General features: G+C 40.0%; 9 protein-coding genes across 19 annotated transcripts in view; 4 read left to right on the forward strand and 5 right to left on the reverse strand.

Annotated features, from left to right (window-relative positions):
- Window positions 1–626: 626 nt before the first annotated feature.
- Window positions 627–11352, reverse strand: LOC125768520 (plexin-B). Its single transcript, XM_049436287.1, is given in 13 exon segments — window positions 627–2043; window positions 2118–2202; window positions 2299–2478; window positions 2562–4032; window positions 4389–4923; window positions 5011–5395; window positions 5454–5534; window positions 5537–6742; window positions 6816–7622; window positions 7697–8088; window positions 8188–8419; window positions 8488–9607; window positions 10194–11352. Coding segments are annotated over 12 exon segments (6336 nt in total). The 5' UTR covers window positions 9415–9607; window positions 10194–11352; the 3' UTR covers window positions 627–2008.
- A 170-nt stretch (window positions 11353–11522) lies between these two features.
- On the reverse strand, window positions 11523–12707 carry LOC125768514 (protein canopy homolog 4). Its single transcript, XM_049436282.1, has 2 exons — window positions 12207–12707; window positions 11523–12106 (listed from the first exon to the last, which is right to left on the reverse strand). Exons 1-2 carry the CDS (start codon window positions 12386–12388, stop codon window positions 11644–11646), a joined length of 645 nt encoding a protein of 214 aa, XP_049292239.1. The 5' UTR covers window positions 12389–12707; the 3' UTR covers window positions 11523–11643.
- A 443-nt stretch (window positions 12708–13150) lies between these two features.
- Window positions 13151–20932, forward strand: LOC125768507 (tubulin-specific chaperone cofactor E-like protein). Of its 6 annotated transcripts, none has more exons than XM_049436272.1 (8): window positions 13151–13293; window positions 15389–15607; window positions 17185–17314; window positions 17386–17957; window positions 19576–19638; window positions 19724–19823; window positions 19900–20219; window positions 20296–20932. In XM_049436272.1, exons 2-8 carry the CDS (start codon window positions 15486–15488, stop codon window positions 20489–20491), a joined length of 1503 nt encoding a protein of 500 aa, XP_049292229.1. In that variant the 5' UTR covers window positions 13151–13293; window positions 15389–15485; the 3' UTR covers window positions 20492–20932. The 6 variants fall into 6 exon arrangements, with proteins under 6 accessions (XP_049292229.1, XP_049292227.1, XP_049292223.1 ...); XM_049436270.1 differs by lacking the exon at window positions 13151–13293 and adding an exon at window positions 13296–13406; XM_049436266.1 differs by lacking the exon at window positions 13151–13293 and adding an exon at window positions 13316–13647.
- Window positions 20933–21002: 70 nt separating this feature from the next.
- On the reverse strand, window positions 21003–24188 carry LOC125768503 (kelch-like protein 18). 3 transcript variants are annotated; one of them, XM_049436261.1, is made up of 5 exons: window positions 24051–24188; window positions 23595–23919; window positions 23398–23528; window positions 23189–23329; window positions 21003–23118 (listed from the first exon to the last, which is right to left on the reverse strand). In XM_049436261.1, the coding sequence occupies exons 2-5, from the start codon at window positions 23859–23861 to the stop codon at window positions 21792–21794; spliced, it is 1866 nt and encodes a 621-aa protein (XP_049292218.1). In that variant the 5' UTR covers window positions 23862–23919; window positions 24051–24188; the 3' UTR covers window positions 21003–21791. The 3 variants fall into 3 exon arrangements, with proteins under 3 accessions (XP_049292218.1, XP_049292216.1, XP_049292217.1); XM_049436259.1 differs by having other exon boundaries at window positions 23595–23922; XM_049436260.1 differs by having other exon boundaries at window positions 23595–23950.
- A 326-nt stretch (window positions 24189–24514) lies between these two features.
- LOC125768501 (homeobox protein unc-4 homolog) lies at window positions 24515–94171 on the reverse strand. 4 transcript variants are annotated; one of them, XM_049436257.1, is made up of 7 exons: window positions 91538–94171; window positions 56698–56751; window positions 48081–48165; window positions 47200–47326; window positions 27998–28172; window positions 27067–27859; window positions 24515–26399 (listed from the first exon to the last, which is right to left on the reverse strand). In XM_049436257.1, the coding sequence occupies exons 1-7, from the start codon at window positions 91959–91961 to the stop codon at window positions 26033–26035; spliced, it is 2025 nt and encodes a 674-aa protein (XP_049292214.1). In that variant the 5' UTR covers window positions 91962–94171; the 3' UTR covers window positions 24515–26032. The 4 variants fall into 4 exon arrangements, with proteins under 4 accessions (XP_049292214.1, XP_049292213.1, XP_049292212.1 ...); XM_049436256.1 differs by having other exon boundaries at window positions 27031–27859; XM_049436255.1 differs by having other exon boundaries at window positions 27067–28172.
- A 37198-nt stretch (window positions 94172–131369) lies between these two features.
- LOC125768516 (uncharacterized) lies at window positions 131370–137880 on the forward strand. The gene is made up of 4 exons (XM_049436284.1): window positions 131370–132061; window positions 134180–134333; window positions 135244–135380; window positions 135453–137880. Exons 1-4 carry the CDS (start codon window positions 132051–132053, stop codon window positions 135634–135636), a joined length of 486 nt encoding a protein of 161 aa, XP_049292241.1. The 5' UTR covers window positions 131370–132050; the 3' UTR covers window positions 135637–137880.
- Window positions 137881–138741: 861 nt separating this feature from the next.
- LOC125768506 (probable ATP-dependent RNA helicase DDX56) lies at window positions 138742–141058 on the forward strand. The gene is made up of 6 exons (XM_049436265.1): window positions 138742–138875; window positions 138953–139701; window positions 139928–140027; window positions 140096–140436; window positions 140504–140645; window positions 140729–141058. Exons 1-6 carry the CDS (start codon window positions 138813–138815, stop codon window positions 140990–140992), a joined length of 1659 nt encoding a protein of 552 aa, XP_049292222.1. The 5' UTR covers window positions 138742–138812; the 3' UTR covers window positions 140993–141058.
- Window positions 141005–141585, reverse strand: LOC125768519 (39S ribosomal protein L14, mitochondrial). Its single transcript, XM_049436286.1, has one exon. It carries the CDS (start codon window positions 141482–141484, stop codon window positions 141029–141031), a length of 456 nt encoding a protein of 151 aa, XP_049292243.1. The 5' UTR covers window positions 141485–141585; the 3' UTR covers window positions 141005–141028.
- A 225-nt stretch (window positions 141586–141810) lies between these two features.
- The window catches only part of LOC125768500 (putative pre-mRNA-splicing factor ATP-dependent RNA helicase PRP1), a 3479-nt gene continuing 1110 nt past the window's right edge, over window positions 141811–144179 (forward strand). Inside the window, exons 1-4 of the mRNA XM_049436252.1 lie at window positions 141811–142300; window positions 142453–143765; window positions 143835–144098; window position 144179. The exon at window position 144179 is cut by the window's right edge and continues 122 nt beyond it. Of these exons, the coding sequence (XP_049292209.1) occupies window positions 142251–142300; window positions 142453–143765; window positions 143835–144098; window position 144179 (1628 nt within the window). The 5' untranslated portion in view covers window positions 141811–142250. The remainder of the gene's footprint in view (window positions 142301–142452; window positions 143766–143834; window positions 144099–144178) is intronic.

Here is a 144179-nt window from a genome sequence, read left to right on the forward strand (position 1 = left end):
GTGGTACATGTGGAAGCGGCGCTGGTCTTACACGACATAATCGGGTATCAAATCACAGCTAGACCATGTGCGCGGGACTGAATATCCCGGTACGGGTAAATAGTGTCAAGGAAAACCATAAATACCAGGCATCTTCAAGATTAAAGGAGCTTAAAGGCCTTAAAGAAACTTAAATTTTGCATCTTGTAATTGTGGACTAGCAGAAACCAGCAGCGACAGTTGGAAGGAACACGGACCAACAAAACCAACAAGCACAAGACATTGAATATTCGGTTAATCCTAAAGTCATCTGTGCAAAGAACAATGAATGTCCACTTTGTCATGCGTCCAAATATAAACTCAATTTTAGATTCAGGAGGGATGCTTTAAAGTTCAAGAGTTGTTAAGAATAAGCATACAAAATGTCTACTGGACAACATTCATTACCAAATATATTTTTAGAGGCAAAGCAAGGTTTGGGGGCTCAACTAGTCCATTTGTATTTGGTTGGCCGATGCGTCCAATGCTTTTTCCTTTTGATTTAGGTAAACGACCTTAGTCTGGAGATGTAACAATAGTAAGATGATCCTTTTTTCCGGTCCACGTTTTCTTTCGAGTTAGAATAAAACAAACAATCAACGGCCAGGTTTATGTATCACTGTCATATTCATCATCAGACGGAATTGTTTTATTTACACACTGTGTACTTTTGTTTCGATTTCCGCACCCCTAGGAAAAGTCACATGGCGTTCTGCATTTTCGAGAAAATGCATTGCACGCTTCCTTCCTATAGCTCTTTCAAACTATTTACTTCCCTTTCGCGCTTGTGTTTTTTTTTTCCTCTTTTTGTATATTATTTCAATCAGTCACATTTTCTCTTGTCTTTCTTCCAAGGTGTCTGTTTTGTTTGTTTCTGTTTGAATTGTAGTTCCTTATCACTGTTTTTTTTCTTTTCCCTCATTTTTTTTGTTCATTAACTTTCATTCCTAATTCTGACTATAATCGTCTTTCTGTTTTTAATTTCATTTCTTTACGTGATGCACCTGCTCTGACTGTTCAGATCTTGTGGGCGTGAGTATATATGTTTCTCGCTGTGTCGCGCAAGAAAGATTCTGCTGCATATTTGCACCGCAAATCTATTGCGTTTGTTTAAAAAATAACTCCGATCAGAGAATAATTAAGAGTGGCTGGAAAAAACTTAGATGCTATCCATTTTAAAATGCAAGAGCCCACCTAACAAACGGCTCCGGTCCTCCTCCTGTGTTTCCGCTAAATTGTGGCATCTCCTGTACCCCCCTCCTCTCTTCCGCCCTCCTTCCAGGGCGGTGGAGGATATGAGATCGGGAACGGTGACGCCGAGAGAGCTTCGTGATCGTGAGGAGTTTGAGTATAATCATCTGTCATCTTATTCATCTCGTATTTCTCTCCCCTTATCTTCTTCTTTTGAACACTATAAATAAATGGACATAACATGTCCCATCATCTTCACGTCATCGCTCGCTATACTCTTATCGGTGCGTTAATGCACTATCCGCGTTTCTTCCAATGTTACGTCGGCCTTCCCCCCCCTTCCCTCATCGTTTTTCACTAGGCTCAAAAGACATCGTTCGGTCCGTGTTTCGGGTGCCCGAAGATTAAGTAGAGTGTACGGCTATTTAAACTATTAAATGCTTCCCATTTTGCATGCGCCGTTTCGTTTCGCGAGGAATGGCGGCCGGGTGCCCATTAACTACCTGTAATACCTTTTTTTCGCTCGGCACCGCTACATTTCCCCCACCTAACCCCAATAAAAACCGGACCCCGCTTCCGTGGCGTGGGAAATTGGGAAAAGTGTACGAATCGAAGACGGAAGAGCACATTGTTATACTGTTATACTTCTTCTGTGTGTGTGTGTTTGTGTTTGTTTGTTTGTTTAAATGCTTTCACTAAGATTTCACGCAGGTGTGCTCGCTGCGTGCTTTAAAATATGGCCATTCGTTAAAAACTGTCGCTTCTTTCTCGTCGTTGTCGTCCCGGCTGGCATTTGTTGTTATTCATAATAATCAATCGTTTTGCACTCATCATCTGAAACGAAGCGGATGGAAATGGAAGATGAATTTCCGGTCCATTTCACAACCAACTGACCACACCATACAAACCTTCTAATGTAGCTGCGACGAGGTCAAGCTTATGCGCTAAATGTAACTTGCTTGCCGTCAAGTCCATTTCTAATACTTCCTTAATCTTTTGCCGGGATGAAAGAGGAAAAAAGAAAAGTCAAATATTTGTACAATCATGAACGATCATTTTGAGTATGTTGAAACCGAAAGTTCTGCTTACCTGTAAACGATACTTGCTAACGTAAATGTAGAGTTCCTTTAATGCTGCTAACGTATCGAACTGCTGCTGGTGGATGGATAACCTTTGCATGGCGCTTCGCATCTCCTGATCACTGATTTGAGGCATCATGGCAATGTCGGCGTAGAAATTGGAAACCATTTCCCGATACTGAGGTAAGTCCTGTTTTGAGGAGAAATCAAGTAAAAAAAAAAACAACAACTTAGAAACAAATTTTAACAAAAGCTTTACACGAAGACACTTACCTTCGCAAACAATAGCTTGTTCGAGGGTGAATCCTTCCCCAGACGGTACTCGGTCGTGGAGCACGCGTCCATGAACGTTTGCGCGATCACACTCAGGCACACGTCCACCGAGGGCGTTTTGTAGATGTCGAAGATGAAGTCGGGATTCTTGATGAAGTTCACCCAGAACCGTAATGGCAATCCGTTCGACTTCCACGCATGTATCACCTCCGGATCGTGTATGCCGTGGTGGCGGGCGGCCGCATCGAGCAGATCGTACAGCCACTTGACCGCCGGCGGCAGTGCCTCATTCACCGTCAGTATCGTCGCGAACAGATCGTCGACAAACTTCTGTATCGTGCCCTTGGTCGCGAGCAGGCGCGTCAGAAAGATCTCCGGTATTGCCTTATGGTGGCTACCACTGCCCGGGCCACCACCGTACAATGCACCGTGCGCCGACGAGGACGATCCGTGCTGATCGTATGACGAAAGCGTCGAGAAACGATCATCCATCGGTTTTACCAGATGGAACACGCCGACCTGCGACTGTTGCTGTTGTTGTTGCTGTTGCTGCTGCTGTTGCTGCTGCTGTTGTTGTGCGGCCGCATGTGCTGCCGCCGCTTGCTGTACGTGGTGTGAATGATGATGGTGATGGTGGCTGGCACTACCGGCTAACAATGTGTCGGTCGTATGGGCCGGTCCCATTGTGCCGCTGCTACCAGAACCTGGGCCACTTGCACCGTGCGGCGAAGTCGTCGACGATAGCTGATGATTGGAGGACGGCGGATTGTTGATGTAGTAACAGTAAGGGAAGATGTGACGCCCGGGCGTATTGTAACCATCGTGTGGCCGCGCGACCAGCGACATTACGGCCGACTCCTTTACACCGTAGTGAGCAAGCGTATTGAGGCGCTTCCAACCGTGCACCGATTTGGTCGTGACGTCCTCGTCCCGCAGCACCAAATGACCACCCCGGCCATGACGCCATTCGAGATCGAGATCGTGCACGCTCGGACGCAGCGAGAATGGTGTGTTCTTAAACAGCGCATCCAGCACCTTGCTCTTCACCTGGCTGATCGTATCGCAGTCCAGCACCTTGCACTGCACCTTCTCGTCCAGATCGTCCTGAATGATGTGCAGCGTGACGACACTATGCATGATCTGTTCGCGCAGCAGCCGGTCCTCGCTCAGCGAATACCGGGCATCGTGCGTAACCGCATCGACCAAACCCTTCTCGATCTGGTGCTTGATCGCTTTGTACAGCAGAAAGAGCGAATTGCCGGCGTAATTGCGCAGATAGTCGTACATGCAGAGTGCCATATAGTTGGTCAACATCTTCTCGACGACACTCTCCGTCCGGCGGAGCATCAGCTGCGGGTGTTTAGTCATTACCGATTTGTCAATCAGCCGCAGCAGCAAACTTTTCAATATGTCTGTGACATAATCCATCTGATTCATCAGCACTATCATGAGCAGCGACGCTACGTTTACCCTGAAAGTGAGAAAATCATTAGTTAGATACAATTCTGAAACATTATTTGGTGTGCAAATGAGTTCGTTATGTTTTGGGGTCAGAAATCGCCGACGATGTGTTTGCTGTTAATGACGAAGCGTGATAAAATTATATATGACATCAACAAATGGTTCGTTTTATACTGGCAAAACGATCTTTCGAACAAACAAACGAATCAAACAGAATTTGAAAATTACCAAAGAAATGGGAATAAATCATCAAATGTTTCACCAAATGATAAAAAGCGTTATGTTTCCATTTAAAAAAAAAACGCCACGAATTCATTTATACTCCTTACAAACAATAAAAAAAAAACATTTTATCATTTCACTTACTTGTCCCTTATGGTGAATGTTTTCTGCGCTTCAAGTGTATCGATAAACAGCAGCAAAAAGACCCGATTGTTGATCAACTGTTCGAACAGTACCATCGCCTGATCGTAGTTCGTGCGCTGATGCGGATGACCATGGTGTCCAGCATGGTGCGGATGACCGTGATGATGATGGCCGTGCAATTTGGCCCCATTCGCCAACAGCACCGGATGGTCCGATACGCCCGGAAAGAACACCTTCATTACGTAATTGACCAAATCGAGCGTGGGCGTACCGGAACTCTCGAGATCGGCCGTCAGATCTGTCATATCCGTTTGCAGTTCGGCAAACGCTTGCTTACACTCCATGCGCACATTACTTTCGAGCGTGTCCATCTGTATCTGAATGCGCTTGTACTCACGCTCCGCCAGTGTACTCTTCCGACGGTAGATAAACAGAATGGCAAGCAGCGACAGCACAAAGAAGATACCACTCACAATTACGCCGAACAGAATGTGCGAAAACGCGTACGGTTTGATAAGATCGTACTTGATAAAACCTGTGGAAGGATATACAAAACGTTTTTTTTAAATAAATACTATCCAAACGTTATTCTACATCTGTTTACAAATGGAACACAACAAACCTATAGGGAAGCGTAAATTACGACCCACACGAACCACGACCAGGGGCAAGTCTTTTACAGTAGGAACTCCGTTCTCATCGGTCGGGGCAGGTTGCTCTAGCGGCGGCGTACACACGAGCTGGGTCGGTGCCAGGCTCGTTACGTTGCATTGCGCCATACCGATCGTGACGTTAACATCCGTTTCGTCGCTAGCCGCATTCAGATGCTCACCCTCAATCACAAGCGTGTCACCTTTGTACATCTTGACCGTGTTCGGAAACGGTTGGTATACCGGATCCTCCACGTAAACAATGGCCGAGCGTAGATTTTGAAAATGTTTTGGCAGGTTGCGCACCGACAGGACGCTATCCATCAGGAAGTTGATCTGTAGCAGCAGCTGCAGCTGCTGCTCGGACGGATGAAACGGCGACAGGGGTGCTGCTGCCGTGACCAACGGACCCGACGTCGACGTCAGCGAATACTGGGACGGTAGCAGCATCGGCATCGAAGCCGTAGGAGGTTGCTGCTGGATAGGAACGGAACGCCCATCGGCCGATACGAAACCGGACAGCATGCGCGGCGGTGAATAATCGCCCGGCGCGACGCTTAGATTGCGCAACAGCGACTGCTGCTGTTGCAGCGCGGACCATGCCTCACGTACAGACGGTGATGGGCATTCCATCTGGTTCGAGTTCAGCACGGTACAGGTAGATCTGTTCAGCCGCTCATCGTTCAGATACACCTCGATCTCTGGCAGCTGTATCGCGTCCAGGTTGGTACCGTGCACCGTCATCATACGGCCACCGCTGAGGAAGCTTTTCAACGGCTTTATTTGCATGATCTTCGGATCGACCGTGTAGTTGTACACGCTGCACGTTTCGTACCGGCTGTGATAGGTACCAGCCGCACCGTACGTTGATCCACGCAACCGTTCACCGGTCGGAGTCGCATTTGCTCCGCTGGTGCTGCAGGCAAGCGTCCGGTTTGCACCATCGATCCGAAGCGTCAGCACACGTATGTGTTCCGGTGAGCGGGCCGCTGACGTTACGCATGTAAGCCGGCTCGAGGACGCTTGTGTGCGATTGATACGACACTCGTAATCATCCAGATAAGCGATCGCAGCCGTACCCACGTTCAGGTGCTTGCCGATGATGGATAGCTTCGTACCACCCGACTGTGGTCCCATCGTTGGGCTAAGACCTTCGAGCTGTACGTCCCGGTACCGAAACTCAACACTCGACATGGTATAGCCCGCTTCATTGCCCACCTTAACCGGTGCGGACATTTCCGACCGTACTGGCCCGGTGCGGCACTCGATACGGACCGATATTTCGTACCGTTCCAGTTCGCACGGTACCTCGCCGATATGTATACGGCCCCGTACATCTTCCTCGCGTATACCCAGATTGCTGCCCTCGATCGTAACCAGCGTACCACCCTCGATCGGACCGCTCAGTGGTTTGATCAGATCGATACGGGGTCGCGGACAGCCACCATCTTCCCCACGGCCCCGCATCATCATCGAACCGCCACCATCGAGGCATGATTCGTTGTAGCTGCACTGCTGTCCACACCAGGTACACTGATACTTAGGATCGCGCGTCACACACAAACTGCAGTCGGCATGGTCCCGATGTGAGCCGAGTATTTCACACTTGTACAGCACGACCGTCACTGTATCGATGTAGTGATTCCGATTCCAGTTAACATCAACCGTTGCTTCATACTCGTTGGTGGCCGCTTCGTATGAATACTGTGCGAAAGGATAAAGAAAAAATACATAAGGATCTTTTTCCCAAATGTCCATCTACTAAACAAACACTTACCAATGTTTTCTCGCACACAATGTATTTGTTGGCTTCGACACGGGCCGGCAGCACCATGTGTGCACCCTCAATGTTCACCGTACAGAGGAACCCAGTGTGCGCACTCTGGGGCCGTGGCAGATTTTCGATCTCGAGTCGAATTTCTTTCGGCACCTTGTTCGGCAACAGTATCGGGCCGGCGCGTTGCTTCAACCGTGGACAGGACGCTTCATTCTGTACGATATTGGCCGAATTGCGGCAGGCAGTTGTGTTGAAAGCGCACCTATTATCATAAATGCACCAGTGGCATCCCCAATTGCTGACCAAACACTTCCGACACGTGTCGTGACTGGTGCAATCGTAGAAAGCGAAGCTACGTGACACAAAATCCTTATTCGTCTCGGAGCTACGAACACTCAGCGGTACTAGCACGTGATCCTGCCCGTCCGGTATGGTGGGTCGCTCTCCAACCGGTGGTGTTGTACAGATCAAACCTTCCTTCGTGACGTTCGCATCGATCGGTGTTGCGTTACCAAACACACACCGGTACTGCGCGTTGTGCGGTAGCTCGGGAAGCGTTTTAATCACTAACCGAACGACCGACATTTGACCAACCGGTACACGATCGGGTGCTACCATTTCGAAATCAATGCATTGCTGCCCGGTACCGATCGAGAGCCAGCGAGCTGCGCTTGTATCCTTCTGACAGGCCGTACGTACCGTGCAGCGTTTTTCAAGCGAACACCAGCCACAGTACGGATCGCGCGATTCCAGACAGGCGGAACAATTGCCAAACGTTCCACAGTGTTCCACCTTCATCTTAATCACCTGCAGAAGAAAAGATTCGAAGGGGGGAAAATGTTAATTTTTATTTTTTTAAACTTCACCACTCTTCTGCTTACCTTTCGCTCGGAAAGCACATAAAGATGATCGTTCGATGGAGCAAACATTGTGTCCGGCAGGATTGATAAACCTTCCTCATCGACCAACAAACGCTCGTATTCACCCGCTTCCCTGCCGGACAGTAGCACCTTCCGAATCCACCCATTGTTGCTACCGACGAACGCAAGCGTATGCGGTCCGATGTTGGTAACCGCGATCGAGGTAAGCGAAACACCTTCACCGAACGCAAAACGGGCCGATGCGATCACCGGTGTGACACCGCTAATTTTTAACCCAACGTGACAGAAGCTAAATATATTGCCCAACGATCCAGCCACCGGACACTTGCCATCGTTGATCGTGCCCGAAATGTATCCAAGATTGCGATCCTTTATTGTTCCGTTGAAACAGGCTGCAGAAGAAGAAAGAGAAAGAGATTTATGTTTTTAGTTTGTAAACTTTGGACAGGCAGATTAAAGGAGAAGGAAACTCCAGGGCAAGGAGGACTTACAATGAATGTTTTCGTTAAACACTTCCTCGATGTCCTTCAGGCTGTACATGCAGATGGCGGATCGGTTTTGCGGCTCGTCGGTAATTTCTTTCGAGGGTGAAAAAACGGCCACTAGCAGATAATCTTCACGCTTGATTCCCATATCGTTGCTTAACTTTTGACCTGCCTGGGCCAACTTGGCATCCCGCAGGATGTTATAATCCGTCCCATTTACCATGCAGGTAATTGTTACCTGAAAGTTCAGATTACGCATAAGACGTTTGGCACTGATTTAATTACAAAAAAAAGATGTGAGCTTACCTCCGTGTAGCTATCGTAATTGGGATCATTCACGCAGATACGTGCCAACCGTGTCACGTAACCGGCTTCATCCGCTAGGTGAGACTTTTTCTGTACCAGCACGAAATACGCATACTCGGTGCTGTTGAATCCGTACAGATAATTAACCAAAAAATGGTCACGATACTTTACGTCGATGTTAATGTTCGACTGTTGGATGGAAAATTCCGCGTACGTTAAATCGTCCAACCGGCGGGATGAGATAGCGGGCACATCATGCCGATAATCGCCCACATTCGTGAACGTCGTACCGACGTACATGATGTCTTCCTTCTTCCACGACTGATACCGGCTCGGTCCGACAAATGCGTACGTTGTCGATCGCTCATCATTCGCCGCCAGTGCCACCTCGATCGGTTTCGACGAGTCGGGAAAGCGGCCGCTTAAGTAGTATATTTCGCACGCACCCTGATGTACACTGCCGCACGCAATCAGCGTATCGCCGTCCCGGTTGTACAGCAGCACCTTGTTGTAGTTGTCCGTTTCCACACTGTCCAGCACGTCGGGCGGACAGCCGGCCGCATGACACTGGGCCGAATCTAGCTTCGGTCCGGTAATGGCTTCACGGAGTAGCGTCAAATTTTCATTCAACTGTAACACCCGATTGGTGGCGCCGGCATAGAATATGCGCCTGGTGGGATCGTACGTAAGATGGGTGAAGCGGCTGGTCCCGTTCGGCAGACTGTACCGGGCAACGATATCGTCCAGCACGCTCGGACCGTGCGCATGTTGCTGCTGACGGTGCTGCTGTTGCTGCTGGTGTCCACCGTGTTCGGCACCACCGGCAGACGTGGACGGTTGTTGTTTGCCCTTTAGCACAGCATCCAGCGGCAGCATGCCACCGACCAACCGGAGCAATATCAATCGTAGTAGCAGTTGCATACTCATACTGCTGCCGTTCAAGCCTGCAACAACAAACGCTTACGAGACGAGCCTCCCCCTGTTTTGCGCGGCTTCTTTTATTGTGTCTATATTGTCTTTCTCACTCACACGCACCCTTTTTTTGTGCCACTGTGCCAGACGACGACGTGCGGAATCTTTTGCCGTTTCGCGTAAATAGCCACTACAGTGCGGTGGCGTGCTGTTTTAAGGTAAAAGAAAGAAAGAAGGGGACGAATGAAAAAAAAAACATGAGAAACGGGATAACGGGATAAGGAAAGTGGGGGGGTGGAAGACCAGTAGTGGGTGGAGGTGGAGAAAGAAAGAATTACACACAAATTCGTTAGAAAGGATATCGTGTATACACAGACGCAAGCGCACATACGCGAAATTATGCACACGCGCGCGCGTGCGGAAAATCGAAACAGAACATTAGCCAAAACGATGGGTTTTTGTCAAGAGCATGTGTAGAACGTGCGGATGGGATGATGGTGGGGAAGGTAAGGCGAGGGGAAGAAGAGAGGGTGGAAAGCATAAGCATAAGCAAGAGTATGGAGAAGGGGGAAAAAAAGCACTGGGGGAACAAGTATAGGCGTGCGAGGGTGGAATAGGGTTTTTGGTGGGAGTAGGAAGAGCCGAGGGGGTAAGAGTGCTTTGTGCAACCCCTTGACAAAAAAATATATGTGTAAGAACTCCGACGGTAAATGGAGAGCCCACAATGATTGGGTGCTTATGAGCTCCCTTTCGCGAGGGTTTCCTCGCGAGTTCGATATTTGGAATGCACATACCTTTATGCTCGCGTCCCTCTGTGTGTGTGTTTGTGTCTGTGTCTAGTTTCGTGCGGCTGTGTGTGGATTTTCTTTCTTGCTTCCGTTTTGTTCTTAATTCCCTATCCGAATGCACCGCTGCAATTGTCGCCCTCTGCACGTTTGGCGGCGTTGGCTGCAGCAGCGGGGTGTCCCTATTGCTCGCCTCCTTCTTCGCCCCCTCGTCGTTGTTGGTGGCGTTGTTGAGTGGTTGCGTTGTTGTGTTCTTGCGTTAATTACCCAATACGCTCCGCCGCTCGTTGCATCCATTACGATTCGCACATTTCCATTGTCACATCCTTCCTTTGGCCCGGTACAAGGAAGCCGAAATGCTGCTGCTCCGGCTCCGCTCACGTTTTCTTGGCCTCCGACCCCCGCTCCCAAACACACCCCCGCGCACTACACACCACACTGCAAACCCGTGTACCCCGTAAGGTAAGGGGAATTGAGACACGAACACGAGAACACTGAGCAAACGAAAAATCACCAACCAAAAATTACACTCAATCACACACTATTCGGGGGAAGGAAAAACACTCACACCCGAAAACAAGAAAACACAAACGGAAAAGCTGGAAAATAATACACTTTCACCACGATCTTCACTTTATGCGACCGAGGAAAAAAAAACGGGGGTCTCTCCCGTTGTCGTTTTGCCTGTGTGTGTCTTCTTTCTTAGTAGGCGGCCGCCATCTTGCTGCCCCTTCGTATCGAATGGCTGGCCGTACCACACATGAATCGGCCACAGAATCGGTGTTAGATTTCGACGGCAACGGCAACCGTTCCGTACGCACTGCCACTGAATCGCGGTGCCGTGACCGTTAATACGCGTTTTCCGCCGTACCGAAGGCACCGAATTAACCGATTTCATACATGAAACGAGCGAAAAAGTGTAGGCCACTCCGCGCACCTTTCCAATGTTCTTTCGTTTTTTTTTCTATTTGTTTATGGCCAAACTTGTTTATGACAAGATTAATAGATTCTTTCTTTTATTCTTTCGTTTCGTTAAAAGATGGGCCCTTTTTGACATATGCTTCGTTAAAAGGTATCCAATTTTGGAATTTGTTTCGTTCAAAGATGGACGCCGCTGACACTTTCGTAAAATCATGCTTGATTGTGACGTTATTTTTCGTCCAACTTGATGCAGTTCGCGATTAAATTGTTCTCTTCGGGACTTTAATGATTTTTTAATGTTCCTACGAAGCTAAGCTTTAAAACATAAAATTCTAGTGAACAAAAAAAACACTCTCCTTTCTATTGTTATCTGGTCGGCGTATGATCGTCTGTTAAACGAATGTTTCCCAATGATGGTTTAATTGGATTATTCATTTTATTCACGAGTTTGTTCGTACAGCACATTAAAATAATTCACAATCAAAGTGTGGCAGTAATCATCATTAGGCTAATGATATTCGCAGTTGAGTTGCCGCTTTCACAGCTCCTCTTTGGCATTTCCCTCCTCCTGCTTCTTTTTCGCATCCTCCAGCTGTTCGTACAGGCATTGGTGGTTCTTGTTTTTCAGCACATGATCTACGCACAGGTACTCGATCAGTGGTTTCTGTTCCTGCTTCTCAAAGTACCACTTTTCGATGACATCTTCATAACCTTCGATCAGGGTTTCACACTGTGTCTTCATCTGCGTTATCTCGGCGGACGGCTTATCCCACAGCTCGTACGGAATGCCAAGATCTACCTTCACGCCCTTGTCCACGAGCCCGTGCAGCGTTTGGAAGGTTTGTGACATGCCCTTCGCAAACCGCGTACTATCCTTCCGCTCCTTGTGAATGTTGTACTGCAGAATTCGCTCACATACGTTCTCGAGCGTTTCCAGTAACCGAAGCTCGCTACGCCTGTATTCGGTGCGTTTTTTAGGCTTCACATCGTCCACCGAGTAGCTGTGGAGTGCGGGTGGATGAAAGCAAAAAGAGAGAATTAGCATTATTGCGATCTAATGCAAAGGGTGCGGAAAACGTGGTGCTAACTAATCACACCTACCCCAACTCGATAACATCGCGTGATCGACCCGTTTCACTGAGCCGGGCTTGTAGTTCTGTGGCGAGGATTTTACATGCTTCACAGCGATCAGCATACTTGACACCTTCGTTTTCCTCCGGACCACCGTACGCCGGAATTACTACAGCAGATACAATAAGAAGCGCTAGTACTGCATGCAGCATGGTGATGCTTGTGATCAGCAACCTCTGATAGCGATTAATTTAGAAGCGCTAATGCACCGAGTACTACGTAAACCGCAAGCGTGTTATCAGCACTACAGTATGGTGGATGCGGAAAACTGTTCGTCCGAATAATCTCTTCAGCAGGTTGGCTGCGATGTTATGAGCCTGCCGTGATGAACTCTCCACACACAAAAGACACCTCTTTGGTTGAGTTTTAAAGGCGAAATAATCCGAAACCTGCTACAGAATGCACGGATCGGTTCAATAACAAGGGAATAATAACAACAATACCATACCCAAAACACATTCAACTGGAAGTTTCGAACCGCGTACTGTAAACGCAATGACTGATTCATACAAATTTTGATTAGTCTCAAGGTGTCTGCAGCACGGTGGCTACTGTATGCACCTTGAGTTGCCAAAATGTAAACAAAACCAGATGAATGTGAGTGTTTTTTTATGCTTCTCGGTGCATAATTTATGTTTCGAATAGGAGGCATAAAAAATGAACGTCTTTAAAATAGGTCACAAGGTCTAGGGACAATATCAAGCGTGCGTTGGCTATTTTAGAAATGTGTCTATAAATATCTGTTACCTTCAAATGTAGCATTCTAAACTCGTTATGTAGAAGTGTGTAAACATTAAACTGTTCCAAACGCGATATTGCGCATCGGATGCCGTGTATGCGAAAGAAATACATCGGAAAAAAGAAAGGAAAAAAAACATTCTCAGCCTCACAAACATTTGCATCGGTTCTAAAACACTGTAAAAGAATGGTTCCGTAAAGGGTGTATGATTGTATCGGTATAACATCTTTGTGGGTGCGCGAGTAATAGACGCGTTTTTTTTCTCCATCCCCCCTCCCGACACATGCTGGTACCAGATGAATGGCAAACGCGCAAACGGTACGGTGAGAGACCAATAGTGATTTTTGTTGCTGCTCGGCGTACCATTCGCGTTAAAGTCTCGCGCGTGTCGTGTCGTTTGCTGCAAGCCGCGCGAAGAGTTAACAAACTATGTACGGTGGGGTAGGAGAGAAACAATAGTGTCAATTAAATTACTTCGCCGTACCAGGAATACATCGCTAGTGCGAACACACAGTACGCATTGAAAGAATCGTGAATAAAGCTTTTTCCTAACGTGCCAAAAGAGAAAGTCCAGAACCGTGTGGTGGTGGCACCGAGGTGGAAAATATGTGAACACATGCAATCATAATATACATGGACAGGCCGCATGCAGTGGAGCAATACAGCAAAAAGGTTGGAAAAACGTATTAAATTAACATGTTGACATTGAACGCGCCAGCACAGTTTGCTTAGATGCTTTCGCTGTTTATTTTTGACTCCACACAAACATACGCACACACACACATCATGGGCGAACAATTTTCGGCGTAGATCAAATGTGTGAAAAAAGAGAAACATTGCGGTGTTCGGTTTCTGTTTTCTAGGGCAAAAAGGGAGCATATTTTCGGTAGGGTTAAAATTTCGGTTTCGGTTCCGAGTGTTGTGTGTATGCTGTGTAGTGTCCTCCCCGAGCAGACAACGCGAGATCATTCAAAATTAACCGTCGTTCAAATCGGATTTGTGTGTTACTACCAAATTGTTTCCCAGTCGGAAAATTCATCCCACACCTCCACCACCGCTAGGAGGTGACGAAATTCCACGTTAGAAAGAAGCAAAATTCAATAAGCAATAAGTGCGGTAGAAAACCTGTTTTGCACAGTGAGTGAGAAATAGCTGGAACAAATACCCGAGGTACCACCAATACACGACCGCCATTTGCAATCGACGGAAGGGGATGCTAAATGCAAAGCAAAATTCTAAGCATGCTGCGATCGATTGCCAACCACCGACCCGCAATCGGTCCCGAACCCTTGCAGAAGGTTAAGCACGCGAAAAACGCTTCCAAAAATAAATGGAAGGTTACATATCCTCGCACGGGAAAGGAAAAGTAACTGGGGCGACTTTTGTGCGGGGTCGATCGGTCGGTTGCAACAAATGATTGCGCCGTACGCCGTTTCTTTGTTACGTGATTCACCTTCGCGAACCTACAACAACAAGAAGTGTACATATTTCGTCAGCAGCCGATGAAGGGGAGATGATGGAGCAAAACGCAAGCGATCTGTGTGGTTTGGAAAAGACCATGATGTGGAGGGAGTTTAGCGCACCACCTCCGTTCCCTACTTGGGGGGTTTGCTTTACTACGAACCTCCCCACACGGCACGTATCGTAGCCAAAATACGAACACCAAGAACAGCTGATTTGCGCGACTAGCAGCTACATCGTAGCAAAAAAAAACCCACCCCGAGTAGACGCGTGCGTGTAACGTAGTGTGCGTTACGTTAAAGCGATTGCTCTATGTAGTGGTGGTTCGGCTGTCAAGCCAAAAGGGATGATCCATAGCATCATCCCCCAACCCGTTGCTATGCGTTGAACGCGTCATTATTGCTACTATTATTATTATTTCCCATTAGCCGTGTGTTTTGCGCTGTTCCTGTTGTTTTTTTTCTTTCTTTTTCTCCGATTGTCCTACTCTTGGGGTCCGGCTTGGGCGGTATTGTATAATAATGGTTTTAAATAGTAAATAAGCGCAGCACGTTACGGACAAATTGGTGCTACGGTGTGTGCACCACAATGCAAGTGAAACAAAACGAGAGCATAGAGCCGAGAGCACTAAACAAAAGGCGACGGGGTGTAACACATAGCCATACAGATCATTTGCGCACAGTGAAAATGGTTTCGAGAAGGAAAGTGTGTTGTCGATCGGTGTAAAGTAGTAGAACGTAAACAAAGCCTCAGCTACTCATTTTGGCACACCACCGTCCGAATATAATCGATTCAATGGGTTAGGAGGATGAAAAAACGGCTAAACATAAACGAATGTTTGCAATAGTTGCGACGTGATTTTCTTATCGTTTTGAAGTGCATTTTATTTAAATTATTCAACTCCTTCCTCACACAGTGTCACGTTTTATCCTTTGTTTGCTCTCATACGCAGATCAATAGTGTTGAAGTACGTGATTAAGTTGTGGAAGTGACTTTCCTGCGGAAGATATTCACTAAAGAACGTGTAACGAAACTACTTCCTGCCTAAAATGCCTACACTGCTGGAAGCGCTGGAAGAGAAGTACGGCATGGAGCCGGACGAGAAGGAAGAACACGTGGAGGAGGAAGTTCTCGTGTCTATCTTTGTTCCGAAGCTGCCCCCGAGACAAAGGTAAGGTGTGCGTGTGTACAACAGTTGATATGTAACACAGCGATGCAACTGCAAACGATCAGTGTCCATTGTGCTTTGAAACAAAAACTTGAAAAACAAAAAAAAAGCATATTGTTTACACATGATACTAGGGCGTTGGGGAGTTTTGTTTATTATAAACAAAAAAATTAACATAAAATAGTTGCGTTAATATGGAAAAAAATCTCGAACGCTTGTACAAAGTAACTAAATATCCACTTCTGTTTGATGATTTACTTCTCGTTGTGACCACTATGACCATACTTGGTACAAGGAAACCGAAACCGAGCAAATTTATTGAATACACAGTTGTCCATATCTAGCTTAGTCTCAGTAGCTTAGTAGACAACTTACAGTAAAACTACTTAAATAATACAGTGAAACGCCGACTATCCGAGGACTTTTTATCCGGTTGTCTCATTATCCGTGCAGTTTCTGAAATGGCAGCTTCATATCGAATCCAGCCATGTTTTTTTAATGCATGACATCTGAAGTACGTTTATACTAGATTTCTAGAAAAAATGAATATTGTTGATGCCATATTTTCATTGGCTCAGACTTGAGAGAAGGTTCCGGATGTAACTCTACTTCGGTCTGGAAACTTCGGAAATTGAAGGATTGTATAAACTAAGGATCGGAAGGATCTTCAAAAACTATGATGTTTGGTAGGCGAGGAAAGCGCAGGAAAGTGGGTACTAATAGATTCTACTTATCTTCTTCTTTTCTACTTATCCTGGATACGAATTCAAAAGCGACACAGGTATTATTATAGAAACAAGATGCAATACGGACGATGAATCTAATTCAGAATCAGAAGATGAGTGACTGAAAAGCCCTATAGATTTCAACTCTGCAAACTCGTATGCTGAATTAGAATTGTTAGAATTTATGGACAGCAAGGACAGCTACTTAAACGTAGGAAAAATAAGAACAAATATTAAAATGTACTATATAAACGCATACCTGTCAACTAAAGCTTGTGAACCTTTTATCCATGTTGTTCGATTATCCGGCCACCATTGAGCCCCGACATGCCCGGATAATCGGCGCTCCACTGTAGTTTAACTCTTTCTTAATTTTAAACGCATATTGCGCAAAATTTGTTTCGTTCATTTATAGACTTTTTGCACGATAAAAGTAACTAAAGTTTTACAGAAGAAACTATAGTTAAAACAATTGCAAAACAAAAGAATCTGCAGTATAAACATGACACAAGATCGCGAAAAGATCAGTAAGAACTTGCAAAATAGTAGTTTGATATTTCTAAATTAAATTGCGTTTCAACCTTTCCCATCGCTTAATGATAATCATCTGGCAAAAAATAAACTATAATTAACCACCTTCTTATAGTGGTTAATCGAGTCATAATCCTTACGCCCCCGGGTTGTTTGGTGGATTTGGCATTGGGTGTGGGTGTAAAGCATCATAAGCTCAATGTTTTTTGCACGTTTGAAAGTCTGAGTCTTTTGCTGTGCACAATGTTCTCTTTGTGTGCTGCTTTTTTAATGGTGGACGATGATGACGATGAGAATAACTATTCATTTGTCTTTTTTCCACAGTACTCCACAATTACTTATACTGAACGATTGCAATATCGATCGAGCCGGGGAACCAGAAGATTTGAAGAAAAAATGTCGCATCGTGAAGGAACTCGATTTGGCACAGAACAAGCTAAACAACTGGAACGAGGTGAAGATGGCAGTTTGTTGAGGTACAATGGATTTACGCTAAAGAGTCGCTTCTGTACACATTTTTTGTAGGTATTTGTCATCCTGTCACACATGCCACGTGTGGAGTTTGTGAACCTCAGTCTGAACCATCTGACCGGTCCGATCCAGAAGCCACCGGTCACAAAGATGGACCACCTAAGAAATCTTGTGCTAAACAACACCAAGCTGGAATGGTGCAGTGTGGAGAAGCTGCTCCGTTTATTGCCCGCACTTGAGGAGCTACATCTTAGCCTAAACGAGTATACGCATGTGCTGATCGACACAATCAATCCGCCAGCGGAACAAACGGGCAACGCTGGTGGAGAAGGCAACGCTACAGATGCTAGCGGTAATAACAATACCAAGGGCGAAACTGCCACTAGTCAAACAGAGGAGGACACAATGTCCGGCTGCTCCTGTTCTTCGTCCACGCCCCAGCCAACCGAGCAGAACAAATCGGACCCGGGCACTGTGGAACCACCGCCATTACAAACCGATCCACACGGTGGCGTACGGAAGTTACATCTGACCGGGAACTACATTTCCGAATGGGGTGAAATATGTCGCATTGGGCGAGTATTTCCACAGCTGGAAGCGTTGGTGCTAGCCGATTGCCCATTGAGGTAAGTGAGAGAAAGCTGCTTGCTAATGGCATTGTTCGGTGCTGTAAAGAGTTTTGTTTACAGTGCATGGAACGGTTCCCAACAGATAACATCGGTTGCGTCGTTTAGATCCGGAATACTGATAAGGTTGTTGATAAGAATGCACCGAAGAAGTAGAGATATTTACAGTACATCTTTGTGCGCGTTACATTTTGGAATATGAATTGTGGTGGAATTTGTTTTGAGTCGGAATTGATCCATGAATGTTTTTTAGCAAAACAGCGTTTTTGAAATCTACTGGATAAGAACTACTAAAAAATTTTATGTAGTGTTCTTTATTCGTTACCCCTGGTCGGGATTTTTTTTTCTTTCGGTCTTCCGTTCTCATCATCACCTAAGTTTTTCGTCCACCATCAGTGAACGTGTGACGTTAGTCATGGTCAAGCTCGGCTGAGATTCCAAAAGAGTTCAATGTATTCCCTCTTTTAGCTCAAGGACGATGCAATACCTTAGTAATACTTCGATTAATTTACATTATTGTTCTGTTCGGTCATTGCTTTATAATATTTGAGCCGACGGATTCGGTTTTTGGTCGAACTTGGTTGGAAGTAACATGACGGAATCAGAATGACAGAAATAATATACTAATTAGTTGTTCAAATTTCAAAATGTTTGCTATTAGACCAAGGGCCTCCAAACTTTTTAGATGGTGAGCCGCTTTGAGTGGAAGGTCCACAGCTGAGGGACAATCTCGGGATCTCTCGAAAGAACCTCATGCGGACCGCGGGCCGTAATTTGGAGACCCCTGTATTAGACGATCGTTTTTATGTTTGTTATCCACTAACTAAACTGATGTCGTTAAACATGTCATTGTTTCCACTTCTAAGCCGTTAAAGCCACGTGACAGTACTTTATGAATAAAGCTTTTAACTCCCAATGGTGATGTTTTAAATCGGCATAAACAATGGCACCGTTTTTGGGCTTTTTGGGTGATGTAATATTGTGATCAATTTAAACAATAATCCAAAGCTTCAAGTTTTAATGTTTGCTCCACTTTGCTTCCATGTATCTGCGTTGCACACACACCTTCACCATTACCAGCTGGACAATTTTGACTCGTCATTTTGGTGGTCATAAAAATGATAAAAATTGGCCAGACTGTCTCCCCTCCCAAGGTTTGTTTGCCCTTAGCAAAAATGAATCATCTGAAGCGGAATAAGTGTAGCACTTTTGGAAAGGGGGTCATCCCCATGTTGCGTGATGAAGCGAAGAGGTGAACAGAAAAAAAAGCAAAACGATTGCAATTCATTGTAGCCCCTTTCTGATACGCTTGTCCGCTTGTCGGTTGTGTTTAGCTGTTTGACATTGAAGTGATACACAATGTGGATCATGAAACGAATTAGTGGTGCGATATGGGGCCGTATGGCGATTACTTTCTTTCGGTGTTGATTGATGATAATGTAACATTGATTATTCATGATGTAACTAGAATTAGTTTGATACATTAACATGCAGGAAGTTCTAGAATTCGTGTAGAAGTAGAATCGATTGTGTCCTTCTAAAAGTTCCTTTCACTAAATCAATATATTTGCTTCCTTCTACTTCCGTCTAATTGGTCTGCTTATAAATTTCTTTATAGATCACTTAAACCTACCGATCCGCAAGGCAACGAAAATGAGGATGAAAGTCATAAATATTTTCAGTAAGTTCAACAAAAACACCCTTGATAAATAAAACATTGTTCTTCAAACATAACTGCATCTCTTCCGTTGCTTTCCCCCTAACAGACAGCTGAAACTGCTAAACCTGAGCAATGCTAAAATTGATTCATGGGAAGATATTGACCGGTTGGCAGAATTTCCCTCGCTGTGCAATGTCCGGCTACAGGTGAGCAAATAGTTTCCACTCCTTATCTCTGGCTTTTGGTTCTATTTTTATTATGTTTCAACATTTTTTTTTGCAGTACTGGCCACTGTGGGCACGAACGGACTCGACGACGGAACACGAACGTCGGCAGCTATTGATAGCGCGGCTTCCAAACATCAGTATTCTGAACGGTGGTGACACGATCGGTGCCGTTGAACGGGAGGACGCCGAGCGTTCCTTCATTCGCCACTATCTCGACAAGCCGGATGCAGAACGACCACGCCGGTACTACGAGCTGATTGGAGTGCATGGTCAGCTGGATCCGCTTGTGAATATCGATTTACGGCCCGAAAGAAAAGTTAAAGTGCGCTTCACCTTTGAGGATCAAGCGATCGAGCGAACGGTGGATGTGAATAGGTATAATGCATGTAAATCTAATTGAGACAAATATTTTATTCCTAATCATTTGTGTTTTGTATTCATCTGCAAACAGAACGGTAAGTGATTTGAAATCACGCTTGGAAAGGCTATTCGAAGTACCAGCCGCCCGGATGCGACTGTACTACGTCGATCAAGATTTCCGCGATCTGCAAGGACTGGAGGAGATGAAGTACCCGCACAAGGTACTGTACAGCTACAACATACGCTCCGGCGATGAGATCATCATTGAACGGAAGGTGAAAAGTTGATAGGCACAGCATTAGCGTCGTGCCCGTTCGTCACACTGTTAGGCGTGCCTGCTGGCATTTGAGTTTTCCATCCCCGGAACCCGGCTCCATCTCTTCCAGCCCTTCCCAGTAGCCCTGCATATCCTTCTTGGAGTGTTTAGACGTATAACGTATGTGATATAAAGCGTCGCCATCGCGTCACAGTGTCTCTCGCCTACGTATCTTGCTGTTTTGTTAGTTGTGTTTAGTTTCTTCTGTATTATAATTGCTCTTTGGTTTAGTGACGATCATCAACGGTGGCACACTGTGCGTTCCTTTTTCTTTCTAGAACCTACGGTTCCATCATCTATATTTTGTTTTGTTTTTATTTCGTGCTACAAAGAAAATAAAACCCGAGTAAAGCGCAGCTAACTATACTAATAATAAAGGCAGCAGCATTTTTGCAGTTAACTTAAAACAAAACGTTCTCCCCATTTCACTCTTTTCTTTCATGTTTTTTCAATGTTTAGTTAGATTGTTAAGTGAATTATGCATAGTATGAAAGAATGATCATCTTTATTAGGTTGTAGTTTTGAAAACAATAACCAATTTTTTTTACTGTATGTGTGAACATTTATTTTTGCTCTATTTCAACATCGGTTTGGGATGTTAAAACAAGATTTTTTTCCATGGACGTTACGATAGACATCTTTACTTAGTACAACGGATAGATTATTTATCTGGTAATGAATAATGTAGCAAAATTGTAACTATCAGTCCAACGTACAACATTTATTAACGATTTTGCGAATGCGTTTACCTAACACGCGTACACACACACACATAGCAAGTGCAATAATTTTCGAAACCCAAAGTATTATACTAGCGTGCATGATTGAGCTAATATAGCGTCGATTGAGCTATTCATGTGTGTAACGATATCGTTGAACAACTAGCAAGGATTGTTTGTAAATTCAATCCTCTGAAATAGTGTCGATGCGTACGTACTGTACGATCACCACATCGCTAAAGATGTGTGTGTAACTCCATTATTAGTAATGTGCCCGATGAAATGAACAATTTAACTGTTACGAGATCTGAATTAGCATTTATACTACTTTTCCTGAATAACGGTTTTTTTAGGATGAAATCTTGGCCTGCAGCAGGTTGTCGAACGACGAAAGGATGTTCACAGATGATGGAGGAGAGGTAGCTTTAGCCTTGCAGTTCTGAATAGAAGAACAACGTGGATCGATCGTGTGCAGTAAGTGCAAGGAACAGGAGCTGCTTAGCAGCCGTTACACATGTTAAAACATTTAAACCATTTAAACACCGGAATTGCTTAGTCCTGGAACGGTGTTGGTATGACACCGCACCCGACACCACCACCGTGATGCTTCATCGGTGCAACAAACGTCCAGGTGTTGCTCTTTGGATCGTACACCTCAACGGTGGATAAATTTGACTCCCCATCGTACCCTCCGATGGCCCACAGTTTGCCCATATTTGCGGCCAACGCTACTCTACTTCGCTTTACGTTCATCGGTGCAATGAGCGACCAGCTGTTTTTAACCGGATCGTAAACTTCAACGGAACGTAGAAACGAGTTGCCATCATAGCCACCGCAAGCATACAGCTTGTTGCCTAAGGTGGCCACTCCAAGCCGACACCGTCGGTTCAGCATCGAGATCACTTTCGTCCACGTGTCGGAGAACGGATCGTACCGCTCTACGGTATCGAAAATCGAGAGGCCATCGTGTCCGCCGAGCGCATACACGTAGCCACCGAGTGCGGCAACACCACCCGCCGAACGGTACTTCATCATCGGTGCGACCGTACTCCAGGCATCCGTTCGTGGACAGTATCGCTCTACGGTGCTCAAACTGGTCACACCATCATACCCGCCGCAAACGTACACATAATCTTCCAGCGCGGCCACACCCACAGCGCTGCGTTTGCAACGCATGGCCGTTCCCTGGGACCATCGGTGCTGCCGTGGGTCATAAATTTCCACCGTCGATAGCCGTTCGGTACCGTTGAAACCGCCGAACGCGTATAGTTTCCCGTTGGTAACGGCAACACCAACCCGCGACCGTAACATTGTCATCGCTTCGCCCATGCTCCACTCTTTCGTTGTCGGATTGTAGATCTCTACCGTGCTGACCGATTCGCCATTCTTCGTTAGCCCACCGACGGCAAAGATTAAACCGACGACAAAATCAAAGCACCGTGGACGGGTCCGTGTTGTGGACACGAGTGCTCTCCGTTCTGGCATTAGGTGAAAATCACGTGCTTCATCCAAAAGATCGCGGCATTTGTGTGACGTTTTGATCAGCTCTTCCGTTGCCACATTGTCGGCAAGAAACTGGGGCGAAAGCAACGGCAGCCGTATGTTGGCCAGTATCAGGGGCAGATACTCGGAGCGTACTTCCTGGTCGTGCTTTACCCAGCGCATGCACGCTTCGAAGATGCACTCTTCGCTCTTAACATTCAGCTCGTCGCGACTGATCACATCGATCAGCTCGTTGTAGCTTAGCGCTACAAATTCGTCCCCGTTGGCCACCTTAGAAAAGTGCTGATGAATGTACCGATCGGCGGACACAATCAGCTTCGAGCAACCGAGCGTATCGGCAAACTGTCTAATGCCTAGCACATTCTGTGGATGGAATCTGGTGACGAGATGAGAGGGAGTTATTAATGACCATGTCGGAAACGAAACATAGCTAAATAACGACATACTTGCGCTTGAGAAATTTAGCACACGCATCCCGTACTTCGTTTAGCTGCAGAAACGAGGCACCAACCATGAGACTCTGCACGTTCTGGGTATCGATTTTGACTAGACCACTGTACGCGAAGTTGATCAAACTTTCCAGTGCCCTGCAAGGGAAGTGTGTACAGTTTTAGACCGATTGCATCTGCGTTAGAAACTCGCTTGTTCTTCTTACATTGGCTCGATTTCCTTCATGGTGATTTCTTTGATCCTGCTCTCAGCCATGTTGTGGGTGAACATTGCATAGAAATACGGAATGGTAGCGGCCAGCACGATACGGTGCGCCGAAAACGAATGCGAATCCACCTGAAGTGGAAAATTACAAAATTATCCCTCCGTTTTATACAATCCAAAAAAAAGGGGCAAACTCACCTTCAACGTAACGTCGCACAGTTTACCCATACGGCGAATCTCCTTCATCTTCGGAAAACTGTTTGCAAATAAACCCTCCTGCCGGAAGTACATGTACGAATTGTCCTCCGTTTCCGATAGTTCCGCTGGCTGCATTTCGATCATTTTGCTTGATCCGGCACCGTTACCACCGAACGGGCCTGCCAGCGATTTCCTTGCGCTGTCACATCGCTGTGCCGTGCCCAGCAGCTTCACACCGTCCTCTAGGCCGGATGGCGACGAGGACATGCTTTCACATTGATACGCAACAAACGCGGACAGACAGATAAGTTCACACTTTGATTTTCTGCTGCGATTGGAAAGGAAAGAAGTAACAGCTGGTGAGATTTGGAATCAGACGATGAACTGCAATGCATCCGATAGGGATTTTTATCCTAAAATTGCTATGGGATTTGTTACTCCCCAAACTATGCTTACCATTAACAATTTAACTGGTATTTAATTTTGTTTTCACTAGAAAACAGCGCTGGAGAAAAAGCAACAACACTGTGTGAGAAGAAATTACTGAGTTTCAATAAGAAAATAAACAAATACACGGATTCGTACAATCGTTTGACAATTTTGACAGCGTTGCATGGTGAGAATTTTTTTTGGTGAGACAGTGAGAAGCTAGTGAGAAGGATGGTAGCTTACACTACTGAACGCTAGATGGCTCTGTCGTTTGTGCAAGAACATAACGCATAACGAGGGTTGTTTTAAAAGGACTTTATTCTCCACGTGTTCCGTCAAAAAGGATACAAAACAGATTAAATTAATCAAAACAGGAAAGTTTTCTCACACAACACTTACCGTAACCCGAATGTAGATGCATATTTTCTTTCCAGCCATTAAGTTTTTCATGATTTCTTTTCCCGTTTTCAACCATCACAACCGAATCCTGATTTTTAAATGTTCACATGATACATTTGTTTATTTGCTTGCTTTTTACTCGTATTTTCGTTTCGTTTTAGTGCGCTTTCAAGTAACTTTGCTACACCCACACTATACACACTTCTTTTTTCTCCCCCACCCCCATTTGTGTTTGGCAGGCAGTAGAGAATGCGTGTCTTCGAAGATACACCACCTTTTAAACGCATGAAGAATGAGTTGTGCTGTTTTTTGTGTGATTTTGCAATTTGGTGTCAGGAACAAATGAGTTTACTTTTTACTGATATTTAAAACGAGCACGCGTGCTTACATGCTTGCTGAAGTTGTGTGACCCAATGGCAGAATTACACAAGTACGCGGAGTTTAGAAATTAAGAAAATACATTCACTCATTGTGAATTCCTATCTATTACAAGTTGTTGGGTGTGTTCCTTCGTTAACCTTTTTGCCACACTGTGCTGCAATTTGATTGTTTGTTTCGTTCTGTTACTGAATGGTTTGATTGTGCTTATCTAATGTATGGCCGTTTGAACAGCTTCTTCACTTCGATCCGTTTGTGTCCATCCCCTGTCGATTTAATAACTTCAAAGTTCTTTGTCCACGGTTTGCTTTCTTGAGAGGAAATAAATTAGTCACTGTCTCATACTCTATGTACAAGCAATCTGGATATTACGATCACGTTAAGAATGATGGTAATTATTGACAAAACCCAAATAAAACCATCCGTATTGTTTGTGTGTGTATGTTCCTTTTGCTTAACTTTATATATTCTAGCCAAATTTTCTCTCTTCAGACACGCATAGTTACGTATTTACTGTATCACCTACGATATATGTATATCTATATATATATATATGTTTCTTCTCCTTTTCTTTACTTCATTTGTGCACGGCAAGGTGCGCCGGCGATGCTTTGCGATCCTTTTATTTATTTAAGATTTTAGGCTCATTTCAGATGAATTGCACGTAAAAGAGGAAGAAAAATATACGTGTTTTACAGTTGTGTAAACGCAATGTATAGCTGTATATGTACAATAGTGTATCCCGTTTTTCTTTTGTTGTCTGTTGCATTCATCCATCCATCTTTATTCCAGATTATGCAAACGTCTCCGATATGAACGAACAAAAAAAAGTAATTAAAAAAACAATAATTTAGCAACACGATCGTTCGATCGTTCCTCGAGCAATTGTCAGACTGCAACATCTCCGCGAAGAGGAAGTATTCAGTGCCGCATCGAATATACTACTACTCTAGGCAGTTCCATTTTTTTCAACATCCCGGCGCATGGTTCGATTGCCCCTCTTTGGTTTCAAATTTTTAATACATCCTAAATAATGATCGATTCGTTTCGATTCGTTGTACTTGTTGTTGTTGTGTTTTTTTTATTAATGATTTTACACAAAATCTGATGAGCCGTTGCGAAGGAGCGTTGTATTAGTACGAGTATGGTGATGTCTGTTGATGTCCCACCGGTCCAACTAGGAACCCCATGGTACGATGGAAATGGGTGACGTGATCAGCTTATAAATGCTGTCAAAAAGTGCTGACGTTCGGACTACTGCTGGCACCCTTCACCGAGATCGCCGATCCATTGCTGCTGTTTGCTTCCGCCCGCTGTCGATCGATCTCGAGCAGTGTGGCGGACGATAGCGTCCCGTCTAGTGAGGATTGGGGTGGTAATGGAGGCGGTGTACGTTGCTGCTGGGCGTGTAGTGCGGCATGAGCGGCCACCGAACAGGAGCCATCGTACGGGGAGGCTAAGGACGGCACGGAACTACCGTCGAAGGCCGGATGCGTTTGGAGACCGGCGAGTGAGCGTACCTGTAGCAGGAGACCACTGTTAAGCAACCGGGCCTGGTGCTCTTGAGCTTTCGCTCTTAGGCAAGCAATTGAGTTGTTCCTGTTTTGGGAGATGAGAAAATGACAGAAAAAGAGAGAGAGAGATCGTTAGATCCGGAATTTTGTTACAATATTTTAGGTTGTAAAGACGGAAAAATAATAACCAAACAAACAAAAGTATTAGCAAACTTGTTAGAAAGTGAAGAAAACACGAACTACAAGAAGAACTAATTATTTGAGGAAAACACAAACTAATAGCAAGAACTCATAAAGGATAAACTACAATCCGTAAAAGAAAAAGCATAAGTTGAAGAGATAGATTAACAAAAAGATGTTCTAAAGAGTCAAAAAGTATAGAACAAATAAATTTCTCCTTTGTTTTGTTGATCGCTGACGAAAATTTAGGATACTTAGGATACTTAAAAACATTTAACAATTCGTTTAAAAAATATAAGTAGTTTTACGTCAATTTACATTTAGTCTCAACTTAAACGGATACGAAAACATGACTGTTCAACAAGAGTAGACCATAACATTAAAAATTGACCACCAAAAGCTGCGATCAAAATAAAAAACTAAAAAAAAAAAAATAACAGTTATAACTAACAAACTCAAAATAAGGCAAAGTTGGAAAGAGTTGTAAAGAGAAAAGTATTGGACAATAATTAATAGCAAAGAAATTGTGAAATCACCGTATGAACGCGACTGGATCCTTGTAGTCAACCCACCTAAACGCTTCGTGGTCGTTTTCGGGGTGATAGTTGTTGTTGGTGGCAGCGTGCAGGAAGTCCGCCGTTCCACCGCCAACGCCCCCACCGTCCGGAAGGCCGGGTGGAATCCCTCCCGCATGGTGCGGTCCATGCCCATGGCCCACGGGTGACAGATGGTCGGCGGCGCCGGTAGTACCGGGCGTACCACCACCACCGCCACCGGCCAGTGATGTCCCTAAGGGTGGTGATCGGGGTTGCAGCTTGATCGCACTGCCGGTACTGGCGGCCGTCGTCGGTTGTACCGTAGAGTGACCGGTCGCTACCGGATGTGCTAGCGGGTGGGCGGCCATCGAGGACGGGTGTGCAGGTGGTGGATGATGCGGATGTACCGAGGCCGGCGGTGTAACGGAGGGTGAATGTGGTCGACCACCGATCGGCGGTGGTGGCGGTGATGATCCAAGCCCGAACCGTGACATCTTCGCCATTGCCGATCGTGCCCCCGAGCTCGCGTGCTTCCCGTTCAGCGACGATACATTTCCCCCTCCACCAACACCCTCGCCCCCGATTCCTCCACCACCACCGCCGCCGCCACCACCACAGTCACCTCTGCTGTTGCCGGTACCACCGCTGCACCCGGAACCTTCGGACGCGATCGTCGGCGATTTGAGGGGCGAGGAGCCGAGGGTGCAGTGGAGGGCGGCCCCCGAGCCGCCGCTCGTTTCGCTCGACTCCGTCCGTGTCTCTTCACGGTCACTGTTATCTTCGGAGTTTTTGAGCGTTTCGGCCGCCTCGAGCGACTTCTTGTGCATGCCTGAAGACGAAACGGATACGGACAAGTTAATGTCAGTAGGGCTGGTGTAGTTGCGATAGTAGTCGAGCATGCTGTTGGTACCGCCCGGTTCGTGCGTCTCGTCCGCCGTTGGTAACGCGGCCGACGGCCGATGCATACCTAGCAGCCAGGGCGCGACGGTTTCGTTCTCTTTCGCCGACTTGAGGATCGTTTCCGGTAGTGGGAGCGAATGGCGCACCATCGCCCCGTACAGCCCGTACTCGGCCATGATCGTGCTGCGGCCCCAGCACTTTTCAGTCTTGCGCCATTTGGCTCGCCGGTTCTGAAACCACACCTGCGGAAGGAAGAATTAAAAGGAAAAAAAGCAGCAAAAAAGAAAACGAGAGAAAAGAGAAAGAAAAAGAAAAGAAAGTGATCGTAAAAGATCGTTTAGTAAATTGAGTGATCGATGGAATTTTTTTTAAGGTTACTCAGAGCAAGGGGACGAATATTCAAGATGATTGTCACGCAAATGGGAAATTTTTACATTGGCATTCTAATGAAGTCATGTCAATAAGTCTTTTTAATTGTACAAACATCAAATACAGAAACGCCTAGATTTGTGGAAAAGAATTCAATTAAATCTCTATCCCCCAACATTTATGGCACAATTGACCACATCGAGAAGTGCGGCTAAATGAAAATCTAATTAAAAGGCATAGGAAGCCTCGAACTGTCCGGTGCATGATTCTATAGAAAAATGACCTAAACTTTCGTAAACTTCCCAACATCGTTTGCTAAGTGATTGTGGCCGGGGACATAGGATCCTTAACAACTGTTCTCAAGCCTCGAATTGGGTTCTGTTTGACGATAGATTATTATTATGTTATTAATATCGACATGTTGTTACTGTTATGGATGATTCGTTCATTACGTTGCAATAGAGTATGTGCAACGAGGGCGAAAAAGGTAGAACGAGCAAATAGTATCGAAGAAATTCCCCTGAAAACTGAATTCCCCCGAAACGAGAACTTATGAGTCTGCTTTTCCAGTTATTCCCATTCCCCTAACCCCAGCTCAGGAAAGGGAAGGAATTGAATCAATTGGGCGTAGGATTTAGATAAATGTGTCTCCATACAATCGAATGGCGGTGAAGATGTGCCGCAACAAAAGAAGAGAAGATAAAATTCAATTAACTAATCCTCCCTCTGTTCTTGTGGTACATTATTATCTCTGGTTGGGTGTTATTGAATTGCAAGAAACAGTTGCAGAAACAGGTCAGAGTTTTCGGAGCTTGTGGTAATGTTGCTGAAAGCGATATTGAGCATGTTAGAAAGGTATAAGACAAATTTAATTTAAAATATTAAGGATAATAGTACGAAATTTAGAAGTGTGTGAATTTTTTTCCTAACATTGGAATTTAAGTAATTGAGAGGAGTATTATTCTTTACGTACTATGATGCTTCCCCTTACATTGGATCAGTGTTTCGTATTAAATTCACCTTTTCCTTTTTTTGAAGGATTATTAAAACAAATTAAATGAACTAAATTGAGATCAGTATATCTCCCTAATCCTCAGTATAATCCTCCCTAAATATTTTAAAATAAAAATGTTTCAATCAGCAGTCGTTTTAGAAATAACAATAAAGCTCCTAGTGCCGACGGAGTAGTAGCCATTCCGTAGCACCTGCGATGGAATGAATATCAGTAGACCTTTAAGAAGGATAAACAAGTGTTATCATCATCCAACAATTGTTGGATATCATCTCCAACATATTCACCTTAAGCCTACCGGATGAACGATTCCTTTTTGGAAATGGAAACACGGTGATATGGGAATGGGGCCCGTTTTCTAAGTATTTCATTGCCACATGATCGTACAAATGCTCCAATAAAGCGTTTAATAAAGCAATAATATTATTTTGTGTATTTTATTATTTTATTATTTTATGTATTTTATGAAACAAAAAAATGTTTATGTGCTTTATATGCCTACATTTTACGTACCATAAATGTAAGAAAGGTTTTAAACGAGAGGAGCAAAGAGTTGTGTTGCAAATTTTTTTACGAGGCTTTTTTCATGCGTCTCTTCAGGAGCAGCGAAGTGTGTGTGCAAGAACAAAATGCGAGAGATGAGATCGGGCGGCCGCTTCGGCCAATTATAGTTGTGTAGGTGTGATAACGAAGCAGCACAGACGATGATAATGAGCAAAGGAGAAATTATGATCAGTAGCGATCGGGCAGCAATACGTTTGAGTATGAAAAAAGCTTTCGGTAAAGCGGCGTCCTTTCTTTGTTCCAAGAAAATTTGACAAAAGTTGTGTTTTTGGTGAAAACAAAATGATCTTCGAGGATCTTATTACATACAAGCAATACTTAGTATATTAATTCGTGTATTGATTTGATTTTAAAGGATGAAGATTGCACGTGGTCAAATTGTCGCCAGCGTCGTCTTGCTTTGTATCAGCGTATGTGCTAGTGACCTTTCTTTCATTTCGATCGAGTGTGATGTTTTCTATGCACCAAGGCGTAAAGTGTGTAAGTTATAGAAGAATTCAGTGTGTAAAATTAAAGTGACATGAAATTAACTGTGATTGTCTTTAATACAGTTGAAAAAGGTTTGCCTCCTTATTAACTACATATTTCGGGATAGATATCGTTCCATGCAGTTACGGATCTAACGGTATCGTGGTCAAGAGATAAAAAGATTTTTTTCCATCTTGCTCTTACCTGCGCAGGCAATGGACGCTATTGCGCTCTTACTCTAACGTTGAGGATATCATTGTGGTCAACGCAATTTGCTGGACGCTAACGCCGTAGTGTACGTGTGTGAGTGTTAAGAAATTTATAATCAGTGCGTGTACTATGCGTAGTACTAAGCTTGCAAATTATTTGTATTTGTGTTTGTGCAGTGATTTTTAGAAACCTATTTTATCATAAAACCACGTCATAAACGTGTTTGTTTTTTTTCTTTCGTATCCTCCGTGCCAGCTTCGGCTACGTCATACAATTTGAAATTAATAAAAAAAAACTTTCGGTACAGTTTGTGGAAAGTGCACAGGAAAAAAAAGTTACAAGTGTTGATTGTTTTTCGGTGAAAAAAGTGATGTTTATAGCTTATTGTGTAAATTCGTGTTTTGAAAAATGTGGCCATTACAGGTGTCATTGGTGTTTTAAATGTAGAAAAAGTGTTTTAAATGTGCCAAAGGTGTTTTAAATTTTAAAAGGTGTCTTAAATGTGCTAAAGGGTTTTTTGTTTAAAGTTATGGTCATTTCTCAATGAGGCTATTGCTTATTGCGTGGAAGCGTGTTTTAAAAAATGTGGCCATTGTAGGCAAGTGTGGTATGTCAAAGTGGAATAAAGTATGTGCCTTAGTGCACAGAAAAAATAGCATGTGTTGGTTATTTTTTGGTGAAAAATAGTGTCTTTTGTGTAGATGTTTATTTCTCAATAAGCTTATGATAATAAGCATATTAGCGTGAAATCGTGTATTTTAAAATGTGGCCATTGTAGGCGATTGTGGTGTTTCAAATATGTGTATGTGTATTTATAATTTGAATGTGAAAAAAAGAAAAGAAAATGGCAGTGTGTTAAAGCAAATGGTTCTCGAAACAAAGGGCCCGTAGTTTATGAAAGTAAAGTGTCCTGCGTACAAACTATCGTTAACCAGGGTAAGTAAACTACATTCAACATAAAATTCGGAACATTGGACGGCGATGCAAAATGTCGTGTATTTCGTGTAAGACTAAAAAACGTTTGCCTCAAAGTTTCATTACATTTTCCACTGTGTTTATGGCCCTGTACTGCGACTCAAAACCCCCAAGTTAGAGATTAACGCATAAAATTTACAAAAATTCCATCAGTTCCCCTCCTAACAGATGCCGTATCACCCAGAGGCAGTATGTAGATAGCGACGATTAAATCTTGAAAATTATCTAAAACATTGACGCGGAGAGAATGATTGACTGAGACATGAACTCTATCCAAGGTTTTTGAGGAAGGATTTTGTACAACATATAACGATGAGGTCTTTGAGCTGTACTGTGCACCAGACGACCATAAAGTTAATTTTTTAGGTCTTCAGCAAGGATCAGCTGAGTTGCTAGTCTGATGGAGACGATGATGGTTCTATCTGGTATAAATCTTCCAAATATTATTTTCGATTCAAGAGGATTCATCTAAATCCTTTTGTTATTTTTAGAAGAAAAAAACTTAAATAAGCTGCCTTCAAAATCCAATATGTTTATTGATTTGTACATTTCTAACCAATTTGAAATGCTTTTAAGAGCAAGATAAAAAAAACATTGAAGAGCACCTTACCGTTACGGTAGATAAACTTTAAGAATCAATTACTCGAATAAATTTCATCTCTCTTTCTGTCTCTCTCTTTATGTGGTTGAGCTACACGATTTTCCATCAAACCATCTGGATGATATTGGTGGCCTTTAGAGTGAAATTAATTCATTCCTATACCTTGGAGAATTCCTTCGAATCCCTTGCATATACCCAACCGTCAGTGAAGCTGTTAAGTCGTTGTTTGTCACGGTAAATGTTACACAACAACCTGCCAAACTATTCCGTCCAACAGGCAACGTCCCTTGCATTTGCCGTCGATTCCCTTGCCGGTAGAACATTTCGGAGATTAAGGTCAGTACAGTACATTCGAGGGGTTGCGGCGCTAGGTGGGATGCTGATGAGGGTGATTATTATTATTATTCATTGACAAACTAACACCCTCGGTTTGGGTTGTTCAGCCCAGTCGTGTAACAAGTTCGAACACCCTTCGCTCTTTGGCACGCAATGAACCGCCAATTCCCAAACGTCCCTAAACGGAGAAAAAACGATGAGCAACTTGATCATATGGTGTCTATTTGTACAACGCGTCTCTAATCGGTCGTTTTTCCTTGATGTTTTGCCACAGTACGGCTGGCAGTTACCCTCTCCTAGAGAACACTTTCACCGGGACCCCTTTCAAAATGGAAAGAAAAGGGTACGAACACCGGGAGGATTCGCAAGACACCAAAACTACACACGTAACGTAAAAGATGAACAAAAAAAAAAAGATTGTTCGCGGTAGCGTTGATAATGCATTTTGCACTTCATCAAACACATCGGCTCCCCCCGTGGGAATTTGAGGATATACAGTATAAGCGGGAAAACCCAAAATTGTCCAGTGCTGGCAGCAGGTACGATCTCTCGGTGACTTACTTTAATTTAATACCACGACAGATTTCAATCCTGTTTATCAATTTTATAATTAACGTATCAAGTGGAATTGTGAATTTGAAAGCGAGGATTTGATTTTAGAACCATTCAACGAAACACTGAAAAGTTGGTTTCACTAATCCCCCTTTTTTTGGGTTGGAATAGCTCGATTATTGAGTGATAAGAAGCGTATCGATTTAAAAGTGCATCAAGGAAGGAAAGAAAAGCAATCATTTTTAGTCAACTTTTTATTACAATTCGAGAGGGTTGAAGCAACAGTAGCTCAATTTGTGGTTGTTTTATTAAAACCCATTAATTCTTGTTTAAGAAAAGTAAAATTTTCAATTTTTACACAAACTCGTTTAGTTAGTAACATTTAAGTAACTAAATTATACAGTGCGTAACATAACTATAATGTTCAATGGCATATATGTTTTATGTTATTATTTCTTTATTCAGATGTGTACAAAGAATGGTTTGAGAATATAAATAATTATAGAACAATATTATAAATCGAAAAAGAAATAATATTTGATAATGAAACCCTGGGAGATTATTGGGAGCTTAAGGTATTCGAGAAACATTTACTATTTTTATACGAATTTTATTATACGATCTTATACGATTTTTTTCATTAGAATTTGCATAGAAATGTCACATGCAGAGCTCCGTTGTATGGCGATATAAAATTGTTTTAGTGATGGATTTTTTTAAATGTCAAATTAAATACATTTTACTAATTTATTGTTGTTATTTTGCTTAAATTGTCAGTTTTTTTTTAATTTTCACCGGCAACCGTTAAAAAATCATAGTCTTCATTGAATATAAAAATTAAATTGTTGGAATAAACTTATACATTCTCGATCAGTATTTAACGAAAATATTGAATAGATATTGCAAGGTATAATTAATACACTATTCAAAGCGATTTCTAAATTATTTTTTCTCTAGAATATTTGAATAAATCTTTCGACTCTATACGTATGGTTATAAAGGATGTCTAGAATACATTTACGACGATTTCGACTTACGCCTTGCTTCGGGCTCCTTTTTCGGTCCCAAATACAGTCGTAACTCAGGGGACGCCTGTATTGATATAATTATGGCGCGAACTGTATATTGGATGTATATCTTTAGATAAAATTAGACCAGCCTGAAAAGCTAGATCTAGTCCTCAAACCAGTTCAGTTTGGTTAAAAAATCGTTAGAAAACCTTTTATTATAAATTTTGCCCTTTACGTGAAACACAAAAATAGCAAATTGAATGCGTCAGCCACTAAAGGACAACCTTCACCCAAGCTAATGCTTGCAGAAGCGACTTTAAAAGAGATTCAATCAAATTATACACTCCACTGCCCTGCTTCTGTATCCTTAGAGTATAAAAGTGATAATAAATAGACAAACCATGGCTCGAAACGGGATAACATGCCCGGGTCTAAAGTGAACGATAGTTTAATTTGTTATAATCTGATGATAATAAGAAACATGCCGAGACGGCATGCACAGCGTTATAAATAACTAATGAATGTTTATAGCGACCATAAATGGGTAAAAGCATCACCATTATTGATGACATCACTCGGTACGGTCGGTTTTCGGTCGGTGTGTCTCGGATGGGGAAAAACGCCACGCTCCGACCGAGCGCTCACTCACCGCTGGAAGTTACGTTACGCAGCGCGGACTCGGTAACGCGGGGTCAATGGAAAATAGTTGACTGAAATTATAATCGAATTATAATATCCTACCCGACCGGTACGCGGGCGCACATTACCGACAAAAAACACATAATAAGATAATTTAATTTAGTGGCACGCAAACATTTTAATCTTTCCACTCAGCTCTTCCCCGTTTTGGTCCCTTTTTGGGGAAAAGAAAATCTGTGAACATTGTCTTTGTTGCGATCCAGGGGATGGGTTGTTGTAGAGAGAGTCATTGCACAAGAAGATCCTTGCCAGGAGTAGTGTCTCACAGTTCGAAACTGCGTCACAAATTTGCTATGAAACACTGGAAACCAAAAAAAGGGAAGGCAACACCATAAACGAGAACATAGTTGTAAAGACAATGGATTTAGAAGTCATCGTCAACCCAGTGCCGACCGGTGACCTCCAGCGGAGCCGGCAGTAAATGCAATCCCCGTGAATGTCTAGAGTGCTCTAGACGGTGGCCGAGGATTAGCACGAGTGCGGGTGGAATTCAATAAGCTACAAATTCCTGTCATGATTACGCATAAATTATGCGTCCGACGGTCGTATAAATGGTGGAGGCTGCAAAATGCACGTTTTTATTTGGTTGCACCCCTTTCTGTACGGTGAAAGCCGTACGTATGGAAAGTGAATGGATTAACATTCTACCAGCGAGCACCCAAGCGGCCAACCAAGCGCGGTTAATAAAGGATCGTAAATAACAGGAATGTCGCAAATGCTTTGTGGTGTTTATTAGAATGGGCAATTAATTCCACTTTTGCCCATTTTGCACGTTGGAGAATGACCTTGAGCAATTGGGAAATATTTCAACAATGTGAAATAGAAGTTTTCACCACGAATGTGGCACGCTGTTGACTTGCTCTCGATGAGCCATAATAAGAATAAAGGACCAAATACTCATTTGGAGATGTTTTTATTTTTTAAATTTTGTTTTAAAAGTAATATTCTGGAATTTAAGCAGAAAACCGAAGGTTATACATTTTCGTAAAATAAAAAATGTTATCATAGATAAGGCAGATGGATATGGATAAACCAAATATTTCATATCCTTAAATTTATAATTTATTTTCTATTATTATAATTGTTCAATCTATTTTTAAATCCATATCAGCAATACGGTATGCGCTAGAAGCATAATGATATAAATGATTTTATTCTTAATTACTTGACGGTGGAATTTTTTTGGTTAATATTTTAAAATTATTAATTTGTTTTTACTAAATTTCTTCGCTGTTTTACTATTACTGAATGTATAAGTGAATCTCCAACATTTTCAATTTCATTTTTTTTTTATAATTATACGTTCAATAGTTTTGCGAGAATATGCAAAAAGTACAATTGGACATTCTGATAAAATTGATATTATGAATCAATATTAAAAATTGTTCAAAAAACATTTTTAATTTTTATTCACGTGGCATTATTAAAATAAATTTTTTGAGCATATTTCTGTAAATATCTGGTGACTGCTCTATAGAAACTGTCCGATTCTACACGCCATACACACATTTTGGTGTTTGTATGATGTATTTATTTATAATGCTGCGATAGCTTACTTTTAATATATCTGTGTCACTGATCCAATACTCGATACATGTACAAGAATATCTGTCTTGTTGGCTTTAACGACCTCTAAGGTCGAATCGGCCATTTCTAGCTTACTAGACTAATTTTTACCGCGTAGCCAGATAGTCACTCCTGGCTACGGAGGGACGTTTCGGGTTAGATTTGATTCCCGGTCCTGCCGTGTTGACCGGCGCCGTTTACCACCGGGCCATCACGTTACAAGAATATACAGTGGAGCGCCGATTATCCGGGTACCTTTTATCTGGCTGTCCCATTATCCGTGCAGCTCGGAAATGACAGTTCCAAAGGCGAATTGACATATTAACTGCTAAACCGATGATGACAAGAAATAAAAGCCTCAATAGTAAATGATACAATTGACTCAAGTTTGACCAAATAGAACAGATTTTGTTTGAAAAAAAATAGCTAAAAACGTTTAGCTTTAGAAAAACAATTCACCCATTCCACACTAAACACTAATATTTATCATTACAAAGAGCTGTGTCCAATTATCCGTGATATTCGCTCATCCGACAGGGGCCGAGTGCCGATGAGCACGGATAATCGGCGTTCCACTGTGATTGTAATCTCTTCAAATGTTTCATGAGCTGAACTGAATAAAACAGTTAATAAATAAGCTTTTGTAAGGAACTCATCCACCCAGTTACACGCATTTTAGAAGAAAATTGTTCATATTTATCTAATCAATTTTTGAATATTATGCTCACGTTATGCTCGTATAATCATACTATGCACTGTATTAGAATCGCGGGACTTCAAATAGTATAAATGATTTTTTTATTTAAAATGAAAACATTTTATTTTATTGAGATAGATAATTCAATAAAAAATAAAATATATTTTGTTCCAAAAAAAATATTTAAATCTTCTTCTTCTTGGCTTAACGACCTTACAGGTCACGCCGGCCATTTCTGGCTTACTAGACTTATTTTACCACGTAGCCGGATAGTCAGTCCTTGCTACGGGGGAACGGTCCGGATGGGATGGGAACGGTCCGGATGGGAAAAAAATATTTAAATCTTGTGTGTGTTTTGCATAACTTGCATAATGAATAAGGCATTAAAATGTAAAAATTGTAACTTTCTCTTCGTTACATTTTTATTTCCTTTAATATTTTTTTATGTATAAAATTGTTCAAAACAATGTCTAGAATTTAAAGGAAACTAAAACAAAAAATGGAGAATCATAAGGATAGAAATGATTACCAGTGCAATGTTTAACAAAGACTCTTAAGCACAACTAGTGCGAACAAAGTGTATGGCATTATTGGATTATAATAAACAGTGTAGTAAATGTAGCCACCTCCACTCCTCCCCCTTCCACTCCCATCACCCCAAAAAAGACCTTTTTCTTCCATTGATCATAATCTTAAGATGGTGCGCGGTTTCCCTATTGTTATAGTCTCGCAACTGCGATTCCTCCGTGTCGTCGTCCTATCACCGACACTCGATGTTTGCAATCATCATCATTCCGTTCCATCATTTGCCGCGTCGCATGCAAAACAGCACGTTTGCACCTTGTAATTCAAAGAGGAATCGTATCGCATCATCCAACGCATCCGACGTCTCAAACGGTTGGTGTTTCAGCACCCAACCAACCCTCCCCAAAAATGGCTCAATCATGGTACGCACCCGGAGCAGTGGATGGCCCATCCATCACTGGGCGGTGGGTATGGAAACTGAAAGTCAGACAATTAGTCAACTCCTCGGCAGACGAGTTTCACACAGCCCCATAATTAAGCGCCTTATGTGCCTATCCTCCCAGGCCAGGTACCGGGCCCAAATGCGGCTTTATTACGCTTCTCTCTTTCTCTCTCTCTCTCTCTCGGTGCAAAACCTGCCTCTTCGTCATTGGAACGGTGAGGGTGGGATCCTTTCACTGATCCCGCGCAAAACTTGTTATTATCCACTTATTGATTTGTCCGGCACTACTTGTCTGCTTACCACCGGTTCGTCCATTCTTTGCGTTAATTTAAACCTACGTCCAACGGCTCGAACACACAAGGATTTGGTGCCGGATTATGTGTGGCACGGTTCGCAATCGAAGTAAGAGAATTAAATTTATAACAGATTATTTTTTCATTACTGTCCTTGCAGAAAATGAGCGATCAGTGATGGAAAACTGCTGACAGCCTCATTGTCCTCATCGTAATGTCATCCGCCGGAACTTCGTTCGTTCAGCAGTGGTAAGTCCGTTTTCCCCCTCATTTTTTTTTCATTACTATTAAGAAGCATGCCTTTTCCTCAAAAGCCCAGAAATATGCTGACCTCGAACCGGAGGGCAGATAAACATTCTTAATAACACCACAAAAACGGTGAAATAATTGGCCAACGCTAGAGCACGTGTCTCGCAGGGAAGGGATCGAAATGGGTTACCCGTTCACACCATACACACGGTTTTACTGGACGTTCTCTCGGTTCACTCTATGTATCTCTGTCTGTGGCTGTATTCATAGTTTTGGGTGCGCCAAAATGATTCCTTTTTTGTCCCTCATTTGTTGTGCGTCTTTATTCCACGTGCCCAACGGTGGGTGGCCGTCAGATGCATTTCGCGACATGATTTTGCATCAGGTTGACGAAAAAAAATGGAAACCTCTTATTGAACTTCAATCATTGGGGGTGTGGGTCCTTTATTGTGTGTAGAATGTGGCTCTGATAGGAAGATTGCTGGCTTTTTTGTGCAAAATTCGTACGAAAGGCGGGACCTTTAAAGGTGGAATCGTTTAACTTGTCAATTTTTCGTTCATTGTAGTACATTTCTTTTACTGTCATTTTCAGTCAGCATCTCCCGCCCGCCGAAAACCCTCTCAAACTGGGAACTGGAAGCGAGCAAGGTGGAAAATGTTACCATAGAAAACTGGTGCTTAGTGAGGACGTTTTTAATTAACAAACTGGCGCACTTTTACACGAACAAAGTAACAATTTTTTTTCCTTGTTGTTGTTCGGTTTTCCCATGTAGATAGGTAAACGTTATTCTATCCTAATGAATGCCACAAATGAGAGTGGAATGGAACCATGCTGTGCGACAGTGTGCCACCGTTAAGGGTGTAATTTTTCTTTTTTTCGTTCTTCTCTGCCAGTGCTAAGTGGCATACGTTCGATTGGTGAGCAAATGGGCAATGTACAAGGTAAGTAAAGCACACACACATAAGGGAAGTCCGCTTTTTTTCCTTTGCTTAGGTGTGATGGTAGCAACAGTAGCAATTGATAATCATGAGTGTCCCCTTTTTTGGTGTTTGGATGGTGTAGAACATTCTTTTTCCTTCTTTTTTTTTGGTTTGTTTGTTGCAACACCGAATCCTAAGCACGCTCCGGGGAAAAAAAGGGATTGTGGGTTATGGAAGGTAAATTTTTCAACTAGAACGTGTCTGCACGATCCTATCCGCTTGACTAACGACCGCGATATACGATCGCTAGAGAAACCTTGAGGCAAGGGAAGTTTTGCAAAAACGGGGAAACAAAGGCAAGCGTGTCTGATTAGGATTTAATTACAATTTCATGGCTTAGCGGTCTTGGTTCTCGGTCTTTCGAAGGATTACATCAACGCCATCTATCCTCAATTCGAGGCTTACCACGCCTTCTCTGCATATGAGGATTTTCTAACCAAACTTTTGTGTCGTTCGGTGTCATTCTAATGACATGAGCCGGGGTAGTCTAATTCGTGGTAAAATCATTTCTTGAATGAGGTTGTAATTGTCCTTTTATCATATGTCTTTGCGTATATTATGCCTATGAAGAGTTCTCAAGAGATTCCACGTTTATGTCTCGGAATACCTAAAAATCTAATGAGAAATTGAAGAGTAGATAGCTGGCCTAATCTTCATAGTGTAGACCTGGTTCTACAAAAAAAACCTTGAGGATTTCCCATCTTTCAACAACTAAGATGTGTCTTTATTATTTTATTATTCTTTTCGCTTCTCGATCGCAAAATCGCTTCTCGATCTATTAGATACGAATGAAGTCCTCAAGAAACAATATCATTTCAAGTCAGTCAAAAAACCGGCTTGGAAGACTAGTCCAGAATACCTAAAACAGTAGGTTTTCTGCTCCACAATCTTCTGTAGGAACTGTCCTACGATGAAAAACTGAACTTGGAATGATTTTTTGTTTCAGAATTCTTTGTTTCAGATTGTTTCAGAATTGTAGTTAATGATTCTTGTAGAGAGTTATAGACGATGCCAAAGAACCAGCTCAATGACATTTATCTAGTATCTCAGTGCCAATTGGAAGATTTCCTGGAACTTTGGAACTTTGGATTGGAACCTTTCTTCAACTAATATTCCGTCAATACCTGGTGTGTTGTTGTTATTGTTGTCCATAGAAAATAATTTTTCGATTATCATTGTTAAATAGTGTGCTAAAGTACCAAGGCTGTCAAGAGAACTCCTTTTGCTGGTATCTGACCAGATCTAAATCCTCTTCTGTAAAGTTTTTATTTTACTCCTCATAGGTACAACAACTGTTTGTCCGTTTAAAGCTCCACTTACAGCCAAAATCCAAGACATGTTTGTCCTTATTCAACTTACATCTCTCACTCTCTCAATAAGTCCCAATTTCGCACAGCAAACATTTCACTCTGTTTGGATGCATTTCATTGGCATAAAATTACCAGCAAATCAATCACTTTCCGGAGTACGCATAAAGCATCGCCGAAGCAAGAAAGAAAAGTGAGCAACAGCAACACCTTTCCTTTCACTACCCCAACACAACGATCCATCGTTTTGTAGTCGATGATTGAAAACCAATTTATATTGCTTTCGCCAATTGTCGCGTCGTCTCAGCTTCGACGCGCTTAACAAAACGGAAACTCGTCGTGGGTGAGGAAAAGATGGAGAAAAAAAATCGCTTTTTGTCAGGTGTAACCCGTCAGCGAGTGGCACTTTTCTTCACAAAAAAAAGCAAACGAACGAAGAACGAAAAAAAGGCACATCGGAAGGTGGCAAACGGTAAAGTAAAGTGTTACCAAACGAATGTAAATGTTTTTCCCGTTTTCCATTCAAAAGAGTTTACCTTTTCGTGTTTTTTTTTCTCTTCTTCGTGGATCTTTTGAAACGTCTCCAATTTCTTGCCATTAAAAACAGCAGCTCAAACGTGTGCTCCGTAAAAAACGATCTTTACCGTTTGCCGTGCTGCGATCTTGCGCTGGGCGATTTCTGACGATCCGTAGTTGCGTCCTCAGGTAATGTGGAGTTCAATCGTTTACTCGGATGAGCGAGTGAAAGATGTCTATTAGTATCGAAAACCCCGGCTACTGCGTACCCGCGATTTGAATGGCCGGTAAAGTTAAAGAAGTTAGCTAAAGAACAGCACCTTCACGCATTGATTACTGCGGCACGATCGGGCCCAATGAACGGATCGATCTAGGTGTCTAGGTTTTGTTGCCCAATCTGTGCGTGGGACAGTAGGGGTTAATTATGAATCTATTCGTACCGCCCCGCGTAAAGAAAAACATGACCATACTTAGACATTCCTTTACCTTTGCCGTCAGCGGGATAAATTTTATTAATTTATACCTGCAGCGGGAGATTGGCGATTGGACGTCTTCGGCCTACGGTACGTCTTTATCCTGCCCTCCCGGGGGCCGGCAGTTCAATATCACCAATTTGGGAACTGACAATTGATTATTGTATCAAAACGTCTTCCACCAATTTAAGGAGGAGGCACGAGCAGCCTTCCCTTCCCTCATCTGATGTGTTCGTGTTTTGTTGTTTGTTGTTTCCTTTCGTTTCATCTTTAAGGATAGTGGTTGAGTCTGTTGCGTCTTGTTTACCTAACGTGTGGATATCTTTTTTTTTTATTTTCGTGGTAAAGCCTTCCGAAGAGGCGAAAAATATAACGAAACAGATACGATATTCCACCAAAAAGGGAGGCGGTCCGGTTTGTTTTGCGGGTGAAGTTAAAACCCGCAGCTTACAATCATCGAGGCATTCGACCGTCTTTTCTTGGGGGTAATCTCTTGATCGGGCTGCTCGAAAGCTCACACGGTACTCAAGAGTTGTACAACAATGAAACAAGCTGACAGGAGATGGAGCAGCAGCAGCAGCAGAAGCAGAAACAGGTGGGAAGAAGGCATGGGAGGTTAGGTACGGAAGATGACTGAAGTGGTCAGTACCGAGGGCAACCACCACCACCACCACAGCACTTCAGCACCATGCCGTATCAATTTTGTTTCCAACCGTCAGTTCAAATGGCGCGGGTCCGTCGAGTTGCGCTAAAGAGCGCCTCATTGTTATTGTAATAAATTGAAAAATAGAATTAACCGCCAAGGAATGGTGGCATGTACACAGAGAATGGAGAGACAGAAAGAAAAAAAGAAGAGAAGAAAAAAAGCGACACCATGATGAAGCAGATGCCGCGTGATGCCGCTGCGGGGGCAAACTTGTGGATTAAAAATAATAATAATAACAATAATGAAACGGCGATTCAAGAACAACAAAAAAAAAATAACACACACCTTCAACATGATCATCACGATCATCAGCAGTAATAACAAGCAGCACTTGTGGGCCCGGTTCCATAAGGACGATGACGAGGGGAACAAAACGCAGAAGAGAGAAGAAAAAAAAAGATGGAAAAACAAGCGTGAAAATGTGCGGATCTCAAAGACACACCGATTGGTACACATAAATACGGTCGAATAAAAACGCGTTCTGCTTCTCACCCAGAGTCCTAAGGGAATGACAAGACGGAACTCCTCATCATCATCCCTTCCCTGGGCTGGTTACAATTGGCCACTACTAACTAACTGCAAAACTGGGAACCTCGGTAAAAGGGCAGACGGCAGACCCTTTGCAGCAAAGAAGGTCATGGAAGCTGGTCGCCGCTGCTTAAGTGGTCAAGCATGGGTGAAAAGCTCTGCAAAGCAGCGCGCACCTCAATGTGAAGTGAGATGTGTTTGTGCTTTGGAAAAGCGGTAAAGCAATCGAAGCAGGCAACGCTCGCTGTGGCGGTGAGATCGAGAAACGTAAACGAAAGGTGAATGGTCGGGAAAACAAGGAGGAAGGGGGGGGGGACGCAATAACAATAATAGTAACACGAAAGCTGCTTACCGACGGGCGCAGCATAAACATGTGTTAACTAACTTGTTTGCATTCTAACAGTTTTCATTATCATTATTATTCACCGCGTAATGAAATGTACGCACGTTTGTACCCCACCGTTTTTGCAGCCGCTCGTCCACTTCATTAGCGATGCTCACCCCGCCGGCGTGAGCTAAGTGAGTGAGTCAGTAAGTCAGACTCGGAAGCGGCACGGTCTAATTGTACCCGCTGCTCACTATCGAATGATTAGGCGAAATTTTCAATTTATTCCACCACACCAACGGCACGATTAACGATGACGTAGCCGGGGGGGGGGGTTTTTTGGGTAGCTTCCGATCATAACTGAAAATGTCAGCCATCGTTTGACTTCGTTACGGTCCGTCTGTTTCCCTCAGCCAGGCGGAAGGGAGGAAGTTATGGAGGTCGGCGCTTAGGGAAGGCGAACAATAATCAAGAAACGGGGTTTTGCGATTCTCATATAATTATCGGCTATATGGACCTCTTTTTTTTCTTCTTTTGAGCAAAATTTGCATATGCACAATCACTAGGTATATCAAGATTTGCGGTAGTATTTGCTCAAGCGGTTGACAGTTTGAATGACGGTTTAGTCACGTAACGCATCAAGGTGCAGAGGCGTTACATGTTTAAAATGCGCCATTGTTTCAACAAAAAGACCTTTATGCGAGGATTGTTATCAAACTTTTGCACACAAAAAGTGCATTTCACAAAGAAAGAAATTGCTGTTTCATACTGTGGAGATGGGTGCACTCAATTGTGTTCTTAACAGTAATAGTAATGGGCGATTTAAAAGCCAAACATTCAGGGAAATGTTACTACATGTTGTACCTGTTTTATAGTATTCAATTATGGCAATGCATAAATGAATTCTTGGTATTTTGTATTTCATAAAGCTTCATGTCATATTTTTTTATCAAGCAGTAATAAGGACTATCAGACACAGCGACTTTAATGTTTTTTTTCATACACTATCTAGTGAATTGAAGACTGAAGATCCCATGCTTGGGATTGTTATCTTCTTGGAATATCTCATTTTTTTGAGTGATTAATAACGTTACTTTTTTGATTAATTTTAAGTTCTGTTTTAAATCCATACATCAACAAATTGTTCTTATTCCTTTCCTTTATTCTTTCTTGTGGAAAAATCATCTTTGGACGATATTCAACCCTTGATGTACCAATTGATCGTAAAAAATAAATCCCCATCTTTACTTGAGTCATTTTACAAATATTCTTGCCAATTTAATTTGGTTATCCGGTTAGACATTTTGTTCTCTAAAGATTTTGTTGGTCTCCTATAAGGAAAGAAGCCGCAAATTGATCTTTAGTTCCTGGTCGTTTTACGAAGAGAGCGTCCGAAATCGCGCCTTGTGCCCTGTTTTCCCACGACCATTATGTCGACTCCTGTCACAGTGTTCCGACTTAGGCTTATGTGGTGATGAGAGTTATTCCTAACTTGCTATAAATTTTGATTCTGAAATCTTTCATCACGCACACAACGACGATTATAAGTATTTTTTTGTATTGGCAATGCTTTTAGTAATTCTTTTATATCACTAACAGAGGCAATGAATACATCAAAGTTTCCTCAAAGTGGAGGGTTTAAGGATTTTTTTAATCTTTTGGGTCATTAGTGTAAATTTAATGTTTTTCTTTTTTGCGAACATTATGGTTTATGTTGGTTGGAAACTTTGGACAACAACAAAACATAGCTTAAATAATGCATTTAATTCATCAAAAGAATGAATAGCCACTAATTACTAAAACTTCAAGCTAGTTACTAAACAAAAAGAGGTTGTAAAAGTAAAGATAATATAGCTTACAGAGCACACATCTTATTTATCACAATAAGAAACGAAAAGCTTTGCAACAACGACGCTATCAATATCCTTGATCTGTTTAGTTGGAATAACAAATTTAAAAGCCAAACTCCATAACAGAATTGGAAAATTGTATTGTAATTGTAATTTACTGCTCCATGCTCCATATTAATGCTAAGCAGTGAGCAAATTTAAGACCCTCTCCCCACCCCTTCCCAAGGTAGATGATAAATTCAATTTATTTATCCACTGTCAGCTTTAATTTGGATCTTACCAACGTGGAACGGGGTTTGGCTCATTGCCGATAAATAGGTTGCCAAAAACTTTATCCCCATTCCCCCCCAAGTCTAGCTACTTTAACTTATTTTGTTATCCAATTTTGGAGCTTCCCTCCGTTGTGTTTTTACTTCTTCTTTTTGTTTCCATCCATCTCTTGTCTTTATTTTTGCCGGAAACGAGTATACACCCTGCGGCATCCTTAAATTTTATCTACACCATTAACCAATAAGCTATCCGTAAACAATTCAACCAAAAAGATCGTCTCCTGCCTGTGTGTTGATGATGGATTTTCCACTGGATTTTCCTATTTTATCGGATCATATTTTACGAGTCATCGAGCAAAAGTGGGGACTAGAACAGCAGGATCAGCGCTTGTTGTCGCCAGCCATATAATACTGCGCAAGACGGTATATAATGGTGGTTTAATTCAATTTTAGCTCCCCCGAAACAAACGTTCGACAGAGAAGGGGTTTTTTATAGCAAAATTACGTCGACCGGCAATATTAAGTACCTGAAAAATGGTTCAACAACCATAAAGCTTATTTATCATAATGTTCGATTTACTTATAGCGTGCAGAAATGAAATGTTTTGCCGCTGTCAAAAACACACGTAAACGCACACTAAACGTTTAATTAAAGCACACGCTTTTGTGTGCGATGGATTTAGATGCAAAATTGAAACAAAGTAGTATCTTTCTAACGCACAAGCATGCGCCTATCTGTGTGTGTTTGTGTCATCAAACACAAAACGAGATCAACCATTCGTTGTCGTTCGCACCGCAAAAAACCATCGACTAAATGTTGCCAACCGAATCCGTGTATCGGTTCGGCGTAGTGTTGCGCGTACACCATCATCTCTCATCGTGTGTTTGTCGGTCGCGTGCTCATCGTACCGACCACCCTCCGGGGACCGTAACCGTGTTCGTCAGTGTCAGCCTCATAGCTACACAGCGCCATAGCAGTGTGAGCGTACGACCGAACGACCGACCACTCCCGCGGTTGTCAATTTTGTTAGGTTCATAATTTGATAATGTTTATAATAGAATAATTTATACATTGTTTGCAGACTGTCATCGTGGCGGTGTTCCATGTACTACCGCACACGCCTTTTGCGCCCATTTTCCACTTTTGGCACGACGGGGTTTTGGATGTTTTGCAGAAACGGAGGACTCTTAAATCTGCTGCTAAATGAATTATAAAATGTTTCACCGTGATTTAGTGATATGAGCTTTTTTCCCTCCTCCTTGTTTTCTCTCTCTCTCTTTCTATTGTATAGTCTTTTTCATGCTGATGGGATGACTATCTATTTTGGCTTTGGTTTAGGGCGGATTTTGATGCTACAGTACATTTGTCATGCTACTGCTACTCTTTGGATGTGTGTGTTTTTTTAAATCCTCTTTGGTTTGTTACAGTTTCATTCCGAGCGAAACGATGGACACACTTTGCGCGGGTTACGCGTAAATTTAATTATCGTTCGTTATGAACTGTAAACAGAAGCGATGCACACTATAATACTGACGCGATTTGTAACCATTATATGCCATTATATTTCCGATTTGTGTGCTGTAAGGGTTTTTGGGTGGATTATTTGGAAAAGAGGAAGGAGAGCTGATTCACAACGATTTTTTTTTCACAAATATTAAATTTAATACTCTTTCATAGCTACTTATTGGAATGATTCATTTCATTTTTCGTGCTCGTGTCGGTCAAGTAGACACACACACACTTACTTGTATCCTGTCCTCTGGGAGATCCGTTTTTAGTGAAAGCATTTCACGGGCGTACACATCCGGATAGTGCGCTTCTTTGAAGGCCTTTTCGAGTTCGTCCAGCTGGTAGCTAGTAAATATGGTTCGACTGTAAAAAGGTTAATTGGAAATTAAAAATTATGGAAAAAACATCTCTATAAGTATGATATAAATTAATATGGTTAAATAATGAAAATATATCATTGAAATACAAGAGAACTTCAGCTAAAAATTTATCTGTAACAGATCAAGACAGAAAGACCAAGATTTATTTTGCAAAGTGCAACTTAAAATATTTTAGTTTTAGCAATTAAAGGTTCATTTACATTTAGTTTTGGAAAACAAATCCACCCATTAGACAATAAACACTAATATTTATCAATACAATGAGTTGTTCCTATTATCCGTGATATTCGCTCATCCGGCAGGGGCCGTGTCCCGATGAGCACGGATAATCGCCGTTCCACTATATATAAATCTGATTTATAAAGCGATAATTAAAAGGAAGATTTTTTCCTATTCCACTTTCAAAATATTAACTTATTTGGTATAAAAAAGTTAAAGAAAGTCAAAAATTCTCTCACTCTCTCTCTATTCTTGACTTATCAACCTTAGTGGTCATGGCGGCCATTTTTGGCTTACTAGACTTATTTAACCACATAGCCAGATATTCAGCTCTTATTACGGAGTGATGGTCCAGATGGGATTTGATACCCGGCCCTGTTGTGTAGAACCTCAAGCCAAAAATTAAAAACTTAATCAAATACTTAAATTATCAAAAATTAAATACTTTAAATGTTGAAGCCAAAAATGCTTTAAAAATTGAAACGAATTCCATTCATCTCATCTCATCTCACACTTACCTATGCCTTCGCTTTTTCTTTTTCTTCTTTCCATAACTATTTAGACCGTCGATGGTAAAGTCTTTACTGGAATCTACACCGCCTCCTGTAAGTAAAAAAAAAAGAAACGATTGTGTCGGTCAGGATTAACAATTTGTGTTTGTGTGATGTTGCAATGAAAAAGAAAAAAAAACCATTTCCCAAATTTGAGACATGTTTATCCAGCAATCTTAAGCTTAATTCAATTACCAGCCGTGCTTTAAGTTGAATTAGTAATTTTCGACACAATTGCACATGGCGAATGTCTCCCAATCGCTCCCACGAACCTTTCAAATCGCAGTTTCATCAGCCCTGTTTGTGCGAGAAAACCGACAAAGCGGTGCTCTTTAATTCACGCTTTATATATCAATCACTTACAACCGATAGCTGACGATAAAGCCTTCTCCCCATTCCCCGGGGTTTATTCCCACCGCGAAATGTTTGTGCAAATGGTGTACTCTAATTACGACGAGGTTTAGCCCTTCAGAACAAGCGCAAGCCACAAAGTGAAACCGCCCAAAATAGTCGCAAACACATACACACACACTCATACAAGCCCGGAGCCAAGAGGTCTCAAGTCTTATTCGACTAGCTAATTTCAGCCACCAAAATTCATGGCTGAGGGTTTGATGGTGGAACCGGCCAGTTGGTCAGTTTGCCGCCATTCCGGCCACTCGAAGCATCAGCCCCCAAAAGCACATCTAACGAGCCTGTACATGTGTGTAAGTTTGAGGGAGAGAGAGAGAGAGAGAGAAAAAATAGATAGCGATCGCGGCGGTTGTTTTGTACCGATGACGTCTTTGATTTTCCTTTTGCGCCGTCGTCCCACTGCCCTCCCATTATCTCAAGAGTGGGTTCTCCACTCGATGGGGCTCTGGTTTGGTCGGCGGCGGCGGCGGCGCACAAAGTAAAAGCACGTGGTGAGAAAATCAGCTCCAAAGCGGCCAAACACACTGAGTTTATGGGTGTTTTTGTGGCTTTGAACCGATGCCGAAAGTGGCGGCCAGATACTCGACAAGTGGCCACTACCTGCCGGACCAAAGCCACGGTGCCGCAGTTGCTGTTGAGCGAAATTCCTACAGTTCGGACTAGGCCGCGCGCGCTTACCTAATTGGTGGAATCTTCAGCGAAGTGTACGAGCCTGGGACCGGGTCTGGGTGGGCTTCGAGTGGATTGGAGGCTTGATAGAATTTTTTTTATTAAAACAGAAAAGACGGCGAACTGTACCGTCCGGAAGGAGAGAATACAACCTCAAATAAAGTATCAACAGCATTTTCATGAAAATTAATATACGGTGCAGAGAAAACTCACAAAAATTTACATTAAAAAAACACTGGAACTTTACTGCTGTTTCGTCGAAAACCATTGGTATCCCAGAATGTAAAATTAATTGAAAAGACATAATTAAATTAAACATTTATTTTCGACGAATTTTTAAATTAAATTTATATACACATTTGTCAGTATTTTGCGTATTAAACAAAAGCATATTACGTACTATTAAATAATTGAAAGAAAATGTGATGAAAATATCAAATGAATCTGTTCACAGAATTTCTTGGTAACAATTGTTCCGGGAAACAATTTTCAAAACGTTGTTGTGAATGAAAAGCGTTTGAATTAGTATTCAAACTAGAAGCTTTAAAACTCACATGTCGACTAAAAGAATTTGCTGTTCCTGTCAAAATGAGATCGTTTTAGTGTCAAATCACAGCGACTGACTTCTCACTAATGGTGAGAAGTATTCAAAATCATCTTTCTCATGCCGATTTATTTTTCACATGAGTTTTATAGTTCATGAGTTATTTAAGTTACTTATTTCGTTTTTTTACTGACATATTGCCCTCTCCTGCTCCTCTTAGAACGAAAACAGGGCTTTTTACCCATGAATCAAAACCTTCCTGTTGTCATATCTCTCTCTGAGTGTGTTTGTGTGGTGATATTCCTTTTAGTAAATCATAGTTAATAATGAAATTGTTTCGGTCATACGCTATTACGCAATTCCCGAAAATAATATTCGCGGTAACCTTTTTTTTTTGCTTTCCTTCTACAGAAGTCCAAGCTAACGATCGTTGTGTCATTAATATTTTAAACGAGAATTCCACAAATGAAGTTACCACATCTACAGGGAAAAGTTGGAAAAACCGTTTTTCCTCTACACTGGGAAATTCATGATACATTTTTCTGTCACTACTTTTGGATAACGCTCTCGCGGGTGGTCAACACGTTTCCTTGCGTCCTGTTTCACATACGCCTCCCTCTCCATATTGTCTGACCGTGTATCGTGTGTCGTCGTGTTTACACATCACTCAACTAACGCTAACCGGCACACTTACACCCTCATCCACACCTATAACGCGGTCGCGGCAACCCAATCGGTAGCCGACCAGCCCTCCAGGGTGCTATAATTGCTCCCTAATTGATTATTTTGCTCTTCATCATATTGTAACAAAATAAAATATCATGTTACAGTCAACCGAACGTCAGTTCCCCCTTTGGTTTGTCAGCGCATGTTCACCCCGCATCATTACTCACTAGCGTTTCCCTGCGACAAGCGTGGCCTCGGGACGGGAAAATTCCGAACCGAAGCAAGGACATCACTGTCTGCACCGGCAACAGCGACAATGATGGTGATGGTGATGGTGTGATTATTTTTATTGTTGTTTTAATCAATCCGGTAAATGATTTTTCCCCATCATTTGTGATGTGTCCTGGGCTGGGATTGGGACACTGGGTGTTGACAGATTGGTGTTTTTGGAGGTTGAATGGGATTTATTTTGTCTCTTTGGTTTTGTTTGCTGGTTTAACATTCGTTGAACTGGTTAATGGATTAGCCTAGAGTGCAAATACACTTCTGGAGGTGTTTGAGGTGAAATTATAATTCAAACGAAGGTACAATCCCGAGGGATTGTAACGCGGCGTATATTAAACGAAAAACGATATTGTGCAAAACATAATGACGATTGATTCGTTTTAATTAAATATTATTCATTTTGTGGACAATGATATGTAGAATTGTTACGTATAATTTCCCATTCAGTAGAATACAACAAATCAGTTAAAATTTTTCTTCAGCATGGATTTCAATCTTAAATGCGCCTGTCGGTTAGGCAATCCGCATTACACACGCGGTACAGGACGAATAATGGCGCAGGAAGAATTTCGTTTCTCGCAGGATGATTCTTAAGTCATGTAATTAACACTAAGTTCTCTATCTGTCTGTTAAACTAAACTAAAAATTATATTTCTTTAATAAATTATTTAACTTAGTTTCATTTTAAAATGATTTTCTTTTTCTCTCTAAAAATTTGTTCACAACTGTGGTGCGCTTTAAGACACTTTAAACTAAATCCCTTTTGCGTTTTATTTTCCACTCAATTCGAATAATTTACAAAATCAACTATACGTTTCGAGTTTTACCATTTGGCCAAGTGTTAGCCTCGAGTGTTGGTCCGTAAGCCACCTAATTCAAATACCGCACACGACATTCGTACCGGTTTTAGCACACATTTTCCTCCCCACACCGTTTTCCCGGAAGGGTTTACGCATCGAAATTGACTATTTTCCGCATTATCGTATTACGTGTGCCCAGACATGGCAAGGGATGAGACGGCGACCTGCACCTTAGACATGGTGATGGGTACCGTACGGTGAACGGTTTTCCTGTGGCATGTTGGCAGTCAAGCGAAAAATAGGGGAAAGTGAATGATATTTCACTATTTAGACACACGTATGTGTGAACCACCCCCGGGAGGAAACCCGTACATTCCAAAGCGCGCGCCACACACCGTTACTAAACACACCCGACCAAGAAGGACCACACACAAACACACGGGGATGCACATCACATACGACGAGACGATGAGCCGTTTTGTTGGATTTTCGTGCTAGAAACAGAAGCAGGAAATTTATTTAATTTGTCTTCCCGGCACGGTTCACCGTACGGAAGTCATGTAAAATGGCTAAGAATTTTACCAATTTCGTTTTATTAGTTCGTTTTAAGGTAAATTAATTAATTTTCCTACACATGCAGAGAGTGAGAAGTTCTGTTTGCGTTAAAGCGCCCTCTGGTATTCGCGCCATTCAGCACATAAATTGGTACGATTGTTTCGCTACGCAACATCCCCGTTGACAGCATTGTGTCTTTACGGTTTTTGTGCATATGGGCATGTGTGTAAAACGTTATTTACGGTTCGATTCGTTACGAGTCCTAATAACGGCATGTAGGTACCAGTAGACAGCGGGAAGAATAATTGCCTTTAAAATGTGTGTATTTTACTACTAAACAAAATTGTAAAGTCGACAGGCAATAAAGTTTTGTAGCGTCTGATTTAACGCACACGGAGTCTTTTGACAATTAATTTGGTATAAATTGTCTTCTTTTCATCTCAAATCTTTTCATTTGATTGTCTTTAGTAAAGCTTAAAATTGTGTAAAATAAAATTAAAATTAGTAAATTCCCATCATCGCAAAATATTCATTGGCAGGAAGGTTTGTACGTGGTGGGATCAAAATTACATCATATATTATGAGTTGCTTTCATAAAATAGAGTATTTTATCGTTTATGTGATAGTTAATGGAAGAATGCGTAGAAAGAGATTAACCATGACTCTATAATTTTCATGACGGCAAGAAAATTACGGTGAAAAACTTTTTAGTGAGTAGTGGATGGGAAAATCCCCGGAATAAGTTTCTATTCAGTTGAGAGAATCATAAATTGACTCTATTTTTTATATGTACTTAAACGACAAGGATTCCTATTACCTTTTGAAGGACAATTTAGTTAGAAATAAAAGCATTAAAAATTCAATTATTTTTTAATTTTATTTGTTGTGTAACCGATATTAAATTCTTTAAATGATTCGTTTTATTTTACTAATTTATCGAACTGTATATGAGTTTCACGTATAATTTCCCTTGTTTACATCTGATCGACAATAAAACATGTTTTCTTTATAATCATTCCTTGTTCGTTAATCGAGCAACATAATCCAACCATATGCCCTTCCAAAGCAACAAATGTTTGGACAATTCGCTCACACACACACACACCTTACACGAGCAGTTCGCATACCACCGGCCACGTGGGAAGCATACAAAGAAAAAGGTCTTATAGCAGCGATTTGTAGCACACCGCAGCCAAAAAAAAAAGGATCAGGAATGTTGATGTGATCCGTTTACCTTTTGCTATGAAGTACGCTTGACAAGGAGTTTCCAAATAAATGCAAAATACCCGCTGCCCACACAATGCACAAAACCGGGAATGGCTGGAAAATATTTACCCACGGCGTATTACACAGCCAACATACGGGGAATAGGGGGGCATATCTGCAATGCCATCCGTCACATTCGGCCATCACATCCGGTAAAGCAGGTGAGAAGAATGGCTGCCACCTTACGCCAGAAGAAGGTGGCCGAGGGCGCGTGAAAGGGAGGATTCGCCACAAGTGCCTGTTGTGAGCACAGTTTTGTGCTGTCCTTACATGGCATGGCATGAATAACAAAAGGAACGATCGGAGTTTGGGACGTTCCATTAGGGTTTTAGCCCCTTCTTGGCTGATTGTTGCACACGTGGTATGTGGACATTCTTTTCCCTCCTCCCACGAGGAGCTTCAGACAAAAAGGGACAAAACCCTACAACAGGGTAATCCTGCTTAAGAGCATCGATCCGAAATTGGGTGTCTTTTTTTTTTGGGGGAGTTGGAAAAACTGTTATTGATGCTCTTCTGGCATGTTCGTAGCAAGTGGAGTCATTTTTATGCGATTACACTTGTAAACCTGTTGGGAGCTATCTATGACGGGGCTGATACACTCCCTTTTTTGGTGCGTTGTATGGTCGAAAGGACGAGATACTTGGCTGAATGGAAGAATGTTTCGGGCCGTCCATTTTTGGAGTGGTAACATCTTACAACACTAGCTGTATAGGGATTTTGGGAAGTGGCAGCCAAAGGCAACAAAAAAACCTTATCCTTCATATACAATGGCCATAATGTGATAGGTCTATTAGTGTGATTGTTGTACTCCATTCACAGAACTTCTTATCATCGTTTTGAATGGTATGATAGCGTCGGATAACAAGACATGCAGTAGGAATTGTAAATATATTAACAATGCTTTCGGTTAGTGAAAATATTATTGAATCTAGTTATACCAAACATCAACCAAACTACTTTAGTTTTTTAAAAGATTAATAATCACACTTTCATTAGTTACACAAGTCAATTTGTAGGAAAAAAGATTATTATTTTTTCCATAAAACATCATGGTAAAGAATAAGAGACATTAAATAATCACGATTTTTTAACGGCAAATTTTGTTATGTTTTACCAACGAAATCTTTTCAGTCTTAAGGACATCGTAGTTGTGGACAAGAATCAACGAGAAAAGCATTTTTCATGAGATTTTAATCAAATTATATTAAATAAATTAAGCTTAAGAACAGATTAAAGCAAAGTTTCATACGATTAGTCTTAGAATTATACGAAAACTTGTTTTTTGTGAATAAAAAGGGAAAATTGAAAAAAAGGAACAGTTTCTACAACGTATAAATCATTTTGTATTTTTTTTTTTTGAAAAAAAATTAATTAGTCTTTAAATTGAAGTAAATAGATATATGGAATATTTTTGGAAGCGTTTGATAATTTTAATTCTCCAATCGGCAGCGTTTTAAGGGGATTTTATACGTTGTGATTTTTTAAATTTATTTTATTGGTGTTTTAAATTTTTAAATGTTTTTGTCTTAAAACTGCATAGGAAAACTTTTCATATCATTTGATATAAGTGGCAAACGATGGTAAAAAAAACCTCATAAATATGTAAAGAAATTAAGATAATTGAAATTTGATACAAATCGTATAAAATTTATTGTAAGTCTCAACAAAAAAAGTTTCATATTATTTTTCAGATATATATTTTGTTTCAGTTTACTTTATACTTCTTGCATTATTTTTTGTATCTAGAACTTTTATCTATTTAATTCTTGCAACCCAAAAAACAAATCACCCACACATACAAATGCTTCATTGTAAGTTTCTTCATCGAAACTGCCTCTAAAGATTTCTCAACCCCTCACGAAGATCGTAATAAAAATAATACGCTTCTTCAACGCGTATTTCTTGCGTCCTTTTGCCACGTTTGCTTTGTAAATATACAATACGCACATCAACGCAAACCCGCCGGTTGGTAGATAATTTAATTTAGCTGTCACGGCTTTAAACAACTAAAAACCTTCTCCCTTTCCCTCTTTGTACCTTTCCTCGCAGCGTGCAACACATTTTAAATCGGCTCCCATTTTAAGTCCCACGCCCCACATTAAGGGAGTTGAGAGGCTGACAGAGCTCGTCATAAACTCGTCAGAGTGTTTTTTTTGTGGGGGGATTTATGCCACCGGCAATGAACACGAGCTTCCACGAAATGGATTCGTGGTGCAAAGAAGCAGCCATTTTCGCCCTTAGTACAGGGGCTTAAAACTAAGCGAACGAACTACGAACCTCGCCCCAATCTGGGAAGTTGGAAAAGCTTGGGCAACATGAGGAAAGGTACTGACAAAAAAGGGAGCTGTGTTTTTCATGCTTTCTATTTTCTAGGCCCGTGAAAATTTGCTCTCTTGAAACCAAACCAATTATCGTATTGTGTTGGTGGCGCACACCTTCCTAGGATTCGTTCGAAGCGTTGAGGCCAAACGGGAAACCACCGATTCCCAGGTTTCGTCTCGTTCTTCCCAACACCTTTACAGCACCATTGTGCACGAAAATGAGATTAAAATATCAGAATGTACTTTGCGATACTCTTTATGTACCGAAGTCTTTGCCACAAGCGGTAGTCTACCCATACACCGTATTGGGTTGTATACCTTGAAAGGGCACTAAACGAGCCGAAGACAGCTCGCAACACAACTCCGTGCATAAGCGATGTTGAAGATGGAAAAGGGAAAGGCTAATGGGAAATGGGGAGTGCCGCACAAAGTGACTGACTGAATGACTGGTTTTTGGTACATAACAGAAGCTAACAAAAAAACCTCCACGACGAAAACCCGGCATACACGACGGTACCAAAAACTCGCCCCAATAAGCCCGGGTTTGTCAGTAAGTAGCGTTGGAGCTTATGAAGGGCGAGAGAAAGCGAGAGAGAGAGAGACAGAGAAGAGGAAAAAAAATACATAAATGGCTGTTAACACACACCAGCTTGCTGGGTGTGGAATTCCTGGCGAGTCTTGCGCATGATCACGACGAGGTCGGTCGGTCACAAGATAACGTTGGCTTCGTCATCTGCGCCAAGAAGGGTGGCCACGGATTCCCGGGACGTGGACGAATGGGTCCATAGGAAAATTAGTCAATTTTGGCAACAGATTTAGAGGAAAGTCATCAGTGCTGCTACTGTCACAGCACACACACAAGGATAAAGTCGTTCCCTACCCTTCATCCCTCTCAATGGAGCACCCCCCAAGGACCTCGCCCTCCCTCCACACTGGCGTGGAGTGGTCGAGACGAAATGAAAATGCAAATTGAAATCGAACGTTTGCTGGTAATGTTTTCTTTCGCAGTTTTGTAGGTTATCTCCGGTTCTAATATACATTGTAAAATGGTCCGTTTAACTTACCCGGCAAGCAAGCGCCACCGCCACCACCGAAGGTTGACTTTAAGTGTGTAAAATCTGGAATGAAAAAGTGGAGGGGAAGGAAAGACATCAGCAAAAAGCAGAAAAAAACAGGGAAACGTTCTCCGGACGAATCTCATTATTATTGAATTTAGTAATTTGCCATTAGACCGTACCGAGGTGACGTACAGATAGAGATGTAGGAGTGGACGGGTAGATTACCCGTTTCAGGATGGAAGTGGAAAATTCCGGTCAGGAGAAAAGAATTTCTTCTCCCCCCTTGACTATTTAAGCGTAGACGAGTTTCATTTATTGATTGGATAGGAATTTTTGGATCGATAGGCGAGGGAATTCATGGCAAAAACCAAACTGGGGTTATGGGTTTGCTGGCTGATTGCTTCGACATTTTGATGGTGATGATGATGTCTTAAAGCAGTACTGAAGGTAGAATTAAGTTTGTGGATTAAGTATAGAATAATCCATGCGTTTTGTTTGTTTTGGGAATTCAAGAATTCAAGAATCTTCTTAATTCCCAGGTGTTCTTCAAGAACTCCCGCTGGAAACTCAATAAAATCCGTCCATTGTTTCTGTCTCTTAGAATGCCATCGATATCATACACTTCAAAATCAATAAACACACAACTTTGCGTTCGAATTGTTCCACAATTCAGCTTCCCTTCCACAAAAAGGGACACTATTCTTCATATCCATTGTGCTAAATAGAGCGATCTCGTAACAAAATACTAATCAATAGCGTTCGATTGCAAATAGCGTCTTGCACAATAAGCCCAAGAGCACAAATTCTGAGGACGGGAAAACAAAAATGCGTACATACAGTGAAAGTGCGCCTGCGACCAAAAACCTTGAGGAAAAAGCCCTTTCTTCAAACCACTAAGCTGTGGTCGATGAAATCACATCACCGAAGAAAAGAACACAGGAAGCAAAAACCTCGGTAACTGCAGGCATCAAATATCAACGGTTGAGGTTTCACCATCGCAAAAACGTTACCGTGAAGCGTTGGAATATCATCTTCCAATCAAGCAATTAGGCAGCACCATTGAAATCGTATCGAATTACAGGCAGATTTTTGGGCTAGACAAGGTTGTACTCCTCCGTATCTGAATTCAGAACTTCAGTTATTCGCCAGCAGAAGACATCGGTTTGTAACCCCTGTGGAAAAATGCTCTACGTGGAATGCGGGCTTAACTCTTTCCAAATCAAGGAGTTGCATCCGAATCCGGTGACAGACGATTTTGCTACACCTGGTTGAAGATGCTTTGCTGCTATACCGAGCACAGGAAGAGAAGGGTATCAAAATACTGCGTTAAGTTTCAGGGGGAAAAAAACTTTCCCTTTTTACACAACAAATTAACGAACGACGATCGTGTCAAAGCAAACACACCCACCGGTAATGCGATCGGGGGAAAAGGAAGTAAGCAATTTCTTAGTTTTTGGGATGTAAAATCCTCACACTTTGGGGTAGCCTTGAGTAGGACATTCAGCGTAGAGCATGCCGTTAAATATACCCTTTTAAAAGCTTATGTAAAGCTTCTCATTTTCGTCCCGTTTCGAAAACGAAACAAATTGGGTTGCATAATTTAGTGCATTTAAATAAAACATCCACAAAGCACTTCGCAGACAAAGTTGAGCGAAACATTCGCACACCAGCAACATTCCCCTTAATTAGATATGTTAGCAACCATCCTCACCTAGTTCCCTAATTGAATTTGATCCAGTCCAATTCGCTCGGACGATTCGTTTCAGTTTACGAGGTCACGTAAATCACTCCCACTGAAAGCACGATCTTCGGCTCACTTCTAACCCTTCATTACTTACTGAGCGAAAGAAAAAAACAAACTTTTCCAACTTTTCCGACTACACATTTTCCAGCAAATTCGTGACCCGAAACCCAAAAATTTTCCCTATAAAAGTTGCATCATAATGTATCGTATGATTGCGCAGGTCAACCACGGACCTGGTTCGTTGTAAAGCCACTTCCAAGGAGGAGAATGAAGCTGAAACCACTACCAAACGGTTCTAACATCGTTGATCCCTCCCCAAAAAAGCCATGCTGTCCCTGGGTCGACCCAACACCATAACTGGCAGCTTTGTTATTTATCGTACTCTCGCCTTTTTTGTTGTCGTCCCATTTCGAATCCTTCCAGCTTCGGCCGAAAGCCGGTCCTATTGCTGCCGTAAATCGATTGCAGAACTTGTGCCGAAGCGGAGCACTGTATAAATTACTTGCCAATTCGATTCCGGAAAACGGAACGGCGGTTATCTGCCTCGTTTCCGGCGCTGGTGGTAACATTTTGCACTAGTGACGATGCACTAGTGAAGTAAGCTTTTCGGTGCATCGAAGCTACAAGGTGCATACAAGCGGAGTGAGCCGTAGTCTGCGTGGTTGGTAAGTTGATGAAGCGTAATAGAGTAGATATCTGGCATTTTTTAAAGTAACGTTTCCCGGTTTGAAAAGTATTCGGAAGTGTAGGAAATTATGTTAAGATAAGTAATAAAAGACTTGATCTTTAAGATATTGAGTTAAGCTTTCGAAAGTCACACCTTGAATCCATAAACCTTGTTAAACCAATATCGCGAGATTTTTAGTTATTTAAGGTATGAATTTCCCAATCACCCCGAATAGTATATTTTTGAAATAATTATAGCTTATTTTACAACCACTTCAAACTCGAGCTGGAAAAACGCTTTCCTTCCAAACACTTTTCCAACGCTTAAAACCGTATGCAAACCGTTCGGTACGAACCGCCCACAGGACCCGAACACGGCGACACGGACACGGATCGGAAAATCCAATTACGCGTTTGTCGATTTCCATTTCCTTGGTTCCATCATCTATATCTCGTAGTGCCTTTTTTGTGTCGACCATCACTTGCATCGGAAGCCACCGGAGGCCCGTCTATTCGAAGGCGTGAGGCCTGTTGTTTTGTGCTCACCCCCGACTGGACGAACGGGTAACGAAATGGACTGCGACAAATTGGTATGGCCACGTGCCAACATTATTTTCCATTCGCCCATTGACAATGGAGATCCTGCGTCAGTTGGGCACCGTTCTGTGGGACAGTGTGTGTGTGTGTGCAGAAAGTAAAAACGAAATCAACCCACCACAGGGACACCTTGGGAAAGAGTTTGATCGATACGATTACTGTGTCAGCCAAACTGGCCAATGTTCCTTTCCTGACGATTGGGATAGATTTTCCCGTAAATTGGAAAACGTTTTTAGTTTATAAAGGAAAAATGGCCCATCCACACTACTTTGTCTGTTGTTGAAGAAGAGGACCAGACGTTAGAGAAGTCGTCTGGAGATGGAGACTTTCCTGTTGGAAGACGTTTGAGCTGTTCCAACTGGTTTTTTTTGGGATGGGACGGCTTGGAACCATTCTTCCTTCCAAGGAAACCAAATAAGCAGTCGAAGTACTATGAAGATGTTGGATGAAATTTTGCTCACTTTTCGGAGAATATCCACTCCAAACGAAACAGGCCTGGGGATTCAAAAACACAAACCGACCGACCGGTCTGGAACCAATCGGAGGCAAAATCAATCCGTGCTTGGTTTTTGTGTGTACCCTTGTGCGTGTGCTTGTGTGTTCCCGGCGCACGTCAAAAGATCGCACCAAGTGTGGGCCACGCCGGGCCCACGTACGGCTAGTTTCGAAGTGGAATCGAGTAGGTAATTCGATGCCTTCAACAAGGCGCCAGATTCTCGAGCAATGCTTTCCCACCTTTCGGACGCGGGTATCTCTTGAGCGACATATAAGAGGACCATCTCGTTTCCTGGGACAACATACGGCGTTTGTCTTGGATTCTTCTTTTTTTATGTCTTCCCCTTTATGGGTTTTTGTTTTTACCCCTCATCTCGTGTGGAATCAGATCTCACGGATCTCCGTATTCTTTTAAACGCCACTCGACGATGGTCTGTCAACACATCGGTGCGCCCGGGGTCAGCAAAAGGGGGCATCTACTATCGGCACCTATCGCCTATCAACTACTTCACCGATCAGTGAAGTGATCCACTCAGCGTGTGTGTGTGTGTGTGTGTTTGGATGTGTCGGAATGGAAGAAAAAGAATAGCGTAAAGGAAGCTGCAAAGACGCTGTAATGGTGGCTGCATTTGAAAAGAATTCGTTGGTGGTACGTTCTAGGAATGGAGGGTAATGAAATGATCAATCCAAAATCCAGTACTAGAGTACGATCTCAATCTCTATCGATTCAATAGTTTTCCAACAGCACTCGATCAGTTGAAGGAGTGCTGAGGATAATTTAATACAAATAAAATGCCAATGAACTTATCTGTTTTGCTGTTGTTTTGTTTCATTCGATAATAATTATATTGTCCTCAACAGATTACTTAGCATTATATTAGATTGGGCAAAAATCCGGTTTTTCTCTGCTTATGCAGAAAAAGATGATAAAGGTTTGAAAAGTGTAATAGCTAATTATGAGTTATTTTGATTTCATCGATACTTAGGAATTTTTATACTTATGACACAGTGACATTCGCAAAATATGCTGGCCGAAAATATCGATGAAACACCCAGCAATTGTGTAAAAAACTACAAAAATTAAAACACGAAAAAAGGCATCCAAAAAATGTGTAAATAACACGAAAAGATTCTAATAAACATTTGGTGGGACTGAAGAGAAATTGTTTATTATGAGTTTCTTTTCAATGAACTCACATTTGTTACAGTCTTAAATATCCGAAATTTGGTTTGAATGTTTTAGTTTTAGGAATGTTTTAGTACCTCGTCAGTCATTTTGAAATAAATTTAAGTAATAAATAAAAATAAAATAAAATAAAATAAAATATGTTTAAAGATTGAACTTCAATTTTTTCAACCTAAAATTAAAATAAAGTCTCAAGATTCAAATTAACCTTTGTTAAATGGAATTTCGTTTAAAATTTATTTATTATGGATACTTCTATTTTCAAAATTTATTATCCCCCGAAAAATCTTTTTCACCTGTTCAGTGAAAATCTTTTCAAAACATTTTTTCTTCAAAATTTATGAAAATTTGTTCTGCTCTCATATTGTACCAGCAGCACTCACATTAAGAAACCCTACCATCATGACGTAGAAACGAATTATGCGCATGTCTAAGAACTTTCTTTTGATGATTCCGTCCAACCCCTCGGGGAACGGTACGGTGGTTACTACGCCATAATCAAATCTATTCGATCCATTCAGGGCAATTCGCATCTCAAGTGCCGGTAGATTTTCTTGATGGCGAAATTGCCAATTCATGTTTTATTCACCTTTTCTACAGCGGCTGATTATTCTGATTGTAATGATGGCGAATGCGATGCGAAGCGGTGAGCGCAACGAAACGTAAACGATACTTGAGTTCCTCATTAAAATTAGCATAAACCCCGATAGAAGATTGGATATCGCGCCAACCACCGGTGGAAGCTTGCTGGAAGTAGTGTTGGTTTTCGTGTACTTCGCAACATTCGGGAAGATAGCTCCGACATTGTATGGTCTGCTTGAAGATTTGTGCTACGGAGCTTCCTTCCATTGTGAGAATTTCACTCTCACAGAAAGAAAAAAAATCAATCGATCCACTTTCGGTAGTTTAATTTTTTCGCTTTTCATTGTGCAGTGCGCCACCAGGAAACGGCGAATAACGAACAGAATCTTGTTTGTCTCCTTCGTTTGCTCAATGTCTGTTCCACTTAGTGCAGTGCATTGTTGGCTGTAGTAGCTTTGATATTGCTCTTTGCGCAAGTCGTCGTTAGTTTTTGTGCGTACCAACAAACCAACCAACCATCAACACAAAAGTTTAAACGATTCTCGCTCGCCTTTGACACCATTTTTTTCTTCACCATCGATCGAGTTCCTTTGACTAGAGCGCTTCTCACCTCGATCGATGCTTTGCTTTTTTGCACCTTAACGTGCAATGTTAGCACCACTGGATAAAGTGTGTTTTTCTCGGCGATGAAGAAAAGCAAGATGAATTTTGTTTTTTTTTGTCAGTCCCGTTTTTCCAAATAGCTTTTCTTTCTTTGTGCATCGAAGTGCGGAGTGCACTTTTTGCAAATACCTTTGATGATGGATTTTTTTCTTCTGCTCATCTTGCAGAGGTGCAAAATAAACAAGAGCTTCAACGAGGTAAGCACTTCGACACACAACCTTGTGCAACGAAAGCAACTCCGGTTTGCCGGGAACGATGTCACTGAAGAACAGTGAGATGTTGCAATTGTGTGTGTGTGTTTGTGTAGGAACAAAGGAACGAATGAGAAAAGTAGCAAAAATAGTGCAAACTGTAAGCATCCTTTCAATGCTTCGAAAGTGTGCAATTGTGCAGTAGAAAGAATCGCGTGAACAAATCGAAAACTCTTTCAACGTTCGATTAGATTGAATAAAGGAAAGTGTAGAGAATATATAGTGAAGCGCCGTTTACCCAGTTTCATCAAGGTTTACTACTAGCCGGATAAGCGAACAACATGAATAACAGAGAGATCTACATTTATAGATAAATGTTAGTAAATAATAGGCTTTTTCCAGACTTCCAGACTCCAGACTTCATCATATTGTAAAAATAGACTTGAATTCAATTAGTTTTCTAGTTACTAAGTCAAATCCGCTTCGAAATTGTTGTTTCAAATCCACACGGATAATCCAACGCCCGGTTAATAGGCAATCGGATAAACAGGATTTCATTCTTGATTTTCGCCTTACATCAATTTGTTGGAAATTTTTAATAATTTTAAGATTTGTTTTACTACTTTAGTATTTTATCATACTAAATTAATGTTGAATAATATTTTCCCATTAAAATTTATGTGTTTTTTTTTTACTTCTTTATGTCCAGAAATATGTCCTCTCAACGAAGTTTATTACATACTATTGTGCTATACTAAACGCAGTAGGCCTGTCATCACTGAAGACGTTCAGTAGCAACCACAAGCGAAATGAGCAAACAAAAACATTAAGCTCGGCGTTCATTCGAAAACCTCGAAACGGAACACAGTGCTCCCCGAGGGAGAACCGTCCCACTTTACACTAACCGAGCCACTAAGGCCCCCAGCATCATCATCATCCATTGCTCGTGTGATTTATACTCGAAAACGCACGAACGTCCACGATGCCATCATCATCATCATCACCATCATCATCGGTTCGTGCCTCGTTCGAAGTGCGCAAGACGGAAACACACCAACACGCACAGACCAGCCATTGCTACCGGCGGCAAATCTTGTTGCATAAATTGCGCCCGCTAGCAGGCAAAAAAGCCGACCACCAACCGACAGTCGCGTAATGGCGGCCGTATATGTTAGCTTTTCCCCCTTGTTCATCTTTGACGAGCGTGCGGTTGAACGTGTGTTTGTGTGCGGATGTGTTTCATCTATATACGCGTTACGAGGAAGTTTGGAAGGAAATGGGAGTTTTTTTGTCGTCCTCACCGTAACTCCTCGACAGGAGTGGACACACGGAAATCACCGACCAGGAAGGTGGTATTGGTGTGCAAAGGACAATAATTCTTCGTTCTTCTTGCTTCCCGGATTTGCGAAACAAAGGGAATGAAGAGGTGAAATCTTTTAACCAAAAACCTACACACACACACACTAACCCATACTAGCTCGCGCGCTTCGTTTGCAAATGAGTGCGCTGTGCATTGCTCACAAAACAAAGTGAGCTGCACACCGCCTTTCGGGCTGGTTGAGATGGCAACCAAATGGTGTGATTGTGTTAAAAGTGCTTGAAGGTCCACTCGGTTACCGTGGAATGGAAGCGGGCGAAAAACAGAAATGGAAGAATAACCCTTTTTGCTATATACCACCACTGATGCAAATGTACATGTACACGCCAGAAGTACTCCATCCCCCGGGACCCCTGGGTGTTCATGAATAGAATAATAGAATGAAGGTGAGTTTTTGCCGTGTTGAGCCTGCAAGGATTCGGACGCAGTGGTGAATTTAATTGCGAGTGAGCAATACACAGAAGCGAAAGAAAAAAAACGCCGCACCATTTACTCGCGCTCTTGAACCGCGTTACGGGAATGTGTATTTGTGAATGGTTGTGCCTTGCAGTACGTACGTAGTGGTACCGTAGCGCTTAAAATGGAATGCCGGGAAAATCATTTCACAAATCTACCTCGCCAGGATATTGTAGGCAAAGAGAGGGAGAGAGAGAGAATGGGAGAGGAGGAAAAAAGGAACCAGCCGCCGAAATAAACCGCGCCCGAGTGTGGAAACGATGGTGGAAAATGGGTAATATTTTCACTTCCCACACGGCCACCGACCTGCTGCGATCATCGTGAAAATGGCCGATAGCATTACACACAACCGGAAGCGGCAATGGTTGTGCTCTTGGCAGTGTAGAGTTGGAAATGTTATTCTCGGAGGGCTAATTTTCCTTCCGCAGCTTTCGATTGCACTCCATTTGCTCTTCCCACCCCCTTTCATGAGTGGTGGCGTATTGTAACGAGGTAAAAAAATGAGCCAGGAAAAAAGGAAGCTTTTTCTTTTGAGGAATTTTAGGTTCTTTATTGCAGTGATCCCCAACCTATGGTCAGCGGACCACAAGTGGTCCGTGGCTTAAGTAGAAGTGGTCCGCGGAAGAAATTTTCGGCCGTTTGGACCGATTATTTTAACACTTTTTGTTTACCATTTCAAGCGATTTTACGTAACGAAATCATTCTACGCTTCTCGATGTGTCGAATTGTGATTAATTATAATTTTTACTAATGTTTTATTTCAAAAATTGCCTTAACAACGATATGCATACATTACGAGTCCGTTCATAGGCGGCACATGTTGGCCGCGATATACTTATGTCGAACAAAAAGTGGTCCGCGGTACTAAAAAGGTTGGGGAGCACTGCTTTATTGGATGAATGGTAGAATGGTAATAAGCTGGGTGTTGATGCTGAGTTTGAAAAACAAAACACATTTCTTATGCGATAATGATGAAATATATGCAATATTTTCTATTTTTGTTGATCGATATACTTTGAAAGTCTTTATATAATAAGACTTGCATTTTTCCTTGATAGATGTTGCAGTATCCTGTTTTATTCACATATTCGTATATGAAATTAAATTATCTGTAATTTTTCTAACGTTCTATTTTACGTTCGATTTACCATAAATTATAAAACTATCACCCCAAATATTTTGAGTTATCTTTCCTATTCATTTAATTATTGATGTTTTAAAACTGTACCACCAAAAACAATGAACTTTTTATTCTTCATTCTTCAATTTCATATATCTAGTCTATAGTATGAAATTCATAAAATATTAAGACATGATATAGATATTAAAAATCGTTTTTGTACTTAGCAACTAATAAAATGCTTCAAAATTGTGATTATTTAAAAAAAATTAGTTTAACCAAAAGTGATAAAACAACAAAAGATGTAACTAACTTAATGAACTGACATTACTGCGAGCATAAGAATAAATAAAATATCAAAAATCGTTTAAAATAGATCATATACATATTTGTGTTTTGTTTTGTTCTGTTTGATCTGTTGAACAATTATAAGACCAAAGAAGTAAAATTTAAATCTTTTTTACCAACAATAAAAATGCAATGTTAGGTAATGTAAGTTTTTGATGAAATTTAAAGAAAAATATCGTTTCATGATTCAGAAAGAATCATAATTAAATAATTTACTGTTTAACAACGATGTTAGCAGAAATTCCCCAATCATCACGATCGATAAAGCGACCCGATTGTGTGTCCACACTCCTGGGGGTTTTAGTGCATAGCTCCAATCACACTAACGCTTTCGATAGCTTTCGGTTAATGTAGTTTAAGCGAACTGAACTAGCGGAACAAACAGATTGGTTTGTGTTCTACTTACCAAAGCCATGATTTACATAAGCTGCAGGTATTAGATTAATTTAACGCCGCAGGCTAATGTTGGCAACATAATGCAATTGAAATAATACGGTGAACGAGTTGTGGTGTGTCCGATGGCAATTTAAAACCTCTATTCAGCCGCTAAAGTAGTTAAACTTCACCTGCACTAATTATGGGGAGGTTGAATTGTCCAAGCAAATTGAATTAAGATAACAGAGTAAAAGTCAATGTTATGCACAGCTGAATAACATTATTGCGATTAATTGAGAAATTTGGAATTGATCAAACGGGTTTAGGAATGATTGAAAGATTTGTTTGAATTATAAAAGGGTTTTATCGTTTTGTTTCGTGTGTAAAATTTAAAAATGGTTACCATTTTACTTCCATTTTTTAATATAAGAATAATGTCTACAAAAAAAGTATCATACATTTTAATACTTTTCACTTGTAAAAGTTTCTTTCTAGAATAAAATTGTTTTAGTCAAAACATTCTTCAATAGTCCTACAATGGTATATCCTGATGGCGGTTTTACGGAAGGACTGTTAAATATTGTATGCTGCTTCGGATAAACAACCGCTTCTTTACTATGTTCCCCAAACATTGGATTAATTTTATTAGTTTACGTTGCACAAAGTTCAGTACAAACATCAAGGTACACAAAAGTATATTATTGCTTATGATGTGAGAATCACATATAGTTTTCTAACATATAATTCATCCCGATATACGTGTATTTAACAAAAAATGTTAGCATTTCAATGCTTGTGGTTAGTATGTCCTTTTGATAAGCAATTTACTCTATCAAATTCTACCATTATTATTCGTTTATTGTTGAACGAACAGGTGTTTAACTCAACATATTAATTAGGGAATACTTATTCTTAATTGGTTTGTTAAATTTATAGAATAGAATTTTCTATTAATATGCCGATATTCTGATGTGGTATTCATGAAGAATGTTGAACTCATTCAATGTTTTCCACGTAGCGATTACTGGAGCGTTGTTTGTGTAGAAATTCTTCGATGTATCTAACCTACATGTATCACATTTCCGTTTCTAATAAAAATGGTTCTTCAATCTAATCATCAAGAAGTTTAAATTTCTTAAACTAAACTACATTTATTTCAATGAAGGCTGTACAACTTCTCGTCCAAAATCCATCGGTTGCAAGAGAGCATCGATCGGGATAACAGGGCATAGTGTTTAGTACGAACTACGTCAGATTGGGAAGACCTAAACTACTAAATTTGCGCTAAACCAACTCTATTTTGTTGACCCATATAATTGGCCAAGGAGTCTATGTCACTGAATCATACTCTAGTACAAAGCGAACCAGCGAGGAATAGATAGCCTTGAAACACGTACCGAAAGTAGAGTTCTTAAAGTCTGTCACTTTCCATGTGATAAATCCTAACATTCTGTTTGCCTTATCAATAACTATGTTCAAGTAGGATCATGAATGTAACTGGTGTTACGATCTAGTTACTGATATGAATACTTCATAAGCTGTTATTCGATAGAACCTAATACAGCTACATACATGTATATCCGCGCATAACGTGAGTTAATTGAGCGAGCACCAATTACAAAAAAAAACATTTAGAGAATTTTCCAATTCGTCACCATATATTAAACAATCAACAAGTTTTCACGTCATCAGCATACATCAGCAGCGATGGAGTTGGTAAAACATACTACGAATTAGTACCTAGAGTAAAGCAAAGAGAACCAAAATTACTTTCCTGCGGTACTCCAGATGAACTTTTAAATACATCTGAGAGATTTTTGACAATTTTAGGCGATATTTCTCGGTGTTAAGTAAGTTTCAAGCCAGCTAATAAAGTCTACAGATATGCCTAATGACCTGAGGTAGCATTGAAGTCTGTTTGAGAATTTTGTGGCGAATAAGATTGAGGAGTTATCAAATAAAGCAGTCGATAATGCGACCAAAATTGATGAAAAATTACATTGTCTACATATTTCATATGCAGATCATTAATCTAAAATTAACTCTGATCGCAAACAACCAACTATTGAGCAACACCAAAGACTCATCGAAAGAGGTTCTATAGCTAAATAGAAAACGTTGTTTGAGTCACTGTACTGTCACTGTCACTGTTTAATGTAGTGATAAAATAAATTTAGCTAAAATAATAATAAAAATGGAGAGGAGTCTGACTAACGAATAAGTAATAGCATGTCCAAGCAAATAAACCTAGCTTAACCCAAAATGAGCATATTTTAATAATATTTACAAATAGTGGGCCGGAAATGAAAAGTACTCGAATTTACCTTAGAAATCGTATCTAGCCATTGAAAATAAACTTATCAGCTTTAGAAATTACAGAATTGTAGCAGGACAAATATTACATAAGAAATGGTTAAATAGATTTAAAAAAAATGTTCAAAATTCAATCTGAAATCATTGTATGATAGCAGACATTATCAGGATATTGATCTTCAAATGTACAAAACACGCGACTGAGGCTATCCTCCAAGCATTACGAAAGACACTAGCTAAGTTTCTTGAAGAACAAATTAAAGCTTTGGGAATAAATAACTTCTTGACTTAACGACCTCTTCTGGCTTACTAGACTTATTATTATCACGTAGCCGAACTACGAGAGGACGGTCCGGATGGCATTTGATACCCAGTCTTGTAGTGTGGAACCGACGCCGTTTATAACATACACTACCGCCCCTATGAAGTATTTGGGAATAAATACAGCTTTTGGAAAACCGATTTTATTCGTTCCATGGAATTGTTCGACCAGTGTTCGAACATTTAAAAAAATAGGAAATATTCAGAATACAATTTGTGTAAGTGATAGAACGCAGGTCTACACTCGCTAGAACCGGTATCAAATCTCATCTGAACCGTACTTCCCGTATACTGTGTTGACAAGCGCGTTCGTAACTGCCAAGAACTAGGTACATGTCATAATTGCTTTTGAGTGATAAAAACGTATTTCCATTGGATGATTGTATCACGATTTTTATCCGAAATTATCATAACCGAAATTGATCTTAACAGAAGCTCATTTAAGCACACATTTAATTTGACGTTTTTAGTTGAAAATTTTTGTTAACTACGTAAAATATCATCTATGGAAAAATGTTATTTTACGAACTTCAAAATTTGGTTCAATATAAAATCATTTGTATGATTAATTGCGAAGTGCTTAATATGCTGGAAATTAGTTTTAAAAAACATGTTAGCTATAGTACTTCCAAAACTTCGTATAACACCGAAATTCGAATTTCGTTTAATTTCGTTTATCGATTACTAACAATTTATGCAATTTTTTAAATGCATTAAGGTTGAAATCGAAAACTTTTCTATGCAGTAATCACATAATTAATACAAAACGTTTAGTACTAATGTGCATCCTTTCGGGGTATAAAATAACACAAAGCGGGGAAAGATTATGTTGCTTCAGTTGCAAAACATTGCTTAAATATAGTACAACGTTTTTAATAAAGAATATTCACACTCATCATGATTTTCCTTTTTTTTAAACAATATTTTGTTTCTATAATTTAGCACAGATTAAATTCGTCTAATTCGAACATCTGTTCGGGTTAGGGTTGATGTAATTTATCACTTCTTAGTTCAATAACTATATTAATGCAGTTTAAAGAAAAACAGCAAAAATAGAAGAAGCAATGTGATCGAGTGTTCAATCTTAATAGCCATGTCTGCAAGGTCATGTTGGCTATATGTCTCCGTGAATTTGATTTATCATGGAGCCCATTAGATTCGATACATGACCTTCGGTGTATTGCACCGAATAGCCTTTACGCTTATTACAGCGGTTAGTAGAGTCGACAACAACTGATCTGAGTTCAAATCTCGGCTGTGGATATTCAAAGTGTCTTGCAATGAGTTAGTGAATGATGTAAATCTTTCATTAAAAATTTAAAGTAAAACAGTCGAAATAGTATGAAGATTAATAAATTAGAATTCAGCTTAACATAATGCTCGTCTAGATAGCTGTCATATAATGATAGAGATACTCATAGAAATAGAGTCGCTTAGACTTATCTATTATTGGAATTTGCAGTAGGTATCCGTTTGAATTTTTGAAAAGTTTGTTTATGATTTCTACTATGTATGCTCAAGTTTAATTATTTAAAGTTAGATTATTTGGACTTTTGGTGAATTTACAAGAGATAACAAGATATTTTCTCCTTGTATTTTGCCTTATCCCGGACATGCCCCGAATGCCCAAGTTTTGCTATAATAATTTTAAAAATGTTTTTAAAAAAGAATTTTGATGTATAATAAGACTTAATTAACTTCCATCTCAAAGTCATTATCAATTAATTGTACCATGCAACTACCTTCAAAAAGTACAATTTAAAAAATTATACATATTTAATTATTTTTATACAAGATATCAATAATATAATATAACATGTACGATGGTGGAGAACCCTATTGGATTTTTCACAATAGATAGGCCGTTATGAAGAAGATTTTTAAGACTATTTCACAGCTAACAAACAAAATGTATAAACCTTTGTGCTTTGTTACCATGTCACATGGAGTGTGATGCTGACCCCTTTTCCAAATGGAGCATTTTAGTCATGTAATATTCTTTTGTTTTTCTACAGAAGCATTTTTTTATAAATGAGTTGATGCATACCCAAAACAGTAGCAATAATCCAATCTAAAACGTTCATCCTCGGTCCGGAAATTATTTATCAGCTTTGCCCAATTTCGATTCCCCTAGCAGGTATAGTCGATTAAGAAGTCGCATTCTGTTTATTATACGAATTTCTATTCCCTCACCGTATAACTAAACCCTAAAGAGCTAAAATCAAACAGTAGCACTAAACATGCAAACAAAGACAACCACCGAAACAAGATAAATAGAGCACCGAACCGAAAGAAGAAACATCCATCGGTGTTCCTAGCATAGGTCGAAGGTTATTAAATATTTAAGGCAACAAACCAGGAAGCTGATAATGCCAAAACTTCTTTCCGTTTTTCCCAACTGGGAAGGTGTGAAGTTTTGCTCCCGGCCACTCTGGGCCACGAGCAACGCGTGACAACAGCGAACCGGTCGATGTCCTTGGTGCGCATGTCTCCCTTGTCGAAGCGACGTTTCACCAAATATCCTCCCCGTCCCCAACTCCCAGTCAGGACCATCTCGTATCGGTCGTTTAGACGTAACGTGCAAATTACGTTACGTTCGTTCGTTCGATACGCAGGCCTACCAAAGCCGTGGCCGTCCACAGTCTTAACAAACTACCCTGGGAAGGTATTGCACCGACCAAAAAAACCCCGACGCGTACAACTTCCAATTCATTTTCAGGCATGCGAGAACGGAACACAACGCACGACCTCTACGGATCGGTGTGTGCCAGTAGAATGGATGGTGTTTTAAGCTTAATAAAGAACCACGATAGAAGTAGGCAACTCGTGCATGAATATTCAATTACTCCTTTGCTTGCGAATGACGCAAAATCCTGCTGATCCTTCCCCGAAGGGTGAAAGAGATAGAGAAGGATGGTGCGTTTTTGTTTTTTCTTTTTGGAAGTGAAGTGGTGACCGTTTTTCGGCAGGTGAATAACAAATAAAACTATCAAGAAGAAGGCACATCGGAACAGGCCGAAATTGTTAGTGGTTAATAAACATTCAGTGGGAATTTGAGTTTGAGTGGTTATTTAGTATGTATCTTTGGGGATGCGTGGTTTCCGTTGGAAAGGATGAAGATAACATTGACTTTTAGTATTCCGAAATTCCATACACATCTTATTGGATTGCATAATGTATGGATTGCATAATTTGAATACTAAAAACATCGTTAAAAGTTGTAATACAGCTCTAAGAGTTTCGTTGCAAATTCTAATTTAATCGTAATTTCCATTCCATGGAAGGGTTCGGAGTAGCGTCGTCTAAGAATCGTCTAATTCATGACTGGAAATCACATAATCTGTCCTAGCACTATGGGAATCCACTAAATCTCACATCACGGCCTGCGGTATATTAAACAAATCTATTAAATTTTCCAGAAATAATCCCTAAGAAAGATTGACCGTTTTCCATTTACGGCTTAAATCATCACAGGAACTCTATAGTCAGGTCCAGCTCAACGACAGTCAGAGGCGAATTTTCCTATAAGAGAAGTAAAATTCCTCGTGGGGCCGCGAGCTCAAGCACCAAACGAAATGATTCCGGTCAACGGTGGGGAAAGTGGTACGCAATCTTAGATGATGTTGCGCACTCCCCTTCGCTCCTTATGTCACCCCGGGTTCAAATTGATCAAAAATTTGGCTTCCCCAAAATAAATCTCAAGTCTATTCCGCTTAGGTCCTCGTAGATCTGCTACCGATGACAGTGTCAAAAATAAGTTAAGTAAAAATGGTAAATAATCTCAAATATTACCTTGTTTGGTGTAAAGATTTAAATTATTTTTATATATAGATCCTATATCTTAAGGCCGTGCCGTAGGCCACATCCTCCTACGCAGGACTGAACCAGGAAAAAATGAATTCAAAGCAGGACTGATTCTAACAGGTCGTTTGAAGTTATTATGACAAAAAAAGAAACAGAAGTTTCAAAATTATTAATACACCACAACAGTGCTTTTGCTTTCATGGCATTAAGTATTCCAGAGATATCGATCAGTTATTTTTGGATTTCCTTCATTTTTATCGCCTCGAACCTAAATTGTCACAAATCATTATAAAAAATTATAAAAAACACCAATAGTCCCAAAAATTATAAATAAAACCAAAAACCAAATGCCATTATGACTCTTAGAAATCGAAAGGCAAACTAAGAGATGGGTTAGCCTCTGACTAAGGACAGTGAAACAGAGGTTTCACTGAGTACTGGAGGGCAATTTGGTACCACACAACCACCGTTCCTAAATATCTATTTAATTAGCTGTAAATATTTTTGTAATAAATAGTTAAAGAGTTTTACAAGATTATATTGCTTCGATTTGATAAAACAATTCTCTTCTTCACAGCATTAATATAAGACATGAGAATGTTACTTCCTTCTGATTTAATTTATTTTTCATTTCAATTATTACCAAAATAAAAAGTTTATTAACATCGGAACAGCTAAATAACAAAGATAAATTAAGCTCTAAAATTACATAAAAGAAGCTGGGAGGAAGTTGGTGGATGTGATCGTTTAGAAAATCCCATCCGAGGCGTGTCCCCACATAGCAATGTATGACTATATCCAGCTACGTGGTAAAATTAAATCTAGATACGGTCTATCCGTATCTAAAGCAAAAATAAAAAAAGGCAATATCTGTTTTATAGGAATCCGTTGTGACGATGGAAGTAAAAATACATTCATTCTTTCATTGATTTGTCCTTTCATGGCTATTAATGGTTTACTGAATTGAAGGACCATCGAACAAAAAAAAAAACAAAAACTATGAATTTACTTGTACGAAGTGATCCAAAAGGGGAGTCAAAATCCAGTCAAGATTTCATCCAAGCCGTGTTATTAAATTGTACGTTACTGAATATGATAGTGGTCTATTTTAAAGTTAAAAAAATAAAAAAGATATTATAATTCTTTCCCAATTTCATCTACTGAAACCATCAATTGTAGCTTGATTCAATAAAAAAACTCAAGGCGCTCTCTTTCTTTCTCTCTCTCTCAAGGCGCTCTCTTTCTTTCTCTCTCTCTCTTTTCTTCGTTTAACTAAAAAGCATAACTTCGTTGTTTAAAACATAACTAAAGGATTTTACAGGTCATGCTGATAATTTCATATTCATCGTTTTGTGGCACTACATCCTCAAGCCATTTATGACCTTCCTTGACTTCAATTTACCCGTAGCTGGGACAGTCAGTCCTGCGTACAACGGTACGGACCGAACGGGATTTGACTCCCGGTCCTGTCGTGTAAGACCGGTGCCGTTTCCATATCTACTATCGAGAGGTGGTTTGGAATGTAATTTGAAGCGACTATTTCCACAGCAAGAGCCACTGAAACAATGTTAAGAGAAGGCTTAAAGATCGTTACGTTAAAAGAAACAAATCTTTTGTTTTTCTTTGTCTAGAATCTTTGTCTGGATGAGATTCATTCAACAAAGACATATGTTTGAGTAATTTGCATTAGAAACATAATAAAAAAGTTAATTTGAGACTTATTTTTACCACGAAGCCGGATAGTCAGTCCGTGTTACTTATCGGTTGAGGGACGGTCCGGATGGGATTTAATACCCGGTACTGTCGTGCGGAACCGGCGCGGTTCCATCACATACACCACCGACCCGCCCCATATTATATTATATTTTAATATATTCTTCAAAACATTTTAAACCAAGTTTTATGTTATGTCTTCCCTTATCAAATCAAGGTATCTCAAACTAAGCATAAGTCATTTCTTTAATTATATATTGTTATAAGCACTACTATTTGTTCTGTTGAATTATTTGTGTGGAAATTAGATCTCATCGTTTTGTATTACTATTTTTAATTATTTATTTTTTCCGTTCCGTTGTCCAAATAAGAGCAAGAACACTTAAAAAGAATTGTTCATAAATTCTGTGATACGAGAATAATTGTTGGATGACATAGAAAACCCCGACATTTCGTTCTACTGTATCTACTAAAGTAATTAGGATAAATATAATACAGCAAACATTTGAATAACGCACTGTAATATTTGCTACTTCAAATTGGTAAGCCACGCCTTCCACGAACTACGACTGCGAAAAGTGGCACCAGGGAAACCGATCGATATGCGCTGTACAGCAAAACTCCCTTTCCGAGGGGTTGCCTAATTAGGATTTATCAAGCTGTTGGATGTTTACATTTATACTAAGTTATGGGAGATGCTATAATGAACTTTGAATTAACGAATAACAAAGAAGAACTAGAATAAGAACAAAATTTAGAGAGAATAAACCAGTCCGAGTAGAGCAATCATTGAAACCACACGCGTCCCTAACAAGCACCCTTTAGAGCTACGAACATTGGTCCTTCGAACCGGATCGCTGGATTAGGGACAGGGCTTACAGTTGAAAATATATCATTGCCAACAGTTAGAAGTGATTACACTGTGGGATAATAAGTGAATTCTTATTAACCACACTTTCTGCGCACTTGTAAGAGTACTAGTGATGCGTCGGTATACGCATTCGTGTGCAGCAAAGGAACTTTGAACGTGTAAAAGGTTCATTTCTTAAAGTGGTTGTGCTGCGTGTGAAACATTAATACGAGAGCGAGCGATCTCTAACCCGATGATCACTGATAAGTGATTGGACGTATTAGTGTGAAGCGAAGTGAATTGATTCGCAGACACTTTTGGCGATTTGTGAGGTCAACGGCATCGTGGTTGATTGGCTCAGACTGTGCGCGTCAGGTGCAATGTGTGTGTAACGTTTACGCGTAGTGCGTGTTGAGACTGTATAGAAACGATACTGCCATATCAGTGCAGCCATTTCGGTATCGTAGAAGCGCGTCACATGGTTACAGTGTGGGTAATAAGTTTATGCGTACTTTCAATACCCGAATTAAATCCATCGTTTATCGGAGACAAACTAGTGGCTTTAAGCTCATTATAAGTTCTGGTGATTAAAGGAACGATAGTGTCGGACCGGAATAATTTAATTCACCAATATGCCTACCACGGACCAGCCGACTGGTTCCACAGCGTCCACTGGGGATAAGGTAGTGGTTCAACCTGCCCCCATAACGGATCGACAGTTTCGCAGGTTGAAGAGAATTTACAGTGACTGTTTGCGTAGTATCGATCAATTTAAAGAATTTGTGGATGATTACAATGCAGAAAGGCACAGCGTGCAAGTACAAGTGCAATTGGAGCAGCTGGAGGACGTGAGAAGCGAGTTCATTAGTGCGCGAAGACAATTACTGCATGAAGACGATTGTGATGAAGATGCCTTAGTGGAGGAATATAAACAATTTAATAAAACCTTTATCGAAGTAAAGGGATTTCTTAAGAGTAACTTGCATCCGGAAGCTATAATGATGCCAGCAGCTAGTAGCACAATATTGCAAACATCTACGTATCGCCCTAAAGTACGGCTACCGGAAATAAATTTGCCTTCGTTCGATGGTGACGTCACAAAATGGCTAACCTTTAAGGACCGTTTCACATCCATGGTTCATGAGGTGGTTGAACTTTCAGACGTAACCAAGCTGCAATATTTGTTAACAGCCTTGAAGGGAGACGCAGCTACTTTATACGATCACACTCAACTCATAGCTGAGAATTACGATATTACGTGGAAATCATTACACGAACGCTATGATGATTCCAAGCGTATAAAAAGGGAACATTTTAAGGCATTATATCAGTTGGAACCAATGAATGGATCGTCGGTCGAAGAATTATCGCGTTTAGTGAACGAGACAAAGAGATTAGTGAGAGGCATGGAACGAACAAGTGAACCGGTAAAGCATTGGGACACACCGTTAACGTCGCTCGTGATTTATAAGTTTGATCCTAAAACGCTTCTAGCATGGGAGCAACACTCGGCTGACCAAGAAGCTGATTCGTATAAGGAATTAATGATTTTTTGTGAGAAGCAAATCAAGATCCTTAATAGTTGTACTATGCGAAACAAAACGTCAATTGATACTAAACCAGCAAAAACAGTCAGTGGTGTGCGAAATCAAATTCCGCGGTCGAAGAAAGACAATGCAACATCGTTAGCGTGTTCCGTTCAAACGACGAACCCATCAGTAATTGTGTGCCCGGTGTGCAAGGCTGATCATGTGTTATCAAAGTGTAGTTCCTTTTCAACTATGGACCGTTCGCAGCGACAAGAACAGGTTAAGGAACATAGGCTGTGTTTTAACTGTCTGAGGAGTGGTCACAGTATTAGGTTTTGTCGATCGCATTCGAGGTGTGAACATTGTAAAAGAAGACACCATTCGTTACTGTGTGATAAGAATGCATCTGCTGTCAGTGAAACGCAAGTCGTCCCCATTAGTGCAACATTACAGGACGGCAGTAAGCAGGAAAGGAAAATGATTTGGTTATCTACGGCACAAGTGTTGGTGTCGAACTGGAATGGTGAACCTGTGCCGGCGCGAGCGTTATTGGATATGGGCGCTCAATCTAACTTCATAACCGAACGTTTAGCTCAACAGTTAAAGTTGCGGAAGACGCGAGTACAGAAACCTCTGTTTGGAGTAGGAACGGTGGCCTTGACCTCAAGCAGTACAGTTACAACTACGGTCAAATCAGTAAACTCCTCACATGCGGCCACATTAGAGTTCCTCGTGCTAACAAGTGTCACCGCAGACTTTCCTCCAAGGTCAATAGATGTACAGCAATGGAACATACCATCAGGGTTTGTATTGGCTGATCCAGGTTTTAATAAACGTGAGAAGATTGATCTACTCCTTGGTGCAGAGATATTTGCTGAGCTGTTGGAGCAAGGACAACTAAGTTTAGCGCCGAACCTTCCAAGGTTATTGAAAACCAAGCTTGGGTGGATTGTAAGTGGAAAAATGATTACGAACCCCGAAGACACGAACCAATATGATCTTGCCTGCTGTAGCGTGATGGAAGAACGCTTTAACAACTCGATGGATCGTCTCGTATCGCTCGAAAATTTGCCAGAAGAAAGGATTCCGTCAGAAGATGACATCGCATGTATGAAACATTATGAGGAGACAACTCGGCGTAGTAGAGATGGCAGGTACATTGTAACTCTTCCTAAATTACCACAGTTTTCAACATTGCTTGGTGAGTCACGGGAGATTGCCTTGAGACGGTTTTTGGCAATAGAGCGAAGAATGAGAAGAGAAAAGGAACTTAACGATGCTTATAAGGAGTTCATGCAGGAATATATAAGCTTGGGCCATATGTCCTGTATAGGCACATACTCGGAGTTCGAGGGGAAGAGTTCGGAGGTGGCATATTATCTTCCACATCACGCTGTGTGGAAGGCTGGAAGTTCAACGACGAGATGCAGGGTAGTCTTCGATGCATCTTGCAAGACGAGCTCAGGGCGATCGCTGAACGATGTCCTGATCACCGGACCTCAGATACAAGAAAACATCATATGCATACAGTTGAGGTTCCGGATGAAGAAGATTGCTGTGGTGGCGGATGTGGCGAAAATGTACCGGCAGGTGCTAGTAGATGCAACCGGCAGTCAGTTAGAACTTGCCACTGAACAAGACTCAATTTCAACACTAGGATTGGTTTGGACTCCAAGCAAAGATACTTTAAAGGTCCAGGTACGGGTACCAAGCGAAGTAGAAGTCAAAACAAAAACACATGTTTTATCATGTATCGCTCGATTGTATGATCCGTTGGGATTCTTGGACCCAGTCAAGATGAGAGCGAAGCTCATTATGCAGACGATATGGGCATTGAAAGATGCGGAAGGAAAACCTTGGAGTTGGGATAAGGAGCTGCCAAACCAATAAGTCAAGAATGGTCATCATTTGTTACCCAACTGAAGCTGTTAGAAGATGTGAAAATACCACGATTAGCAGTATCCAATTCCGCCGAGCAATATCAGTTGCACATATTCTGCGATGCATCCGAAAAGGGATACGGTGCGTGCTGTTATGTTCGTAGTCTGGCAGCGACAGGAACAGTTGTGGTTCATCTATTAATTTCGAAGTCTAAAGTAGCACCTTTATCGCAGAGAATGACCATTGCTAGACTTGAATTGTGTGGAGCATTACTTGGAAGTAGATTGTATAGTGTGGTGAAGGAGGCGTTGGTAACCGATGTGTCTTGCTACATGTGGACTGATTCTCTCACGACATGGCATTGGATTCAATCGCCACACTCTCGTTGGAAAACTTTTGTTGCCAACAGGACTGCAAAGATTCAGGCGTTAACCAGAGGGGTAGAGTGGAGACATGTTCCTGGTAAGGAAAATCCAAGCGATTTGGCATCGAGAGGATGTGATCCGGAAGAATTCTTGCAGCAGAGTGCACTATGGTGGTCGGGGCCTGGTTGGCTTTCCCAATCTGAAGATCAGTGGCCAGAACCTCCTGTGGGTAAACTGACAATTGTAGAGGAACAGCGTGCAACCACGCTGTTAGTAATGTCCGAGAAAGAAGAGAGTTTCTCAGATCGAATATTTTCGCGATATTCAACATACGCGAAATTGAGAAGAGTGATTGCATATTGCTTGCGTTACATTGCTGCTTTGCGGAAACAAAATCATCAAGGGGAATCAACAGCGCTGACGTCTGAAGAGCTAAGGCATGCAGAAGACGCAATTTGTCGTATCGCTCAACGAGATAGTTTCGCCGAAGAACTGAAGACACTAGGTACGGGAAAGAACATAGCTACAACATCGTTGCTGAAAGGATGCAATGTTACAGTAGACGACAAGGGTATCCTGAGAGTGCAGACCCGTATTGGAAATGCAAAGCTTTCAGAAGACGTTAAGTATCCAATAGTAATCGCCAAACGTCATGCGTTAGCGAAACTGTTAGCCGAACATTATCATGCCGAATTATTGCACGCTGGACCACAATTAATGATAACGATCATCAGACAGCGATTTTGGATCATGGGAGCAAGATCAGTAGTGAGGCGAGCTTACCATCAATGTATAAGGTGCTTCAAGTCCAAACCGAAGTTAATTATACAACCCATGGCTCCTCTTCCGACTACACGTGTGAATAAGGCGCGACCTTTCGCGATATCAGGAGTTGATTATTGCGGACCGGTAATGATAAAGGCACATCACCGACGAGCAGCACCAACCAAGGCGTTCATAGCAGTGTTCGTATGCTTTGTTACACGTGCCGTGCATCTAGAGTTAGTTTCTGACTTAAGTACTGCAGCGTTTTTAGCGGCTCTTAGAAGATTTGTTTCACGGCGAGGAGCAGTATCAGAGATCAACTCTGACAACGGAACAAACTTCAAGGGTGCCGCGAATGAACTTCAGCGGCTGCATGAGTTACTCCAGTCGTCAAACCATAAGGAGGCAATCACCAACTGGACGGCGGAAAGAGGAATAAAATGGAAGTTCATCCCTCCACGAGCCCCGCACTTTGGAGGCTTGTGGGAAGCAGCTGTACGTTCCATGAAATATCATCTAATCAGAGTCCTGGGTACAGCTGCGGCAAGCTACGAAGACCTGACAACACTGCTGACGGAAATTGAGGCGTGCCTCAATTCACGCCCACTCACTGAGTTATCTGCGGATTCGACTGATTTAGAAGCCCTTACTCCAGGTCATTTTCTAACCGGTTCTCATTTGAAATATATTTCAGAAATTGACTTGAAGGACATACCAGAAAATCGATTGAATCATTGGCGTGTGATGCAACAAAGGCTTCAGCACTTCTGGTCGCGGTGGCAGCGCGAGTACTTGCAACAGCTAAGAGCAAGGACAAAATGGCACAACCCTGCTGTTCCGATCAAGCCTGGAATGCTTGTAATACTCCATGAAGACAACATGCCTCCGATGAAGTGGCCGCTAGCACGCATAACTGAAGTACATCCAGGCAAGGATGGAGTCGTCAGAGTGGTCACGTTGCGCACTGCACAAGCGTCGAACGTAAAGCGTCCTGTGGTTAAATTAAGCATATTACCAACGGAAAATTAGGGGTTAAAGGGCAGATAGCAGGAACTAGAGCGTCTCGTAAGAGGAATCTGAGTGAATTTAAAATATCGGAAAGGGAATTAGGTTGCAGTAAAATATGAAATTGATTACTTACTTTAAGTTACAACTCGGAATACTAGTTGTTATAACGCCGTTACGAAATAATGAATTGAACTCAAGATTAAGTAAAATTACCACTTAAGTAAAATAACGGATTTTAGGTGGTCGGAATGTTGGATGTTTACATTTATACTAAGTTATGGGAGATGCTATAATGAACTTTGAATTAACGAATAACAAAGAAGAACTAGAATAAGAACAAAATTTAGAGAGAATAAACCAGTCCGAGTAGAGCAATCATTGAAACCACACGCGTCCCTAACAAGCACCCTTTAGAGCTACGAACACAAGCATTGTTGAAGGATATTAACCCTTGAGTGTTCACCAGTACCAGTTTGCGTGGCCCGTCTTTCTTTGCGGTATTATAGATTGTTTTAAATTTTTGTCTTTGAGAAAAGGCTTTTTAACTAACCTTAGAAAAAATACTCTTTTTTCGTTAAATACTAATTAAACATTTGTATGCTTCTATACATGCGCCGAGTGAGTGATTAGTGGACACCTTTCACTTGTTACATACTAATCGTTTTCTAACTCAACAAACCAGGTTCCAGGTGTAATTATTCAGCCATCATTTCTGATTCGCCACGATGAAACCCTTTCATGCACACCCACGAACGTTACTCCACTGAATGGGGACGGAGAGAAGAAAAAAAAGCGAGAGTTGGACAACCATTCTTGTCTACTTATCGTCATAACAATGCGCTCACAATAGTAATCATCGCAACACACATCGCAAAAGTGAGCAAAGAATCGTGCTTAGAAGGCTTACAACAAACGTCCCCTTCACCTGACGTGTGGGAGGGCGGGATGAACCTAACAGCGCCTCATCAAACCTTTTTCAATGATACCCGGGGGCAGAAAGGATCGATCCTGCCAACAGACGTTCGCTGGTACGGTGGTTGTGACAGAAGGTCTTAGGCGGTTACAACCCTACGCTATTGTTGTTCGCCCGTGTATTGCATTATGAGGAAAAGTTCGCCCGTTGTCACGACCACGAACCACATAGTAGGCGCTTTGTATGTACTAAAACATCGCCAAACAGCCGAACGACCAAACACCGATGGGGAGTTGGAAAGCTGTCATCACTGTCAGATTGCTTTGGGACCTCAACGGTCGCATGGGACGTTCGGATGACAAGCCCTCGGAATCATTTCGATAGTTAACAAGCGCTTCACGACCGATACCGATCGATAGCGTAACGCACACTGTAACGCATCCTGAACGGGGTTGTACAATCGGGGGGCCGGTAACTATCAAGATTGACAAATTGAACAAATAGTAACTGTTTTTTTCTGTCAAACTCACAAGCGCCCATTCATGCGCTACGTCAGAATTGTCTAAAAAACGAGGTTATCTTGAGCGTTTTGACGCACCGCTATTGCGCTGCTGGCGTAACGGTCGATGGCCAAAACACTTTCACATATCGATACGATCGATAAAAAAAAGGAACTGATCCGAACCGAAGGTTGGGTACATAATTTTGCGATCAAAATGACAGACGCTTCGTGACAACATGCGAAAGGATGTGAATAAAAAAACAGAATATTTCATTCAATGAATTGGCCCGTGGGCGGGAGGTCAAAGGTGTGCGAACGTGAAACATTCCAAAGGTGGAAGGAAAAAAAATTAAATTGCTGTGCCCGGTGTGAGAGGTTAGTGTCATCATATCGTTAACAACACCGTTTCTTGTTGGCTTTGTGTAGTGCTAGACGACCGAAGCAAAACGGCCACATTACATTCGTTTCCGTTCGTATTATAATTTTCTGTCTTTCTCTCTCCCTCTCTCTCTTTGTTGTATTACTTGGAACTTAAAACATCCACATTCCTTAAAATGTTGAAAAATTTTATCTTTACCCCTTGTATGTCCCTTTCTTTCTTTCTTCACCCCAAAACTCGTGAAGATCCTTCGTGCCAATAAATTCCACCCTAATGTGATGGTGACGGGTGAATGTAAAGTGTGAAAAATATTTATCAATGCCAACAGGCAAAAAATCATTACCGCTTGCAAACAAAAATTTCTGTCGTACAGCAATAATCGCACAACAAACGGAAGGACCACAAATGAAAACGGGTTACGAAATTTGATGCGTCCTGATGCCAAATAAAATCCCCATCCCCTGCAATAGATGAATTTCGAAAGCAAGAAAAAAAGGCTCCGAAGTACTCAACGTTAAAAAAAAACGACAACATCTATACAGCATCAACAACATTGCAGCCTCATCTGTAGGCGGTTTATTTTTGTAAGATTAACTATTTCTCAGCACGCTTGCCGTGTAATGGGTTAGGTTTCTTTTTACCTGTATGCTGCTTTCTTACATTTCTAATCCCACACACACACATGTACTCACATTTGCTATTAGAGTCCTTTATTATTATTATTTTTTTTGTCAGTACAAATCGTCTAACTTACCACCGTATGAGCCTTGCTGTACAGTTTTGTATGCGTAGAAGTGTGATTTTGTCTTACGTTTTATCCTTCGTTAAAGGTTTTAACATCTTTTTTTTTGTTGTTGTAAATGCTGCATTGTCCCAAAACAGACATCTTGACAAGATTGCCTTTGATTTGTGTTTTGTTCACAATTTTCACACCTTCTTCGTTTTCCAATTCCAACGCTACTGAGGTTGAGACGTTGAGATGATATTATTCTTCGCCATACCATAATCCTTTTCCTCTGTGTTCGCACACTGTCACTTTCGCGCGTTTGCTTTTGCCAGCGCGCGCGTTACCGTAGTAACCTGAGAGAAGCAATCCGTGAAGCGTAGGTACGTCACGTGTTTGGCAAATAAATGGCAAAGAAGAGTCGTTAAAAGTATGCCAAATGGATCGTACCAGGAAGTGGAATGTTTTGCACCAGGAGAAGTAGAAGAAGACGGCAATTCTTGAGGAATTCCCGAGGATATTCGCACCCGGCACTGTGCAGGGTAGTGAAATTTGATACTACACCTCAGGCTTCACATTCCATCCCGTAATTCTCCCTCTCTCTCTCTCCAGTGGCGTTCAGTGCGTGCCTGCAAAACCACTAACTATTCAATCGTATCCTTGTGCCTTTCTTTCGCGGGTGCCTTCCGTTCCGTCGGTATCCTTCCGTTTTTTCCCCTTTTCCCACTGCTATCATCGGTCGACTCATAAACTTGAAGAGACAGAGAAGAAAAAAAAACACGCAGCATTCAGCTTGATGCACCAACTGATCATTTGTTGCAATGCCGTGCTACTGTGCGGCTGTGTTTGGAGGAGTCCTTCCGGAAGCAGCAACATACAACAGTACGGTGGTAAGTGTTCGCAGAAAAGAAAAATCCCGAAATTCTCCTTAATCCACTTAAAAATTGTTTTTGAATTTCATCCACAACAAGATATCAAAACCAAAAACGGTTGACGGCTCAGAATAACAAATTGGACGGATTGGGTGAAGAAAGAAGGAAAAAAGCAAAACGGCACATCAGATCTTCCGGGAAATTCTTGTCTCGTAAACTCGACAATAGGATTTTCGTCTAATCCGGGCCTTAAGTGAGCAGCTTACACGAAGTGTCAGAGTGGCGAGGTGAGTGAAAACGGTTCAAGTGTTTGTTGTGCCGGGTGTGAAAAAGTGACCAAACGGATTTTGTAACACATTTCCATGGAACACATCCTTCCAAAGAAGGATACCCTAATAACGCATGTCAGTTTTTGTGGTCAAAGTGAAAAGCACAAAAAGGATTTTTAAATTTTAGTGCAGAATGTAAACCAAAACAAAAAAGAAGAAAAGATTTAATAGGATTAAAATGAGCAATAGGAAAAAAAAACTTTTTTAAACTAATTGCACTTAGACATCTTATGGGTCGTGTTATGGAAACGACCAACAACAGCACACTTGGTGCTATAATATTTTTTGTGTAATTCAAAAAGCAGTGTGTGATAATTATTCCTACACAGAAACTTGCCTCACAAAAGAACCACGGCGTAGCCACTATTTCACTAGAATAAAAAACCCTTTCCCATTCGCTAAGATACCATGTAAACACCGAACCGGCCGGGCGCAAAGAAGCTTACGAGCATGTCTCTCGTTTTTATTCATTAATTAGCCTTCGTGCTTCGCGAGGTGAAAAGGTTCCCTTACCACCGGCCATGTACCCGCTTTGCCCTAGCATATTTAGTATATACCAAAAACCACACCATCTGGAAGAGACAATGCAAGTGAATGCAAATGCTGTCGTGCTTGGGACACTTTGGAGAGAGACTGATGGGAGAGTGACTAGGTAGTAACCGAGCGGTGAGGTACAAGTGTGTCGCAGATTAACCCACTTTATTAACGGCAATGAGCCCAGTCGCTCTACCGTACTTCCCATTTCCTGTGTCTAGGATCCGACGTACCAAAGAAGTGGTGTTCTAGAAGCGAGAGAGAGAGAGAGAGAGAAAGAGAGAAAGAAATTCAAAATATAATCCCCAAGGCCTCCAAGTACATGCCACGTTGCAAAGGTTAGAAAGAATAAGTCACAAGAGAAATTGTAAAGGAGAGGGAGAGAGAGGATGGTCATGGAAGTATGCACCAAGAAACAGGACGAGCCTGAAAGTCCTTCTTTCACATCCACCGCCAAGAACATGTCACAATTTCGCATCCTTACAACAAACGTCTGGCTGAGAATGTGTTCGAGAACGACTGACGTAAAATTATAGCAAAACAGACAAAAACAAAATAAATCACCAGTTATCAGTCATTTTCGAAGCGTAAGATGTCTATAAATGTCCCATAATCACGTAAATATCGCGGATAAAGGTAAACATCCACTACCGCCTCGACACAACTTTCGAAGTGAGAGAGGGAGAGATAAAACACAATCCAATTTTTATGGCAAGTGTGAGCGAGATAGCAGCTAGTTGGAGCCTGCTTAGATGGATTTCACCATAGTTGTGCGATGCATCACACATAATAATGCGAGCAAAAGAAAAACAGGAGCAGCAAAATAACAGCTACTCAGGCAACGTAACGCCGGAACCCTGGCAGGCTGGTCGCTTCCTTGCTTCTTCCGTAATATCATCTGGCAGCGACCCTTCTTAACGTCGTAGCTCCATCGTAGAAAAAGAGCTATGAGAGGCCGTATCTCCCCGCCCTCCTCTCCCCTTCTACCCCTCTCCTAACCCATTAACCCCTCCCTCCCCCCTCCCCCCCCCTAAACATTGACTGCATTTGAAGCCAATGTACTGATAACAATAACTAAAAGGTACAACCCTACCCTGGAAATGCACAAGTATTAGTAGATGCACACGAATGTGTGCGCGCGCGTGTGTGCAGAATTGGAAGGTTTCTATACTTATAGGTAGAATACCTCAACTCCTCAACCCTCCGGTATCTCTTCTCCACTAACCCTCCCCCTTCACCCTCTCGGGGAACACTTTCTACCCGACGTTTGGATCCAAGGTTGTGAAACAACGAAGTGTGGAGCGGAATGATGGTTTTTTGAGCCCTTTTCCATTCCATTTTTTTCCACTCCTTTTTCATCGTCATCGGTAAAACGGTTCCATTTGTTTGTTTTATTTCACACTGTAAATTTTTGGCTTTATTATTTTCGTGCGCACAGTAGAATATCATATACACCCCGTTTGCCCTTCGTTTTCCATCCTTCCGCGTGGGTTTTGTTTTTTTTTCTTCCAGTTCCGTTTGCGGTCCGCCTAAATCTGCTCTGATTCTTTGCTTTCTTCTCTCGCTTGTTGCCTCTTGGTTTTTTTCACAGTTGGTTCTCTTGCCTTTTTCCCGTTTTTTTTGGTATAAAGTTTTTAATCTCATAATACATTTACATCGTTTTGTGTGCTTTTATCGCTTTTCTTACTTATAACAACACGAAAATTTTAGTTATTAAATATTACAAGAAGTGTTTAAGAAAAGAAAAAAGCATAAACATGATAGAAATTATGGCTTTTGTGTTATTAACTTAATTATTTAAGATAGTTCAGTGTACAAAATTAGTTTTAAACGTAAATCCCATAAACAAAAGGAATATTACATTAAAATATGTTAAGAGAAATAAAGAAATTCCTCTGTATACGGTGATGATTAATATGCCGTCGGTAAAACAAGCAACTTCGATTCGCTAGTAAAAATGTAAATTAACATCGTGTTTATTAACACAAAAATTATTTAAAATCATTTTACATAATTTTTGCAAAGTGTTAAAATGAATGATATTGTTTTTTACTCTATTTAATAAATATTACTCGATTTTTTTAAATAACCAGAAAAGCCTGTTTTGAACGATCGACTATTTTATTTATGCTTTTTATTAATTTTACACTTGCGATATTTTGTTAAAAAAAATAACTTTATAATGTTAGAATGTTTTTTTTTAACACGTTCGCTACTTCCAGTAGTAACTTATTGCACTCGATGGTTGGATATTTAATACTCTCTACTTTTAGGAATAATACATTTTTTCGCCATCTGACTAACATTAGTACAAACTTGTATGAGCATTTTACAAATAAAATAGAAAAATACCACTTGACACATTAACCCGCACGCCTGGACTCATCATAATTTATTCCTAATAAGCCCTGTCACCACTGGGCTAATTAATTCCGCAAAAAAGAAAAAAAGAATCCCGAAGCATTCTTCTTATCGCCCTCGCACAAACAACTACGGCAAACAAACAAACACAAAAAAACATCCATTCCAACTCGTTAAGGAATGATGAAATGCAGCCGTTTACAGCCTGCTAAACACGCAGAATGAACTGGCCCGGGGTCCGTGGCTGGGAAGTAGGAAGCTCGACTACCACCCCCTTACGCCCCACCGCCAAGGGTACCATTAATGCATCGTTTCAAAACACCTCATCCCCCACCCTCCCCCACCTACTACCCGTTTCAAGCATTCCACAGACCCCTCGGCTTCACGAGCGGCTGATTGTCGCGGTTATCCTCACTGGTTGTGCATGTTGCGCATATCCTTTTTCTAACACTGCACAACGTTTCATCGCTCTCGGGATTTCTTCTTTTCTCCGTTTATTATCGTTATCGCACGATGAGAATGCGGATTTTATGCAGTTCGATCAAACACTACCGACCAAGTGTTCCAGGGTGTGAAGTCAACTGGGTTACGAATTTCGATATTGAAATTGATAAAAATTCATTGTCAATGAAAAGTGAGACATCAACAGTGATGCTCAGGACACTTTTTGAGCAATTTGGATAATATTGCATGTGGTTTAATTGTCAACGGCTTAAAATGTGCGCTGACAGTTTAATCTATGTGATCATATCCCAGTCACATGTGATCAATATAGGCTATGTGTGGATAGCATTAAATCCTACAAGAGAGAGAGAGCTGGGTTTCCATAGCAACAGTAATAAGAATATAGGAAAAGTAGAAAAAAAACTCAATACAATCGGCTACCGAACTGCTTTGTGGAAATTAAAAAAAAAATCCTCAAATACGACATGCAACGATTTTACTGGTGCAGCATCCAGACCTGAGACCTGAACGGCTGATGTCGTACAACATACAGGTAACCAAAAAAACCGATTCCTGTGACGCAGGAACTGTGTCACGCGACACCACAGTGCCGCTGAACGCGCGCTGTGCAAATGAACGTAGAGTCTCTGGGCCTCCGCTGGCATACGAGCGCCCGGTACTCATGAGAAACGTGCGAAATTAGCCACGAATCGGGCAGGACAATAATGTTCCACTCTCAGCAATTTGCTCTTGGTGAGTGTTTCGCGCACGGAATTAGGCATTTTTCATATATTTTGGAAACGTTTATTATCTGAACAGTTGCTGGATATACCGCAAAAAAAAATCTAGCTTTTCATAACCGTAAAAACTTTTGCATATTTTAAAATTATTTGTGAAAATAATTTTAAAAAAATAAATAAACGATTAAAAATTATCTATTAGAACACGAATGATGTAAGTATTAAAATTTGTAAATTTGTCAAAATACATTGGGGACAGATTACATTTTATTTTCTCATCTTCATTAAGAAATGATTTTTTTTAATTAAAAAAAGGGATTGATTAAAGCAAAGCACGGATTGCAGAATGTACGCCAAACGTGACTAACAAAATTATAAAAATAAATTCATAATTTTACATATTGCTGAATGTGAATGACTCCTTCTACATCGTTTTCCACTATCTAATAGTCGTCCAAAAATTTTTATGCTTATGTTTATTACAGAAAAGAGAAAAAACATCATACAATGTGTTCATGGATCGTATAGCGTAAGTGCTGCGTGAGGAGAAAAGCCACCCGACAATATGTGAGTAACAAGCGAAATTTTATAATAACATATTGTAATATCCGGAAGCAATGTCTACATACAGCCATAAAATATATTAATGTTAAGTTTTTTTTATACACTGTTTTAAATGTAACGTCCCCAAAAGGGTTGCTAACACACAAAACAAGAACGGATTATTATTTCTCAGCTATAATCGCGTAACGATTACTTCACCTTCAGGGATTCCTAAAGAAATAACATGTTACCATCTTGTTACGCCAGAAATCACATGAATAAAAGCGGCAAGAAAGGAAGAATTTATTTTGCCACACACATTATGTACCCTTTGCGCAAATGTGGCTAAAAAATTGCATGAAAAATCAACATTTCACTTACAGTAACTAAATTAAAAAATGTTCGATTAATGTGTTTAAAAACAACTAACGAAAGGAGGGTGAAATTGTCTAACAATAGCACAATTTAGTTTTAAACATTATAAAGTTTAAAATATTAAAGTAAACTGTTTTAACAACGCTTTCGAAATAGAAAAACAAAATTAGCAATTATTTAATATCGGTTTAAATTGGTTTCCTTCTCTGTAATTTTTATAAATTAAAAATATAAATCTTTTATTTTTAATTTTAAAAGATATTTTAAAAGATTTATTTTTAATAAAATAAATCTTTTATTTTTTATCGGTATTTTATGACGGTTTTTTGCCGCATTTATATATTTTTTTTTTATTTTTGTAAAATTAAATTAAATTTAAAACCGTTGATTTGACACAATCATAAATAAAATTGTGTAACAAGGTTTTCATAAAATTAAACTGTCGTAGGAAGAGAATGTAAAGTTTGTAGTAAAAAATACAATAAAGCTTGAATCATGTAGTTACTTAGTATTGAAAGTATTTGTCAATTATTTTCGCTTATTTCAGTTTTTTTTGCAATCTTTATATTGCAGAATTGTATTAAGATAATGTTGATATTGTATGGCGAAAGGAAAAGACATGTTTGTGCAAAGAAATGTTATGTCCTTATGCAGACGATGAATTGAAGATACTCAACAACAAATTCCATTTCGTACATAAAAGTATTAGAATTTAATGTAATATTTTCAATGCTTTCTTACGTTATACTCTTCCCTCGTACTCACTCTCATTGTTCCCTCTATCTCTTTCTCCCATATTTAGTGGCACTATAACATCAAGAGGGCTTAAATCGATATTTGGAGCTTATCTTTGCCTTTTCTACCAAAAACGCTTAAATAATATTATAATTGTTTCAGCTTTCGTAGGTCGGTAGGTTCGTCAATTTCGAAACCGTTCTACTGTCATGAATACAATTTATTAGCACCATTGCTGAAGTACCAGGCGCCCCCATTTATTTAATATTTTAACTCCACTTTTTACCGCCCTTTTTACCTAGCGATTAAAATTCACATATACTAGTAAAAGCTTCAATTGTTGAATTGTGACTGTGATTTAAATTCGAAAAAACATTTTGTCAAATAGCAAAGATATCGAAACACATTGAATAAATCATTTTTTGTGAGAACGTGAAACAAAATGTCTCACTCTCTCTTCTTGGCTTAACGACCTTAAAGGTCATATCGGCCATTTTTGGCTTACTAGACTTGTTTTATCACATACAGCCGGGTAATTAGCCCTTGCTACGTGGGGACACGGTCCGGATGGGATTTGATCCTTGGTTCTGTCATGTGAAACTGGCGCCGTTTATCACATAAACCACCGGACCGCCAAGACAAAATGTATGAAATAAATTAAAAACTGTTCAAACACCGAAGACCCAAAGCAGTATATCAGAAGTTTTTTAAGAAGGTTTTCCAAAGATTAATTGAACTTCGCGCCTTGTATCGATTCCTAATCAAAGTAATTGTTATGCATATAATATAACATTCTTCGAAAAGTATTCATGATTCTCCAAACTCCATTATTCGAATACAATTTTACAAAGTTTTTAAAGGATATTCAACTTTTTAACTTTTCAAGCAAGAATTGTAATAATGGTACCATGATACACAACCAACTCTATGAAAGTTTTCCTCAAGAACCTTTGTGCTTTATGATCGAGACCGATTTGATTAGTTTGAATAAGGATGTATTAAACACTCGCTGAGTTGAAATTACAGATAATTTCCTTCTACTTACTGTTGGCGGACTGTGCCGAATGTAGCTGCAGCGATCCACCGCCGGCAGCCGCACTGGCAATGTTGTGCGGCAGAAAGGCGGCCGCGACGGCCGCATGGGCGTTAAAGTACGCCATCCGCGACGCGGCAGCCATCTGCATCTGGTGCGGATCGGCACATCCGGCGGCGGCGGCCGCAGCCGCAAACGATGCCTGCCCGACGGCGGTCGGATACAGTGACGGTGTGACCGCCGACACGACGCCGCTCGGCCGCGTCGACTCGCCACTGCTGCTCAGCCCGAGCAGCTCCTGGATCGCGAACGGTGACCGTTGCGGCATGGTCTGAACCGGACGATGTAAGGCCGCGGCCGCTGCTGCTGCTGCCGCCGCTGCGGCCGGTGCGGTGACGTGTATCGTTTCGGTACGGGGCAACGGCTCCAGATTCATTCTTCCCACGGCGGGACCGCTGCTTCCGATGTGCGATGAGCGTCTCGTTGCGGCGAATGCGAGTTTCGCTCAAACGGCCAAACAGCAGCAGGAAGTAAAACGCCGTCTTCCCTAGTTATTGTGTGGCTGTGTGGGTATGTGTGTTTTTTTCTTCTTCTAACTATTCTCCTAGAAAAAAAACCACCGAAGGACACGATCCAATCGCGTACCACTACCGCACCAAACACTGCCGAAGCTTATTATGTTGCTGACGGAACTCGACTACTATATTGCGCTACACATTGTTTGCCTTTCGGACTTCTTTTTTGTTGTTGTTTCGATGCCTCGAGCACTGGAGAGCTTATTTTTTCATTTACTGGATAGAATCATCTAGCATTGCTGGATGGATGGGTGATTTGTTGGAAATATGTGATTGCCGTTTGTTGGCGCCCAATGACGTAGTACGCCAGTGCGCGTCCAGACTACTACTGGCGGATGGCCAATACATTATACTATATGGATTCTAGTGGAAATTATCACACCTTCACTTCACTACACACACATACACACGCGCGCGCCCGCCCGAATCCAAACACTTGGTTAACAGTTACACTAAAAGCACAAAACCCACCACACGCATGGACGCACACACATCATGCGAATGTTATCATCATCAGATCCACACGCACTGCAAGGACTCTTAATTTTGCCCGCCCGTGTGTGGTGTCTGTCTGTTCACCGACACGGACATCGGTGAATAGCATCTCATCTCACGGCGACCAAGCGCACATACGCACTAATAGTAGCGTACGGTTACAGATTTTGCGTGTAGAATTCAACTACCCAAAGAACAACAGAAAAAAAACAAACAAACAATTCTCCGCGCAAAGTATTCGCACGCAAAACAACGCGACACCGTTAACGCAACGAATGCTGCCCGATTGAAACGTGGATACGCAAACACCAGCACAGAGCAAAACACTACTTCTTCGCGTCGGTCGAGTACGAGCGCGATTGGAATCCTAACATGAAATGTGAACTGCAAATGAGCCCACGCCGCGACGAGATGATGACGGCCCTGATGATGGCTTTTGTTCGTGCGTGTGTTTTGTGGGGTTGAAAAACGACAACTTCGGCTATTGAGCCAACCATTCGGGTTTTAGAGCGAGCGCGTGTACGAAGCCGAACCCTCTCGCGCGCGCGCTCTCGCTCTCTCTCGTTCGTTTCTTTGTTCTTTTGTTGAGTTAGTTATCGCCTGCTTTGCTTTCGGTTCTCCCTTTTTACAACGGTATACATGGCGCCTCCATTATACAGCACCGCCATTGAGCTCGGGTAAGAAAGTAGGCGTGCTCTAGCGGAAGAGGGCGTTTTGTTAGATGGTTTTTCTATATACACCACTATATACTCATCCCTTATTTTTTTTTGCTCCCTTGCCATTCGGGCAGCTTGTTATAGTGGATTAGCAGAAAACTGACTTTCGCAATTGTTGGGTGGCGGGCGACCGGATGAACACAACGGGCCCAGGACACAACGGGCACGTAGTATTTTAAACGATGGAGTCGTAAAATCTGTAATTTTATTACTGATTTAACAATGAGAACATGTTAATTAAAACAGTAATTAGTTTGTTATTGATTGGCTGAATCTTGACAGTGGCTGCAGTTGCCGCGCGCGCGCTCTCTCACTCGCTGTTGGGAGGGAGAAGCTGAAGTCCTTCGTGTCCGTGAGGAGATAGCGATAACGATAGCGATCGATGGTTGGTCGTATGCCGTAAAGTCGTATGCCGTCTACAGCCGGGGCAGTGGTGTTAATGGCTAACTTGTAAGTTAACGTTGGTGTTGTTTTGTTTCCGATTTGATTCCAACACCGGATTGGGGAAATGATTTGGCTGGTTTAATTGTACCATTTGTGAACATCATAGATTATTTAACTGTAAAAACGGAACTTTATTTATATATTTGATTTTTTATAGCAAACCATTCAAGTGATGAAAGTTTTTATTGTGCTGTATCGTATTCAAACTTATTGTGGATGTGGTAGGAAATAAAATGTTAAGTGATGGTCTTCATCGATTTCACTAATGGTAATTCAAGTGTCAAATATTAGGAAGACCGGTGAAGGTTGTAGAGTTAAATGTCAAGTTAGAATGCTTGTTAGCTGTCAAACAGGTTGATTTTTGATACTTTTCATTTATAAGAACTAATTACTAAGGTTATAAATATTGTCCAACTGTAGGTAGACCTAAAGATGCATGGTATCTATCGATGGACCAATGAATTTATTAAACAAAATTAAAAACAATGTTCAAAAGAAAATCATTAAAACAATGACAATAATTTTTTTTAATTTTAAATCCTTTTTATTATCTGTTAATTTGCATACAAATCCAGGCCGTTCTATACGAAAAGAAAATTAAATGCGATAAAAAATTAATTTTAATACCTTGTCTTAGTCTAAATTTAAAACTTTTTAAGTGAACAATAAGTAACAAATGGAAGTGTCCTTATAAAAATATTTATCAAAAAATTCTTTTGATCCATTTAGTCCATTAATAGCGCATTAAATTAATTAAAGATTTATCTTTCGTTGCTATGCGAGAAGAATAAAAATAATTTGAAATTTGGTTTGAAGGAAGAACAATAATACTATCACTATCACTGCAATAAAACATTCGTCTAAGGACTTTTGACTTCTTTACAGGGAACCAACCAGACGCTTTTTATTTTAGAACTATTCTTTAGTTAACAATAAACGTATATACACTTTCAAATAATATTGTATACATTATTCATTCATTTTCATAGCACAAATGCAAAAAACCCACTTAGAAAAGGACTTTGATAAAAAAACATGTAATATTTCTAAAGAACTTAAAGAAAACAACTTCATTTTTTCAAACCTAACATCATATCTTCTGTAAAACTCGGCTACAAAATATGTAACTTCCATTTACAGTCAACCAAATCCCACACACAGCGCGAACATGATTTCCAATCACCATAGCAACAAAGAAGTTCTTGTTCCTCGTGTCCCGGTGAAGAGTTAGAGTTGCAGCTTCCTTTTTTTTATTTTTATTAATCTCAATTATGTCCCGCACATCTGCGGTCCATTCTCAATCAAACGCAAATGGCGGAAATTGTCATTGGACCAATGAAAAAGAAAGCAAAAAAAAACACGCTACAAAAAAGACACCCCGCGGTGATAAAACCATTTCGATTCGAATCCCAAAACCTTGCAATCGACAGATTCTTGCTGGTAAGCGGGCTCTGGACAAAGAAGAGCACCATGTAGGTTTTAACTTCTCTATAGCTTTTCTTTTTTTTTGGTCGTTTGTTATCCACTAAACCTCAAAGCCTTGCGGATACTGGATAGCGTCTTCATCGACCCTGTTAGGTCGGTCGTTGCTTTTGCGCTTTTCACACGCGGACACGACCCGGGGAATGGGGGGATGAAAATTAAACACAAAAATGGCTCGACAAACGCCGGGAGATTTTTCACCGCCACTTCGCATTGTTACTTAGCTCGACAATGATTAAACGGACGGGATTAGCGAAGCGAATCTTCATCATGCGGGATTTGTAATTTTTTTTTACTTCAAACCCCGGATGGGCGAGAGTAAGGGTTGCTTCTTACTCTTATTGATTTTTTTTTCTTTCCTTTTTGGCCAACACAGCGCGATAGAAGATTATGTCACAAGATTTCTAACCGACTGTTTGATGTTTGAAAGAATTGTGTTTTTTCCTTGTTTCGTTCTTGGAAATAAAAATCTGATTAAAGTCACTCAGAGGGTACTATGGGTGAGAAAAAGTGATCAAAATGGACGTTTGAAGCGAGTTTTATCACAAGAAAATATTACATTCTTATCTCATACAGCGTATATGTGTTCATTTTCCTTCGCTTCTCATATATGTAACATATTATTAAACTGACTCAAAAGCAATCATTTCTAAACACACGAAAAAATGTCGTTCTGATTTTAAAGTGCAACATTCCTTGCTCTTTTCCCACGGGGTTGTATAAATTCTTTCGCTCCCTCAATAAACCTGATGATGGCAAAAGGCTGCAGCTTTTACAATCGTCCGTCGATGCTACTTCAATGCACTTCTCCATTTGTAAACTATCTGTAATATATGCGATTGAAAAGTGCTACTCAAACCGTACTACTGGCCTAAGGTATGAAGAATGGTTAAAAGCACCTATACCTGATGGTACCTGATGGTAAATGCATCTTGCTGTATGCTTTTCCACCTCTGAGAGTAATATGAACTTCAGCTACTGATGCAAGCAAAAAGGTGAGCAAAAATGGTGTGACTTTCCTTTTAGCCTTTATGCATCGATCTGGAAATCATCCATCATGCATAATCAGGCGTTCATATTTCTTCGTCTGTAATCGTACCGATTTGAGTAACTGCCAGCAATTTCAATATGAAGAAGTGCCACATTTAGGATGCACAACTTGGTGATAAGGTGGTGATAACATGTGAGAGATTTTTTTAGAATGAATGTTTAATGCTTGAATAAGTACAAAAAATAATGGATAATAATAGCAAGGGCTTTTTTCTAGTCTTCTAGGAAGTAACTATTAGTCTAGAAAGTAACTCTTAAAAAATATATCAACACACTTTTTTAGATGAATTATAATAGCTACCTTTTAAACAGAAAATTTCAAGCAAGCAGAAAAAAATGCGCTAAAGAACAGTTATCAATTGATATGGATGAATTTATAAATAATCATAAAATTAGACTAACAGACGATACAAATACAAAGATTGCTCTAATTGGGAGTCTCCTCACGATGGTCTATGCAATTCATCTTAAATTTTTCCTGAATTTTATTATCTACTCTCAAAAGAAGGCGTCAAACCGATATATATATGATTATATCGCACATGATTTTTAGATGCTTATCGTGTTTTATTTCGATAATAAATGGAAATTACGACACAAAGACATTAAAGGTTTATTAGAGCTTAGGAGATGTCGCCGCCTTAAAATCAATACTTAAGTATCCGTATTGTCGTTTTGTCGTATTGCTTATTGAAGTATTAATATTATAGAAAACTTACAGACTCGTACCACAAATACATTTTGAGCTGCTGTGCGGCGATGAGTTAAGCACTGTATTTCTAACATTCTAACAACAACAAAATAGATGAGGAGCATCAGAACTCTCTCTCTCTCTCTCTCTCTCTTTTGCTTAACGACCTCTAGGGTAACGCAGGCCATTTCTAGCTTAGTAAATTTATTTTTACCACGCAGCCGGATAGTCAGTCCTTGCTACGGGGGGACGGTCCGGATGGGATTTGATCCCCGGTCCTATGTTGTGGAACCGGCGCCTTTTTATCACATACACCAGTGGTCCCCAACCTATGATCCGCGGATCACTTATGGTACACCACCAGGCCATCCCTTTAGGAACAGGCCTAAGTACGTATATTCAAGAATAAATATAATGAACAGATTATATTTTCCTGATATTTGGAATTCCAATTTCGTAATACACCATTCTACGTTTTTTACCGATATATTGGGTAAGCGAATTATTAAAATTCGTCGAACAATATTAAACACTCTTGACATGTTGAATAATGTGAACAAACAAGTAAAAAGTACAATTAAAATAATAATATTAAAATTTAAATTATTGTACACCCTTTGGTAACTAACAGATTTAGACGAGAACATACCCCAGAATAACTATTGAAGATCCGTACTATTTAAAAAAAATCGATCAGATTGCTTCACGAAAGAAAATCTACAGTATTGGCATTTTAATTAACCTAAAGTAAAGTGAGTCAAACGTTTGAATTTTTATCTCAAATTTGATATTTAAATGTTTCTTTTTTTACTTAACTTACTTCTTCTAATTTAATAAATTATATTTGATAAGAATTTCAAGTTTACCGTTGACTGGCTTAACAAGACGCATTATGCAATTTGATACCCTGCTGGAGATAATTGTTCCCAAAATTTTCGTTAAAGTCAAAGTGATTCTAGTCAAAGTTTGTGAAATACCCTGGACTTAGAAGAAATTTGCTCCATACTGCGTGTTACTGAATTACTGATTTTGATCTACAATCATAAATATCTGATTTTTTATAACTTGCAATACCAATAGCCCAAGAAATAGGCCATTACCATCATAAGATAAATTATATTAAAAGTACAAGCAAAGTCACGGTGAAATACAAATCTTTTGGGCTAATTCCTTCTGGTAAATAAAGGTGCGTATAGGTATATCAAGTTCAAATTACCTACTATCAACAAACGGTTAAGATCCTGTTCGAGTGTAAAAGAAAGGAACTAAACCTAAAACCCCCTGCAAGTGAAAGTTGTGTTGGAAAAAGGCAAACAATGCATCCTAACTACCGAAAAACAATTCTATTCTTTTCTTCTTACTCTCTCTCGCCACACACACAGAGGCAGACAGTATGTTCTTGCATTATTTTTCATCCTCTATTGTCTTTGTTGTATTGACAGCAGGAATTGGCTTGCAAGCCACAATAGTTTGATCGGTAAATGTCGGTTTGAATAAAAACAATAAATTTCAAACTGTCGGCATTCAAGGCATTCCGGATGCTTCGTTGGTCTTACGAGAAAACGATGGTGAAGTGAAGTTGTGGAGGAAAAAAAATACACCCGAAAATGAGTAAAAGAATTCTCGCTCGAGAAGTTGCCCAATGCCATAAGCCTCTGTGTTTGACGTCTTCAAGAAGCTGCTGAGCTTTGATTAAAAGAAATAAAAAGAAAGAAAAGAACGAGAGACCAAGAAACGTACGCACTGTATCGAATTACACAGCTTTTTTCCGCTAAATTCGGCTGGTATTTAGTCGAACAAAGTTTTGTTTATGTTTGTTTGTTGTTTTTTTTTTCGGGGCTAAAACATCATCTTCACAAGGCAATTCGCTTATTGCGCGATGCGCGCCAACAAACTGTCCAGCGTCCATTCGTGTTTTGGTGTATTATTTTTTTTGCTCACTACAAAACGAAACTCGATATGCTGCAAAACTTCCAATTCCATGCTCCCATGGTTTGATCCTATTTCTCTATTCACCTTCGCGTATACTTCATTCGTTCGGATTTCGCTGTTTGGTGCCGTTTTGTGCCGTTTCCATGGCGACCGGCTTGAGCATCCCTGGAATGGGTGGTTTTTTATATTTAATTCTTTCTGTTCAATTCCAATCCTTCTTATCACCGCACCACCAACTCACTTTCCATGGTCGCAGCCCATTACAGGGCCGGTCTTTGTCCGCGGCCAGCATTATTGCCGTGCGTGCGGCTGGAGGGGGTGGCGATGCACAGGCGCACCAAATTCATAATTATGCCTTCAACCATTTTAACGCTGCTGCACCTCTTCGAGACACCATGGCCCCATGGTGCGGCCACGGAGGTGCGCGTCCCATCAAACCAGTGTTACTGTGAGTGGTGGTACCATCTTAAATGCAATCTGTAGGTGCTTGGCCGATTTGCGAATTATGAACGTTCTTGTTGTTGTCGGGGGGGGGGGGAGGTTTTTTTTGCTTCCTTCTCACCCACCGCCTTTCAGCTTGTTTTCCACTTCATTCTTTACTCTTTCACGTCTCATTTATAGCGGTAAGGGATTTTTTTTCTTTTTGCTTTTTCCATGGTGCTTCATGGTCCACCAGACCAAATTATTCCATATTTTGCAGCGAGTAACGCGAGCACATTAACACACGCGCTGCACACACAAGTGAAAAGTTAATTATGTTGTTTGATTTTTCTTCGCGCTTTCCTTTTTGCGACGCGGCGTTAATTACTCCACCATCTAATGAATGGAAATGGTAACGCCTTCCGGTATGGGTGGCCCGGTGTTGTGAAGAAAGAAAGAAAAATCCCCGCTCCGCGTTTTCCGCTTTTTCTTTACCAAGATGGTGGAGCGATGGTTTTTTTTTCTTTCTCGCTTTTACTGTGCGGTTGCGATAGTAAACCGATCATAGTTTGGCTCGGGCGCAACAAAACTTTTCACCCCTCTCTCCCCACCCCCCAAACTGAAAGGTAATGCACATCATTTGTGAGTTTTCTTCAACAATACTTAGAAAGCGTAAGCGCATTTTCGCGCAATGGAAATCTGCATCACAATCGTGAATTGCGAAGAGCCCACCGCCGGATGGGATCAAAGCAAAACTACAAAGGAGACAAACGACCGGCTTCACACAATCAGCCCAACAACCGTGTGTGTGTGCGCGCAAAAGGGCCATTTCGCAAAAGGTAGAAGATAATTTGGCACTTATGTGTGTGTGTGTATGTATGTGCCGAGCGTTCTGTTCGAGTGATGGTGGCGATGGCGTTGATGTCGTTTGTCTCACCACGTACCCTCTCGCCCTCTCAGCGCGTGGTGCCGAATGCACCGAAGATGCAAATGGATCGATCCACTTGTGGTGGTTTTCTGCACACTGTCAATCGAATCGGTTCGGTTTTCGCAGCGATTGACAACATGCACTTAGGATGCCACTTTCGTTGAGTTCAAACGTTGGTTCAAGGCGTGACCTTTTCCTCATGCGCCGCACTCAAGCAGGCTACGCTAATTTTGCTGCTGCTAATGGAGATGGTACGAAATAAGCAAATATGGTTGTTTACGATTCAAGTGTACTACACCTGGTTTCATTTGGAAAAAATATACTGCCTTTTGTAATATAAAACAAAAAGATGATAATAAACACATCGAAGTCTCACTGACACGGTAACTGAATGCCTTTTTTATGTAACTTAAACTCAGTCTTAGTTTGAAGATTAGATTGAAAAGCATTATAACGAGTTTTGAAATGCATTTGAACATTACCATTAACATCAGATTCATAGCAAAATGATATTTGTACAATTCAAATTTATTGTCCATTGTTAATGACTATTCAACATATATTTTGTATTTGTCTAATTCATTATATAAAGTTATAGACCCTTCTTTCGCAGCGAATGAATTATGTTTGTGTTTTTTTAATGTCTAAACACAAATACCTAGTTTAATACAGTTTAATAAGAGCGGTTCCATTGTTCAGTGCCTCGATGTTTGCTCTAATAAACCTTAGTTCGTAGAATAGAAGCGAATGTAGGTGCAAACTTTCACAAAGCAAAAAAATTAAAAGGACAACTATCTGTAAAAAAGTATCTTATAAACAACTACATGACAAGCACAACTTAAAAATTGATCACTGAAGAGCTGGTTTGAATAAAGTACATAATGAAATAAGTTAATTCGTTGAAATGGCTGGTTTTCTGGTTATTTGTAACTAATTCCTACGTGATTTTTAAATAAAAAGAATGAAAATTGTTAAGAAAATGAAAAGAATGAAAAGTGTAACTTAAACATCAGTGCAGTAAGTCGATAAACGACTTCTTGAAAAAAATAATTAAAAATGCCCTTTTATCTGTATTTGTAGGAATTATCAGAAATATGAAAAAACAGATTTAAAATAATAATGAAAACATGAGACATATTCATAAATTAGTATAAACGTATTCATAGTAAAAACTTTATACATAACAAAACAATAATTATATGGTTTAAAGTACTCCATCAATTAGTAAGCCTATTCTCAATTTGTTATTAATTATTTTGTTTTATTTTTCCCCTATTTTAGAATATTTTTATTCCTTTCTCCCTCTCTCTCTCTCTCCCTCTCTCTCTCTCTCTTTCTTTATTTCTTTCTCTCCCACATACACAAAACCCACGTTCTGTATCTGTCCATATCTTTTTGGCAGTATCAACTAGATAGTGACTGTCCTATAATTACTATTTAGAATCTATTTTATTAACTAGGTCATATTTATTTTTGTAGCATACAAAGTATGAAGTTCTTATAACATTCGATCGACAACCTTCTGTTCAAAAAACCTAAGTACAAAACTAATGAGAATTTCCTGTAAAAACATTTTCTAGAGCTTATATTTTGGTTGCGTCTACTGGGGATTTCAAGCGTTACTGGTTATGCTACCGCTCAATAGAGGGCGCCAGCTGTCACCACGCTGTATTCACCACTCGTATGGCATCTAGTGGGAATAGGTGGAAATTCAATTATGCAAAGTTTTATAACTTTTTACTATTATTTTCCCTTGTGATTTTATTGTATTTTTAATTCGATAAAACAAAAATTAATTAATTTGTTGATAAGGACAGATTTTTTGAGAACATTCATTTGTTCAACATATAAAGCTACTTGCGTTAAGATTGAAGCAAATAACGCAAATAATACAGTTCAATTTGAAACAGTTTCACTAAAGATCACAACGGTACGGTTAACATATGAAAAAATGAATTTTCAAAATGTCATATCAACTGAAGCTTTATACACAAGACATAAAATTTAGATTAGGTAAAATTGTTGAATTCCTTACGAAAAAATGAAAACAATTTGAGCAACATTTTTTAATTCGGATAATTTAAGTTTGTTCTCTTCGTGTGCATAGCATGCATAGATTAATATTATTTTGTCATTAACAGGCGATACAATGAGCTATTAAGCAAACGATTGTCCGAGCACGCTTCTTCGCTCGCGCTTGAAAACATCATCCTCAACCACCGTAAGTGGCTTCATTCGAGCGTAATATCGACTTGACAAAAGGTAACAAGGACACTATTATAACTACTAGCCAAGCCGTGTATATTTCCACTCGGTTATAAACAAAGCCCTTTTGCGATAGGCCATCGCCACGTTCCTTTTTGGCAGTCATTGGCAGGCAGACCGAATGAGACGGCATCGTGTCGAGTGTTGGAAAATGGGAATATTAATTCAATTGCACGATTCGCCAATTCACTTCCAAAAAAAAAAACACCTCGGAGCCAGAAAGTTGGCCCCCCACGAAAGTTGCCCTCTGGCTATTAATTCTGCACCGTGCTTGTTGTATGGTCGCAAGTTAGTTGTGATCCTTTTACAAGCGAACACTTCCCCTGGTACGGCACCCAGCATGTGTGGGTAAATGTGTCTGTGTGTGTGTACATCTATTTTGATGACACTGTCACTGAAGTATGCAACAAATCCACTTTCCAGCAACCATGGATCATCAGTTCGGGGCAGAGAAAGAGGAACGAACGGACCCGATTCTGTACGGTGCCTTGTCACGTGCTTGTCCTAATCACGGGAAGCGAACGCTACAGCAGCACGCACCATTACATCAATTTCAAATTGCCTCCGGCGACATGCTTGATCGATTGAACAATTTATGAGTCATCACAATCATCATCACAATTATTATTATTATCTTTCATTCCGTTCCCGTGTTAAGGGAACCCAAAAACTCCAACCAACGGACGACCGTTTGGCCGTTGTTAGAAAATTACTATTTTTCCTCCCAGTCTTATCTCCTCCTTCCGATGCGCACTCACACACACACACACAGAACACACAGGAATCACAAGCCACAAAGTCGCCAATGGCACTGTGGCAGGACATTCGTATTTTTCCAACTTCTTTATGTAACACACCAGCACCAGGGGCAATGGTTGTCAACGGTCACACAATACATAACATTACGTGATTTTGTCATTTTTTCCTTCATTCGCCATTTCATTTTGCTACATTCTCGTTTCCACCCCGTTTCGCTACTTACGTTGTTACGGAGGAGGGTTTTATGTGCATATCAAAAAATTACACGACAGCAATTATGGTTATGAAGGAGCGTTATTCATCGTTCTTTTTTGCAGCAACAAAAAAAATCACGACACTTTTTTTGGGGGTTTTTATCCAGCAAATAGTAAACGATTTACTAACTAATTAAAAGTGTTTTAGATACATTGTATTAGGAGCAAATAAATATAATATTTATATAAATCCCAGCCCTTTCCATTGCTACTAAAAATCATCTATTCGATACATTTATACAAAATTTATCCTTCTTAGCTGAAAATCTGCATTAAAGTTTAAAGTTTTATGCATTAAACTATCGCTTCAACGTGTCTGAACGTGAACTGAAGATTCTATATATATATTTATTTATTTTTTATATTCTATTATTTTTATTATTATTATTATTTATTTTATCTATTACGAAAACCTAATGTTAACTAAATCTATGTGGTTAAATGAGTCTACGAATGTTAATGCTTGATTGTTGAATGTATTTTTAATTAATAGAGCACTATTTAGCTTTTTTTATGTACGAAGTAGTCTATACATAGTCATTATTATATTTTTTTATTATTATCAATTCAAAACAATCACTCTCTGAACTCTATATTTATCACATTCTTCATATTCTCATTCGATTTGTACTTCATATTCTCATTCGATATCATATATAGTAAGCTGCTTCGTTTACTAGGCTGTTTATTACGTTCTTTTGTCATTATTTTTACTATTTCTTTTGTTTGTTCTAATTTGTCATTACTGTGAGAACAGGACCGTACACGATGACGTCTCAGTATCGAATGCTTTATTCTTCTAGTTCATGTAAGGGTATTGGTGTAAGGATTAGTTCTATATGTACATGTATGTAAGTGAGATGGTTTGTGAGCTGGACTCGTTACAATTACTAAAAGTTTGGAGGGTTTGCTACAAATTCTAGAATATTTTTTATGAGATTTAGTACTTTTAACTTTTTTCTTTTGCGCGTGTTAATAATTAAAGCTTTATATTTGCATGGGTTATGATCGTTTGATGCTTTTTATAATTGTCTATTCCATGTGTTTGTACTGGAAATATCTATTCCTTGCATCTAATTCTAAGTAAGAATTATAAATAGCAATGTTTAACTTTTTATATTAAATTGCAAGATATCTTCACGTAGATCGGAATGAGAGGCGCACACTTATCTCACTAGTTGATGTTTGACAATTAATTGTCAAGATTACTATAAATGTACTATAAAATCTTTTTAAGTTACAGCAATCATGTCCACTTACATGTGCTAACCCTTGATAGATAGTAGTGATAATAATGGTAATAATGTTGAAGAATGGGATTAATGACTCTGAAATAATGTTCGTAGCTAACGAATAACTCTGAACCATCGGTTGCTATAAAATTGTTCCATACGTGTAACATAACCCAAATACTGGTATACTGGTAGTCCTCAGTTATATAGAAAAATTCAACTTATTTCGGACCATAACAAACCTACAGAGAATAACGAAACTTTCAACAGTCGACCTTCGATTCTAATGCTTCGGTATGAAGTATTTATGTATATGAATGATTTTATTTAAAATGATCAGGCGTGCACACATTGAATGAAATGCCAATAAGCTCAATTTAAATGAAAGTTTGAAGCAATATCAAAATTAAAAGAGAAGTGTATATTGTCAGCAGATTAATCCAATTATTTCTTCTTAACTAAATACTTTTATTAATTATTACACATTTTTTTGCTTCTTCTTTATTCTTCACAGAGAGATGATAATCTTGTCACTGGAAAAGTGGCTTTTATTGACGATATATTTAATTATTAATAATTTATGTTATAGTTTATGGACACTCGGTCCTGTGCACGGAGGATATATTGCTACTCCATTTAACTATCGGCGACCTCTAGGAAATGAATTATTAAAGGAAAAAAATGCTAAATTGAAATGCTTATCGAAACAAATCTTTCGATTTAATTCACCCTTGCAACATTCGTAATTTATTCCCCATTCATCTAGCTCCTTTATCATTCGTTTACATCTCAAACAAATCATAACATTAGAAAACAGAAGCAACAACACTTCAAAGCCACTGCCCCAAAACAGTTGACATAAGAAAAATGTCTTTTTACAAATCATCAACATCATTATGAGAAATGGATACTTTTTTTTACAATTCATTCAAGCATGGCAGCCACACACAGACACACACAATAACGAGCATAATCTGTTGTGTGTCACAAATTTGGCCCAAAAGAGTACTGTGTTTACGTTCCGCCCGTTTTGTAATAGGATTACAACTTAATTCAAAAGCAAGCCCTACCCGATAAACACAATCATTTTATCAACCACAAACGTTCAATTTTTCGTAAAAACATCAAAAGTTTGTCCTTTTTTTTCTCCTCTCTTTTTTCACAATGTTGGACTGTGCTTTAGCTTGAGATTGCTTGGGACTGCTTATTGGGTTGGCTGGAGATGGGAACATTGCTTGCTTCGGCACCGATACGGGAGACAATACAAGCTCAGTTTCGGAAGGTTTTGTCACCATCACCTTCATCATCGTTCATGGTTCGTTTCTTTTTTTTATTTAAACCAAAGCCTTTCAGTTGGCTTCGGGTCGGTTTACTTCCAATTTGTAAGGAGCACAAAAATTTCTTCTTCTCACTATGATCAAATTTCCTAATGATGAGAATGATGCTAACTGATTGGTTTCAAACAAACAGTAAAGGAAAAAAAGGCAAACTATATAGGAAAAAAACATTGATACTGGAAGGTAAAATAGAAGCTCCAAACCTGTCACCAGTCCTCTCGGTGGTGGATGGGAGGATAAGTGAGTGTCGTCCGCCCTTCACCTTCCACACACGCCACACACACTAGAGTGAAGTTAGGGTAGGAAATGGCTCAGAAAAATATAATGAATCTCGATCAGTAAGTAATCGAATAAAGTGCTTTCAAAAGGCTCGGGGTTCCTTTACTGCGTCCGAGGCAAAGGAACGCAAGACGAAGCACTAGAAGATGCCGAATTGAAGATTGTAATGAACACACGATCGTTAGCAAAATAAGTACGACAGGAAGCCAAATGCAAGTGGATGGAAATCGTATACTATATATCCTCCAGTAAGGAGTTTACTTCCCCAGAAAGCGAGACTCACAATGCACATCCAGAGGTACGATCGAACCGAGAAAGAACACAACGCTGTATAAAACCAATTCCAAATACGTGCGGGAAAAAAAGAAATATTTCCTTCGCTTCTATTTTTTTGTTATTTCCTTTTTTCTGTACAACGTTGAAATGGCGCTCACATTACTGATTATTATTTTCCTACTCCACCAACCCACTCGCTGGTGGACGATTAAATGCTTCGTTTCTTCTTAGCGTGTGGGGTCCAAACTAGTGATGGGTAAATCCTCATTTTTCCCGGATTGATTCCACTCCGAGGAATTCCAGAGTTTCAGATTACTCCGGAGTAATCTCGGATATTAACTCCAGAGTGCACTGCTGGATCTAAGATTTAAAACAAGAAGGCTTTCTTGGTAATAATGTGCAGTTTGAAGAGGCATACGAGAAACTCCTAGGTAAAATACTACCGTATATAGAAATAAAGGAAAATATCATTCTGGAAACACCAGAAAGCAGCGAGGATAATACCGACTGTAATGACATTTGGAACATTTTTGAACGCTCTGCAAAATCAAAAGTAGACACAGCGAATACAACAAAAAGTACAGCAACAGAACTTGAGTTTATATTTAAAAGAAAAATCACCGAGGATAAAAGAAGATCCATTGATTTGTAGAATGGATAGAAGTAGAAGTAGAATAGAAATGTACCTTACAGAAATGTACAGGTCATATGTTGACAGAGAAGTGAAATCGATTAGGAGGCAGCAAATTAAAACAAATGCTCTTGTAGAACATAGTTATGAAGCCAACTTACAATAAATACAGTAGGAAACTGAAGGAAAGCTTAAGAAGAAAATGAAACTTTGGGTGTATACGAAATGGGTTTATTCCCAATAAATATTGGTATTTATTTAAAATAAATAAATTTGTGTTAATACTTTCTTTGTGTGCGAGGATGCGGAATTATTTTTTGGGTTTGAATCCGAAGTAAAATCAACAATTGACTCCGGAGTAATCCGGAGTAACCTGCAATAGAATCTGGAGTTGAATCCGGAGTTGCAGTTGAATCCGGAGATTACTCCGGATCACTCCACTGGCTCACTACTCCAGAGTTTACTCCGGATTTTATACGTCGAAGTCGGAGTGAATTCATTAACCCACTCCAGAATTCCCACCACTAGTCCAAACACGTACAAAATGGGGTTCACAGAGAGGAGAGGGACCACTGGAATGGGGATGAGGACAACAAAAAGGAGGACTATAATTGTTGTTTTCCTCCCCAGTTGGCGGACAAATCAACGGGCATCAGCGAAATGAGTAAATGAAGAGTGTTAGGACGTTGTGTTGTGACGAATGACGAATGTTGCTTTCAAATATTTTGACATTTCCCGAGCCTTTTTTGTTTTGTTCCTTAATGTCCCTGAGGAAACCCGGTTGGGTATTGTTTCCCTTTCACCTGATCCATTACAAACACACAAGAAGCGAAAAAAACCCTTTCCTGGCGTAATGATGCCGCAAAATTCGTATGGCGTATTATACGTAATGTCACAGATAAAGGTGTAGAAAGGAAGTTCCGTTTCATTGCAATTGCTACCGTAAGCCGTATTATATTGTGCCCACGAATAGAGGCTATAGAAATGGATAGGTTCTCTTTTGTTTTGGTTTTTTCTTCCAAGATGGCTCATGTTTTCTGCTAAAAAAGTACAAAACAAAGAGTAAACAGGCACAACAAACCAAACGGGGCAAAAAAGGAGCTTGTCAACCACATTTTGCGTACAGAAATGGAACGGATTTACGATCGGGTATGGGACCGCAGAGAAGAGCACAAAATTACTACGATTTGAAAGCCTTCTATGCCATTTTGTGGAGTTAGTTTTTGTCCCCCACATAACCGGAGTTCGCGAGTTTTTTTTTCTAAATGGCGGAAATGGTTTTTGGTGTTTTGTTGCTGAACGGAAGTCAGTTTGTTTGTACCTTTCACAGGGTCCACACAACATTATAATGACTCTCCCTCTTCATGATCATTCAGTTTCACGCCCAACAGCACAGTGAAAAGACTGAATGCAATGTAATTATGGTCGGTATGTTAACTTTTTGTGGGAAAAGGTAGTTAGTTTGTATGGTGACGGACACAAACAAAATGTCGGCCTTTGCGATAGTTACCGGTCTAAAGTGGAGTTTGAAAGCTGCATATGTTTCATTGTGAGAAGCGAAAGAAGAGCATTACAAGGTGCTTTGTACTGTATTCGTCAAAAGACCATACAATTTTTCTTTTTATTGTGCAATTTTTAGTTGCAATGTTTGTGAGCAGTATAGCAATGTTCTGTGTACTGTGATACGATCACGAACATACTAAAGTTATTACACTCTTAATGATCATGACGGTATCATGTTGTGATATTCTGAGTATTTTTAAAAAAGCTTATATTTACATATTTATCAGAACTGAACGAGTGATTTAAGGCGACGATATTCTACGTATTTCTGACAATTCTGACTTATGATCGTTTCGAGCTCAAGAATCTCAAGAATATTTAATAAAAATTCAAACCAGTACACCGTTAAAACAAATTGTAGTCTAAGTAGTATACAGTAAATAGTAAACTTATCGTTAAAAGGCATATGTCATGTTCAATGTTTTGCCAAACTGTACTCAAAAATTCCCGGCGACCTTATTTTCCTTATTTTCATAATAGAACTTAGAAGTGGTTTTAATTGATTTCTCTTTGTTTTCCAAACAAAATATCAAGGAAATCAATGAAAACTCGCTTTTTTAAATCAAACATTCCCGTTCTTAACAACCGTTCTTAACAAGCAAAAAAAAGGCCTATGAATAATGCAGTGCTGTGTTTAATGTATCATATGAAAAGAGTCTTCAATGAATCTTTAATGAAGAGTCATTTAAATTATGAGCCGACTTCGAAAAGATTCTTTGATACTAAACTAATTTTACATTCCTCATCGAAAATTCATATTTCTTCCCCTTTTATGTTACAAAACAACGTTGTTTTCTTTAACTACTATACGGAATTTTTTATTTTCACAAAGTTTACAAGCTTATGATGATTAATGATCGCTTCAAACAGAGTATGAATAACATAAAAATATTTATCAATACAACACATTGGCATGGAATGGGATGGGAAAATTGCAGGCCAAGACGTATCCTGAGGTTGAATGGCCACATAAAAAGAGAAAAAGAAGTAGAAAAAAGGACAAAACACTCGCCCGAAATCTAGCTTAGCATTCTTCAATGGAGCAACAAAGGCTTGAATGCTTGACCATGGTATTTGTCTCTAAAATCCAGGTAAAGTAATTGGTCGAAAGCATAATCCGGGATAATAAGATTAGAAGCAACAAGCACATCAGCCTATATTTCCCACAAATTATACATAATATGCTATCCAACAGGTTTAGAGAAAGTATCGTCTCTGACATTTTTTATTAGTATTTAACTTGCAATTAGCTGCCCGGAGTAGCACGGAGATTTGGAGTGGGCAACTATAATGAGAGTTATAATGAAATTTATGTTGGAAAATAACACTAATATTCCGCAATTTAGTGCGGGGGGCACCGCACACCGGGGGGCGGCCCGGTGGTGCATGTGATAAACGGCGCCAGTCCACACAGCCGGACCGGGTTCAAATCCCATCCGGACCGTCCCCCCGTAGCAAGGGCTGACTATCCGGCTACGTGGTAAAAATAAGTCTAGTAAGCCAGAAATGGCCGGCGTGACCTGTAAGGTCGTTAAAGCCAAGAAGAGATTCCGCAATTTGTTGTATTTGCAATTCCGATCAAATAATCTTTTTGCTGACAAAGTGAAGGGTAAGCCTTCGTTCGGCGGTTCGTTGCTAAAACTTGTTAAATTATCACAGGCACGAAGAAAATATTATGTTCGATTTTTAGATATTTATGGAAAATTTTGCTCAATCCATTATACTTTTCTTCAAATTAATTGTTGATAAGTTTCCTTTTTTCTAATTTATTATTTCAAATAAATCTTCTAAAAGATCAATTTTACTTTGTTCATTTAAATCATTTCTTAACATTCATTTGTTTATGGTTAGTTATGTTTTTTTTTATGTTTATGTTCTTCACCGGGTATCAAATCCCATCCGGACCATCTCCGACTAGCAAGGAGTAACAATCCTAATACGCTTTAAAAAATAAGTCTAGAAAGCCAGAAATGATCGGCATGATCTCTTATGTAGGTCGAGAGACAAAAAGAGTTTAAGAATGAATTTCACGGTAGTATTAATGAAAGATTTTTAGTAAAAGTTTTTAAATAAAGTAAGATTTCAAATGCAAGTTTGGCGTGGTTGGTTGTGTAAGAAAAAATTACGAAAACGATAAAGCTTTGATATTAGATCGTCCTGTGCCAATAAGGATTTATTTTAGTTAAATTCTGATTTGTTTAAGTTCACTTAAAAGTACTATTTTAAAACGTCAAAATTTGTGAAAATATATTTAAAATCATATCAGAATATTAATAAGAAGGAATAAAGTAATCAAAATTTTAAAATGAGTTGTTAATAAGACCACACAACAAGTAATAAGGACATAAAACAAGAAAACATTATGTTTAAGCATTCTCAACAATAAATTTTAAAATAATTTTCTTTAAATAATAATTTTGCTTACAGTTAACAACTACCTAAATATTGCACAGTAACTTTAAATATTATAATAATTCACCTTAATTTTAAAAAAATAAAACTATCCATGATTATGATTTCTAAATTGAATTAAATACAAAACTGAATTCTCGTCCACAACCGGCACCAGTTATTCAATTATCCACTACAAAACATACAATTATTACCACATTCTAGTCATTATCTATTCATCCCTTCATCGGATTTTTCCAAAGCTAACAAAAGAAAAACTGTTTTCCATCGTAAACAAAGCATCGAAACGCGCCCTGGACCCGCCTGCGAGTGAATAAAAATATGACAAAAACTAATTCGATTGGACAATTGGAGTGTTTTCTGGTACTTTATTTATTTCTTCTTTTGCCTCGTAACCACCTCTTCAAAACCATGATGGGTAATTTTTCTGTTTTTTACTTTATAAAACAGCGTGCGACAGCGTTGCCCAGAAAAAATGCGCCAGACCAATGCGAATGAATCCAACCGGGGGTCGAAGCATCTGCTAGTTCGAGCGTCCCTTAGTTTATTTCGCTCTATTCCGATGCACCACTAGAAGCACTAATAAATAAACTACCCTTTGTCACCTCCCTCCCACCCTGTTTTCACCCCACCAGCATGTCCTTTGCAACCCGCAACACCTTCGCAAGAGAGGGACCGTTTTGTGTTTGCAGTTTTTGATGCTTTCCATGTCAAATTTTGACAGGGGCCCACGTTAGAGGGGAAAATTGGGTGTAAAAGCCTAAAGCAAAGTTCGTTTTTTTTTCTTCGAAAGGGGCTAGTAGCAACATTTCAAGGGCCATCACAGATAGCAAAAATAACAACAACAACGCTCGACGTTAGGTAACGAGGGATCGCCAAAAAGCTGCCAGCTGCCAGAAACCGGAGGCTCTCTGCTTCTGATTGGTGGTTCTTACATCGACTGTTGTTGGCGTTTTGGTATTATATTTATGATTTGCTCCCTTCAGGCAACAACAACAAAAAAAACGACAAATCGCTAGATCGCGCTAGTTCCTCGCTTATAATTCCTCGTCAGCATAATTACAACCGACGGTTAGGAGGACATGTTTTTTGGTGCCAGGCGTTCGAAATTTCACACCATCACGGGGTCCGTAATACATCCATACTCTAAGTAGGGGCTTTTTGGTTCCTTCCTCCTTCTCTTTCCGTTGATTCTTTGCCGAAGGGATCGGCTTTTGTGTCTGGTGCAAAGTACCATCGAAAAGGCGAACAACGAAGATGACGAGTGGGGCAAAAAAAAACGGCACCATTTTGACACCTTTAGAAGAATTTTTATTTAGGTAGCTGTTTTTGGGCCGTGTTGTTTACACATTTTTCTGGCCAGTTGTGTTCCGATGATATCTTATTTTCCTATTATCATCACCACATGACAAGGTATGAAAAGAAGGTTACCCTCTAAATGGCAACAAACAAATCCAGCAGCATTCCGGAAGAATGGTACCCACTTGCCGTGCCCAAGAAAAAACCCAACTTTACCAAACCGCGTTTTGTGTCCACTTGAAGAAGGAAGAAAGATGCAGCTTGGTAAGCGGCATTGGATGCGGTTTTTGTTGTTTCCATTTAAGTGTTGTTAGTGTTTTGTCTTCTTTGTTAAGGCCGTGAAACAGAGGCCGGGATCTTGTTATGTACCTCACCCAAGGTAACGTACCAACATTCGATCGATTGCTTACCATCCATAATATCCAAGCTGCTTCCGTTTGTATAAGCCATACTCCAAATACTCCAAACGAGAGAAAAAGGAAAAAAAGGTATGGAAAATACGCTCTCTATTTATCATTCCAATTTTTGTTAAATTGCTTTTATTTTCCATTTTTCCATTGCATCAGCATTCAAAGCAATAAATTATCCTTTTCTTTTATTTTTTTGCGGTACTTCAGCATTATGGTTGTAAATTGTAGCAACAAAAAACTGGTCCCATTTTCCATTTTGGTACTTTCTATTTTGTGAGTTTTCCATACTTCATTTACGAGTTTTCCTTTTTTTTCGCTTGCTGCTTTCCCTTGGAAAACGTAAATTTTTGCCATAGATTTGCACATTAATAGCGGAAAAGCTTGGAGTTGGCAGATTTTCCTACCTTTGCCACCCGAGTACCGGCCAAAGTTGACGAGAAAATACGCCTTTTTCCTATTCATGCTATTCATCAGAAAAGTGATTTGATCATCATCATTCGTTCGTTCGTTCGCTTGCTCGCTCGCTCGCCATCGACATAATCATCCATTCACTCCTCCGTTGCTGCCGTCGGATTTTCACCTTTTCTTCACCTAGTCCGTGCCGTTAGTTCGACATCTTCGTTAGTTCGTTATCGTTGGCATCGTTATCAGTGATGGTTTATCATTTGTCATTATCCCAACCTTCTTTCTTGCTTCTCCCAAACCGTTTCCTCTCCAACTCTCCCAGACCCCCCTTTCATCGAATATTATGGAATTTTTGAATTGGAGTAGTTCAATTTTTCGATTCAAATATGGTTTTCTTTCTTTGTGCTTTCCTCCCGAAAGAGCCCTTCAAAGGACCGATTTTGCTGAATCATTATGCACAAAAGCAATCAGGCATTGAAGGGAGCCGCATTAGCATTTCGGTGACTGATGGAGAGAGAAATGACACCATTAACACCGATTCTGATGAAACATTTATAGGTAATATTTTGTTGTGATTTTGTAGCATTAATTTCAGTTTAATCTTTTGAGGATTTGAAGAAATATCAGTACATGAATGGATTTTATTTCGTTTCTTATTGCTTAAGATGAATTTTTTTTTAAGATAAATTTTGCAAAGATTTTAGTAATTGTTACACACATATTTTTAAATTAAATAAAACGAATATATCAAACAAATAAAGGATATTGTTAGAATATTCTGGTATGCTAGCGACGGCTCAGTAGTTCAGTGACAGCGGGTAAGATTTTCACTTAATTTCTCTAATGAAACCGACCATAACTATGCCAAGAAGATAATAACAATATTCATGCAATTCTTACAATTTAAAAACTATCATTAGGGTATGATGCGTCGGTAATTTTCGACGGTAATTGAGTCTAATAATTGTTGTGAAATACATAAAAGGAAGAATTACACCAACTAAAGCTTCAAGCATTTCTTTATGGCTATGAGAAACTCTATCGGAACAATTCTTAAGCAATGACTTTATGACCTTTTTATATCTACTGAAGTGAAACATAACGCCATAATTTCGTCGCGAATTTAGATATTTGTTAAACCAAAAATCGAGGACTTGGAATCAGGAAATGTTTTCATTTAAAAATGTATTCGAATTACGCAGTTTCCAAATTTGATGACTTGTAAAGTTGTATAAGAGGATTCAAAATTTAGAAATTGACTACTTTCAACATTCCTGAGGTATGAGAGGTATTGTCAGTGACATCATCTACCTCATGTACAAACAGAGAGACAAGCTAGAGTGCGTCAATTACAGAGGAATTATTCTATTGCATATCACCTAGAAGATATATTCTCTTATACTACAAGATTCTTTTAAAATATATTTGGAAACTAGGGGTTTCCGAAACGGAAAATCCACTACTGATCAGATCTTAATAATGCGACAGCTCTTGGTGAAGATGGTGGAGCAATAGGTCGACTCCTTCCATCTCTTTGTAGATTACAAAGCTGTATAGCTATATGATAGTGAAGCCAAGGTACAAATATATGACAAAATGAGCTCTAACAAATGCCAACTTATGCAGGAGTGACGTAGATATGACTCCATTTTTGAAGTTGTCCTAAACTTCTCCTACCTTCACGCGCTGGCTGCCCAATTTTCTTTCTACAATCTGAAGAAACTACCTGTAGCGACGGTCGAAGCTGCGATGATATCATATAAACCTTATATAGTTCCCGCCCTCACATACGCAGCTGAGACATAGGCTCTGTCCAAAATTGCCGTGTTCAAGAAAAAGATACACAGAAGAATTTTTGGCCCCGTAGGTGTGGAAAGACTATAGACGACTCACTATAATGACGAAATGAGTTGTACGATGAACTCACTATAATACAGCGAATTAGACTCGCCAGGGTCCGGTGGGCTGGTCATGTCATACGAATGACACCAAACTACTAAGCCCGTAAAGGCTTTTTATGCCATTCACATGGACACACGTTTCATGGTAGGCCCAAATTTAGATGTAGACGGTTTAGACGGACTCCTGCAGACCTGTTAAGTAAGCGTCTGATATATTATCAAGTAGTTAAAATAATTTTAAATTATTTTATTGGTGTTAAATTGGTGATATCTCCTAAAATTGTATTCTTAAATTCTCCAAACCTTATTTTGCAATAATATTTAAATTTTCTCTTGCTCTTAATAAAAAAATTACTCATAGTTTAATATGACTATTAGGAAAGTACTCATAGTTGAACCTATTTGTGGGAATGATTTCACAACAACCGTATGTTTAACATGTAAAAATGGAGATGAAATATACAGCTAACTCCTCTCAAACTTTCAAGTACATCTTCCGGAAAAAATTTAAACAAATTCTAGCTTTTTGTTGTAATAAAACTACTCTTATTCTTGTTAATTTTTTGATTTGTAATTTGTTAATTACAATTTGTGTTAATTATTAATTATTAATTATTATTTCTTCTTTTATTTGTTAATTGTCTTGCAGAAGTTTATTTAGGCGTTGTGATCAGTTATAAGATGCTGCCGTTTGTTTATCATATTTTTATTTTTCTGTTTTTATTAATACTGAATTGATTTATATTGATAAAAATGATGTTTTCATGCAGCATTTATGTTAAACAAGTTTTAAGATTTAAAATACCTCATAAATGCTTTGTCTCGCTAAATGAATTAAAACTTCAAAGGGATTAATTTACAGCAATCAAATGTACTTCTAATGATATGCACTATGAAATTTATGAAAATTGCATTCACTTGCTTGCCACCATTTCCTTTTCTCTACATCAGCTACATTAACGATTCATGCAAATGCTCATTATTATTCTAGTGAACGATTTTGCAATCGGGAAAATATTGATAGCTTTCCACATACAGCGTAACCTCTCAAACGGCGCGGTTTTGAATGTAATCATTAAAATTGAAAAAAAGCACCATTAAACAGCCATATCAGTAGTTCATGCGCGGAAACTACGCAATGATGATGCATCCCTCGTTCACCGTTTTTTTTTTGCAACACAAACCGCCTGTATAACGGCGTCACCAATCATTTGCATACAACATTATGGTGCACTTATGGCGTCTTGTGGTGTCGTCTTGCGCAGATGCATTTTTGCTGCATACACTTCGTTTCCGTCTTCGCGAGAGAAATGATTTATGTGAATAATAATTATGGCGTATGAGGGGGAAAATAACCAACAACACGAGATGAAAAAAACATGGATTCTATTGCACGGCAGCTGGTGGAACGATTGAAAAGAGATTAGAAAATGAGTTTTAAACTTTGATTTGTTGAGTTACTTTCTTTTGCGCCTATTGAAATCTTTTGTTTTTTTGGTTTCTATTATGATATTCTTCTTCCAAATTATAAATGATACTGAATTATTGCATTTTTACATACACTTATCAATCCGCAAAGATGGCTTTCGTTTTATGCATATGCGGAACACAAAAAAAACAAGCGATAAAATGGGATGCAGCGTTCCATTAAAAGGATATGAGTAGATCATAATCGCACTCAGGTCTCAGGCATGGATCGGTAAGATGGTCCTTACCCGCCCGTACCGGCAAAAAGGAAATGGATAATGACACCGATTCGAGAGATGGCGATTTCGTTGTCTCTCCTCCCAACGCCACCCCGCGCGACTTTCCATCTTTCGTTGTGTAGCTCGTTAAGAGCTTCTCGTGCTTTGCGTTGGAACCTTTTTTCCGGGTCCTGTTTGTGTTTCATGACAAGAAAAAAAAACGCCATACAGGAGGAAGCTTCCTATGTGCGCTGCGCTATGTTGGTCCCGATATTCATCAGGGCGCGCACCCGTACATACAGGGCCCGCGCAACAGACGACCAATCGAGAAATGAGTGGCATGGACGACAGAAGAAGCAACAACTCAACGAAGGAAAAAAAAACGATTTCCCATCTCAAAACCAAAAGGCAAAGAAACTCGGTGAGGGAGCGTGGAAATGGAGTTGGGGAGCAAAAGGACGCTATATCCTCCATTTCCTTATGCGTATTCAACCTTCGGTGCGGTAACGAAGAATATAACCGAAACCCCGTTGTTGCCCGTACTCCCCGACAACCTCATCCCGGGCCAGAGCATCATAAAATCAACATTAAAATCGGCATCCACATCGTCGTGTATGTGCTCCCGCCCCAAACCACAAGGAACGGACGACGAATCATAACTCGCCGCATGAAAGTATACGGAACCGGAATTTGAAGGAAGATCCTTTTTGGGCGCACAAAAAGGGGGAACGGCATGGAGAAACAGAAAAAAAATCAACCGATAAGGGAACAAAAAAAAACGAAAACCATCTAATGGAAAATTGGATCACCAGCTCCCCCGGGGGTGGGTTGATGCGTTCGGACAAAGCATAATCGCGCGGAGTAAACGTCATTCGGGAATTGCTTGTTGGAAGAACACACAAACAAAGCAGAAACGGGGTGAAAAAAGAAAAATACATACATCCGACTGTGTCCGAATTGGTGGAGAAAAAAATCCCATTGTGCAGTGGAGGAAGCATGCAGCAAAAGGATTTTCATCCAAAGTCATCATCGAGGGGGGAGAATGAGAAAATGAGCGTGTGTGTTATAGACATCGCAGAAGCCATTGCCGACAACCACGTTCGTTAGAGGAGCGCGTTATTCGTTCGTATACGGCAGTGCCATTGGCTGATTTCTGTTTTTTTGCCCCGAGGGTTGCTTTGATTCGGTTTATTATTACTTTTTTTTGTTGCTGGTGTTACCGCTGTTGTTGCCTTCCAGCTTTTCTGCACACTGTTAATGGCATTTTTAATAATCATTAGAACCACCATACAACATCGTACGCGATACGGATACGGCAGCCATCACGATATTCGCGATGGAATATGCAATCAGTCCGTCAGTTGCCTAAGTAGGGAAGGAATGAAAATGGAATGGAATAATGATTTCCAGCGAACGAGCGTGATATTGGGTGGTGTGTATTATTGTCGGCTGATTTCCACCCCCAGTTAAGGCGATGAAGGGAAGCAATTTTTTCGCCATAATAAATAATGTGGGTTTCATACATTTTTCCTTTTTTCTTTTCTGTGCTTCATTTTCCGTTTCCTGCATCGAATGCTGTACCGTGAGTGGAAGGGAATGGGTGGATGATAGAAGGTAATGTTTGAAAAAAATCTTAGCCAAAGATTGTGATTCTATGGTTGACATCTGATGATTTTATTGTGCTGTATTATGGATGCTTTGCATTACTTTTATAAAGAGGCTTCAAATTACTTCCAAAATTAGAAAAAAAACCGAAAATTCTTCAAACATTAAATAAATAATCGGTGATAATGTAATAAGAAGTAGTTACGTTTCGGTGGTGGAGATGGTAGCGGCGCAGGTCTCTACACGACAGGACCTTTGATCAAATCCCATCCGGATGAAATCTCCACAAATGCAGGACTACTTATCCCTCCGCGGGTGAATACTAGTGCTGGAATCTTTTGAAAAGAGTCATTCATATGAATCTTCAAAGAAGAGTCATTCGAATTATGTGCCGACTCTCAAACTATTAAACAATTTCCACGAATTGAAATCAATCCTCGAAGATTCATGAATCCTTAATGATTCGATGCCAAAAAACTTAAATTAAAAGGGTTGGCCGGCGGGGTAGTAGTGAACTTATTCTAGAAGTGCTGACCGTCAGATGGAGTGGCAGCCATATATGTAAATCATCCGGCTGTCAGGAAACTCTATGAATTTACAATTCAATGGGGATTCACGAATCTTCATAATAGAGATTCAGAATCATTACTTCAGTTCAAAGATTCGTTTAGGTTCATGAATCGGAATCAGATTCACCTAACACTTCTCAATTCAGTTAGAGGAAAGCCAGTACTGACAAGCATCTTGAGGTTGTAGTGCCACAAAAAAGTCAAATGCAATAATAAAAACGGAACATATTAACAGATAAGTTTTAGTAACGTCATACAACTTTATTATAGTTTTATTACTTTTTCATAAATTTCATTGAATATAGTTTTCCGTAATAGAATTTCCTTTCCTGTAGCCATACAAATCTGCAATTTAAAGGTAAATCAATCATAAAATGAGTAATGACACTCTCAAAAAAAAAATCAAATACAGTGTAGTGGCGATTATCCGTGTACCTTTTATCCAGCTGTCTCATTATCCGTTCAGCTCGGAAATGACAGTTTCAAAGGCGAATTGACATATTAACTGCAAAATCGATAATGGAAATAAATAAAACCCTCTAAAATAAATAAAAAAATAAATAAATAATGGAAATAAATAAAATAGAGATTGATACATTTTGCTCAATTTCGATTAAATAGAACAGATTTATTTTGCAAAGTGCAATTAAGAAAATTATCATCAATTTTTGTCCCAGCCATTACACACTAAACACTAATATGTATCAATAAAAAGAATTGTGTCTATTATCCGTGCCTATTCGCATATCCGTCAAGGGCTGGCTCGCGATGAGCACGTATAGGATCGCTCCTGGAAAACTTAAGCTAAACATAAGTAAAAAACAACAACTACAAGTTCATCCAGAAACTACTAAAAAATGTTGGGATCAGAGTGATCAAACAAATTGTGAAAGACCCAAATTAATAAATCAAAAAATTGATTATTAAATTTAATTGAAAAATACATTACAAGATAGACCCTGTGAGAACCGAATCGCTCCTGAAAAACTTAAGCTAAACATAAGTAAAAAAACCACTACAAGTTCATCCAGAAACTACTAAAAAATGTTGGGATCAAAGTGACCAAACAAATTGTGAAAGACTCAAATTAATAATACAGAAAATTGATTACTAAAATTAATTGAAAAGTACATTACAAGATAGACCCTGTATTAATGAATTATTTGTGCTTTAAAATTATAAAATAAGTGATTTTGTATGCCATCAAACAGCAAAACAATGCAATATCAGAAAAGCTTTGGGCAGTTTTTGTTTCAGTTAATAAATTTAATTTACTACAAATATTTAATCGTTTTATGTAACTTTAAAAAACCACCACCACTACCATAAATTAATATTCAGTGCCTAATACCAAGTAAATATATTGCCATAATTTATAGATCAGATTCGCTTCACCCCAGAAATCGCACATATTACCGCAGATCGTTAGCAAAAACGGATTTTCCCACTATGGCTTTCCCATTTTTCCTAGAAAACTCCGCCACGGCTTCTCCATTCCCACAGCGCCGGTTTTCGATTGCGTGCGCTAATGAGCGAACCCGAGTTTTCGAATCGTTATCGGTTCATCAAATCATGAATATCCACAGCGCAGCGTCACCAAAAACCAGAAAAGATCGTTTCACTTCTTGAACCGAACCAAAACGGGGGGGCATTTCTAACAATCGGCAAACAACCGAACCCGGGGCAACATCTAGACCTTAGCAAACAGACGGCCAGATGCGAGATGAAATTAGTTTGTCATTGATGTGCAAATGTAGCTGACTTTTCCTGAAGCGGGGAGTTTGTATTTTTTTTTTGTCGCTTTGGCTCAATCCTCCTGTTCATATTTTTTTTACCTAAAACTGGCTTTGAATTTTCGCGCACTTCGACTTGAATGTTCGTGGATGTCGTACGGGACTTATCCACTAACGAATGTAGCAAAGGAACGATACAAAAAAAACGCTCCAAGCACCAGCCGAAAAAAAGCGAGAAATGTACGAAACGGCAAAGGCACACACTTTCTGACACCTCGGTGACCGAGGAATTAGAACGAAATTTGAATACCCTTCGCTCCAGGGAAAGCCCACGGGATACCGTCAAAGGTGATTGAAAGGTGGCCATTCATTAAAAGTTCGATTCAGTCGCTTGTGATAAAGAGCGGGGGACGATAAGGTGGAACGGCGGCCAGCAAGTCGAAGGGCAAGAAAGCAAAGAAGCCATTAGCATGTTTACCGATCGTCAAAGTGGTGCGTTTGATATAAAATTCGTCATTATTGTGCATATTGTTCGTTGGCGCTTAATATTGCCCCCGATTTTGAGAGGTCGCAATAATATTAGTCGAACGACAATTGTCAGTTTCGTCACTGTGCGGGCATTGCTGTCTGCTGTCTTATTTTATGGTTATGATTGACTTTATTGGTTTTTTATGAAAAAAAAACGAAAATATCGACGATAAAACTGGGTTTACAAAGAAAGCACATGAAAACAATTTGATCAAATAATTAACAATTTTATTTTAATAATTTTATTATTTAGAGTCTTTGATTTTATTTAATTTAACAATTTTTCAACGGAAATAAATAAATAAATAATCAAATAATCAAATTAACATTATTTGAAATTATTTCTTTAACCTGTTTGATTAAGAAAATGTATTTTATTTTATTATTATTTTTAATCTCAATTTTGCAATAAGAAATGTTCTATCCCTAAAAATTATGTTTAATATTTATTATAATATTATTATTATAACTCTGTTTTTACGATATTTTAGTATTTAGGAAAGCAATTTAAGGAAAATTTTGTAGCATTGTCTTAGAAATAAAACATTGATTTTTTTAAATCTAATTTTATTATTCAAATCCAATCGATCCATTTGTGAGCCTTCATTTATGAATCTTTTTCTTCTGTTTCTATTTTTTTTGCACTACATTTATATTCCATGAATAATATTAAATTATAATGACGTTCCTTGACCAACCGAACGCTTGCAAAAAACTGGAAGAAAATGTTTATAAACATTTTTCCGTAACAAGTGTATGGTTGAGTTACAATCGCTGGAAAACTTTTCACATTGGACGAGCAAAACGATCAAGCAAACAACCGTAGCTCATGGACGACGATCAAAGGGCTCACTGAATGTATGCAAATAATTAAAAGTCGCTTCAACGGCATAACGCTCGGTTGCGAAAAACAAGAGGGAAAAGTACCATTCCCCGTTAACAATTTTATAACCGATCGGCACAAATTCTACGTCACGGAAACGGTAGATACTTATTTTGCTCTTCCCATAAACCATTTACATAAAGAACCACTTCAGGACCTTCGGTTTTTGGTGACAGAAGCTTAAACGCGTAAGTGTCCCCAAGCGTAGTTCAAACGTTTAAATGTAATTTGTGCTTTAGTGATGACCTTTGATCATGATGCTGAAGTGCAAGATCAAAGTAATGCAACAATTGCATCAAGCAGCTTCTTGAATAATGAATTTTTAATGTTTTTTTTTGCTCCGCATGTTGAGTTATTTTTAATTATTTTAATACCCTTTGAAATGTTTGAAATGGAAGGATTAAAAGACCCAAATTACTGTTGTTTTTATTCTTTAATTTTACTTTCTTTTAAATATAATTTAATTTTTTCAATGCTTTCTCTCCAAATGTAAAAAAAGCTTTAGAACTTTTTTTATTTTAAAACGTGCTAACGAGGTATTTAAAAAATGCCGACGGCGCTGTTCTCTCGAAAGCAAAGCTGTAATACGATACTGCCTAAAGAACAGTGCCATAATCCACAATTATTAACTTTTAATTCTTCCACATAGCAAAACATCCTTTTGTTTACGTTTGCTTGCTACACAAAAGATGATCACAAAGATTGGAATATGATACGACAGTACACCCAGTCCGTTATCTTCTTAGCGACAATCAATTAAAACACTTTCCGTGGCAATCAATTTGTTAGAACCCGGCTTATGTTTCAGCGACAGAAAAACTTGCTCTTGCCGTTTTGGTTTAATTGTCAATGAAATTGAAATTGAAATTGAAATTGTCAAATTATTCTACAGTCAATTTATGTGAAGCTATGAGGAGATAAGAGTTTTGAGTTTGTTTGTTACTGTTTTGTTCATTATTAAAAAATATGTTTTAAGCTTTTCCTTTTTAAAATATTTCATGATATTTTCTTAAAGTTTTTTTATGGTTGTAGAGAAAATATAATTATTCGGGGTATAATTGCTGTGTAGCGATCAATTTCCACATTAACTTTAAAAAATTTGTATTGTGCATTTATTTGTGAGTTGTTTAGTTATTTAAGGTATTTAAGATGTTTACAGTTAGTAACATTACATTAACCGAATAGTAAAGCAAACAATAAGTTCGAGTTATTGACAAAAAGTAAATATATGAAACCAAGTTTTGCGTAAGTTAACATGAACTTATTTTTTATGTTTAAAGTGAATTGACATTTGTAACCCTTGTAATTTGTAATTTCTTAGAAGATTATTAACAGAACAGTCGTATAAAAGCGGTAATATTATGTATATTGAACATTGAAACATTGAAAATATAAAGTGTAAAACGTGCAGTGGAACATTATGTGGCTTGTATCTTTAATCCATTACATATATTAAAATCACACTTAATAAATATGACAAAAAATAAGAATAAAGCTTTAAATCAATTTTTGTTAAAAACAATGTAAAATATTTTGCTTAATTAATTTAATATGCTTTGATTTAATAACAACAGTAACAGCAATTGAAAGTTCGTACCGCAGTACAAACAGAACCGCTGTAATATCAGTTAGCGCCATCTGTTGCAAAAGATTTAAAGCTGCCATGCCGTAGCGTTAAAGTTTATTTGTGTCGCGGAGTTTAATCAAAACTTTGGCAAATGGAAGTTCGTTAAATTTTATGTTTTTTCGATATGAAAAACTTCAGTTCGACCCCTAGAATATGAGCATGAAAAATTCATATAAGAAATTCTGCTACAAGAAGGAATTCCAGATGGAAGCAAGATTCGTTTGCTCAAGCATTTGCATGGAGAATGCCTGACACCTGTCGAACTAAGAATGTATTTGGTGGTAAAATTATGTATGCCGGTAAATTATGCAAATAATATCAACCTAGAGTTCTTGGGATACGACCTGAGAAATGATTTATTACCCCACAATGTCATAATAATGTTTCTATCTTTTTGATAAAATTATCTCACATTTTCATTACTTAAGTAGTTCAACAGACAGTTGTTGGGGTTAATCTATATGTGATCTTAAGCCGAATATATCGACCGTTATTATTTTTATTACCATATACCTGGAGACATGTTCCTCATGGATAGAAATCAGTCCAAATAAGATTTGATCCATGATGTTCTGAATATTGAACCAAACACTTGTGCTGTAGCTCATAGAACTGCCACTATGAATAGCTTTTATCAATTCTTCTGTTCTATGTACTTCAAATCAAATCTTCTATGTACTTCTTTTGTTATCTTTAATTGTTTTTAATTGTGGTTCGTTGTTTAATTTTATAATTTTATGCACATTGGTTATAATATTTTATTTAGGTAAAGTGTAGTTAACTGTCAATTAAACCAACATTATGTAATACGACTGTTGATTTTAGAAAATTATTCTTGAATTAAGAAAATTACCCTTTTCATTTGATTCATTAAACTCTTATCCGGTTTTGTTTTCTAATTTTGGAAAAGTGAAGAAAAAACTACTAAATTTTGTTATTATTGGAGACTCAAAATGAAATACAAATGGAATGATTTCACCAAGCCAAATAATTATTAAACAACAACAAAAAAACGTCAAAACATGATACCGCTCATTACTCTATTTGCAGTCAACAAAACATCGTCATTCCATCCATGCAATATGTGAAAAAGGGAATGATGATGATGCTTTCCTGTCAGCCCACAGCCATAGCCTAGTCCTTTCGCTAATTGGATGCTGCACAGTCCAAATGAGCAACCGCGCACTAATAGCGATCTCGATGTACCGCTCGAGATATTATAACTTTTAGTTTCTTTCCCGTAATTAAACACTTCACCCGCGACCACACACGCCACATGTAAACCGACGGAGTTCTGTATCCCGGACGGAGGTAAAGAAATACCAACCGGCTTGCTTTCCTTCCCGTACAAAAGTCCTTCCCGCACGTTGGAAGCTCCATTCCCTTTTGGGGCCATTTCGTACGGTATGGTCGACACCCCCGGTACAGTAGTCTCAGGACCTACGGGAAAACCGTGTATGTGTGTGAGTTAATTTTGCTTCCATTCTATTCCACGCGGTAATGATGGAACCGCGGACGGGAATGATGGGAATATGGGTTCCTGTTGAAGGCGTCCAAGCGCAAATGGAATAATGATGATGCTCGAATTAATGCTTTCCTGCATTCGTCAAGTTTTGGTGCATAATTTTCCGCTACATTGCTGCTACATCCTACCGAACCGAACCGAACGTTCCGGTGGGAGGTGTCAGACTCGATGCTTCTAATGGTGAAATTCAGTAATTAATTTTATGGCATTTTTTAACACTTCCATACTGGTGCGAACCATCATTTGCACGGTAATGGAAATACATCCCGGTTCTGCCCTTGCTCCGATGGCAAACAATCCTTCACAACCCCCCCGTCCAACAACCGTAGAACTTCATATGCAGCAAGGCATTCTTATTATTACGGTTATACTCATCAACTCGTTCCTTTTTTTGTTTGTTTTTGTGCTGAATACGTCGGAATGGCACTAGGATGGTAACAGGAAAAGAACCGTAAAAAGGATGTGAAAGATGCTCCATATTCATAAGAAACCATTCCAACACCGGAATCCCTTCGGTCGATTGTTATCGTTTGACAGCGGGATGAAAACATGAAAGATTTGAATGCTGGCTGGCTGCTTAATAGCTGGTCTCCTGTACCTCCTTTTGCTCTGGGGGTTGCCCGTTCCCGTCTCCAGCGGGAAGTGGAGTAAATCCTTAAAATCTGCACACCAAGCAGACGTTCTTTGGTTGTTTGTGTGTGTGTGTTCCACACCGACAACAGTTGTGGTCTTAATATTTGAGGAATGCAATATTTATGGCATTTATGGCCAAATAAAATATTACATTAAAAACAGAAGAATAATATGTGTCTATTGTAAACGCCTATCGGAATCGATTCCGATCCGTTCGCGGGTTCGGGTCGACCCGTAAATATAAGTAGGTTCAGTAGTTCCGACCGCAAACCGCTGTCCCCATGGGTCGGAGTCGCTTATGGTATCTTTCACCCACCGGAATCGTTGGACCTACTAAACCTACTTGTATTTACGGGTAGATCCGAATCGGTTCGGATCGCTTTTGCATGGTTCCGACCCGGTAGGTTCATTTCGAATCGCCCATCACTAGTTCTTATTCCAATCACGGTTAAATTCGGCAGTTTAAGCTAGTGGTCGCACTTGATCTCCAACAGGTTTAGCTCTACTTGATCGAATCAATAAGCATTTTGTACGGTGGCAAACGAATCGATATCATCACATGCCTGCACCATTATACACTTCTGGTGTTTATTCAGCTATCTTGAACAATTTCTTTCTTCAAACGCCTTTGTCCCGCAATCAACTGACTCATAGGCGGCGAGAGTCTTAGTGTCCTCCACCAGCGTAGTCTAAGTTTCCTGCGCTTTAGAGGATAACTGGATATATCTTCCATTTTGTGTCTTATTGGACATCTTGTCTTATTGGAGTGGAGGAATTTGTGAAGCCCATCATATGTAAAATTGTCATCGAGATGAAGACCCCGATGTTAGGATCATGCCAACGCAGAAAAATTCCGTACCTACCTCAAAATCATCGAATCATGGGCAGCTCCACGTTCTTCAATTTCTTAAAGAAAAATATATCTTTACTTTGACAGATTGATCTTCAGTTCAATCCTTGCAGTTTCACGGTTTACTAACACGAATAACAACCAAAATTTCTGTGTAATTTTGGAAACTAAGAAACTTTGAAGAATATTAGATACATTCGTGATAGGGAGATCCAATTCCGCTCATTTTATTGTCCAAAGTTATGTTATGTTGCAATTCAAGTAGGGTATTTCATAGGATACCAGCAGATTATCAGTGTATAAGAGTATAACAATCTGTTGATATGTTGGTATATTTCTTGTGAAGAACTTTAAAAAGATGATGAAGAAATCATTACAGTCACGTATGATGCTCCAGATAAACTGGTCAACCATTATCTGTACAGAATCCCCTCAGCTGGGGTTTAGTAAAAAAGCTCGACGAGAATTCATATAATCGATTAGTTTAAGTTTGTGTAAATGCTACTCTTTTATATAACTTCCAATATTTGATAAGGGCAGAGTCCAGAGCACAATCCAGAGAATGGATTTCTATGCATTGGTTGTCTTAAAGGCGATCTTCCAAGTATTTCAAGTTAAACAAACCATTTCGTTGAGTATGAAGTTGTTGAATGAGAACTATTTCAAAACGAAAGTCTTCAAAACATTATTCAATACATGATCTTAATGGTCAAACCTTGGAGAACTGATCACTTCGTGATAAACAGATCAGATAAAACTAAATCAAGAATTATAATTATACTGCTTGTTAAATTCCTTAATTATATTGATTACTGTTTTTTTTTCATCTCAGTTTCTTTGTAAATTTTTTTAGTTAAGCTTTTTGCTAATCACTTGCTCAATACTGTATCCACGTCCCCTGGCTGTGAAAGATTATCCGTTTTTTATCGTGTAATGTGGTGACAACCATCCTGGGGGACACACACAGCAGAAAAGCAACTACAGTTCACTCGTTTCATAAATTATTCAACATCGACCTCCACAATTTTTTTCCATCAATTTCCATCCTTATCAAACGCGTTCAGCCTACGGTTTGGGCCGGTTTTGGCACTTTGGTGTGTTTGAAACGAACGGTGCAGTTGAGAGCCTGGAAAGAAATAGAAGAAATAAAACATAAACTCCACCTAATGCAGTAAGCACCATTAACGGTTATAATGAGGTTGCTTGAGGTTACGGGAGAATTTTTCCCCAAACCTCGGGACCAACCCTTCGACCTTCGCTCCGATCGTCCAATCGAGTTGGAAGATCACAGGGAAAGCATTTCGTCAGCATAATTGAACTGGATGCACTGAAATCACTCACCATACGGATGCAAATGAGTGTTGGTTAGGAGACGAAACCTCCAACGTCGGAATCTCGGGAAAGGTGAAACTGAACGCCGCCCTGGTGCGGATCACCATTTTGGATGTCGTTAACACTTTCTTCTTTTCAAACCATTTCCACCCACCAGTCGGTTGTTAGATTACGTACAGCAGATAGCACAAAAAATGTCTTTCATTTGTGGTAAAAGTATAATCATCCATTCGTATTACACATACACACACACACGTGATGCTACTTCACTTTAGGATCATTATTCAATTCGCAAACTTCACTCAAACAGAGCCTTTTGACATCATTGTGAATTAGAGCAGCAAATGTGACGAATGGCTAGTTTGATGCCGTTGTATTCGATGACATTCATCTTCACAAAGGGCAGCTTGAATTTCCTTTGATCTATGGAATATTTAATTATTGTTGAGAAGGATGCTTTGTCTAAGGACGCGAGATGGATAATTGATTATTCTATTCATTATCTTCTGCATATACCTAGCATAAATTGTATCAGGAAGTTTGAAATGATATAATTAAATGTATCTCTTTATGTGGGATTTTTTTTTTGCTCGGTTAGAACGGCCTGGTCGTATCAAGACTTATTTTACCACGTAGAAGGATAGTCAATCCATGCTACGGGGGGACGGTCCGGATGGGATTTGAACTATATGTAGGATTTCGTGTGTGGAATACGAAGAATGTGCTTCAAAGTTCAAAGTCAAAGTTTCGTAATTAATCATATTAACAACCGCTTGTAAGTATGCAATCCGTATGTTTTAACGTATTTTTAAATAGTTTCATACACCGATTTCTATGTTTCCCGATCCTTAGGAACAAGAACTTGCCTCTCTGTTTGTGGAAAAAAATCTTAAAAGTAGTATTATATGGTAGCTAAGTCATAGTTCAGTAGTGACGAAATTTATCCAAGTAAATAACCAAATATGCTAAAAAGGTATCCGACGCATAGTATCAGAACCCAAGATAATACTGTTTTCAAGATTTTTTTTACTGTTTTTGTTATGCAGTTTTTTAATATTAGTTAAAAAACATTAGTTTTAAATGGATATAGAATGAAATCTTCAATTTCTGGACATCCTTACAACAGAAAAAACGATATTGGATGGTTCGTTTGACGCGAAGGTGCCACATTAAAAATGGAAAAAACAGCATTTTTACCTAGAAGATTGTTTGTAAAAAAATATATATTTGTGGCAAGTATTGTATATCTCAAGTTCCTTAAAAATCCTCATTTAATATCAAAATTATTATCACACTTTCGGGCGCATGCTCTAAAAGACACAATCCACACGCGCAAAGGTCGTCGGCATTACTCGTATTTCGTGATTATTGCTACTCTAGCTTAAAAAGTTTACACAATTACGAATTTCATAACCAAATCATGTTCATTTTGCGTGCTAAAATGAAATAAAAATAATGACATCGATTTACAATGGACAAGATAAAAGCTCTTTATCAATGTCCGATTGTTTCCAACCGCATAATGGTTACATAAAATGACCTTAAAAAAGAAAGTAAACAAGTCTGTAATAATTAATCGAAATAAATTATTTTAACGCCGCAATCTTTAAATGTAAATAAATAAATAAATCATTTTAACACCATAAAAACCCTTAACCAGTTTTGTTGTGATCGCCAAAAAAAATAGAGTTGCTCATACTCATCTCTCCACTCTTGCATACACGGAAAAGGCATATTGTTTTCAGTTTGTAAAATATACATAACTGCAGCATCATCAATTTCATAACGAAAGAAAAGAAGAAAGTAAAAACCTGCCAAAACGCCATATGATACATTGAGTGAAGCGGAAAAAACATCTTCTTTACACTGAGGCCTCTGAGTTCGTCGAACAAAACGAACCACCAACGCACATGGCATGTTGTTGTGGTTGAAAGATGCACGATCGTCGATGTAAATTCCACCTAAAGATAATAAAAGCGAAGAAGCATTCCCCAAACCAGTTCCCATCTTACACCCGACTGGGGTTAAAATGTACGACAATTGTTCAAGGGATAACCCTACCTATTGGATACCAATGGGCTATTGCCGGTGGTATCCATTACGTCATAGACCCAAAGATGGTACAAAAACCCCTGGTAAGACCTGACGTACCTGACCGACAAAACCCAAGACCGACTAACTCCACTTTGCACGGGTTTTATTTCAGGAGAAAGTATTCCTTATTGCGCACACGAAGTAACAACTTCATGTGCAATGTTAGGCAATGGCAAAAAGGGGATAGAAGGGAGACGGAAAGGAATTCGTTTGTCACCATTCGTTTGAAGAAATGTCAACAGTACTTCTTTCCAATCACTCTGAGTACGGCATTCGAGAGCAAACATGTTTCGGATGATGGCATCTGGGACGCGCATCACAAAACCAGTCAATCCGCTCTTACTGTAAACGGGGAGTAGTCGTCAAGGCGGTTACTTTGATTTGGGATTTAGTGATTCGATCAAGTAGACTTAAAACTGTCACACCAAAACAAAAAACCCCAACGACTTCAACAGAATAAAACAAACACTTGAAAAATCATTTTAAAAATGTATAAATGAAAGTTGAAACTAACAACAAAAATAGGTATATCGAAAAAACATTGGTGCAAAGAGAAAATGAGTAAACAATTCAATTATCACCGGAATTTTAAAACACGAAGTAAACCCCACGACACGCGACCGCTGTGCGGTGTTCTTCCGGGCATATTTATCTTCTGCGTGTACGACGTCCAAGATGTCTCACACGATGCGGTTGGAGGAACACGATTATCGATAGTTTAGCAACCTGCAAGCAAAAGAAGCACCGGAGAAGACCAAACCTAAACCACAGACGTAATTCCCGTCGTACAGCTTCATGTCGCTCATAAAGAGACGCACCTGAGACCCGGAAAAAGTCGTTGAGACGGCCGGTTTTTGGGTGAGCACTCTCGTATCTTCGAGGTGTGCTTTCGAGATAGGCCTCTTCTAATGGTTCGCAATTGAAACGGTAATCCGTACGAGTTTGTACCCAGGCTTCACGCAACTGTCTCATCGCCTTCATTTCGCGTGTGCCTCTACACAAGTGATCGGTGATCTTGGATTTCTTGGAAGCCGCACGCATAGACATGATCTTTTTTTTGCAAACTCTTTTTGCTAACGGAATGGGCATTTGATTTAAACTCCCCTCGCCAAAGGTGATCCTTCCAGCTCGATGTGAAGGTACGAACCATGTGTCACAGCGTGCGCACCAAGATGCAATTCCCCTTCCAGGGCGCAAAACGCATGCGCATGGCGCTCGGACCAAAATCCGAAAGAACCGCTTCGATCCGCGCACATGCTTTCGTTTTCGGTTCGCACACAAAACGATGCTGTCCGCCTCGGTTGCGGTTCGTGTGTCCGCGCAATCGAAGAAAGTGTTGCCCAGTCTCACTTACCAGTCGCGTAACCCCAGTCCAGCTGTATGGAGGATCGTGCACCGAAACGTGCAAAACGCAACGCAAAGCAGCAGATTTCGGATCTTTTGGAGGATCTTTAGCTGTTGATTTGGGTTTGTGGTGTGGAAAATTTAAGGAAAAGTGAAAACGTGTTTTTTTTGCCAGTCAATACAATGGTAGTGTGTGCGTGTGTTTGAAAGTTTTAAACCAATCTGCGGTAATAGCAGCAAGGGCTTAACAGTGATAAAACATTAGTAAGCAGAACCCTCCCATATTGGGCTGTTGGGTGTCTTTCGCAAACTGTTATGTAAATAGCAACTGTCCATAAAACGAAACACGATACAAGTTACGATGGGATGGAGGTAGGTTTTTTTTTGTGCAATTTTCCACCGACCGATAATGAGTGATAATAAGTGATTTAGTTATATATTTAGTTAATTATGGAAATAATTTGTGTGTGGTCAATGATGTAGTTTAAACGCTTTACTGAAAACGATCTTAGCAATTAAGTCTAGCATTAAACCTATTTACTTTTGAAACATAACATTTGAGAGTTAAAGTCAAAGTGTTGATAAGAATTGTTGATGCTCCTCCACATCATCACAAACAGAGACTCTTTATAGCTAAGAAATCGCCTTTCGACGAGGAGCTTTAGACATGGACAACGACCTAATTCATAGACCGCAACTCAGCGAAATATTAATGTGCTATTGTACGAATCCTCTTCTTATATGACACTACAGCCTCAACGGAGATCTTAATCTGTCTTTTCTGGCATACCTAATATCTGATCCTGTCGTTTAAGAGCGGCGCCGGTACCATAAGTACATACAGTGGACCCCGTAAGAGCACACTCAAGTAATTGACAACTACTGGGGTTCATATTTCTAAAGGTTTCAAAGATCCATTTTCCCAAAAGTCGGTGTACTGTAGTATCGTCCGCTCAGTACTCCTATATGTTTCTGTAGTGTGGATGCCTTCAGCTTAGCGATTTTCAGACTCGGCGATCCAATCGCTCGACGATAGACGTCGTATGGCAAAGTAATGGTTTATGACTGATCTCTTTACAGGGAGCTTTGACTGTTCAGCCTTACCGAAGCAACTCGATTTATACGCTCCAACAATACCCCTGCGACTCCCTGTTATCTTTAACTTCTACGTCTCATTTATAAACATTCAAAACCTTTCTCAAAACTAATCCAAGATAGACAATATACACTAAGGTTATGAAGTACCTAAATACCATTCTTAGGACCATTGATATTCGCTTAATTCTCCGTTATTATCTCTCTTGTTGGTTTTAACGACCTCAAGGGTCACGCCGGCCATGTCTGGCTTTCTAGACTTATTTTTACCACGTAGCCGGATAGTCAGTCCTTGCTACGGTGGAACGATGCGGATGGGATTTGAACCCGGTCCTGCCGTGTGGACGGGCGCTGTTTTTCACATGCACCACCGGGCCCGCTGGATTAGCGAATGTAAATAATCAATTTTGAGGCTAGCAATAGACAAATTCGGATGATAGGCAAATCGGAGAAACGAGATAAGACCCACAAAACAATCTATCTCTAGTTAAGCTGTACTGAATCAATTCTGTATAGATAGAAATCGTATCTTCAAAATTAGATACAATTTGCTCTAAACTCGTGAGACTACTCACAAATTCTAATTCAGTATTTCAGCTTAGACTTTTATTATGTATATCTGTAATATTTAAATAATCACTCAATGTTTCTAGCATCAAGGGTTTTAAATATATCTGAAACTGTTCCACAATTTTCGTTACTTAGTAGAATCCTTGAGGGCATATTATAGTACATGTACCCATTATGATTTTACTTTTTATTGTAAAATGATGATCATTTTGGCAAGGCTCCTAACAAAATAATAATCTTATTCAAAGCTCAATTAATCTGTAACAAAAAACTTCAATTACATTAACATTAATTAATTATTATGCACAATTAACAGTTCACTTTTCACCCTCTGAAGAAGTGTATTTAAATTTAGCAAAACATAAGTGCAACTTTATCGAAAACTTCTTGCTATTTGGCTTTATCATCGTATTTAGTTTCTTATACTCATTATGTTTAATGTCAACCTACTCAAATATAATTTTACCTTATTGTCTAACCAATTACCTAAAGTTATGTCTGAAGTTTCACACTTTTTCACGGAATTAAAAAAATGGAAACAAACAATTTGGAAAACAATTTTTGAAACAAAAAACCTTATACGCTTTGTGGCGTAGATATACTCTACATTCAAAGACGAATTTTCATTCCATCAAATATTTCATTAAAAAAAGTATTAACAATATTTTAAGCAATCCCATTAATTAGTTTTCTTGCTTTAGAGTTCGTAAGATGTTTTGAATTTAGAAATCAATTTTGTATCACCGACGGGATAACTTTTCAACGACAACATCTTAAACTTTGAATTGCTTTCCATCCCTTTTATTTCTTATCTCCGCATCGTAGATTAATTATACTTGGAATAGTAACGCTGGGATCCCTTTACACGTTACATCTGTTGGCGCAGGATTTCATGAAACTATCCAAACCACTATTCATGGGTTCCGGAAAACGAGATCTTGGCCCATCGTTATCCTTCAATCGAACCGCTACACTGCTGGTAAGTGAAATTGGAAAAGCTAAAAAAAGTGCTTCAGTCAAGCATGTGTGTGTGTGTGTGGGTGTATGTTTTTTTTTCTGTTCCTATTTTCTTCCATTCAAAGCAATGGACAAGTAGAAAACGCATTAACTATGATGGTTGCTATGATGGAAAAATGCGCCTTTGGTCATTTGACGTCTACTTAGATCGAAACGCAGGAGAAGAACAAAACAAAAAAGAGCAACATAAATGAGGGAAAAACCCATTTCTTTAGTGCCGATGCATGTTGTACTATACTATGCAATCCTTTTAAGACTATCATCCTGTGCGGATGTGAACTAATATTTTGCAACATAAGAACATGGATAGTTATCCAGTTAATGCACATTCAGAGGTATGTGTGTGTTCTTTTCACTCAATTTTCCCGCCCGCGGCGGGCGGTGTAAAGGGAAATGTTGGTAAAAAGAATGGCTTACAAACAGAGCTCGTGTAACCGCCATTAGGTTATTATGTGTTATGTATTTTCCAATGGCAACTGAGAGCCCCTGAACAGGGAAGCAGCTGCGCCGTATGCCGTTCAAAAGTCAGCCATAATCGAATGTAGGGGATGGTGTGATTTTTCCGAAGCAAACGCCAACTTCGGTTGTTTGCAAAAATATATTCGCCATGCGCGTGCAGGATTCTGTGCGTGGGAAAAAAGTAGGAGGAGCATTAAGGTAGAATTTTCCATTTCTATGTGCCTACTTTGATAGGGATATGGTTGTAATTAAATATGGAAAAAAAATATCGAGAAAACTTCATCCTTACATCGAATACTATTTCCATCCGTTACAAGAATTTAAGTTGGGAACAAATCTATTACCAAAAACTGCTTTTAATCATTGTGACTTAACTTAAAATGGAAGAATCTTCCTATTCCTTATACAACCAGGATTTTGAGGCAAAAATTAATTGGAACAAAATGCTCCAATCCGATCCGCTAAAGTGTGCCTTTTCCCTCATCTGTCAATTGGCCGCCGGAGCTGAACCGCAGGATAGCCAGGCACGGATAATTTATGAATTTATCGCGTAAGTCCACACATCACATCTAATGCGGTGCTTTTGTTTTTGTTTTAATAACATCACTTCCTTATGTTGCAGCTTCAGCGTGGAAAACAGTAAAACCATCCCACCGCCGCTGAAGGAATCCTTCGAGAATGGGCTCAAATACAACGACAATCTGCAGGTGAAGGAAAACTACAAGAAATGTTACCGTCGTTATCCGCTTTGTTTGTACTCTGCCCGAACAATGCTAAGGTTTATGAGCCTGTTTGGCAACGAATAAGATTACATGGCCATAGCAAGTCGGACAAATTAGTTCTGCAAAGTATGATGTAATAACTGCCTTAGATTTAATTAATAATAATAAACAAGGAAAAGGTCTGCAGACAGATTGCAAAAAGAAAACTAGCTTGAGGAACACAAACCACTGACGAGAAATCTAATCAATTTGTTTAATAAAGAATAAACTATTAATTCCGTGTCTGTAAAACACGTTCCTTGTGTTTCCATCGTAAGTGACAAAACAATCATTGCTACCATCCGTCTTTCTTTCTTAAAATCCGGCAAAACATTAAGGTCAAACAGGTGCTTTTCTCTCACTGACCTCGTTACCTTCTTTATAACAACTTCAATATTTTGACATGCTTGTTATCGCATATTATGCTTCATCCGACGGTAACCTTTTCTTCGACCGCTTTTGTTTTACAAAAGCGTCAAAACACTTCCGAGACTACTTCATTCGTCATCGTCCTTTTTATTAACGAAAAAAAGTATCAGATTACACCACGCATGTGCTTCAAATGGATTTGTGATTTAAGCTTTAAAGAGCTGTAAAAAAGCAATCGCAAAGCAGCAGTGAAATGTAGATTTAAATTGAAGCACGATTGGAATGGTTGGAAAAGGTTTACTTTCTAACTAAGATATTTCATATCTATTTTATTACTTATTTATCTAACACAAACGCTCTGATTCACACTGAAAAAAGGACTGGTAAACAAAATTGTGGACTGGAAAAATTGTGAAAAAAACGGGAACGGAACGAAACTGGGTTCGTTTTAAAAAGGAACGGAACGGAACTGGTAGGTTAATTGTTCAAATGGCACATGAAATTGATTGGGGAAATTTAGCAAAATTTTATAAATTGATTTATTTTAATGCGATTTTGTTGCAATGAGGTTCTTTTCACTCAAATAATGCTTTAAATTAAAAAAAGAATAAAAAATCAGAAAAAAATTTACAAAAAATTTTCAACTCGAAAATTTCATAAGGCTTACCCCTTACGTTTTTTTTGAGAAATTTTGCAAAAAAAATTAAATTGATTTAATTTAATCTCAATTGGTTGCAATGAGTTTCTTTTCACTCAAATAATGCTTTAAATTAAAAAAAGAGTAAAAAATCAGAAAAAATTTAACAAAAAATAAAATTTTGAAAATTTCATTAGGCTCATTTTTACACCAACTTTTGCCTATAACTCGGTCGGTATCCAACGGATCGCCAATCTTTAACCTGTGGTCGATAGATGGCACCAATGGCTACATTTTCTTCTTGGACGGCCATGCCCTCAGATATCTGTGCAGGAAGTTATTCGAGGAATCAAGTTCTGTACCCTGTTTGAGAAAATGTAAAATTTTCCTCATTTTTGCACCAAGTTTTGCCTATAACTCGGTCGGTATCCAACGGATCGCCAATCTTTAACTTGTGGCCGATAGATGGCCCCAATGGCTACATTTTCTTCTTGGACGACCATGTCCTCAGATGTCTGTGCCAGAAGTTATTCGAGAGGCCAAGTTCCCTACCCTGTTTGAGAAAATGTAAAACTTTCTTCATTTTTGAGTAATTTAGCACAATTTATAAATATGATATATTTTAATGCGAATTTTGTTGCAATAAGTTTCTTTTCACTTAAATAATGCTTTAAATTAAAAAAGTATAAAAAATCAGAAAAAAAATTTAAAAAATTTTCAACTCGAAAATTTCATAAGGGGTACCCCTTGCCATTTTTTTGAGAAATTTTGCAAAAAAAATTAAATTGATTTAATTTAATGCCAATTGGTTGCAATGAGTTTCTTTTCACTCAAATAATGCTTTAAATTAAAAAAGACTAAAAAATCAGAAAAAAATAAAAAAAATATAAAAATTTGAAAATTTCATTAGACTCATTTTTACACCAAATTTTGCCTATAACTCGGTCGGTATCCAACGGATCGCCAATCTTTAACTTGTGGCCGATAGATGGCCCCAATGGCTACATTTTCTTCTTGGACGGCCACGCCTTCAGATGTCTGTGCCAGAAGCTATCCGAGGAACCAAGTTCCTTACCCTGTTTGAGAAAATGTAAAATTTTCCTCATTTTTGCACCAAATTTTGCCTATAAGTCGGTCGGTATCCAACGGATCGCCAATCTTTAACTTGTGGTCGATAGATGGCACCAATGGCTACATTTTCTTCTTGAACGGCCATGCCCTCAGATGTCTGTGCCAGAAGTTATTCGAGGAACCAAGTTCCATACCCTGTTTGAGAAAATGTAAATATTTCCTCATTTTTAAGCAATGTTAATTAAAGCAAAATTTTCTAAATTGATTTATTTTAATGCGAATTTGTTGAAATACGTTTCTTTTCACTCAAATGATGCTTTAAAAAAATATAAAAAAAATAAAAAAAGAATAACATATAACAAAAAAAATTGAAAATTTCTAAAAATGTGAAAATTTTCTTCTTTTTTTTGCTATCCGAGGGTGGTGTTCTGTTGGTGTCAAAGAATCGTTTCTGGAGGTTTTTTTTCGGACGATCATGGGAAAATCTACGAAAGGAAAAAGTCTTTTCATCGTACTTACTCGCAATATAGCATGTTTTTGATTTACACACTGTTTCGACTACGAAATTTTGGAATATCTTCTGTGTTTTAGTTTCGTTCAAAAATGTACCATCGATCGAATTTGAAAACCCCATGCTCCCATACCAGGCTAAAACATTCCAGATCAGGGGCCTCCAAACTTTTTAGATGGCGGGGAACTTTTTTCCGCTTTGAGTGGAATGGCCACAGCTGAGGACCAATCTCGGGATCTCTCGGGAGGGCATGCGGCTCGCGGGCCGTAGTTTGGAGACCCCTGTTCTAGATGAAGCATACAACTTCCGACAAATAATTCGCTCTCATTTTCTCAACAACTTAAGATTTCTATCACGTATGAAAGCTATATCTTTCTAACCTCTCTTTACGAGGCTCGTCATCAACAAAATCCACGATGACGCCCTTCATTAAAAATAGTTTTTTCGTCAACACTCGATTCACAATAACAACAGCATAATTTTGGTCTTTCCTGTAACGGTTCAATGAAAAATAATTCAAAACAAACTCCATCTCTTGTATAGACAGCTTGTGTGATAGGCGCTGTCATTTGTGCTGTCAGCATCGAAACACGCGCTACGTAAATTAAAATACACAAACAGGTACATTGGAAGATGGACGAACCGGACACTGGATTGAATTTTCACGAGCTAGAGCTCGATGATCGTCTGTTGCGGGTAAGAATAGTTAACATTAACTCAGCTCATAAAATTAACTAAAAGTTATTCCACCGATTGTCGATCTATCTGTTCAGGATATAGCTCGGTTGGGATGGATTTCTCCTACCTTGGTGCAAGAGAAGGCCATACCTTTCCTGCTGGAGGGAAAGGATGTGCTCATTCGCGCTCGTACCGGTTCGGGAAAGACGGCTGCATTTGCCATTCCAATCATTCAGAACGTGCTGGGATACAAAAGAGAGACAGCGGTTCGCGAAACGTCTGTGCTCGTGATGGCCCCCAGCCAAGACCTTTGCCACCAGATTGCCAAAGTGTTTGCCAATCTAACGTACTCGTGTGGTCCCTTGATTCGGGTAGTAGATCTTTCCTCGAAAGAAGAAAAGGGTACTCATCGATATCTGCTTGCCGACCGTCCGGATATCGTAATTTCAACACCGGCTCGCCTACGCGTCGTACTCGCCGATGGGACGCTTAACGTTCGCGAAAGTCTTCGCTGTGTCACGATTGATGAGGCCGATCTTATGTTTTCGTTTGGGTTTGAGAAGGATTTGACGGAAGTGTTGAAACATTTCCCGCCCGTCCATCAGTCAATACTCTGTTCGGCTACGCTGGAAAATGATGTGGTTACAATGAAGAAAATGATCCTTCACAACCCGGTAATATTGAAGCTGGAGGAACCTCAACTGGCGGTCGGTAGTCAGTTGACGCACTATCAAATCGAGGCAGAAGAAATGGATAAGGGAGCTATACTGTACACCGTGCTGAAGTTAAAATTGATTCAAGGAAAGTGTATCGTTTTCGTGAAATCGGTAGACCAATGCTACAGGTGAGCAAAACAAAACAGCGTCACTTCCAAACGCCCATTACTCTCATGATGAAATCCTTCTCCCAACTGGAGGCCGCATTGAACGGGTAACGATTTTGTCGTTACTTTTCATTGGCTGTCAAATGATAGCAGGACTAATCTTCTCTCTGAATCTTTTACCGGTCTGAAAATGATCCTGTCGCATATGACAGTGAAGGTAGTAGTGATAAATGTTGCTTTATTTCAGATTAAAGCTGTTCCTGGAACAGTTTGGCATTCGTTCGTGTATTTTGAATTCGGAATTGCCCATCAAAATTCGATGCCACACCGTTAACCAATTTAATCAGGTAGGAAAAAAAACTATAAATGATGTTTTAATCGCTTCGAATGTATATAAAACCACTTCATTTCACAGGGTATCTACGATACGATCATAGCGTCAGATGAACAAATGACCGACAATCCGAAGATGGTTAAGAAGAAGAATGATAAAAAACCTACCACAAAGCAATTGCTGCAGCAAACCGAATCGGAATCAAGCGTTTCCCGAGGGATTGATTTTCAGTGTGTGTCGTGTGTGGTAAATTTTGATTTTCCTGCCGATATCAACTCGTACATTCATCGTGCGGGCCGTACGGCACGTGGCAAGAACAACGGCAGCGTACTCTCGTTCGTCAGCTTCGATGAGTTGGAAAGGAAGAAAAGGGTGGAAGAATTCCTTCAAACGCTGGCAGCTGATGCGGAATTTAAGATGAAGTATGTTTCTCGCGGCAAAGCACGACTATTCCAAGCAAGTCGTTACAACCGTTCCTTTTCCTTGCAGGGATTTTACTTTCAACTTTGAGGAAGTGGAAGCGTTCAGATACCGAGCCAAGGACGCATGGCGTGCGATCACGAAGCTATCAATCCGAGAAGCTAGGATAAAGGAGTTAAAGATGGAAATTTTCAACTCAGAAAAGCTTAAGGTAAATGGGTTGTGAGATTAAACCAAGAGGGCCACTCAACAACCCCTTTTACAATTCGATTTTGTTTCAATGTATCTTTGCAGTCATTCTTTGATGAAAATCCGCGTGATTTGCAAACACTGCGGCACGACCGACAACTGCACACAGTACAGGTACAAGAACACATGGGTGACGTTCCAGAATATCTTGTCCCAGCAGCCCTAAAACCAATGGTCGAAATCATAAACGCGAAACGGAAGAAGAAGCTTTTGGAAAGGCATGCAGCGGCCAAGCATAACAAAAAATCCAAGGCCGACGATCCACTGCTGATGGACGGAATCGATTACAAAAAGAAGAGAAGAATGTAAACACTTTCATCCGGCTATTGAACAACCTTTGGTTTATTAAACAAATCTACTTGCTATACCGAGTAACTTCGTGTAGTCCGCTCCCTTTGCCTGAGTTTTCTCCTTCAGGATGGTACGCAGAATGGTCGGAATGGGCACGTGTATGCGCGTCCCCAGCGGTGTACCATTGTCGTCGATGAGCACTAAATTGTTGCTGTCGAACTTCGGGGTTTTCGGTTTCTGAAACTGTTTACATCCGACTAGTATGCCCTTCTTTTTCTGTCCCTTGATCGCAACCAGCACCTTGTCGCCGATCTTTCCAACGCTTTGTTTATTGTAAACGTGTATACACTTGGGTGGTTTGCCCTCGGCCATGGCGCGTTTGCCGATTTCACTGTTGTCGACTACGCGCAGTCGAGCCAGTTTGCGAATTTCATTACACGCAGCTGTGGTGTGTATCGCGCGCACCAAGTTTGTAGATGGGAATAGAGCACCGAAAGAATTCCGTAGCATTGTACTGCTGGTGAAAACTGGGACTTCCTCACAGTTTTTGCGTAACCGGCCAGAGGAAACCTTTGTTTAGCTTTTGCTGCTGTCAACGAGAAGCACATGCTTCAAGCTGTATATAATGCAAGGTATACCAATAAAAACCGGCAATACGCTTTTTATCAATGAAAAATAGTTGTGTTGAACAAAAATACAACAGAAATCAGTAAATTACTTACCACTTTGTGTTAAAATGCATTGTTCGGAAACTTTTTTACATTCTCTGTACACTTGAATGTTGGAATACCACAGGAATTCGTAACCCAGTAACCTTGGGCGTGCTGAAACGCTGAATAGCATCGCGTTTGACATTTGCGAACGCCATTTTTCGGGAATGGAAGCATGCAACCCGAGATCAATAGTGAGGCTAAAATTTGTTCAGTAACTTTATTAAAGTTTCCGAAGGTTATCCTTGTATAACTAAGTTTTAACCCCACACTTAACAATGTGCTGCAGTGTTTTAGTGGTTCGGTGTGTTCCCTGTAAGTGTAATTACTTCTGATTGCGGTACATTGCAGGAAGCACATACTCAAACAGTGCGGCAGAACAGCAAGAAGAAAAGGAAGACATTTCGTTTTTCCCACGCGCTAGAGGTGGAAGTGGCTATCGTGTAAACAGGGTGAGAACCCGAAAATTAAGCCGGTTTAGAAACGTGTGCAGAGGCACGGCGTTAATTTCCTTGCGTTTTGTCGCTGTGTAGTTTCTTCCGGGCCATTTAAAGCGCTAGCGAAAAATGTCGAAGCGACGCATCGAAGTAATGGATCCATTCATCAAGAGACGAAGGTAAGCAGGCTCGTTGTGCGTTCCCCCTTGCGCTCCGTGCGAGCACGTTGCTTTTGACGTAAATATGGCGTCAACAGTAGTCGGTGGGACAAATTTAAGCATGTTTGGTTAAAATGTCCGATCTAATCTGGTTTGCGTTTGATTGGTTGCAGGGAGGAGAAAGCAGCGGCAGAAGGTTCCGCCGCTGCGAGCTCATCGAAGCTCGATTCCGGTGGCTCATCAAATGCGGGTACGAGTTCTGCATCGAAGGCAGGAACGGTGGCGGGTGCTGGCGGCTCTGAAGCGGGAGGAAAGAACCCGCTGAACGGCGTGGCCTACAGTCAGAACTATTACAATCTGTACAAGAAACGCATCACGTTGCCGGTATTCGAGTACAAGTCGGATTTCATGCGGTTGCTGTCGGAGCACCAATGTATCGTGCTGGTCGGCGAAACCGGATCCGGCAAAACAACTCAAATACCTCAGTGGTGTGTCGAGTACGCGCTTCAAACGAGCTCGAAAGGAGTGGCATGCACACAGCCCCGACGAGTAGCAGCCATGTCCGTGGCTCAGCGCGTTTCGGAGGAAATGGACGTCGTGCTAGGGCAGGAGGTTGGTTATAGCATCCGTTTCGAAGACTGTTCGAGTCCGCGCACGCTGCTAAAGTACATGACGGACGGTATGTTGTTGCGGGAAGGCATGAGCGATCCGATGCTCGAAGCGTACCAGGTCATACTGCTCGACGAAGCTCACGAGCGAACGTTGGCAACGGATTTGTTGATGGGCGTGCTAAAGGAAGTGATTCGACAGCGGAAGGATTTGAAGCTGGTCGTGATGTCGGCTACACTGGACGCAGGAAAGTTCCAGCAGTACTTCGACAATGCGCCACTGATGAATGTACCTGGCCGTACACATCCGGTAGAGATTTTCTACACTCCGGAACCGGAACGTGACTATCTGGAGGCGGCAATCCGTACCGTCATTCAAATTCACATGTGCGAAGAGATCGAGGGTGACATCTTGATGTTCTTAACCGGGCAGGAAGAAATCGAGGAGGCATGTAAACGCGTGAAGCGCGAAATCGACAATCTCGGTCCGGATGTGGGTGAGCTGAAGTGTATACCACTGTACTCGACGCTACCGCCCCACATGCAGCAGAAAATTTTCGAACCCGCACCACCCAAACGGTCGAACGGTGCGATCGGGCGGAAGGTGGTCATATCGACGAACATTGCAGAAACGTCACTTACCATCGATGGTGTCGTGTTTGTGATTGATCCGGGCTTCAGCAAACAGAAGGTATACAATCCGCGCATTCGCGTCGAAAGCTTGCTCGTATCGCCCATCAGTAAAGCGTCGGCCCAGCAGCGTGCGGGACGTGCCGGTCGTACACGGCCCGGTAAATGTTTCCGCCTGTACACGGAGAAGGCCTATAAGACGGAGATGCAGGATAATACATATCCTGAAATTTTGCGTTCAAATTTGGGTAAGACTCGGATTAGTTTTTTCTGCGAATTTGCATTGAATCTCATACAAATATTTTATCCTCCTCCAGGTACGGTGGTGCTGCAGCTGAAGAAGCTCGGTATCGATGATTTGGTTCACTTTGATTTTATGGACCCGCCCGCCCCAGAAACGTTGATGCGTGCGCTAGAGCTGCTCAACTATTTGGCCGCCCTGGATGATGATGGCAATCTGACGGATCTTGGTGCGGTGATGGCAGAATTTCCGCTCGATCCACAGCTTGCGAAAATGTTAATTGCAAGCTGTCAGCACAACTGTTCCAACGAGATTCTGTCCATTACGGCAATGTTGTCAGGTACGTGACACGATTGAGGTGGTGTAATGTTACGTGAGTGTAAATCAAGTAAAACATCATTCATTTCCCTTTTTCCACAGT

Source organism: Anopheles funestus, chromosome 3RL (genome assembly GCF_943734845.2).
Source record: "Anopheles funestus chromosome 3RL, idAnoFuneDA-416_04, whole genome shotgun sequence".
In the NCBI taxonomy this organism is placed as follows: domain Eukaryota; kingdom Metazoa; phylum Arthropoda; class Insecta; order Diptera; family Culicidae; genus Anopheles; species Anopheles funestus.

Excerpts from the sequence above, each read along its gene's own strand:
- LOC125768516 (XM_049436284.1), top strand. Across the intron at positions 134,334-135,243 it reads ATCGAACCGCTACACTGCTG|GATTTTGAGGCAAAAATTAA; the intron begins GTAAGTGAAATT and ends TTATACAACCAG. Across the intron at positions 135,381-135,452 it reads ATAATTTATGAATTTATCGC|CTTCAGCGTGGAAAACAGTA; the intron begins GTAAGTCCACAC and ends CTTATGTTGCAG.
- LOC125768519 (XM_049436286.1), bottom strand. The coding sequence starts at position 141,484 with ATGCTACGGAATTCTTTCGGTGCTCTATTCCCATCTACAAACTTGGTG.
- LOC125768507 (XM_049436272.1), top strand. The coding sequence starts at position 15,486 with ATGCCTACACTGCTGGAAGCGCTGGAAGAGAAGTACGGCATGGAGCCG. Across the intron at positions 17,315-17,385 it reads AGCTAAACAACTGGAACGAG|GTATTTGTCATCCTGTCACA; the intron begins GTGAAGATGGCA and ends CATTTTTTGTAG. Across the intron at positions 17,958-19,575 it reads CTAGCCGATTGCCCATTGAG|ATCACTTAAACCTACCGATC; the intron begins GTAAGTGAGAGA and ends ATTTCTTTATAG.
- LOC125768506 (XM_049436265.1), top strand. The coding sequence starts at position 138,813 with ATGGACGAACCGGACACTGGATTGAATTTTCACGAGCTAGAGCTCGAT. Across the intron at positions 140,028-140,095 it reads CCGTTAACCAATTTAATCAG|GGTATCTACGATACGATCAT; the intron begins GTAGGAAAAAAA and ends TTCATTTCACAG. Across the intron at positions 140,437-140,503 it reads GATGCGGAATTTAAGATGAA|GGATTTTACTTTCAACTTTG; the intron begins GTATGTTTCTCG and ends TTTTCCTTGCAG.
- LOC125768514 (XM_049436282.1), bottom strand. The coding sequence starts at position 12,388 with ATGCTGCATGCAGTACTAGCGCTTCTTATTGTATCTGCTGTAGTAATT. Across the intron at positions 12,107-12,206 it reads CGCGATGTTATCGAGTTGGG|CTACTCGGTGGACGATGTGA; the intron begins GTAGGTGTGATT and ends CGCACTCCACAG.
- LOC125768503 (XM_049436261.1), bottom strand. The coding sequence starts at position 23,861 with ATGTCCTCGTCGCCATCCGGCCTAGAGGACGGTGTGAAGCTGCTGGGC. Across the intron at positions 23,330-23,397 it reads ATGAAGGAAATCGAGCCAAT|GGCACTGGAAAGTTTGATCA; the intron begins GTAAGAAGAACA and ends CTTCCCTTGCAG. Across the intron at positions 23,119-23,188 it reads GCTAAATTTCTCAAGCGCAA|ATTCCATCCACAGAATGTGC; the intron begins GTATGTCGTTAT and ends TCTCGTCACCAG.
- LOC125768501 (XM_049436254.1), bottom strand. The coding sequence starts at position 91,961 with ATGAATCTGGAGCCGTTGCCCCGTACCGAAACGATACACGTCACCGCA. Across the intron at positions 48,166-56,697 it reads CGGTGGCGCTTGCTTGCCGG|GAGGCGGTGTAGATTCCAGT; the intron begins GTAAGTTAAACG and ends TTTTACTTACAG. Across the intron at positions 26,400-27,030 it reads GATCCAGTCGCGTTCATACG|GAACAACTCAATTGCTTGCC; the intron begins GTGATTTCACAA and ends CTCCCAAAACAG.